The sequence below is a fragment of the Lynx canadensis genome, chromosome B4 (genome assembly GCF_007474595.2).
Source record: "Lynx canadensis isolate LIC74 chromosome B4, mLynCan4.pri.v2, whole genome shotgun sequence".
Classification (NCBI taxonomy): domain Eukaryota; kingdom Metazoa; phylum Chordata; class Mammalia; order Carnivora; family Felidae; genus Lynx; species Lynx canadensis.
The window spans coordinates 106,871,049-107,015,227 of NC_044309.1; the positions used below are offsets into that span (position 1 = coordinate 106,871,049).

The window sequence follows — 144,179 nt, forward strand, 5'->3', positions numbered from 1 at the left end:
AAATGTATAATGAATGTGAAGGTATAAACCAACACCAAAATTGATTTTACAATATAATCTCTATCCATTTACTAAGGATCTAATCTGTGATGTCTTATACTGTACATTTCTCAACATATGTAGAGTCAGAAATACTTAACGAAGCACTTAAGCACTTTCCAGACTTACAATGATTACATACATGGAGATGTTACATACCTGTCTAATTACACTAAAGAAAATATGACTCTTCCCAGAAGCAATGAAGAGACAATGTCATCGACCTGAACATCAGTTAGGAATCCATTACAAAGTTCCTAACTAATGGCATGATGGTATTACAGTAATGCAGTGATGCAGATATTGAAAACAGAACTCAGGCTAAAAGCATTTCTGTAATTAAGAAAGAAGTTTAAAGTCAAATGTACACAAGTCAATAACAAATTTTTGTTTAATACCTGCTAGTCATCATTCTAGGCCCTTTACATGTGTTGATTCTCTTAATCCTCACTACACTTTATGAGGTAAATACTATTATCCTTTCATTTTATGATTGAGAAAACTGCAGTAAAGCAAGCAATCAAATTTAGGCCAGAATCTATACACTAACAAATATCTTTCAAACAGTGGCAGTCTTGGTTCAGAGCCATACCTATTCCTCCATGGTAGATTTGTGTCGTTACTAAACTTTGATCACTCTGCTGTGTTCCATGAAGTAGTATCGTACGTACTTGTGATAACAACTTTATCACAAATGAAAAATGATTAATTCATTGACGAATCCAAAGTGATAAAACTACACAGCAATGTTCCAGAAGTTCATATTTTTTATTCTACTACGTGCAAGTAAGCTCAATAAAGATCAGTAAGGATTTAGGTTCTGCTATGCTACTGCTATATTCATAGCATCTAAAATTAAGGCACTTAGAAGGTGCTTGAAAATATTTCTTAAATAAATTAATAAAGCCTTAATGATCCAAAATATGGAAGAATAGTCTCTTTTAATCAAAGAATTTATATTAGCAAATCTGAGGTTTCCCTTGTAAGAGTTTAATTGCATAGAAAATGTGTTTAGCATTAACAAGTGGTTAGAGAAAAAAATAATACAATTTATTTTTTAAGTGCCTAGGTACTAAAGACATTAATTTATCATTTTAATATATGGGCCTGACTTCCAACTCCTCTTTAAAAAGTAACATTTTGTGATAATTATAATGCTACTATTTTTTGAAGAAAATGTATATAATAAAACAAGGTGTAAATACAAAATTGAAAAGAACTTCCTCTATATCGTTGAGGGGTAATACTGTTAAACATTCAGTGTCTGCACTCCAGCATCCATTCTATGAATGTGATTAAATTTCATTAAAAAATAGATTTATAGTAGTATATTGCTTTATTATCTTCCTTCTTCTCTTAATTGTGTACCATCAGAATTTCCACATGCCATTAAATATTACTTGAAAGCTGGGTTTTGGGATACATAGCATTCCATTCTAAGAACATGTGACAATATATCTGACTTTTGTGATTCCTACTATTTCATTTATTGATTTTTGTAAATAATAATGTATAGACATTCTTACATGTAAATACTTGAGCATATCTCTAATTGTATTTGAGAATGTATATCTGGATTTGGAACCTATTATTATTTTTCAGCTGAATGACTACCAACTCACTAATCACTAAATGTAGATTTCAAAGTCCTAGGGAATTGTCTGTTTACCTTTCCTTTAATCAGTAAAACAATTCCAGTATATTGGCACAACTTAGAGGTTTAGGCATTAATACTTAATAAAAATTAAATAAATGGAAGTTAATGGTTATTAACCATTATTATTATTATGTTATTATTCTGCTAAGAGAAATAAATCTCTGCTAAGAGGCTTAATTCTCTTTATATGTGTCTACATTTATTTTATCACTTACTGTTAAATTATTTTAGTCTGCTTTCAATGCAAAATCAAATTTTGCAACTGTACAAGCTTACAAAATTAAGAGATCTTAAATTGCAAATCTATGACAAGCCTGATAGCTTCCAGGATAAATGGAAGAGATGACAATTTTAAAGAGAACTTATAAGAATAAACCCATTTTTAAATTCTCATCATAAAATTCAGCTGGATATTAATATTGTAAAGTTCTTTAAATTTAAAAGCAGCACTTTAATTCATGCTTTTTACCCTAGAAATGATTATAAAATCACACAAGATTTCGTCTCAAGATATATTGTATTCACTAAAGGTACACAAACTTTTTATATATTAGAAGCACACAGTGGTCATTTTTTGCATGACAAGAAAATTAAACTTTGCACTACTCTACTGATATCTAAAGCATTATTTTCTATTTCATTTTCTTGGTTTCTTATCTCTTCAGTTGTGTGAAGCATTTTGAGAACTTCTTATATGTATAATTTAATATTGACCCATAAGTCATCTACCACTGAACACTTTAACCAGATATGTACATGACTCAGTGTGAATGATTAATCCTCACATATGTCTGGCATTAAATGGCCTTTACAATTTTTTTGTATTGGAACTGTGAGAACTGAGGGCATTTGTAGCAAAGCCAAAAAGGGGAAAAATAAGTGCTTTAAGAAAATATATGTAGGGGCACTTGGGTGGCTCAGTCAGTTAAGCGTCCAACTTCGGCTCAGATCATGATCTCACAGTTCATGAGTTCGAACCCCATATGGGACTCTGTGCTGACAGCTCAGAGCCTGGAGCCTGCTTTGGATTCTGTGTCTCCCTCTCTCTCTGCCCCTCCCTGCTCATGTTCTGTCTGTCTGTCTGTCTCTCTCTCAAAAACAAATAAACATTAACAAAATATTTAAAAAAAATAAAATATATGTAATAAACCTGACCAAGTGCAGCCAAATTAAATTAATCATGTCAATTCAAGTGGAAACACTGAAATCATCACCACCTTATATTTTCTGGTAAACTGTCTTTTCAATATAATGATATTTCTCTGAATTCTACAGAAGTTTCCAAAGGGTTGTCTATAGACTATAGACTCTAAAGCATAAAAGTAGCAATTAATATATTTTTTAAAAAAGGAAGGAAGAATTGTTGAAGTTCTGTAGCCAAGTAATTTGAGGAAAGTTGGCTAAGCAGAATTATGTTTGAGATAAGGAAACCGAAGGACTCTATAAAAATCTGCTTTTTGCTCCTTTTTCTGCTTTTATTCTTACCAGGACCTGCAACCCCCACCCAACTCTACACATGCTTCAGAATACAAATAATAAATATGTCCTCCTTGTAAGGGACACAGATAACATCTAAGGAAGGACTAGGTGGAAATGAATGGACGAAGCTATCATATGTATATTCCAGACCACTGGTGCTAGCCATCTCAATGCCAAGGCTCCCTGGCTCTGATAATACCTGGACCTCATCTTTGTTGCTAGTTCCTGGGCCCCTGAGGGGACACGTACACTAGACCACCGTCCTCAGTAAAAACTCCCATACTCTTGGGGCGCCTGGGTGGCGCAGTCGGTTAAGCGTCCGACTTCAGCCAGGTCACGATCTCGCGTTCCGTGAGTTCGAGCCCCGCGTCAGGCTCTGGGCTGATGGCTTGGAGCCTGGAGCCTGTTTCCGATTCTGTGTCTCCCTCTCTCTCTGCCCCTCCCCCGTTCATGCTTTGTCTCTCTCTGTCCCAAAAATAAATAAACGTTGAAAAAAAAAATTAAAAAAAAAACTCCCATACTCCAAGCAAAGAGGAGACTTCCCCCATTCTTTTCTGAATCTCCTGGACATACTGTCTATTATCTGTTCTCTCTCTATCTTCAATAAACTGCTTTCACCTCCTGTTGGCTTGTGTTTGATTTCCATTCCATGTGTAGCCAGGTACCCTCTTTGCTGGTCCTGCAGGACCCTCTCTGGGCATCATGTCCTTTTAATTGTTGTTTTGAATCTCTAGTTTCTTATGGTTAAAATTATGCTTATGGGTGCTGTGAGGCTATTGGTGTCAGTTATCAATGGATATATAACAAACCATACCAAAACTTTGAATCTATGGATTTGGGGGCAATTCTGCTCATCTGGACCAGGCTTTACTGATTTCTGGGCTCATCATGCTTCTCATCAGCAACCATGTCAACTAGAGATGAGATAGTCTGGTATCCTCAGCTGAGACAACCTAACTCTGTTTCACGTATCTTTCATCCTCCAGCAAGCAAGCCTGAGCCTGTTCTAACAGTTGTATTACAGAAGAAAGAACAAAAGCATGCTAAGCCTTCTGGACCTACACTTAAAAAGGACAAAACCTCACTTTCACTGTGTGCCGTTGGCCAAAGCAAGTCACAAATGCAGCAAAGATTCAAGGAATAGAGAAATAGATTACGCTTCTTGATAAAAATATTTCTTGATAAAAGTTATATTATAAAAGATGTATATACAGAGAAGAATGAAGTATGGGAAACAATTTATAACGAATTTACTGTAGAATTTGACTGAGAAATCTTTTTTTTCACAAATTCACAAGGTTGAACTTGCAGCTCACATCTTAAAAATGCTAACGTATAATAATTTTACACATTCAGCTTATGCAATAAATATTAATTGAGCCCTATTTGAGTCCAGTTAACGTCTTAACTTTTGGCACACAAAGTGAATTAAGAACATGTTCTTTGTCTTCAAGATATGAGTCTTTCCTGATGAAAATATGAAAGCACAACTAGGGACACCTGGGTGACTCAGTTGGTTAAGCGTCTGACTTCGGCTCAGGTTATGATCTCATGGTTCAGAATTCTGACCCCACATTGGGCTTGTGCTGACAGCTCAGAGCCTGGAGCCTGCTTCTGTTTCTGTGTCTCCCTTTCTCTCTGCCCCTCCCTCTCTCTCTCTCTCTGTTTCTGTCTAAAATGAATAAACATTAAAAAAAATTTTTTTTAAAGATAGAAACACAACTCAGTGCAGCTTTCAATGGCTGCTCAGGTAGGTGGAGTGAACTGTTCCATTGGCACTTCCAATAAACCACACCTAGTGTTATTTATGCCCCTGTTTCTCATCCATGGTAACTCAGGTTGGCCATGTGGTTTGCATACCAATGGGGCATTAGTAAGTGTGATGCAAACAGAAGCTTGGTAAGTGCTTGTGCATGGGATTTGTCCTCTTGAAATATTACCTCTTGGCTCTCTGAGACCACTATCTATGAGAAAACTCGAGCTTGCCACATGCAAAGGCCAATGGAGAAGAACCAAGGAATCAAATGGCCATCCAGATCCTAGACTCTGGGTGTATGGTTCCAATCAACCTTTTTAAATCAGCCACAGCCATGCAAGCCATAGCAGTTTAGGCCACAGACATTATAAAGCACATACTGTCTCCACTGTTCCTTGCCTGAAATTCTGACCCACAGAATGAATTTTACGAATTTACTGCTTTGATATACTAAGCTTTTGGGTGGTAGGTTACGTGATAATAGATAACTTTAAGAGAAATTGATACCAGAAGTATGGTGTTATAACAAACACCTAAGCATATTATTGGCCTTGGGACTGGGAAGCAGGTGAAGACTTTCTTATGTGTAGCATTTCCTGTGATAAACAGAGACTCAAAGGGGAGGAAAAAAACCTAGGGAGAACCACTCCATGGAGCAGAACTAGCTTCTAGTCAAGGACCACTTTCTGCCACTGCAGGGCTTGATTTCATGAACCGTGAGATCGTGACGTGAGGCAAAATCAAGAGTCAGACGCCTATCCAACTGAGCCACCCAGGAGCCCCAATACTACTTTTAATTTTAGTTAGGTTCATTCACAAGCTTAAAGTAATTTAATGGAAACTTCAATAAATAAAGAGAGATGGTCTTGTTCCAAAGGAGGAGACATAAAGAGGAGCTATACAAGAAAGAGAGGTTTTCTGGCAAGCTCATACTATTAAAAGTACCGGTTACATATATGGCACTGTTTTATATTTGGATATTCTAAATTGCATCTAACCCTATCTTGATCTGAGAACATTTTAGTGTGAAGTATTATACATCAAGTAAATTGGAAATTGTCAAAAATTCCAAAGAGTACTAGGTAGTTTTCTATTATTTTATTTTTCTGTCTTGAATAAATAATTTCATGCTAAATTGTAATATTTTTCTCTTTATAAATTATTAATAACCTATATATGCTTATTAAATGACAAACCTATAATAGGTGGGAGGAAAAATGGTAGACATGTTTTCACTGAATAAAAATTAGAAATCTTCATAATTTAACTATGAAATAATATTGAATTCATCAGTTATATCATATTTTCATGATCCATATTGATTGGAGGGACATTTCTTGGGTTTGTTTATTTGTTTGTTTGAAAGAGTAGTATTACCTACTGGTAAAGAACAAGAACTCTAGAGCTCAATCCACTGAGGTTCAAATTCTGAGTCCGTCACTTCTTTTTTTTTTTTTATGCTTTTTTTAACGTGTATTTATTTTTGAGAGACAGAGAGAGAACAAGCAGGGGAGGAAACAGAGAGAGGGAGACACAGAATCCAAAGCAGGCTCCAGGCTCTGAGCTGTCAGCACAGAGCCCGATGTGGGGCTCAAACCCATGAACCGTGAGATCATGACCTGAGCCTACATCAGTTGCTTAACCGACTGAGCCACCCAGGCGCCCCTAAGTCTGTCACTTCTTAATCACATGACCTGTGTCTCTGATTCCACAATGTTAAAATGGATATAATATTAACTTCTTAAATTAAATGAGCTAATATATATGTAATGCAATCAGAGCACTACCAGAAACAACCACATATGCACTACCTAAGTGTAAGCTACTGTTATTTTTAGTAGATTGGTTGCTGAATTTTTTTTGTCAGTTTAAATTGTCCATCCAGTGCTTTGTACTTCTCTTGAAATTGTTGGTAATTTCTTTAAAAGGAAAAGAAAGCTAACATTTATTGACTGCCAGGCAATCTTTTAAAATCTTTACTTTTAGAAGTGATGTTTTGATTGATTTAATAATTATGACAACCTCTGTGAGGCAGAAACTATTCCCATCCTCACTTTAGAGATACAAGAATAGAGCTTCAAATGGGTTAAACAATCTGCCCAAGATGTACCCCTGGTGAATAGTGAAAACAGGATTCAAGGTAGGTATTGGAGCTCCAGAACTTGCAGTCTTAATTATTATATTATGTGGCCTCTAAACTGTTCTGGATGATATAACTTCCAATTTTTTTCTGTCAAAATTATACCCTATGAAAATTATTGCCTCTAACAGTCTATTCCTTCAATAACTTTATCTTTGCAGGAAAGAGAGAGAGAAAGCAGTAGAACATGAAAGAATCAAAGGAAATGCTCAGATGGGTGTGAGAGGTAGGAGAAAAAAACAGAGGGATATATATATCGCTGCAGTGGGCACTTATGCTGTTTTAAGAACTGTCAATATAGGAGCAGCAAAGACCAACACGGAGAAGTTCCCTGCCTGTGTGGAGTTTGCATTGATTCCAGAAGAGTCACACAATGAATGATGACAAAATTAAAGAATCAATACATGTTAAATGAGTAATAAGAAGTAGATAAACCAGCTAAAAGGAATCAGAATATGCCACCCCAAAATATGCCACATTGGCATATTGATTATTTTTAGCTGAAGATAATTGAGAAACAGCAGGTGCAGGAAAAGCTATCATCCCCCTATCTTCCTAAAAGCAGGACATATATTTTCCATTAGAAAGGCGCCTTCCCTGTACCAAGAAAAGCAAGCCCTCAATCTCCAAAGACAAAGAGTAGATGCCAAGATGAGTCTGCATAAACAGACCTTGCTAAAATAGCCTGTATCTTCCATTAGTTCCCCCCGCCCCAATGTAATTCCTCCTCCCTTGTCACTTTCCCACAATGTGTTGGCCCTGGAAGCCCAAACTCCTCTCCTTTGGCTAGTCGCTTCTCTACAACTGAGTACTTTCTTTTTAAAAAATTTTTTAATGTTTATTTTTTTTTTTTGAGAGAGAGAGGGAGATACAGAATCTGAAGCAAATTCCAGGAGCTGTCTGCACGATGCCCCACACAGGGCTTGAACTCGTGAACTGTGGATCATGACCTGAGCTGAAGTTGACACTTAACAGACTAAGCCACCCACGTGCCCCTAATACTTTCTGTTAAAATGTTGCATAAGCTGCAAGTCTGACCACTTCTTTGGGCTTTTTACTTCTTTTCTCTGAAGCTCCTGTGAACATGAAATTAAAAATCATGATAAAATTGCATGTTTTTTCTCCTGATATCTTGGTTTTGTCAATTTAATTTGCAGGCTCCAGCGAGTCCATCTAAAAAGGTGGAGGAAACATTTTTCCTCTCCTACAGAGTAATGATTTAGAGAGGTCAGGGACATGTTATTTTGGAGACTGTGTCATGGAAAGCCTCTCTGGGTAAGAACCATTTGGATGAAGACCTGAGTAACTAGAAGGGTGGGTTACATTTAGAAGAGAAGCCATTCATCCAGGGCCTGAAGGGAAAGGGCACAGTAACAAGGAGACAAAAATGGAGAGTGCAAGGGGAAGAGATGAAGGAGATGAGGTTCTAAAAGGATACAGAGACCAGGTCATGGAGGGATTTGTGTACCAGTCGAAAAAACTTGGAGTTTATTCTAATTGAAATAGAAAGCCACTAAACAACTTTAAGCAGGAAGTTCATTCCCCTTGATTTATGTATTTAAGAGAATATTTTGCCATTCATTCATGGAGGTCACCGTGCATAGCTCTCTGAGAACGAAGTGCAAGCCAGTATATATAGAATTATGCTTGTTATACATTTTGTTGGGTGGGAAAAGGAAGCCTCTCATTGAAACAGATCTGTGTGTCCACCCACATAATACAGAACACATCTTGCGTATCACGCAAGACCTTTGATTTCCATTTCAAACTTAACGTCAATAAACCTTGAACTTGTTTTCTTTTTGTAGTATATTTTTTTTCTTTTTGTTTAAAGCTGTATCCTAAACATGACTTAGTCTTAATGATTTTCAAATGTATTAAGCATAGTGTGTAAATTGTACTTGAGATATTTGTATTAGAAAACAGTAAATATTTGTACCATTATAGAGTAGTTTTTTATTAAAAATATGATTCTTTAGGTTAAATTCATAACAGATTGAAGCAATTAGAATACAGATAAAAATTATAAACTCCTAAGAATTTTACTGAATCTCAATAGCCGTCTGGGTATATTTTAGTTTTTGGGTTTTTTGATTTGGTTTCATTTGGTTTGTTGTTTTGTTTTGTTTTTTGCTAATTAGCATGCAAATGGGACACAAAAGGAAGGACTGTTATTTGGAGCACTACAGTCTTTCTGAAGTTGGTACAATAATTGAATACTTCAGAAGAAAACCAGAATTGCTTTCAGTTAATTTTCTTGCAAAGGTTTTTCCCAAGGGGGTAGTTTGAAGTGTGCCACAGTGTTTGATTTTTTTTTTCAACGTTTATTTATTTTTTTGGGACAGAGAGAGACAGAGCATGAACGGGGGAGGGGCAGAGAGAGAGGGAGACACAGAATCGGAAACAGGCTCCAGGCTCTGAGCCATCAGCCCAGAGCCTGACGCGGGGCTCGAACTCACGGACCGCGAGATCGTGACCTGGCTGAAGTCGGACGCTTAACCGACTGCGCCACCCAGGCGCCCCTAATTTTAATGCTAACCAGAAGTGAAATGATTTGCCCAAGGTCATCAATTGTCACTACAAGATCAGAAAAAAATTCCAGTTCTCTACATCATTCACTACATCAATGATTTATATCATTTGGTTGTGAAGCTGTGAAAAGTGTAACAAAATCTGAATTTTTCATTTTTTTAAAAATTGGGGGTTTTTGACATTCAGAATTACGTAAGTTTTAGGTGTACAACGTAATGATTAAATAGTTGTATATAAATTGCAAAATGATCACTGCAATGAGTTTAATTAATATTCATCACCATACATAATTACAGAATTGAATTTGTCACTTTTTACCTGACTTTACCCATGCAGACTTTGGCATGCCACCTGATGAAAGGGCAAAAGGCAAGCTAAGGGCAAAACATGCTAAGGGCATATCCCCCTTAAGGTGGGATATGCATATATAAATACAAATATAAATATAAATATAAATAAATATAAATATAAGTATATGATATGCATATGTATATTCCTCAGGCACTAAAGCAGAGTAAAAACAAGTGGCCAATTGATAAAGATCTCAGTCATGTAGGACATGAAACTCCACCATAGTTTGTAATTGTCTTGGTGATTTATAAGAAAAACACAATCTTAATCATAGTTAGACCTCCAGGAACTTACAAACTCAATTTCCTGGAGTCCTAACATCACCTCCATAGGATAGAAAACCCTATAGGGGGGCCTGGGTGGCTCGGTTGATTAAGCATACAACTTCCACTCAAGTGATGATCTCACGATTTGTGGGTTTGAGCCCCGCTTCAGGCTCTGTACTGACAGCTTGCTCAGAGCCTGGAGACTGCTCAGAATTCTGCGTCTCCTCCTCTCTCTGCTCCTGCCCCACTCGCACTCTATCTCTCAAAAATAAATAAATGTTAAAAAAAAAGTTAAAAAAAAAAAAAAGAAAACCTTATATAGTCAGCCACTCCTCACAATGACAATGCAGCTCTTTCTGCTCACAAGTCCCCTCCCCATGTTATGATAAAAACACCTTTTTACACTGTGAAACATCTGAGATGGTAGCTGAGGATGGAGTAATTTCACATGCTCCTTCCTTCATGCATCCTTTGATTGATGTTGGCCATAATACTGCCTGGGGGCCTTTTCACAAGGCTTAAGTTTCCTCATAGCACAGTAGGTGATATTACCTTTTATACCTAACTTCAGAAGTCACATGGCTTCACTCCCCCTATAGCCAAGGGTCTGCCCAGATTCGGGAGGAGTGAACAGAGACACTTGAGGTTCTCAGTGTTGTGTAAGAAGAGTATGTGGGATGGAACGCCTTGCTACAGTCTTAGAAAATACAATCTGCCACACTAGCTATGTTATCTTGGTCAAGTTTCTGAATCCCTTGGTGCTTCCCTTCTCTCCTCTGTAAAATGGAAATGTTAACTGCCTGATTTATTTCACACTGAGGTCCTGAAAACAGTTATTAGGATATGTAAGAAAAGATGCAATAAATTTTGAAACCTAGTATCAATGAAAGTTGTTATTAGGACATAAATATTTTCTAAATTACGTGACAAGAGAGAAAGAGAAATGGATTGAGAGTTGAGAGTTGCTACTTTCTACCTTGGCAGTGAAGGTATGGGGTATACAATGGAATTAACCCAATATTAAAACAAAAAGAATCAGGTCCTATAAAGTTGATTCTGAAAATTCTTTACATGTGCATATTTGAAAATGAATTGTCATAAGAATGAAAATATGTTATTTATGGTAAGACAATGACTCAGTATGTTATGCAATTGTCAAAACACAGAGAGCTTTAAATTTTAATATTTCATTTTTTAATTAATTAATTTTTAAATTTAAATTCAAATTGATTAACATACAGTGCAATATTGTTTTCAGGAGTAGAATTGAGTAATTGATCTCTTACATACAACACCCTGTGCTCATCACAACAAGTGCTCTCCTTAATGCCATCACCTGTCTAGTCCATCTCCCACCCACCTTCCTCCATTAACCCTCAGTTTGTTCTCTATTGTTGCGTCTCTTGTGATTTGTTTCCCGCTTTGCTCTTTTCCCACTTTCCATGTCTTCATCTGTTTTGTTTCTTAAATTCCACATGTAAGTGAAATCATATGGTATTTGTCTTTCTCTGATTGACTTATTTCATTTGGCATAATGCAGTCTAGCTCTATCCACATCGTTGCAAATGTCAAAATTTCATGCTTTTTGATAGCTAAGTAATATTACATTGAATATCTATACCACCTCTTCTTTTTTTTTTAATTTTTTTAACGTTTATTTATTTTTGAGACAGAGAGAGACAGAGCACGAACGGGGGAGGGTCAGAGAGAGGGAGACACAGAATCCGAAACAGGCTCCAGGCTGTCAGCACAGAGCCTGACGCGGGGCTCGAACTCACGGACCGCAAGATCGTGACCTGAGCCGAAGTCGGCCGCTGAACCGACTGAGCCACCCAGGCGCCCCTATACCACCTCTTTTTTATCCATTCATTGGTCAATGGACATTTGGGCTCCTTCCATAGTCTGGCTATTATTGATGCTGCTGCCATAAACATTGGGGCGCATGTACCCCTTCAAATCTGTATTTTTGTATCCTTTGGATAAATACCTAGTAGTGCAATTGATGGATGGTAGGGTAGTTCTACTTTTAATTTTTGAAGAACCTCCATACTCTTTTCCAGAGTGGCTGCACCAGTTTGCATTCCCACTAACAGTGCAAGAGGGTTCCCCTTTCTCTGCATCGTCACCAACACCTGTTGTTGCTTGTATTGTTAATTTTAGCCATTCTGACAGGTGTGAGGTGATATCTCATAATGGTTTTGATTTGCATTTTCCTGATGATGAGTGCTCTTGAGCATCTTTTCATGTGTCTGTTAAGCATCTGGATGTCTCTTTTGGAAAAGTGTTTGTTCATGTCTTCTGTCCATTTCTTACTGGGTTGCTTGTTTTGGGGTATTGAGTTTCATAAGTTCTTTATAGGCTTTTGATGCTAACCCTTTATCAGATATGTCATTTGTAAATATCTTCTCCCATTCCTTAGACTGACTTTTAATTTTGTTGATTGTTCCTTCTCTGTGCAGAAGCTTTTTATCTTGACGAAGTCCTGATAGTTCATGTTTGCTTTTGTTTCCCTTGCCTTTGGTGATGTGTCTAGTAAGAAGGTGCTGTGGCAAGGTAAAAGAGGTTGTTGCCTATCCTCTAGGATTTTGATAATTTCCTGTCTGACATTTAGGTCTTTCATCCATTTTGAATTTATTTTTGTGTATGGGGTAAGAAAGTGGTTCAGGTTCATTCTTCTGCCTGTTGCCATCCTGTTTTCCCAACACCATTTGTTGAAGAGACTTTTTTCCATCGGATATTCTTTCCTGATTTGTCAAAGATGAATTGACCATAACATTATGGGTCCACTTCTGTGTTTTCTATTCTGTTTCATTCATCTATGTGTCTGTTTTTGTGCCAGTACCATACTGTCTTAATGACTACAACTTCATAATATAGCTTGAAATCCAGACTCTTGATGCCGAGAGTTTTGTTTTTCTTTTTCAGGATCTTTTTGCCTATTTGGAGTCTTTTCTAGTTCCATACAAATTTTAGGATTTGTTTGTTCTAGCTCTGCAAAGAATGCTGGTAATAGTTTGATATTTTGATAGGGATTGCATTAAATGTGTAGATTGCTTTGTGTAGTATAGACATTTTAACAATGTTCTTCCAATCGATGAGCAAGGAATGCTTTTCCATTTCTTTGTGTCCTACTCAATATCTTCCATTAGTTTTCTACAGTTTCATAGCACAGATCTTTTAACTGTTTAGTTGAGTTTATCCCTAGGTATCTTATTGTTTTTAGTGCAATTATAAGTAGCATTGATTCCTTGATTCCTTTTTCTGCTGCTTCATTATTGGTGCATAGAAATGTAACAGATTTTTGCACATTGATTTGATACCCTGCGACTTTGCTGAATTCATGTATTAGTTCTAGCAATTTTTTTGGTGGAGTCTTTCAGGTTTCCTACATAGAGTATCATGTCATCTACAAATAGTGAAAGTTTGACTTCTTCCTTGCTGAGTTGTATGCCCTTTAATTCTTTTTGTTGTGTTATTGCTGAGGCTAAAACTTCCAGTACTATGTTAAATGGTAATGAGAGTGAGCATCCTTGTCTTGTTCCTAACTGTAGGGGAAAGCTCTCATTTTTTCCCCACTGAAGATGATATTAGCTGTGGGTCTTTGTGGTCTTTATGATGTTGAGGTATGTTCCATCTATTTCTACTTTGTTGTGGGTTTTTATCAAGAATGGACGTTGTATTTTGTCAAATGCTTTTTCTGCATCTACTTACAGGATCATAAGGTTCTTATCCTTTTTTTTTTTTTTTTTTAATGTGGTATGTCACATTGATTGATTTATGAATGTTGAACAAGTCCTGCAGCTCAGGAGTAAATCACACTTCATCATGGTGAATATTTCTTTTAATGTACTGTTAGATTCAATTTGCTAGGATCTTGCTGATAATTTTTTCATTCATGTTTTTCAGGAATAGTGGCTTGTAATTCTCCTGTTTAGTGGAGGGTTCGTCTGGTTTTGGAATCAAGGTAATGCTGACTTCATAGAATGAGTTTAGGAGTTTTCCTTCCATTTCTATTTTTTTGGAACAGTTTAAGATTAATAGGTATTAACTCTTCCTTGGATGTCTGGTAGAATTTCCCTGGGAAACCATCTGGTCCAGGACCTCCATTTTTGGGGAGATTTTTGATTACTGATTCAATTTCTTTGCTGATTATGGGTTTGTTCAAATTTTCCATTTATTCTTGTTCCAGTTTTGGTAGTTTGTAATTTTCTAGGAATTTGTCCATTTATTCCAGACTGCCTGGTTTGTTGGCATATAATTTTTCATAGTATTCTCTTATAATTGTCTACAGTTCTGTTGTGTTGGTTGTGACAGCTCCTCTTTAATTCATTATTTTATATAATTTGGGTCCTTTCTCTTTTCTTTTTGGTAAGTCTGGCTAGGCCTTTATAAATTTTGTTTATTCTTTCAAAGAACCAGCTCTTGGTTTCATTGATCTGTTCCAATTTTTTTTGTTGTTGTTGTTCATTTCTATATCATTTAGTTCTGCTCTAAACTTTATGTTTAACTTCTGCTGGATTTAGGTTTTGTTTGCTGTTCCTCTTCTAGCTCCTTTAGGTGTAAGGTTAGATTGTGTATTTGGAACTTTTCTTGATTCTTGAGATAGGCTGGGATTGCAATATACTTTCCTCTTAGGACTGCCTTTGCCGCATTCCAAAGGGTTTAGACTGTCATTTGTTCATTTACATTTGCTTCCATGTATTTTCTTTAGTTCTTCTTTAAATAGCTCATTCACTCATTTATGCTTTAGTAGGATATTCTTTATGTATTTTAGGGCTTTCCAAATTTTTTCCTTGTGATTGAATTCAAGTTTCATAGCGTTGTGATTTGAAAATATGCATGGCATGGTATCAATCTTTTTGTACTTGTTGAGGGCTGATTTGTGATCCATTATATGATCTATTCTGGAGAATGTTCATGTGCACTTGAAAGAATGTGTATTCTTTACACATTCTTTTTTTTTAATGTTTATTCAGTTTTGAGAGACAGAGAGAGACAGAGCATAAGCAGGGGAGGAACAGAGAGAGAGAGGGAGACATAGAATCAGAAGCAGGCTCCAGGCTCTGAGCTGTCAGCACAGAGACCAATGTGGGGCTTGAATTCACTGACTGTGAGATCATGACCTGAGCTGAAGTCGGATGCTGAACTGACTGAGCCACCCAGGTGCTCCTTTACACATTCTTGAGGATGAAATGATCTGAATATATTTGTTAAGCCCATCTGGTCCAGTGTATCATTCAAAGTCATTGTTTCCTTCTTGATTGTCTGTTTAGATGATCTGTCCATTGCTGTAAGTGGGGGTGTCAAAGTCCACTACTATTATTATATTATTATCAATGAGTTTCTTTATGTTTGTTATTAATTGATTTATATATTTGGGTGTTCCAAGTTGGGGGCATAAATATTTAAAATTGTTAGATCTTATTGGATGGACCCCTTAATTATGATTTAATTAGCATGACACCCATTAGGAGGATAGATGGTTCTCCATCCCCTCACTTTCAATCTGCAGGTGTCTTTAGATCTAAAATGAGTCTCTTGGAGGCAGCATATAGATATATCTTGCTTTTTATACATTTTGATAAGCTATGCATTTTGATTGGAGCATTTAGTCTATTTATTCAGAGTGATTATTGTAGAGTTGATTTTTTTGGTGATGTTCCCTGGTCCTCTCTAGCTGTTGTTGCTTTTGGTCTTTTTTTAGTCTTGTTTTTGCTCCATTCAAGAGGCCCCCCTTAAAATTTCTTGCAGGGCTGGTTTAGTGGTTACAAATTCTTTTAGTTTTTGTTTGTTTGGGAAACTCTTTATCTCTCCCCTCTATTCTGAATGACAGCCTTGTTGTCAAGAATAAGGAATTCTTGGCAACATATTTTCCCCTTTCAGTGAATATATCCTGCCACTCCTTTCTGGCTTGCCAAATTTCTGTGGACAGATCTGTTGCAAACCTGATCTGCCATCCCTTGTAGGTTAAGACTTTTTTTTTCCTTTGCTGCTTTCATGATTCTTTCCTTGTCTGTATTTTGTGAATTTGACTATGCTATGCCTTGGTGATGGTTGGCTTTTGTTGAATTTAATGGGAGTTCTCTGTGCTTCTTTGATTTTGATGTCTATGTCTTATCCCAGATAAGGGAAGTTGTCAGCTATAATTTGCTCATATAAATCTTCTGCCTCTTTTTCTCTCTCTTCGTCTTCTGGGACTCCTATGATTCAAATGTTATTCCTCTGTAATAAGTCACTGAGCTCTCTAAGTCTTGTATTGTGACCTTTTGCTTTAATTTCTCTCTCCTTTTCAGTGTCATTATTTTCCATTATTTTATCGGCTATATCATTGATTCACTGCTCTGCTTCATCCATCCTCAGCCATTTGAGATTGCATCTCAGTTATAACATTTTTAATTTGGGGCTGATTCGATTTTAGTTCTTTTATATCTGAAGAAGGGGATTCTCTGGTGTCTTTTATGCTTTTTTTCAACCCCAGCTAGTATTCTTATAATCATGGTTTTAAATTCTAGTTCAAACATCTTACTTATATCTGTGTTGCTTACATCTCTGGCCATGAATTTTATTGCCTGTTCTTTCTTTTGGGGTGAGTTTCCCCATCTTGTGATTTTGTCCAGAAAAGATAAGCACAAAGAAAGAAAAGAAACAAACAAACAATAAAGATAAATTAACAAAAAACAAAAAAAAACTAGATCCTGGGTGTGTTTTGGTCTGCTTGTTAAAAGAATTCAGATCTAAAAATACAATAAAATATAATAATATACAATAAAAATATAATAAGAAACAAAAGAATATGTATATGTAAAAATGTATATATAAAATAAAAATTAAAAAATTAATAACAGTAAAAAGTACAAAAAAGGAATTCAAAATAAATGAAAAAATAATAATAATAAAATAAAGAATAAAATTAAAATGAAAGTTAGATCCTATTTCCCTTACAGCTGAAACTTTGCAGCACTGTGATCAGTAGACTTGGTAAAAGGGAGTTGTTAGTGCTGCTCTTCTGGGGGAGGGGCCTGCTGTCCACCTTCTTCCAGAGACAGGTTTCAGTGCAAATGCAACTCAGAGGTGCAGAGCGGCGGGACTTTGTCTACGTGGCTCTGACCTCCCTTAGGTGGTGCTATTTTGCTTCCTGAAGGCTTTCAGCTCTGAAGGGTGGAACGAATATGGCTGCGACCACTCTATAGCCCCTGAGATGAAAGTTTGTGCCACGACTTTTCAGACAAATCTCACAGAGGAGCAATTAATCACCCCTATTGTGTCCTGGGTTTCTGTCAGAAACCCATGTTCACCTACTTTTTTTTTTTTTATCTCAGACACATGACTGAGTTTCAAAACTCCAAAATTTTAGGGATTCCCATAGTGTGGACCTGACAGAGGGTCTCACCACACTTTTTCCCCATGTGAAAAAAGCATGGCAGGACTACACAGCTGTTCAGAGTTTATGTCAAAACAGAACAAAAAGCCTGCACCCCTGCTTGCAGCCCTCAGCCGGAGTAAATCCCCTCTCTTATGCCTGGAAACACCACGGCATGTAGGCACCGCCGGTCTTTCTTGTAACCCAAATGATCCTGAGACCACACTGTCACTCTTGGGATTCTGCCCACTTCACCGCTTGAGCACCTTTAAGCCAGGCGCTTACCCCACGCTAACGAACTGATAAAAGTTCAGGTCTCCACTGCTTATACTGCTTTGCAGCAGCCTCTTCTGAAAGCAGGTTCCTTTCTTTGCTGGACCAAGAGCAATGTGTTCCTTGGTAAACTCTCCGCACCGCCTACCTTCCAAACAGTCGTCCCTTTTCTATATGTAGTCTTGCAGTTTTTGTTCATTCAGACCTCAGATTGATTTTTTGGTGTTCAGAATGTTTTGATAACTATCTAGCTGTGTTCAAGGGATGAGTGAAGCTTAGGGTCTCCCTACTCCTCCACCAACTTAACTCCTCCACCTAAATATTGATTTTTTATAATGAAATGTTTGGTGTTTTTGCATATAACTTTTCTATGCTTCAGCTGCTTTCATTAGTAAAATTAAAATACTAATATTAATATGTTATAGTTATTAGATTAAATAATCAATTAGATTACATTTAGAATGACATCAACATGAATGGTGAATACAATCTGTCATAGAAATGCAGTTGGGGGGCCCTTGGGTGGCTCTGCTGGTTAAGCATCTGACTTGGGATAGGGCCATAATCCTACAGTTCATGAGTTTGAGCCCCACACCAGGCTCTGTGCTGACAGCTCAGAGCCTGGAGCCTGCTTCAGATTCTGTCTGTCTGTCTGTCTGTCTCTCTCTTTCTCAGCCCCTCCCCTGATAGTACTCTGTCTCTGTCTCTCTCTCTCTCTCTCTCAAAGATAAATAAACACACAAAAAAAAATTAAAAAGAAAGAAAAACAGTTGCAATTTGATTCTAAGTTATGCCTAATCAAGGCACATAGAAAGCATGAAATAATGGCCAAATTTCCCCCCAGGATAAATATCCTACTCATTTGAGCATATTAGGGGTCTTATATTTGCCTCTTTCCTTTGCTTATGAATTCTGATGGTAGCCCTTGTTTATTTTGGCTTTCCCTAAAGATGTTTTCTTGATTCATATTGCAGAAAAATGTGACAGATACTATTTAATTAAGAAACTCAGAGAGTAAGATCATGGATCAGTGTGGGTGGTAATGCATTGCCATTATTTTAGTGAAAAACAATAGAAAGAAAAGAATTAATAATGTTCGAAATAAAAACTCATTTAGGGGCACCTGGGTGGCTCTGTCTGTTAAACATCCAACTTTGGCTCAGGTCATGATCTCACAGTTCCTGAGTTTAAGCCCTGCGTGGGGCTCTGTGCTGACAGTGCTTAGCCTGGAGCTTGCTTCAGATTCTGTTTCTCACTCTCTCTCTCTCTGCCCCTCCCCCACTCATGCTTTGTCTTTTTCTCTCTCAAAAAAATAAACATTTAAAAAATTTAAAAAACTCATTTATAGCCTAAAAATAGTTTTCACTGAGCTAAAAGTGATTTTTTTTCAATTATGTTTAAATAAGTAAACACAAATCATTCTAAAATAAGGAGATTGGTTGACTACATATTCCATTACTTTTGTCAACTGGAATTTATACAAACAACAATTTTAGGAAATATAAGTAGTGGAGTGAAGTGTGATTAAAGGCAGCAACTTTCACAATCATCTCAAAATATCACCTCTTACCAACAATGATTCATTTAAGAAATATTTTCTGGGCAGCATAGTTTCTATGTGCATGGCATTTTTCTTAGGTCCAGAAGACAAAAATAGAAGAGGCCTCAAGGGCCTTATGCTCTAGTGTGGAAAGTAAACGTTCAAACAAAGCAACGTGATACATTTCTATAAAGAAAGAATGTAGAATGTAATTCAATTGTATAGTCATACATTATATGTTTGTCTTACTATGGCAGAGACTTTGTGACTTTCAAACTAGTTTCATATTCTTCTTGGGCACACAGCTACCCATATTTTCCCAGACGCATTTGCAGCTAAATGTGGCCATGTGTCTGAGATTTAGCCAGTGGAATAATAGTGAAAGTGAATTATGCTGCTTTTAGGACTAGACCATGAAACTTCTCGCGGGCATCATTCATGCTCTTTCTTCATGCACATCTTTGATACAGAAAAACAATGGGAGCTTCAGAGATCTGTATAGATGATGTAAAACCCAAAAGATGACCAAAAGCACCTTAACATTTCCCTCATCTTGGCAAAACTTAAAGGAGTTTCCTTCTTGACTATCAGCGCCGACCTCCTTTTTCTTAGAGCATTTACTTTAGAATACTTGTAATTGTAAATTCTTCCTCTGCCTCTTTCAGATATAAATCCTCTACAACCCCAGAATGTGTTTGTCAAGTACCTGAGAGCCATCCTTTGAAAGACAGGGCCTCTATATCCCAGACTTTGTGGGAGAGTAGAAGCCTAACTTGTATAAGCACCAATTAGTCAACATAGATGACTGGTCACATTGATCATATTGACTAATGTCCTTTAATACTTCTTCACCAGCTCACCCTTGCACTTAACAACCCACCTTTTGTTTCAGTGGAGTTCAGTTCAGTCTCTGCTCTACCATAATAGTCTCAATACCTATTATTATAATCTTGAATGAATTTCCTTGCCAGTTAAACTTTCCTGGTGCGTTTTTTTTTTCATTTGTTTTGTTTTGTTTTGGACTTAGGAAACCTGGGTCTCTGTATTACCTCATGAATTCCAGACACAGTCTATACAGTAACACCTGTTTGGGACTTTTCATAAATTAAAAAGCAATTTTCTTATATGACTTATAAAATTTGGGATTTGTTGCTTAGGACAGTGAGCTTCCCCTTAATATAATTTCCACAATAATGCAAGCTCTTGGGAAGAGCAATTATTTTGAGGAGTGAAAAACAGATCATTTAAGATAAGGTAAAGTTTGAAATCCTTATGGGGTACCCAGATGGAGATCCAAATTACAGACAAATTAAATAAGATAAGGGATGCATTCTTCCAAGAGTTGAGGTGTTTGAAAGTATGTTGGTTATGAAGTAGGGGTGCCAGAACACATAGCAGATTATAAAGGGGGTAATCAGTTGCAAATGAATTAGTGACAGAGCAAAAGCAAAAGACCCTGAACTTTAGAATATGAGAAAGGACTGATGGCTGGAAGGGCTTGCCACGATCCATGGAAATTTGTTTTAGATGAGAATAAATCATCTACTCCACAGACTTGGGAGCAATGGTACCCACTTGAAGTTCACACCTTGGCATGGCTAGTAAAGACATGGGTCTTCAGATGCTGTGCTTTTTCACTGCCTGAAATTATCCTCAATGAAGTTTACACTGTGAATTAGCCCAAATTGAAAATAAATGTGATCCTGAGAGCAGGACTTATCAGATTATTTGAATCCTGAAATCAAGAGCTGGATAGTTTTTGAGTGAATAAAACAAAAAATGATAATTTTTATTAACCAGGAATGTAAGGGGAGCTGGCATTGGAGCAACAGCCGTTTAAGCCACAAAACATTCAACAGGGGTCAATACAAAATTTATTTTCCGTACTTGAAGATGTAGTGGCAGTTGGCATATGGAAATTATCAAACAATGAGCTCCCCATAAAATTTTGTCTGCTGTCTTTCACTTTATCCATTATAGTCTTCTAATTAACGATATTTTCCCTTTTTTCTATTGTTAGAAAAGCATTCGACATCTTGAGGTGGAGAACTGTACGTGAACTGTAAAATTCCCAAACGTTACATCATATGATAATAGAACATTTACTGGCTCTCACAGACTTGAGTATAACTTGTCTGCAGCTTCCAGCTGGAAAAATGGTAAGACTGTTTCGAAGCCCCAGTCACCACGGTACCTTGTCAGTAGATAATTTTTTGAGCTATTCATTGGTTTTCAGTCAGGTGAAAACGTAAAAAGCAGAGCAAAATACAAAGCATGTGCACTGGGAAACTATCATTTCTTTTTGACACTATGGTGCAAATGCATTGTAATGTGCTGTTAATAGTTGACTAGGTTACAGTATAATGAGCTCCAACAAATATTACATGTCATTCTACTAAGAAACACTTCACTTATACAGTAGCTAATTTATTTTTAATACAGCTGCACTGAGGTATCAAAAGCTAATAGGCAACAAGATTATGTTTAGAGTTCAGGTTCCAAAGACAAGGAGACTGGCTTAAAGTTTAGCTACTGCCATTTACTAGCATGTGACTACGGTCAGGCTGTTAAAGTCCTGAAGCTTCAATTTTTCTTTAATCTTTAAGATTATTATAATAATAATACCTATCAAATTCTATTTATGTAGGGGTTTTATTAAATAATGTATATAAAGTGCTTGTAGAGTGTGTATTACCTTTCAATAAGTAATTACAGCTTTTATTGGAACATGACTGTAACAGGGTAGAAGTGAGGCATAGGAGCACAATTAAAGTATTGTGGACAACACTTTAAACATCATGCAAATGTTGTTTCCTTTTTCCTAAAAAATATGGCTGAATTTATAACAGTATGCTGTTAACTGACTCATGACTAGAGAATTTTGTTATTGGTTTTGAAGATCTGCTCAAATTGCACCTTTGAGGAACAACTCTTTTCTACGTGTTTTATTTTCTGACACACTTCCCCCTAATTCACAGATAGTAAACATCCCCCTTCACTGTACTTTCTTAAGGTGTAGATAATGAATTCCAAGAAGAAAAATAGATTTAGCCACATAATATTAAGGTGATATTTGCCATCAAAGAATGAGTGTTATTTTGACAGCAATTTTCCCTGGTGTCTGGTCATTTATCATCCCTAGTGACACTAGAAATGCAATGTTATCAGCAGCCCCAAGTTAATTAGAAAGATTAGTAGAGCACTTGTTCAACAAATAGATTGACTTCAGAAAGATACAATTGAGTCCTAATTTGATTTTACACTTTCTCCATAAATTGTAGCTTTATTGGTTCAAGAAGCTATATTGATTAAATAAAGATAAACACGATTTCCCCCACTTCCACATTAGCAGTCAAAGAAAATCCTGCTTGAAACACACAAGGATCATGAGCTTATCCAGATACAAAATATTAATGAAGCTTTACAGGTAATGTGTCAATAATAAATGTGGGGGAATGCAGTAAGAATGGGAGGGTATTGAGTCTTGACCCATCAGCAAGTGCCAGAAATAAAAGGAAAGTCATAAAAAAGCTGTGATCTTCCATTGTCTAGCTTTTTTTCTAACTTATTTACAAAACTAGCTATAAAGTATATAATGTAAAAGCCCAGGATTGAGGTTTGGAGTTGTGTCATAACAAATGAGTCAAAGAACAGAGTAAAAGAGTGCTACAGGCTAAACATGTCCCCCTTCCATTCATATGTTGAAGTGTAACCCCCAGTACCTCAGAATTTAATTATATTTGGAGATACAGTCTTTAAAGAACCAATTAAGTTAACTGAGGTCTTTAAGGAAGATCCTAATCCAATAGGACTGTTGTTTTTATAAGAAGAGGAAATTTGGACACAGATATGCATACCCACAGATGAAAGACCATATGAAGACAGAGGAAGAAGACGGCCATCTCCTGCAAGTTAAGGAGAAAGGCTTCAGAAGAAATCAACCCTGCGAACACAGACATCTTGATCTCAGACTGCTAGCCTCCAGAACTATAGGAAAATAAAGATTTATGTCACCTAGTCTGTTTGTTTTGCTATGACAGCTTTATCAAACTAAAATGGAGAGAAAAAGAAGGGGCTGGAGAGGGGAGAAGCTGATGCCTCCCACTTCCTCCAAGGTCATCCTGTGCCATTGTCACTTCCTTCTTGCCAAGGTGACCCTTATCTGGTCTCCAAGAACCTTAGGTCTTCAAGAGGTTATTTGTGGCATAAACCTGTTTCCTGATCTTTTGAGCATCTTTATTTAAAACTCTGTCTATGTTATTTTGGAACTGATCATAAACAATTCCTCTCTATTGAAAATTTTCCTGTAATTATCCTCATACAAAAGTAGAAGCCTTTGACTAGTTGAATGTTGGCACAAGAAATCATGGAGGTCGACCTACAGACTGACCTTTTTAGATCAACATGTAGGTTGGCCTTCTCAGATGTAATAAAATTACTTATAAACACTAAATTATTCAATTATATATGTTAGTAAAATTTTTCAATTGTAAATTAGTTTTCTGGCATTCAAGAACAATGAATGAAGATAACTTATTGAAATAGTAATGTCTGCTAGTCTTCCTTACCTTTTTTTTTGTTTTTGTTTTTGTTTTTGTTTTTGTTTCTCTGCCACCTTTACTGTCTTCTACCAAAGTAGATAACCAGAGTTTAAAAGTCCAAAGGGGCACCTGGTGGCTCAGTCAGTTGAGTGTCCAACTTCAGCTCAGGGCATGATCTCAGGGTTCATGAGTTCAAGCCCGACATCAGGCTCCATGCTGACAGTGCAGGGCCTGCTTGGGATTCTCTCTCTCTCTCTCTCTCTTTCTCTCTCTCTCCCTCTCCTTCTGTCTCCCACTCTCTCTCCCTCTCTCTCTCTCACCCTCCCCCCCATCTCCTGCCCCTCCCCACTTGTGCTCTCTTTCTCTCAAAAAAATAAATAAACTTTAAAAAAATGCCTAGGGATTTTGGTAGAGTGGAAAACTTCAGAAGTAAAGTGATATCATAGATAACTTTTTGTCTTTTGAAAGAGAAACTTTTAACTGGAGCTTAAACAGGCCAACAGGAGTGTTGACATAGTTAAAAATATGAGGTTCACAACAAGCTTCACCATTCTCTAATATATTCAGTCTGATTCCAAGAGATAAGTCAGGTCAAAATCTCTGGGCCCTAAGCCAATAAGAAAGATTATGTTACATAATATGGGCAGAGTTTGAAGAAAGAGCATCTTTAAGAGTCAAGGGGCAGAGGAAATGGATTATGGAATGAAAGAGAAGATTCTAAGTTCCACAGGTAATGGTGATCTAAGGACTGTTCCATGCTAGACCAGGGGAGCTGACTCAATCTTTATAGAGATGGTTGTATGACATATCTAGGGAAGTGCTATATCTGCTACAGAAAGACAGAAAAACAGATCCAAATCTTGAACAGAAAGACAATCTATTCATTTACATGACTGAAAAGTTTAGGTATGATTTTATCAGTAGTTGAAATAATGTCCCAGGATTCAGTTCCCCATTCTATTTCAATTCTATTCACCATAAAATCAGTGTTGTTTTCCAGCAAGCTCTCCCCTCTTTGTTTTAAAACAGAGTACACAGCTCCAAACTGTACATGCTCTGAGTTTCATATTTTGTTTTTTTTTTAATTTATTTATTATTTTGAGAGAGAAAGATAGAGAGAGAGAGAGAGCATGAACAGGAGGGGCAGAGAGAGGGAAGGAGAGAGAGAATCTCAAGCAGGCTCCACACTGTCAATGCAGAGTTCAATGTGTGTTTCAAACTCACGAACCATGATATCATGACCTGAACCAAATTCAAGAGTTGGATGTTTAGCCGACTGAGACACCCAGGAACCTTTGAACTTCATATTTTAAAGGAAAGAGTGAAATTTTCTCAGGCAGTACGCTTGGCTCCCAATAAGACTTTTCATTCAATTCAGTACCTCTGAATATGTCACATATTCATCTATGAACCAATCACTGTAAACCAGAGGAATGTGCTGTGCTGACTGGCCAGACTGAGCTAATATGTATATTTATAGGTCTCGAGGATAAAGTCAGCTTTATCCAAACCTCATTGAATAAGACTAAGATAAGTGACAGTTTTTGTTTTTTAATATTTATTTATTTTTGAGAGAGAGAGAGCAATCAAGTGGGTAGGGGCAGAGAGAAAGGGAGAAAGAGAGGATCTGAAGCAAGCTCTGTGCTGACAAGAGAGAGCCCTATGAGGGGCTTGAACTCAGGAGCTGTGAGATCATGACCTGAGTAGGAGTCAGATGCTTAACCAACTGAGCCACACAGGCACCCCAGTGACAGTTTTTAGGGACAAAAAATGGTTTCCGAAAAGAATAAATAGATCCTGTGTCCGAAGATTTCTATATCTCACACCCAGCATAAAACAGCACCGCCTGACATCAAAAGAACAGTGCAGATTTAGACAAAAACGGTATTAGTAGTGAATAGTAGGCAGGAGCTTACAAGCCATTATCTCATTTTGGAAGTAGTGTCTAGATCTCCTGACTTCCGAGTGAAAGTTGAAGCGGATACCCTTAAAATGTCGGATATGAAAGTCCCATCCAGCCTGGGAGAAGTACAGCTCTGAGATAAATCTAAATTGATTTAATGGTATATACAAAGTAATATTTCTTTTACACTTCACTTATGGAGTAAGATTAATATCCTTTCATAACTATCTTAGACTTGCATAGTAAATGCTATCCCAGAAAAATTTCTGAACTTGTAAGTTTAAATGTTGCACTGGATTCATGGAAAATCACCACAGAAAGGCTGACATTTGATGACTATGTATGACCCAGGGTATTTTTCATTGTGACATATGCATAAATTAATGAATACACAAAACTACAGCCATCCAATAATACAGCCGTTTACTGAAACCTTGCTTACAAGCTATACTTTTGACTCTACAGAGTCATCACAAAAGTTAGAGAAAAATGAATAGAGTGGTTGGAGGGGGGTGTTTTACTTAAAGACAAAGCCTCTTTAAAGGAAAAAAGATTCAAAGAAGAAAACAAAATCTTGAATCATATATCATATGTTCTCTTGATACCTCTCTGATTTCACTTCTTTTTTTTTGGAAATATTAAAAGTACACATCTGTACTTCAGAGAGAAGAGATCCTTTTGTTACTAGCATTAAGGTTGTGCTTTAATGTAAAAACAATGAAAAACTATAAATATGGTTCTAACCGTAAATATATATGGAACATTTTAAGTACTAGAAACACACTTTTTTGCCTACACATTCCAGCAGAATAAATAATGAAACCAGATGACCCCCAGTGGTGACAGATGGGCTCAGTTTTTGACAATGTGATTTTTACATTTGCTCTAAGCTACAACATCTTTAAACTTGATGAGGAATCAAATGAGAATTTTATTGCACAATATGAAATAAGACTCAGTCATATAAATTGAGCATGGACCTGGAGCATTAATTTACAATAACTTGAGCTACATATAATTATACAAACACTTATTCTAAGTCAGTAAAGCAGAAGCAATTTTACAATATAGTAGTTCAGTTTCCTAGAATTGTGCAGACTTGATGGTTAGTTTGCTCCTTTATATCACAAGAATTTTTGAAAATTAATGTTATTTCTCTTGGTAACTTGATTAATTTAATATCTTTGATATCTTTCTCCAGGAGGTATCTACCATGCCAAAGGTTAATACCTTCAAAAGTCTAAGAAAGTGTCTTCATTCGATTAGCTGTATGTTTATAGTTTAAAAATCAGTTGCTTCCTACAGGAAGTTTATTTTATCAATCATTAGGTTATGTCATTTTCTTTTTTCCTACTTGTACCTAAGGCATTTATTTAATTTTTTTTCTTTTTATTATTTATAATGTTCTGAGTCAATAAATAAAAAGTCTAAAGAAACTAAAAGTTAGATATTTTACATATAGTTTTCATTACCCTTCAATATACTGAGATAGACTAACTGCCAAACATTTATGTATTTACTTCATGGCAAGATACTCAATTTTCCTTGTTTCTCCCAAGTTATTATAGCTAGCCAGAAATCTTTTCATTTTAGTTTTAAATTGAATCAATGGAGGGCAAATGTGCATATATATATATATATATATATATATATATATCAAAGAATATGTCATGGAATGATTTTCCACTATAACTTCCCTATGGGGACAGTCTGCTACCAAAGAAGTGTTTAGCTGCTTTCCACCAGATCATCTGTACTCAGTTATACTATGCATAACTACTTTGAATCCTGGTTGATTTTTTTTTATTAGGTTGAGATGTAGAAATGAATATCTTGGTTGCATTTTTAAAAAGTATGGATAAACCAAGTAGTTTGGTTTTTGTCTCATTTGAGCATATTATATGCAACAAATTTTGTGTTTGATTAATTGAAATTTTTAAGCTAAATCAACAAATTCAGCTTTCTTAATTCTTCTCCATTTCTTAGTCTTTACCTGTGCAGGGGAAGCTATATCCAATGGTGAATGAGAATATAAGTTCTTTAGGCTACCTGAGTCATAATGCTTATTTCCTACTGCATACTGTGTTAATCAGAACTGGCATGATGCAAATGAAAAAACCTAACTTCTTAGAGAGAAAGAGAATTTATTGAATCCTATAACAAAAAAAGACACAATGTATCCAGGCACACAAAGTCACCAGAACTCTGTCTTGCCCCTTCCTCCAGCTTTTCTTCCTTCTATACTATTTTTATTTTCAGTTTCACTCCTCATGCTATCAAAGATGGCCACTGGTTTCTCTAGGCTTACACTATACCTGCAACTCAGGGAAAAATATTTCTTATGAATGACTGATTGGCTTGGAATGTTCTTTTTTGAAGTGAATCAGAATAGTTAGATGAAAAGAATGGTGGGTAGCATAGACCCAAATACTAGATTGACAACTTGTCTAATTAACAGAGCAGTTCCCAAAAGGAAAAGATTGCAGGCAAATAAAAAGGCATAAATAACATTGTATGACAATCTTGAGCAAGTCACTGCACCATGAGAGTGACTCCCTCTTCTGTGTATATATAAAGAGAATAACTCCATAACCTCTATCATAGTAAAGAGAAAAGGAGAGATGGAGATCATCAGTAGAGCTAAGAGATATCTTTTTTTAACTCTGGGAAATAAAAGCAAAAAGAACACTATTAATGATTTAATAAAATGAGTGAAAGCACAAAGAAAATACAGAATGTGCCTTTAGAAAAAACAAGAGTGAATCTGTCCCCCTGAAAGAAACTTGGGCTTGAAATCACTGGAGAATTAGAAGAAGAAATAAACCCAAGAGGGTGAATTAAACGCATGTTTAAAAGGCAAGTCATGTTTCTACTTCTTCCTCTTCCCTAATCCATCTATTCTACCACCTCATATAAAATAAAATATAGGTACAAGGAGCTAAGTATTTACTCTTAGTCAAAGCGAACAAAGTTTTCCCTGAACAAATGGGACAAACCCCTGGGGAAAAGTCAGAACAGGGTATTCCTGTCTCAGGGCAAAGCCTTCCCAATCTGGGTTAGGTCTACGCCATACTAAAGGCCAACCTGCATTGCATAACCTCAAGTGAAGCCTGCAGGTAATCAGCACACAATGTGCACTATTTTCCCAGGCAGCCCCAATCTTCCAGAGGAAAGAACCCCAGAGAAAATAGAATGGCCTATACATACCCGCAAAGGAAACCCATGCCACTCACCAAGAATAATCAGCTCAGGTTCTTCTAAAACATGATGAAAGTATTAAAAATCACCAGACATATGAGGAAAATCAGAACTACAAGAAGACCAAAATAATATAGCAATTCGAGCCATACAGTATAGACAATTTAGGGAACAAAAACAACTTTACAAAAAATCAAGCATCCTTGGGGATGCTCAGGCCAGAATATTGTGTCCTCATAAAACAGCAACAGGATATTACTTTAAAGCAACAATTTGGGAATAATAAATTCTAAAAAGAAAGGCTAGATACAATAGGAAAAACTATCAAAAATAACTGAAGAAAATATCCCAGGCTTAAGAAAATTAAAGTCTGAAGATTTTAAAGGTCCTTACAGTGCCAAGAAGGGTGAATAAAAGATACATCATAATGAAATTTCAGTATATAAAGAAAACACAGAGAATCCTATAGGCTATCAAAAGAAGAAAAAAGTAAATACCTACTATAAAGGAATGAGAATCAAATTGATATTATCCTTCTCAGTAGAATACCATATGGTTGAGGACATTGGAGCAGAGAAAACAAGTTTTGAACCATAATAGTCTATTCAGTAAAACTACCAATTTAGGAGATGAAAATAAATGCTTTTTTTGCTAACAAATAATATACTTAATCTCATTTTCGGATAAGGTAATGCACGAAAACAAGAAATTAAACTCAGTGGTTACCTACTCTATCCAAAAAAGAACAAAAAGTCAATTCAGGGAAAAAAAAACCCTAACATTCCAAGATAACAGCTTTGCTGTACAAATTAGAGCAGATATTTGGTGGGATCAAAGAATAGTGTCTTCACAAAAATACTGGAATAGATGTAAGCAATTGATAGTGTCAAAAGATATTTTTTGAAATGTAAATTTCACTGTCATATAAAATAAAATATGCCCAAGATTTCATTTTCTCATTAACTTATGAAGTAAATAAGATGTTACCAGCAATACAAAGAACATATAAATATATGGACAATCAAAATGCTAAATTGAATTTTTCAAAATGCAAAACCGTTCAATATCCACAGGTCAATAATTGATTTCATTCCACTTGATAAAACTCATTTATATTTTTATAGACATGGATGATATACTTTTTAAATCAATTTTATACAACTTGGAGCAGTAAGTTAGACAAGGTGAGTTAGACAAGATTTTCAGGAATCTTTTTTTTTTTTTTTTTTTTTTTACCATTGCAGTCTCTCACAATTTTTCCTGACAATGGAATGGACAAGAAGCAGGAGCTTATTAATTGTTTGGTGCAAATAGCATGTTACATCTTCCAGATAAAGAAAAAAGTAAAGGAAGGATGGAAGAGGGCAAAAAAGTAGGACAGAGGACAGGAGGGGAGGAGAGGGAAAGAAAAACGGGCAGGCAAATAGAAACTTCACAAAGAAAAAAAAAAAAAATGGTCCAAATATGAAACAACTAAAATGTGGCATGACTGGAATGACAATGTGATGTAAGAAAAAATAATGGATTCAACCTTGACTCTAAGAACATTCTCTTTCAAAGGGCCATCTTGAACTTACCAGACCTTATCTGCAGTGGCTAAAACTTACATAGTCATAATAACAAAAACAGAACTTATTCGTATTCACCTTTTGGGATCTGTTACAACAAAAGTGAAAGATTAATTCATGGCTGCCCCCAAATACACAAATATTAACAAAAATAAAACACATTGCAGAATAAGCCAGGTATTTCTTAGCATTCAGAAAGGAAGATAACAAACAGTATTTCATTGTTAAAGCAGTAAAAATAGTTCACATTTATTTAACATGGGAAAGACACCTTAGTAAGCACTTTAGATTTATCATGTCATTTATTCCTCACAAATCCACTATCAGTAGGGTATATTTTTATTGCCAATTTGTTACTAAGGCAAATGAGACACAGAAAGGTTTTAGTAGCTGGTGATTACACAATGGAGTGTCAGAATCAAGTCTTCACACCAGGCAGTTTGACACCAAGGCTAATACAGAAGAAATTGGATACTAAGATTTCTCAAAAAAACAAAACAAAACAAAACTGCAAATACACTGAAACCTAGACATCTATATTATAACTCTTTTTGTAGTGAATACCAGAAAATAGATTTCAAATTGGATTTAGCAAAATGAAAATTTAGTGGTTAACAGATCTGACAGGCCCAAGAGTATATAAGAAACTTCAAGAATAGCTTGATTCAAGGGCACAGAAAATACTGTATCTCCCTCAATCCCAGTTAGTTTTCCTCTATCATGGCTTTTGTATATAGGTTTCATTTGGTATCTAGATGGTTCTAAGCAGTTAGAAGTCCACATCTACAGGTTTCATTCCAAAGAAGAAAGGAAGGAGGAGAGAGAAGGGAGAGACAAAAGAGTGATATTTCCACAGAAGTCCTAGCCTGTGTTTCTGTCAAATTGTTATAAAACCATCCTGAACCCATCAATGTGACTAGCACAATGTGATGTTCTGCTTGACCTGGTCTGATTTGCATGCCTTCTGGACCTAGAATTTAAGCCAAAGCAGCTAAATCCTCACAAACTGAACTTGGACGTGTTTTATTTCCCAGAGAAAACTTTGGATCTAATACCTAGAGTGCAAACATTAGTCAATAAAAAGGAGATGTCCAATAGACAGATGGATGCGATCTTGCTTTAATCTGTAGGAATGACAACTCTCCACTTGTATGTATACTGGAGTCCTGGAAAATGCAAAGTGTTGACAACAATCAAATGGTAGCCTTATATATAGAAAAATATTGGATTTTTGTTCTCAGAATCTCTAGCAGGATTGTAATTTCTATGTATGAAAACGATGAGAGTAACTCTCAAGCACTAGACTGATTACTTCTAAAAGATTATTGCTTGTACCTAAAAATAAAAGGCAATGGGATAATTTCTCATTTGACTCTAAGCACTAAATAAGAGAAGAGTCTTATTTTTATCAGTTCTTCACCATGATCTAGACACTCCAGCTCCACAGTTGGGAACATTTGGCCTGTACTAGTAATGTACTTACCATGACATAGGACATGTTACAAGAGTTAATCTAACCTCCCTTTTTGGTACACTACTTCCCAAAAGTACTCAGACTCTCAAACACTTCATCACTTTTAAAAAACTCTGTTCCTTCATGCCTTTATGTTTTTATACTTTCTGCTTATTTGGTTAGACAGTTCTTTTCTGTCTCCCTGTCTTCTCAACCAAGTGAATTGATAATCACTCTTCGTCACTAAGTATAGGCCACTTCTTCCTGGAAACTTTCCCAGACCAGACCAGGTAAGTTTAGATTCCTACAGAGGGGCCTCACGAGGCATGATTATATTACTGATTATACCTATGTACCTGGCATATTTCCTTCCCCAAATTTGCACTTTCCAATGGCAGGGATTGTGTTTAATTCATAGCAGGGTGTTGAGAGCATAGTAGGAAATAATAAGTACTATATTTCATAAAATCTAAAGTGTCATCGGCATGAGATGAATCATTACATTATATACCATCGAAAAGGGAAATAATAACTTTAGCAATTAGAATTCTTATTTTATACTTTCTTATGGTATTTATTATATATTCCTGAAACATCTTCAGATCAAGTTTGGCTTTTCAGAATTTTTTCAACTCAGATAGATGTCTATTTTTTTCCATGCAATATCAGCCTCTATGCCACTACCAACACTTATGATGAAACGTTTTTAAAAAGGGTTCTCAACAATTATTCAGAATTTTCTTTCAAGCTACTGACATGCATTCTGCATGTTTTTGTACTGATCTTAATAGATCAAGGATTCTCATGCCACCTTCAAATAGTACTTAAATGTTTACTGATGAAAATAACAAGAGTTTACAATTGTCCTATTGTATTATCAAGAAGAATAACCAAGATAGTGCATTCATTAGGCTGAAGTATGTTCAAAATGAATAAATGACTAAAATAAAATTTATATTCTACATCCATTTCTTTCTTCTGACATAGTAAAAAACTTTTTAACATACAGGAAAGTTGAAAGATTTTTACACTATGTACCCATATACCTAGTACCAGGTGATATAATTAATATTTTATTATACTTGCTTCATCACATATCTGTTCATCAGTTCATCCCTCTATCCACCAACCTATGTTATTTTTGATGCACTAAAAGTGAGTAGCAAACATCAGTAGACTTCCTTTTAAGACTTCAAAATTGATGTAATTATCTAGAATTTAAGCTGTTTCTTTTGAGATAAAACTTATAAGCAACAAAATGAATAAATATTTAGTTCACTTACCTATGCAATTCAACCAATGAAATATTACTACCTATTCATTTCAACCAATAAAATATTACTATCACCCCAGAAAGCTCCCTCATATCTCTTCACAGTAAAGCAATAGGGTGACAACTCCTCAGAGACAAATACTATTTTGCATGTTTTTCCTATTCTAGAATCTCTTACAAATGTGATCATGCAGTATTTGTTCTGTACAATTTCTCTTTTGCTCAATGTTTTTTGAAATTCATCCATGTTGTTACATGTACCAATAGTTCATCCTTTTTATTTCCGAGTAATGTTCACTTTATAAATATATCACAGTTTATTTATTCTCTTATTGATGGATACCTGAAATGTTTTCAGAAAGTTTAGGCTATTATAAATTTAACTGGTTTACATATTATTGTAGGTGTTTTGTTGTTGTTATCAACATGCTTTTAATTCTATTAGATAAATACCTGGGACTGGAATTTCTGGATCATGGGTAAATAATGTGTTTGGTTTTCCAATAAACATTATTTTCCAAAGCAATTGTTTCATTTTAAAGTAATTATAACATTTTAAGGGTTCCACATTCCCCACAATCTTGCCAATAGTCAGAGTGGTCAGTCTTTTTCATTTTAACCATTTGGGTCATATGTAGTGATTTCTCTTTGTGCTTGTAGCCTGATTTTTTATGATTACTAGTGATATTGCACACTTCTTAATGTGTTTATTGCTTATTCTTATATGTTTTATTTGTGAAACATCTATTATTTTTTTGATAATTTATATTGTGTTTATATAATATTTACTTTTTATTTTTGAGTTGTTGAAGATCTTCATATTTTCTGGATACCCATCCTTTGTAAGACACACATTTTGCAAATACTTTAAATATTTCTTTCCATATCTGTGACTTTTATATGCATTTCTTTAGTGACATCTTCTTTAAATTTTTTTTTTTTCAACGTTTATTTATTTTGGGGACAGAGAGAGACAGAGCATGAACGGGGGAGGGGCAGAGAGAGAGGGAGACACAGAATCGGAAACAGGCTCCAGGCTCTGAGCCATCAGCCCAGAGCCCGACGCGGGGCTCGAACTCACAGACCGCGAGATCGTGACCTGGCTGAAGTCGGACGCTTAACCGACTGCGCCACCCAGGCGCCCCAGTGACATCTTCTAATAAACAAAAGTTTTATTTGATGGGGTCTAATTTGTCATCTTATTCAATTATAGTATGTTTTTAATATGCTAATAAAGCTTAGCCTACTTACCCACAGTTGTGAAGAATGTATCCCTTCTCTCTCTCTTTTTTTTTTTTTTTTTTTTTTTGAGATTTATCGTCTGGTAATTATTTTGAGATTGTGTCTTGAACATTGTGAATGAATGATACATGGTAGAAGTTTTGCTTTATATTCCTCCAAAGTTTTGTTTTGTTTTTTAACCAGGGACTTGATTTGACCATTAAAATTGCAAATTCTTGTTTCCCTTTTAGTGGAAGATAGACTAAATCTCAGATCAGTTCGTTTGGCCCTTTCTGGGCTGCTTGGAGTCTTTCCCATACAGACGTACTAAAGGGTCAATTGAGATACTGCACAGTTTGCACACAGAACTTCAGTTCCTCCTTCTGACTTTGCTCTTCCCAGGATTTCACCTCTAGCTTTCCAGCAAGTTTGGCCTGATCCCTGTCCTGTTCTTCAGGATAGCAAGACAAAGGATTTTCCATTAAAGTTCTAACTGACCACAGGTATAGTCTGGGACATGTCTTCAGGTGAAAGCTATAAAAATAAAAAATTTACCCAATTCCATTCTCTTTTTTCCAAGTGTCACTTCTTTTTCAGAATCTACTTACTTTTGTCCACTCTTCAACCACAGGTAGTTGTTTTATACTGGATTTGTGGTTATTATCTGTTTGGTCCAACAGGAGCTACATTATCATAGCTGACATGGAACTCATGAATTCAATTTTTACATACATTTATATGTAATTAGTTTTTTCCACCAATAAAACACATTGTGATACAGTGTGATTTTTTAAAATAAGATTGGTAATAATTTTATTCTGTTTCCATAAACCTAACAGGAAACACTAAATTAACAGAATATGAATGAGTAGTGGAAAGATAAGAGTTATTTAGAAAAAAAAGAGATAATAAATACTTTTTTGTTTTATTTTCTTTGATAAGTTTTGCCAATTGTGTGAAAACTCCCAAAACAAGAATATTCTTTGTTTTTTCTTCTCTTGGAACTGGAGATATTTCATATGCCTAATAGATAACTTTATGTTACTTTAAAAATTTCTCAGTTGTATGAGAGATTGTTTAAAGCCAATGCCTTAAGACAAGATACCAAATTTATCAAAATTTTTGAAATGTCTTCTTGTTTCTCTAATACTTCCTAATTTTTTAAAGTTTATTTGTTTATTTTGAGAGAGAGAGAGAGAGAGAGGCAGAGAGGGGAAGAGAGAGAGGGAGAAAGAGAATCCCAAGCAGGTTCCACACTGTCAGTGCATAGCCCGATGCAGGGCTCGACTTCACCAACCATGAGATCATGACCTGAGCCAAAATCAAGAGCTGGCTACTTAACTGACTGAACTACCCAGGCGCCCCTGTTACTCTAATACTTTTGAATACTGAAGGATATCTTTAAGCCTTTGGATACAAATGAATAACTTTTTGTAAATTTAACAGGGAAATAATAGAGTATTATAACAATAAAATCAATAAGTAATACAAAAGCCAGCTAATCTGCCATTATTAGTTACTTTTTATTGAATTACCGACACACAATATTATATTAGTTTCAGGTGTACAACACAGTGATTTGATATTTATATACATTATGAAATTATTGATCTTTTCTCTTAGCAATTTTGAAGTTTATAATATAGTATTGTGACTATAATCATTCTCCCGTTTATTGGATCTCAGAACTTACTCATCTTCTACTTGCAAGTGAGTGCTCTTTAACATCTGCCAATTACCTCACCGTTATCGATTTCATGGAGCCAGTGCCAAAACATTGGAATAAGTGTGAACCTATCAATCACATCTGTATAAATTTTACCAAAAATTGGCCAAATGTAGCTAAATAGGCATCTGAATGTTTTAACATATTATGTAATAGTTGTCTTGGATTAGTTTTTGCAGTAATCCCATCAAGCAGCCAGTATTTTTTGAGTACTCAGCTGTGCAGGCAAGAATATATACAAAGAAAGGGTTACTAAAAGTTTTTAAAAGCTAAAATATGATAAATTCAAAAAAAAAAAACAGCAAGAGAGGACAACCATAAGAAAGAAAATCACAAATGGCTTTCTTTTTTTTTTTTTTTTAAGATTAAGACTGGCATTTGGAAAGAATTAGAAAACAGGAAAGGAAGTTATCAGCTTAAAAGTTTAAAATGTAAAAATAATGAAATACAAATAAATGAAATCCAAATAAGAACCAGCTTTGCCAGAATGAAATCAAATACCAATTACAAGGGGGAATTTGCTTATAACAAACCAACGGTCCATTGCAGGCCATGTGAATGTGAAGTCCAGTTGATTCAAATACTTAATAAACAGATAACTATAGTGAAAATTGGAAAAAATAATTAAGACTAAATTGGTTAGAATATAGGTTTAAAAGATATCCACCAAATGAAATCAAGAGTAAATGGTCTATCACAAGTTGAAATAAATGGTGCTTGAAATATACCACTTCCAAAAAATACAAGCTGGAAGTTGACAGTGTAAAGATATACTCTCAATAGAGAGAGGAAAGAATACAATTTGACATTCATTTCTTTCCAAACTGCATCCTTATTATAACATATTTATTTTTCTGTCTCGTGTATATAACTTAAATAAAAAACAGACACTTGTTTGTTCTTTTTTTCTATAAGAACTTGTTTTTCACATATATTTGGCATGAAGTTATATCATACTGTAATTTTTCTTAAGCTGATGATGTTAAAGAAGACTTCATTCCCAATCCTAAGAGAATTGAATGAAATTTTCTTTCTTGAACTTGTAAAAATGAATAACCCTAATCAAATAATGAAATCAATAAAACAAAAAGTGTTCCATTTTGAAAGACCTATAGAGAGATTTGGTCTCTCTCTCTCTCTCTCTCTCTCTCTCTCTCTCATACACACACACACACACACACACACACACACAAATCTTGGCATTTATACGCTCCTAAAATTTCCATCTAACTACTGTCTACATTTGATTTATGGACCTGCCTTAGATTTCATTACCTAAAGTAGATAAACTATGTAATAAATGATTTAGTTTCATTCTTCAGTATGATTTTTAGATAAGAACAATATAGCAAAGAAAAACAATGCAGTAAAAATGTTAAAAAACAAAAATGAAAGTAATTGTATTTTCTCTAAATATTTATTTTCTTTCCTTCATAGTAACTGAAACATTATCACTATTATTGAAAATTAGAAAAAGTGTTTGCATTTAAATTAGTAACTAGACTCATTTATATTATTGCATATGCAGTAAATATACCTGTCTATATCTATATTTATAGCTATGGCTATATTTGTATCTGTATACACACATACATATAGCATCTTACGCTGCTAAAGAGGGTGAGTTCTGAGGTCAGACATTTTGAGTTCAAATCCTGTCTCCAAATGCTTCTGCAAATTATTTAACTTTCTTATGTCGCAGCTTTTTACTTATATTGTAAGGATAATAATGTTATCTCATAGGCTTATTGTAAAGTTAGTATGTGTAAAGGGATTACAGCAATGCTTCCTGTATTATTACTATTATAATAATTATTATAATTATTTGTATATAATGCACAAGAAAATTGAATTGAAATTAAAAATTATGAACATCATAAATTATTGAGTATTTACTTATCAAGTTTTTCTGATTTTCCTATCAGCATGTGATCTTTGAAACCAAGAGTGAGAAGGATAAGACATGTGGAGGAATATCAGAATCAATGGAGGGTTTTTTGGTTTTTTTTGAAATACATTTTCCTGGAAGTCATATAAAGCCTACTGTATTAAAATTCAGAGTGGGGATGAAGAAGAGAGGAGAGGTAAGTTGGGTGTGTCTCCTTTTCCTCCCCAAACTTTGAGCGCCATTTTTCAACTCTATAGATTCCAAAATGACTCACTCAGACACTGCCTGACTTTAGTCATTGCAACCTTACTTTCTGTTTCTCCACAGATAATCCAGAAGAACAAGGTGTGGCATATTTTCTGTTATTCTCTCCTCTATAAAGGCAAAGAGAAGAGGAATTTAATTGCTTATTCCTCTCTGTGTCTTTTGCTTCATCAAAGTCTCACCTGAATTATAATATTTCAAAACCCTGTGACTCTTCATCTTTGATAATAACACTAAGCACATTTCCTTTACGTTACATTTCCTAGATCAAATGAATCACAGAAGTAGGCATTTGGGTTGCTAGTTTTAGATTTTAAAAAACAATTTTAAAAGATCAGTCAATCTGTAATGACTATTGGTATGATCTTTTGTGCTTGCTCTGAGACAGGGAAAGCAAAACATTTTAACAGCAAAAAAGTGGAAAACTTGAAAATCTATGACTAAAGATATAATTAAGCGTGGGCACATAGGCTGTCTTCTCAAAAATGTTATAAATAATATTCAAACATGATTTTGAATAATTGTTTTAAAATTATTTTAATTTAAATAAATTTAAATAATTTAAATTAAATTATTAAATTATTAAATTAAATTATTAAATAAATTTAAATTTAAAATTATTTTAATTTAAAACAATCTAAAATTGTTTTAAAAATAATTCACAATAAATTTGGGTTATCCTGCTTGTAAGCAACTTGTGTAACTAACTGTAACTCTATATTGAATTTTATAGCAGGTTGTCTTTTCTATGCATTTAGAAGCCTTGTTAAATGGAATCTTTAACCTTAACCAGGAATTCAGAAATTAAATTTAATATCTACTCCATGTACTGATAGACATGACTAAACAAAATCCCCCATATTTAGATGCAATTTATGATTTTCCTAACCTGTAGCAAATGTATTATTGCCTCGAACTGACCATAAATAAAGTAGTGTTGGGCTCCTCTAATGCATATAAGGATCACTGATATGTTAGTTCCATTTGGTTCTCTGTTTATTTGGTGACTGTTTGGGTTCTGTTTATATGGTTATGTATGGATCCTTCACCCATGTATTCAAGAAAATAATTTGTAAGCCTATTATGTACCTGGCAAAACAAGGAAGAACAAAGTACAGTTTCCTGTACTCTGAATCACTGAGGGGAAAGCCTAAAAATCACTGGGAAGAAAGTCTAAACTTTTAAAAAAGGCTAGAAGGCAATTCTCAAAGTAGACTTACTTGAGGGTATGGTTTAGTTAGGAGCCGGGAATTTCATGTTAAGATCTAATATGAGGAGAAGCTCTCTAAGTCCAACATTGTGAGGGAATTTTCTCCCCTGGTTTCTAGGGGTCTTTAGAAGCAAGAGCATAGGAATCTCAACAGACTGAAGAGGGACAGAAGTAAATGTTTGTTTTGAATAGATTGAGGAGGTACATGGAACAAATTTTAGTATTAATAAAGTACATTTACTGAGGAAAATCCATACATTTCATTTAGCCAGGCATTTAACAAATGGTTTTGAGTGTCTGTAATGTTTGTAGAACATTCCTTCAAAGCTGAGGAAAAGATACCAATCAAGTAAACACACAAATACACACACCGGCACAAGCTACAAAAGGAAAGTATGGTTGGTCATGTGAGAGTACATTAGGGGTTAATTGACTGAGGTTGGGGATTTAGGGAAGATATTCCCGAATAAATGATGACCAAGCTGAAAAGCAAACCTTCATCAAGAATTAACTAGTAAGGAAAGATGGAAACTGAGAGTGGGAGAAGCAGGCTCAGCCCAAGAAAACACTTTTAGCTCCAATGAAGATAAGCTCCAATGACCTGATCTAACACCTGCCAGAGCCTGAGTTCTAATCTACCATGTTAGACCCAAAGTTTACGGTCATTCCCCTTCACCTTGAAAAGTGAAATGCTGGAAGAGACTATAGAAAACTAATATCTGGGGAGAAGCCATTCCTTGCAGAATTCTATATTGGAGTCTTATTTTTTCCCCACTCAAAGCTATTAATGTGAGGTAAAAAGTCCCTTTGGGGTGGTATCAATAATGTAGGTAGCATACACTATGGAAATCTGGAAAAACAAGTGGATGTCCTGGTGTATGTAAGGGTAAGTACTGCCCAACCCCAAGGTACTGCCCGGTGGTTAATGTTTAGCTGCTGAATCTCGTATACCTGCTGGCAAAAATAAAAGGGAAAGCATGAAGCCTGACAGATTTTAGGATACCAGGTGACCAAAAAGTAAAGCATAGCTTATTAAATAGCAGAAGTAGAGTGCAGTGTGAGGCAATTAAAATAAAGCAAAAGCAATGCCATGTTCAAAGAGGCCAAGGGAGCATATAGCAGCAGCAGCAGTAACACAAGAATCTGTGATGGAAAGGGAGGGATTTTATGGATTAATTTAGCAAGCCCTTGGACTATGGCAATTAGATGCTAAAGAAATTGTGTTGAAATTTGAAAACAAGACAATATAAAAGCTCCAGCCTTAACTGTAATAGATTAATGTATTAATTAATCAGTTTACAAATACTGGTTGAGTTCCCACTCTCTTCTAGGTACTATTTAGATATTAGGGATTCAATGGTGAACAAAAATAGTCCTTGCCTTCTTTCTATTAGAGAAGAACAATAGAAACAAATAAATCGTTGGTATGGCAGATAAATGATAAGTGGAATGGGGAAAAACGGGAGGGGTGGGGGCCAGAAAATTCTGGGAGTGGGTAGTTAAGCATGCTCTATTGGCAATGTGGCATTTAAAAATTTTTTTTTTTCAACGTTTATTTATTTTTGGGACAGAGAGAGACAGAGCATGAACGGGGGAGGGGCAGAGAGAGAGGGAGACACAGAATCGGAAACAGGCTCCAGGCTCTGAGCCGTCAGCACAGAGCCCGACGCGGGGCTCGAACTCACAGACCGCGAGATCGTGACCTGGCTGAAGTCGGACGCTTAACCGACTGCGCCACCCAGGCGCCCCGGCAATGTGGCATTTAAACAGGGGGTTGAAAGAGGGGAGGGGAAAGGTGACAAGGATTCTTAGAGAAGCACCTTCTAAGAAGAGGAGAAGAAACAGTCAAGATCTTGACTCCAGAGCTTTTCTAGTGAGTCCAGAGATTACATAGGTGGGCAACACTAGAAAATAATCCTAATTATTTATGTAGTGTTTACTAAATGCTAGGTACTGTTCTTAGTGATTTATAGAAATATACTCTGGTGACTCACTGCTCACTGCAACTTCACGACAATCTCATAAGGTATGTGTGTTATCATCACCTCTATTTTATAGATGAGAAATGGAAGAAAAGAGAAGTTTAGCAGTTTGTCCAAAGTCCCACAGTTACTGTGGGAACATTTCTGGGATGTGAATCCAAACATCCTGGGTCCATACTCGTCTCCAGTCTTTCTCATATAATATCTCAACTGTTCTGTGCCCTAAACACATCTTTTGATTCTGTCTTCTCTGCCTTCTTTTTCCAATTTGAAGGGCCTTTGTGATTATACTGGGCCCACCTAGAAAATCCAGGATAATCTCCCTATTTGAAAGTCAGCTGATTGGAAACTTTAATTCCACCTGCAACTTCATTTCCCCTTTGCCATGTAGCATCACTTCTTCATAAGTTCTTGGTGTTAGGACATCAAAGTTTTGTAGGGGGCATTATTCTGCCTACCACAGGCTCCAAATCTGTATTCTCACCACTAATGACTCAACACTTACAAACATGGACAGAAGATAGATGGTTTCTGTTTGGGTCAGTCAGACTGTCTCATAGCCTGTACATAGTCCAGGATACTAGGATGATTGAAGCCAGACAAATCTGGGTATCTGAAATGCTTTGAGTCTAGTCATAAATTCAATAGGTACTGAGCTGAAATATAGGGGTGGGTTGCTACTCACAATGGGTCTGGAATTTGAACCATAATGCAATTATTTAAAACATAATTTTATTCTTTCTGTATTTCAAAAATATGCAAATATTCTTAATTTTTTAAAAAATCTGGTAGTATGCTCATTTTCCACTTCTTTTAGTCCTATTGGTATTGGTGTAAGTCGTTTCTTGTAGCCTTTTTTCAGTCTTTTTCTCTGCATTCATTCATTTCTTTTCTACATGAGAAGCTCCTAATGTTATTCCTGTCCATGATCTATGTTCTTCAAGAAATTTAACAGTAGAAAAATTAAGAGTCGTTTTCTACAAACATCATTTCCCTCCTAAATTGAGACTATTTACCTTTTCCTAAATACATACTATACTTTGTCTTATGTGTGACCTTTGCTCATAGTTCCCTCATCCTCTCCCCAGTTCTCCTGGTTCTACCCATCTTTCGGGCCTGCTTCTCCTCTGACCAGCTCTTACCAGCCCTTTGTTTTCCTTTATGATGCCACATACTGTATTTTGTCATATTTTATTGTTGCTATGTGTATCCATTTTTTATGTATTCCTTACCATATTTTATATGTAGCAGGATATGGACTTCCAAATAATTTTAATTCAAAATTAATGTACCTTTAAAAAATATTTTTGTTGACTCTGTACTGTGGTTTTTGTTTTTCAGATATGTAAAAATTTCTCTTTATGATTTTCTAATACCCCATTACATCCCTGAAATTAAGTTCATAGAAAAAATAATGATTTACCTGTAAACAATTTAATGCATGAGTTTTGGCATTTGCGAAATAAAAACAAAAGAATTTTATAATAAAAATAAAAATGGATAATAAAGCACTGCTTTCTTTCCCTCTGTCAGTGATTTTTAGGATGGTAGGTCTACCGGAAGTGATATGAAGTGGTCAAAGAGTTGAGCCTTAGGCAGACTCATAACTACAGATGTTGACCTCTACTGTGCCTATTGTCTTAAATATTACCATTGGAGTTATTATTATTTAGTTTATCTCCCACAGTATGAAATACTCTTGGGAAATTCCAAAACGGAATAGTGTATAATTTTCCCTTGATTTTTACAATAGTTCCATTTCCATAAAATTCAGTGTAAATTAAAATTATGCAAAAAAAAATGCTTTGTGTTTCTATGTAACACACAAGGAAGTTCTAGTCTCAAGTAATAATAAGTAAGTTTTTCATCTGAAAATTTGACTACGTACATGTTTAAAAGGCATTACGACACAGTAAAAATCGGTTTTGTGTGACACTCTCCCCACGCCCTTCCTGGATGTCTAGCACTCTGGCGGAAGGTCCAGAAGGCCAGCAGTGCCAAATAGCAGTGACAACAAGAAACCCACTCCACAAAACTTCAACTCCTGTTTGGCTCTCAGGAGTGAATATGACTTTTTGAAGACCTTATGTTAAAATTAACTTTACTTTGGGAGAGGTGCCCCAACAGCACCATCACCATCCAGAATTTGGTAAAAATATTCCTTAGTAATGGGAAGGTCTTTGAAGACTGATCCCTTCCTGTTCTCTAGGAACTACTTAGATGGTTGTTTCATGGACCAGCAAGTCTATTTTGAAAGAGAAAGGGAGTATGCTTGTGGAGGGATAAAAAGAGTGTGAGACAGAACCCCAGCACAGCTTTCCAAGTTGTGTTTCAGTAAAGAAGGAAAAGACATGGAGTCTCACTGCTGGGGAAGTGCTGACTGAATGGAGCATTCATTCATTCATTCACTCATGAATAATTAAGAGGCCAGGTTTACTCTGACCTGCTATCCAAGTGATCCAAGGTAAAAGACATTCGATCTGCCTCACCCAGGCTGACCACGGAAGCTAACTAGTCTCCTAAACCACTCTCTCACTTGTTAGCTGCACAAGTGAGGCAGGCAAGCCAGGAGATTTTACTCTGATCTCTGGCTGGCTACCCTTGAGTACATTATTTCCATAATGTATCAGAATGCATGTCCACCTAAAAAGGGCTCCTGGATATCTAACAGTGCAATTCTACTGGGGGGCAATTACCATATCTGCCTTTTTTTTTAAAGTTTATTTTCATTTATTTTGAGAGAGGGAGCTTGTGTGGGAGGGGCAGAGAGAGAGGGGGAGAGAGAGAATCCAAAGCAGGCTCTGCACTGTTAGCACAGAGACCCATGAGGGGCTTGACCTCAGTTTCGGTCAGATCATGACCTGAACCAAAGCTGCTTAACCGACTGAGCCACCCAGGCAACCCCTCACCCCGTATCTGCCTCTAAGAAGACACTGCAAAATTAAGTACATTGAGACCCTGGAGGTGGGATGTAACCTAAGTTCTCTTTTCATAAGGATTGTAAACTCTTTGAAAACCAGATAATTTATCTTCATAATCCCATACCACCACAACCACCACAAAATCCTAACACACTCTGGCAGAGTAGATTCCAAATATATTTGTTTTTTATTTTATCATTTTAATTTTTTTACATTTATTTTTTAAATTGATTCTTTCCTGTCTCTTTTTGAATCGTTTATTCTCCCTTTGCCAAGAAAGGGTGCTGTAGACTGTGATTTTACATCATTGTCTCTTCATAACATTCTAGGATCTTTCTCCATCCAAACTATTGATAGATTTTAAATTCATGTGCCTGCAATATGTAGCTCATAATTAGTCAAACCAGCCGACACCAATTTGTGTGTGTGTGTGTGTGTGTGTGTGTGCATGTGCTACATTTTGAGCACAAAATAGGTACCTTAATAAATATTTGTTGAACTGGATTTAAATTCATTATAATCATGAATTGATTAAAAAAATTGATAAAAAAAATCCATGGTTTTTTTTATTCTAAGTTTTTTTTCATATTTTTTATACCTAGGATTGTTGAAAATTTGTCCCTAAATGCCTTGTACAACATTGTGTACATTGCAGGATTCAGTAAAAATTCTTGAGTGAATTAATACATGAATGGCTGAATAAATGACTACCAAATTTAGACAAGAAGCTTAGCAAAGAAACTTGCATTTAGCTCTTGTCTTGTCAATTCTGAAATGATCACTTTGATTTTAACTATTACTGTAATTTTAGAACATAATACGATGGGGTTTTGAAGTTGAAATTTAAGCCTCTTTTTTTCTTATACATACTTGTTTTTGTAGTTGAATCAACAGAAACAATAAATGCACATCTATCTTTGGATCTTTTGAACATGGTCTCCTGTGCCACAAATTGTGTAAATAAAACAACACAACTGGATGATCTAGGTTAGGAAACAACACACAGACACCAGTTTTAAATCTGGTTAGCAAATCTGTGCATCAATGTCTCATGTATGCCGTGTTAGTGTGGGCAATTTTTTCAGTTATTGGGCTGCTAAAATGCTTTATAAAGGAAAACATATATCTCGTTGGATCAAAAGTAAACAACTATGAAATAGTGACTTCTTCATATACCACAAGTGTATTTAAATACAAAAACATGTGATTGCTTTAGCCAGCTGTGTGAATTTGCCTTGAGCAAAGCCAGACTCTTTGCAATGCGTATTCCTCACAAGTAGAACTGTGGGCATACATCTTGGGGTCAAGAAATGGGATGGCAGAAGTGGAGGACTGAATACCTGGGTGTTTTTGGACAAGCAAACCAACTGGACACAATCAGACTCTAAACTTTGCTTGGGAAAAAGATGAGAGCATAAATGTTGGGAATGAATGTCTAACGGATTTGTTCACCCCTGCTCACTTGAATAAAAGAGCCCTATATCAGCCATCAACACTGGACAATGTTTTTCTACCCAGAGAAATGTAAAACAGAAATCATTCATTACATTAAAGTAATGCAGACAAGGCAAAATAATATCTTTAAACTCCCCCTACCTATGTTTTTTATAGTCAACAAATATTTATTACCCATCTATTCTGTGCTAGGAGGTGTTATGCTTGTTCAGTGCATAACTCTGAAAAATTGCCACTATCCTTAAAGAATTTGTGTTCTAATAATAAACTTAAAAACAAAGAAAAATTAAATATGTGTATGTGGGGGAGGAGAGGGAGAGAGAAGGGATAAGAAATATAAAATAAAGAAATGTAATAGGTTACTACGGTAAAGAATGATGAAGATAGAAGTTTGAAGGGGAGTGCTTCTTTTACTGGAACAGATAGAGAAGGACGGTTTGAAGTGACAGCTAAATTTATATGCATTCATTCATTTATGAAACATGTAGCGTGGGATAGGTGGTTTTCCAGCAGTTGGACAATATCTGTGATCCCTGCCATCACTATCTTCTGGTGATGGTGGAGAAGAGGGGTGAGAACCAGGAAATGACCAGTAAACATAATCAGTAAGTAATATGATAGAATGTGATAGGTGCTATAGAAACGTCACGTAAGTAAGGGGATTCAGAAGAGCTAGTAGAAAGTTGTCTTTTGAATAGGGTGGTCGGGAAGGCTTCTTGAGACAATATGTGCTAAAGTACTTGAAAGAGGTAAGAGATCTGCTGTGTCCAGGCTGAGGAAATAGCTAGTGCAAAATTTTGGGGTGGTTTTGATTAGGGAAAAAATACTACAGAAGCCAGTAGGACCAGATTTGGAGAAGGGCAGAGAATTGGGAGATGACTTCAGAGGTCTTTGCACTGTCTTCTTAATAATGAGGCTGTGACCATGTGTCAAATTGATTTTGCCTGCAAGTGCCTCTCTGGGAGGAAAGAAGCTCTGAAAGTGGGAGGTGCCCCTGCTCAGAATAAAATTCCCCTTCCCTCTCGTGACCTACCCAAAATTTTCACCCCAAATCCTCATCCACGCACCTCCCCAACACACATCTGTGCCTATGCTCACTCTTGGCAGAGAAACTCATTCATCTAAGTCAGTGGTAGCCACCCTGGCTGAGACTCAGAATCGCTGGTCTTATTAACTGCACATATGGCAATGGCTTAACTGGGTGACCCAGATTCAGATCTAGGTTATGGCCCTGACCTTGCCTGAAGGAAAACCTCCCTAAGGCAACTTCTCCAGGCAGTCAGGTACAGGATCCACAGTTCTGAATCGTAGGTACTCTGAGAGTGGTTTGAGCGATATGAGCATGCTCTGCAAGCGTGTTAGAAATGCAGAATCCGGGGCGCCTGGGTGGCTCAGTCGGTTAAGCGTCCGACTTCGGCTCAGGTCATGATCTCGCGGTCCGTGAGTTCGAGCCTCGCGTCCGGCTCTGTGCTGACAGCTCAGAGCCTGGAGCCTGCTTCCGATTCTGTGTCTCCCTCTCTCTCTGACCCTCCCCCGTATATGCTCTGTCTCTCTATGTCTCAAAAATAAATAAACATTAAAAAAAAATTAAAAAAAAAAAGAAATGCAGAATCTCAGACCTTATCAGATAAACCATGGAAGCTCCATTTTAACAAAATCTTCAGGTGATTTGTATGCACATTCCAGCTCAAGATACACTTCTCTAAGTAATTGCCTCAATTCTTGATTTTTTCACACTTAGTCTGTGTAGGTTTGCCCAAACTGTAAATCCATTTCTTGCAAGTAAAGATAAACCAGTAGAATAAAAAAAAAAAAAAAAAAAACAATCTTCCCATAGAAACTCTTCATAGGACTTCTTATGTAAACCTATTCTGCTTTCTCACAGTATTTTTATAATCTGGAAACAATTTGCTAAATAGTTTAGGTGAAAAAAAAATAGTTTCTGTGGCCAGAAATCTATCATACTAATTTTGTGTAATATGATATCATAATTATATAATTATTTGTTAATTCATGGGTGAAACATTTTTTGTAAGTTTCTCTGAAGCATTCTTGAAATTGAATTTTTCTCTTCTAGCTTGGAAATATGAGTAGGCTCTTTTGCGTGTTGGAAATTAGAAAATGATCAAATTAATATAGGAAAAAATTAAGGAGTGTATTTCTCAGGGTCTGGCAAACAATGTAACTTCTTTGCATTTTGTTCTTTTTCTCTCTTTGTATGTAATCAGTAGACATGAATATTGTAATTATGGGTTCAGAATTTTTCTCCACCTAAGTTTTTAGGAATAAATAGCAGCCTATAATTGAAATAAAATATTTTAAATTAAACAAATACATTGAAGAAAAGTAGGGTTTCTTCATTATATATGTATATATTCTTATGTATTTCATATACATACTGTGTTAAATGAAATGACATATTCAGCAAAAATAAACTTCAAAACATATATAATTATACCCACTAATTTCCACAGCTGTCAGAGTGATATCTAACAAATCCCAAAACCACCACCAAGGGACAAAAAAATATATCAGAGAATATCTTTCATTTTAGCTTCATGGCAAAGAGGACTTATAATTATTATTTAAATACCACATCTGAAAGTAAAAATATTGCAGAAATAGCAACCTGCAATATTGGCCAAGGTTGAAAATAAGTTGGAGCCATTCTTGGTGACTCACATTAGTTTCTTCACTGACAGCCAGTTGAAAAACTGGTGGGTCTACTTCATATCTAATTTTGAAGCTGAAGGTGTTTCTTCAAATAGAGCATAGAGTCTATGCTCTATGACATGGGAGAAATTTCAGTTGAAAAACGGACAAGGCTGATTTGTTAAATGATACCTAGCCCAATTCTGTAGGGTGTACTAAGGACTATCACTTGTTGGTAGGGTAATCTCTAATGATAAAGACAGTTAATTGAGCCACAAATCAGCAAAATAAGTAACTGATTCAGGAGAGCAAAGTACATAAATTATTTTGCAAGAGACATAAAAATTCAGTCAAAAATTTTTAAAACTGGCCTGTACCTAATTGCAAACTTGACTTAAAACTTTGGTAAAATATATTGCATATAAAAAGTATTACTTAAAAACAATTAATAATTTTTTCTGTCTTTTTTAGGGAGATTTTATGTACAATATCTAATTTCAGCCACACTATAACTCTATGAATTTAGGAGGACTAAAGTTTAGGATTTCCTTAGAAAACACGTACTCTTGAACCATTTGTTAACCCGTCCTCCATCTGAATGTACACATTCCTGAAATAACTTCCTTGTCCAGCCCCTTCCACATCTTCCAAAGACTCAGTGCTATAAGGGGCATGGAAAGATAAAAAGAATGAATATTATCTGTAACTTGATCTACTGGCATAGATTCAAAAGGAATCCTTCCATTTTTAAAACTACAGAAATTGTTTACTATAGTTAAATTTAAGTGTCCTTGATTTAACTAAAACCACCAGAAATCTAATGTACAATCATAATACCAGAAATTAGAACAAAATGAGCAGTTTCCAATATGGTATTAAAGTAGTTTTAATAATTCAGGCAAGAAACTTTTTACTGAATTATCTTGGTAAAAGAAAACACGGACTGGGGTGGCTCAGTCGGTTAAGCCCTCACTCCTGATTTCAGCTTAGGTCATGATCTCACGAGCTCTGCATCAGGCTCTCTACTGACAGTGCTGAGCTTGCTTGGGGTTCTCTCTCTCCTTCTCTCTGCCCCTGCCCTGCTCACACGCAGGCACACATACTCTCTCTCTCAAAATGAATAAATACAACTTAAAAAAAAGAGAGAGAAAACTACAGTTTGTTTTCTTCTGTTGCATGGAAATTGAAAAGATAAGAAACTAATTAATGACTACCTATTTTTAGCAATTCTAAACAATATTATCAAATCTTTCTCCAAAATGAAACCTTTGCAAAACCATACATTTGATTGAGTCCCTTACAATCAGGAGGGTGTCATCTGGGGAAAAAGATTCGGGAAGGAAGTTCAGATATGTTGAAGACTATTCTTAAAGGAAAACAACTTCTTAGTAACACCGACATCTTTTGCCCTACCTTAGTAGTTCTCAAACTTGACCACACACAGGAGTTACTCATGTTATTTAATACAAATGCAGAATTCAAAAGTTAATCTCTGGAGATTCTGATTCAGTGGAATTCTAGAAATGAAAAAAATTTTAAAACTTTTGAACAGATTTGGATAGGGTTAGTCTAGATATAAGGATATAGGATCTATGTCAAAAGATACAATTGTATAGGATCATGTTATAGAGAAAACAAACCACCACCACCAACAAAAACAACAAAATAGGTAATACGTAATGGTTGCCTAAAAATCTACCATGTTGTATCTGAGTGCCGTTGATACTTGAAAATTCAGACAGATTATACTGTTTTTTCCCCCTGTAAACTATTTAACTTGCTTTAGACCATTTATTATCTCAGAGATCAACTGTATTGACCACTAAGTGCAAATGGGGGCTCGTGCCAGTGTCCTGTGGTAAAAGGAATGATTTCAGGCAAGAAGAAAACCTCAAGTAAATATCTTTGAAATTATTATTTTCCACACTCCATTATGTCATATTTATTTTTACTAGTTTTTCCTATGAAATTGCTTCATCTATGGTTATTTCAGGATTCTGCTTAGAAAACAAAGAAAGTGTTTGGTGTAGACATTTTAGGACTGTTTACAAAAAGCTTATTAAAATTTTTTCCAGGTTATTTTCTGGTTATTGGGAGTATGGATGATTTACTTTTATGATTTTTTGGTATTTTCCAAATTTCTATAATGTACATGAATTACTTCCATGATTAGAAAAAAAATCAAATATATCAAATGGGAATTGTGAATGGTATGAACACTGTTATAATCATCAAAAATATCAATACCAGTAGATTTACTCAAGTGACATGATAATTTATTGAGTCAATAGTTTGTGCATTTTTATTCTTGCTAGTTCTCTTTTATCAAGTCATAACTGTGGGCTCCTGTGCCTCAGAAGCAATGCAAAAGTTGCTCGTAGTCTGCCTACCCTACTTTTCGCTCATGCAGAAAGTTTAGTTTATTGGAAGTGTAAAGATTTAATGTTTGAGGGTAGAAAGGAAGCGAGGGAGAGAATTAACCAAAGGCTGAACGGTGGATCTGAGGAAGCAAGATTCTTTGGACCCATCAGGGGTTTCTTGCAGTATGCTAGAACTAAGAGCATTAGGTAAAGTGAAGTAATTTGCGTATCTGAGTTAGTGGAACGTGATATATACTCACTACACTGTTTGCTTCACTCAATTACTGAAGTTTATTTTATGTTTACACTCTCTGACAAAATGAAAGTAAATGAAGTCGATGAAGATCATTTGCATCCAGATCCCCAGAGATATTGGTTAAAAATCATGCTGATCTTGGGATGAGCACTGAGTGTTATATGTAAGTGATGAATCACTAAATTCTATTCCTGAAATCATTATTACTCTATATGTTACCTAACTTGGATTTAATTTAAGAAAAAAAATCATGCTGATCACTGAGTTCCTCTCAGACTTCTTCAATCAGAACTTCTGAGGACCAGAAAGCTATAATTTAAAAATAAGCCTCCGAAGTAATTTTACTCACATTAAAGTGTGAAAATTATTATTGTAAAGGCATAAACTAATATTTATTAAAGACTTTTTTTTCATTAATTAACATCATATCATCACACATGTAATTTTTAATACTAGGAGCAAATCTTTCCTACTTCTGTCAGTCTAGGAGGAAATCTTCTCTGGTCCACAGTAAGATGGGAAAATGAGGATAATGCAGTGAGTATGTGTGTAACTGAGTGATCACCTTCTCCTTTCCCTTATTCTCGACCCATTGGGGAATGATTGTTGTGGACAGAAGGATAGTAAATCCTTATACTATCCCATTCACTTACATCAATTTGCTTCCCTCTAATCTAAGTATCTCTTTTCTTTCTAAAGGAGTTTTGTAGAAGAACGTATCCACAGGTGACAGAGGCTTGCAAAGTGCATAGCAATTGTCCATAGTCATTGACTATTGACTATGTGTCATTGAGCCATAGTCCTCTCTAATTGGGAGAAGGGGAATAGGCATGCGTGATAACATGTTAGCATCGGCATGATAGGTGAGGTACCCTATAAAGAATACAGTATATTCAATATGAATCTGGACCATCCTGATCGCAAGTTATTTCTTGTCAGGTGTGGGTTTATGATCATATAAACATTTTACATGAATTATCCACTAACAACTACACATCAGATTGTGCTAATGGAGGGGGAGAACTGATTTTAGAATGAGGTTTGACTCTACAATTATGGATGGAGTTTTCTAAGGGGAAGGAAATGAGACTATGGTAGCTTAAAAGGAAGTGTCTTTCAGGATATGGAGAAAGGAACAGTCTTTGAAATAGCAGAGCATGGCTAGGTTCTGAGAGTCAGTCCACAGTGGACTAGATTATTCTGAAAGGCCCTTGGTTAAATAGTCTATAATAGCATAGAGGTTTTCCTAACATTCATCATACAAAAAAATACATTTTTTCCTATTCTCACAGGTTCAGGCTGGGATTTGACTTTTGATTATTGACAATTGACCTTAATATCTGCATAAACTTTTGCAGATGAAGGTAAATTAACCATAATGCAAGCAACATGTATTGATTCCTTGCTATGTTAATGTCTTTGGAGAAAAAAAAAAAAAAAGGACCACCTGTTCACTAACCCTGTCTCAAATGAGGTGATAGAATTATGGTTGCCTTTTATCATGACCCATTGTTTTTACCCAAGAGAAGTAATAAAAGTGGCCAAAATGCCTCCCTACTTTGTAACCGACTGTCTCCTGGTTGTAAGCAAAAACACTATGGGAAACCTAGAACTGCTTAGAGTTTTAGAAAAGGAGAAGCAAGAGAAGGAGTTGTTTTTATTAAGGCTCAGGGCTGAAACATGGCAATAGAACCTGAATGTGTTTATCAACCGTGTGTGGGATGGTAGAAGGGTAAATAATAAAGAAACACAGTGGATTGGTTTTTGCCTCTGTGTACATTTTGTTCTTTAGAAATTTTCTTTTAGAAATAAAATTACAATTGTATGACTTGTGAGGTTTACTTTAAAATACTCCAGAAAAAAAGTTGTAGAAGAGAATAAACAAGATAAGCCAATCCTTTAAAATTATTCAATTATGGTGAATGAAATCCATGAGCATTTATTGTATCCTACATCTTCCTTGCATATACTTCATATTATATAAAAAAAAATCAATGTGTTTTCTACCATAAAATGGTACCATCCCTGGTTTTAGTCAGCTTTAAAACAATGATCCTATTAAAGTTCTTTTTTCCACATTGAACTATAGAAGAAATCATATTCACTGTGAAGTTTCATATTTTTTCTTTTATGCTTAAATTTCCTAGTTACTCCCAATTTCTCAGTAAAGTCTTATAAACCTATAGCCTTTAATAGGGAACACAAAGATAAAGCACAATAAAGTTTGACCTTTTGCATATCAATATGTCTTATAGGCAATTGTAGCAGCATTCTGGGGAGGCCAACGATCCAGAAATTTTTGACCATAATCAGCAAAAAAGTTGCAATGAGAGGTAGTCACTTTAGAAGTGGGAGAATTGAGAAGGAACACTAAAGAAATCTGCTCTCAACTAATCTATAGCCAAACATATAACTACTTTTGTTCCCAAATAATGGAGGAGAATGATCTTTGAGGAATGTCTGTGGTATGTCTGCCTGTGTCGATGTTGAGTAGTAAGTTACTGCCATTTCTATAGAAGGAATGACTTCGATTTTGACAGTATTTTATTCCACCATTTATATTAAAATGATTTTCTTTATGAAGTGATGATGCTAACATATGGTAACATGGCAAATATTTTTAAGGTTTATTTTATATTAGCCTCCATAATAGTTTCAGATTGCCCCCCCAAAATCAAAACCTAGGAATCATTGTCTTTTTTTTTCAATCTCCATTTAATCTATTTCCATCTCTTCATCTCCTTTCTTTAGTCATCTGTTTTTCCAATGTCTTCACTTCCGTGATCATTTTCTTTCTCTAGTCCATAAAGCTTAATTATGTTGACCTATTTATCATATCACAGATACCTCTCGCTCTTTTTGATGACTAGTGTCTGCAGTGCTTGTCAAAGACTCCTGGGGGCACACAATAAATATGTGCAACAGAAAGATGTATACTACATAGAATAACTTGATCTTCCATTTTGCAACAGTGAAGAATGGTGGACAATAAGCAAACATGTTCAACTCTGTACTTCTAACATTTTCCCAGATGCACTGGTTGATAGTATTATTAATAAAAGTGTGTTTAAGAAAACAGAGACCACACTCATTATTTTATTAGAGGGAATTTAATATAGAGAATTGGTTGAAGAGACTTGAGAGGTTCAAAAGATATTTTCTAAAAAAATATCACAAAGATAGTACATGGAGACAGCAGTTATCATTATTAACTTGGGGGAAGGGGAAGAGGCTGAAAAGATTAGAACCCAGTTAGCTTTGAGAAGAATTTATGCAGATGTCTCAGTCCTCTTAAAAAGGGAGTTGTCCATCTGGCCTGTAGGAGGATCTCAGCAGACCCAGAACCCACACCTTGGAGTAGAAAATGCTGCCTGGCTGATGCTGGTACCTCATGACCTCAGAGCCATTGCTTTGCAAAGGTGAAGCCCAGACTTCTAAGGAAAGAACTCTACTAAGCTGTAACTGGTATTTCTGAGGGGATATAATGAGGCTATTTTGGGAAATGTATATAAAAAAAAAAGCTAGAAACTTGAATGAAGTGCTGTTCCCAAACTGAGAAGCTGGCATCACAGAACACAGAATGCAAGGATCGGTTTGGAGATGAGAGAACACAGATTAATTAACCAGCGTGGTGAATTCCCTCTGCTACTCATCACCTCTGTATACTCTTACAATACACTAGAATATCATATTACAACTTTAACAATGTTATGCTGTCACCTAGAAGTACTCAGTTGTCCTTTATACAATGAAGATGTTCCCATCTACTCCTCAAAAAGTGTGACACAAAATCCAATTGGTCATAGAATCTTCCGCTAGATTTTGTAATTACTTTCTATTTCCAATCATGTTCCTACTTGTATATTCCGTTACCTAAAGACTATATTATAAAGTTAACCACACACAACAATCCTTAATACATTCATAAAGATAGGAATAGAAATGGGACACAAAGTAATTAGCACACACAGACACAGCATACTGAAGAAGACAGGCATAGCTGCTACGATACTTGCCTTATAATAAGTCATAAAATAATAAGTCGTACAGGCTCTACCTTGCAGCATTTGCTGATTTCTGTGGTGTAAATACTTCCAAAGGCTTATTTGAAGCTCACAAGGCTGTGTCACTAAATATGGAGTGAGGAATGACGCACATAGTCAGCTTTTGGGAGTCCATATGCACCTGCTCCACAGCACCACTGCTTTCATAGTCCTGGAAGTTGAAACCTGGCCATTTTGCACTCCTGATGTCATTCAAGCAAGAGGCAAAGAAGGTAGTATACTGGCCAGGTAGGAGACCCTAATGAACAAGGAGAAGTTGTGGTTGCTGCTATACAATGGGGGAAAGAAAACTTTCTGTGGAATCCCTGGGCTTCTCCAGGGTTACTTCTTATTGCTTCCATTCCAATCAGTAAAGGTAATTGAAAATTAGAACAAAATGAAGAAACAATCAACCAAGCAAACAAACAAACCACAAAACAAACTAATGAGGCAGGTCCACTCATGACTCAGACGCTTCAGAAACAAACATGTAAATCACTATCAGGTAGAGAGTTTCAACCAGCTGACATCCTGACATTACATAAAGGGTATGGGGAATGTGTAATAGATAAAGATCATTGCCTATTAAATTTTGTGTCCCCAAAACCTAATGGAGTTTCCGATACACTTAAGTACTTAATAAATATTTGGCAACTAAATAAAATTCACCTACCAAGTCAATTATCTAAATTGTCATTAGACCAAGTTCTCTTTTCAGAACTAAATTATCAGTTACATTAATGACTTGGGGTTTGAAATTCCATTGTTTGTTCCCCATAAATGTGTGCCAAGGTGTAACAGAAAAGTGACTAGATTAGCTTTGCCATTATGATAAAAATCTGAGTAATCCTTATTATATATTCCCCAGTTCCTCACTTTGCTTTTTCATTATAATGCTATAAGGGATTCTGGAGAACTACAGACAAAACATTCACTTTCAACTGACTTTAATAGCAGGTGCAGAGAAATAACAAGCCATTAATTTGAGTATTGAGCGCAAAGAAAGAATAGCATCAATCTACCTGTGATAGATATCATTTGCTGATCCTCAGCACCGTCCTCACCCTTCAAAGATCTCCCAAAGAAAGCCAAGGGCCACATTTCCCAGACCTCTTCATCTACCGGGAGGTGGAGAAAGCGAGAAAAAGAAGGAGTATTTACCACTGCAGACGGGTGTACGGGCATCAGTAGGCAAGTAGCAAACGAAGACTACTTTCAGCAGTCATTGGATTTTTTCCTATTACCAAATTCAGTGTTCTATACCTTTAGGATCATTCATGGAAGCCCCCAGAGGCTTCCTGGAGTCCTCCTGAAAATAACCCACGCTCGTACTGCAGGCAACTGAGGTCACTGGTGATGATTTCCCTGTTCTACCATTATTTTTCCATTTCCTGAAAGTTCCTTTCCTGACGCTCACATCCTCGGGGACTCGGAAAGCCTCTAGTTATCCATTTAAATGTATTTTCTGTATCACATTAATCTAGAATGACCGCTGAATGATACACTGTTCTATCCCACACTTTTTCCTTATAAACCATGTGATCAAGATGGATGAAGCACAAAGAGGCAAAAAAGAAGGCAGCAGAGATCAATATTTGTTGATTAGTCTTTGAAATTCATGCGTATTTCCTGGTACCGGGATCCTTAGAGAAGGATCAGATGAACATTTGTCAGAAAACACTGAAATAAAGTATTGTTTTAGTGGTCACTTGTAAAATCACTTTTAATGCTACCATATTGTAATTCAATGAATCATCAGCTAGCAACATGGGTGCTTAACCATCCTGGAATTATTATTAAATTATAAAAATGTCATAGAATGATGGTGGCAATCATACTGATAGCTTGCATTAGTACTTAAAATTTTTTCAAGGTAAAAAGTCCACATAATCTCTTCATAAAACATTCACCATAGAGGCATTATTCTATAATTTTGTCTGCCCTTCCAATTATTTTCAAATGAGATAAAACTATCAGTTAGCAGGGGCACCTGGGTGACTCAGTCAGTTGAGCCTCCGACTCTTGATTTCAGCTCAGGTCCTAACCTCAGGGTGGTAAAAATTGAGTCCCACATCAGGCTCTGTGCTGGACCTGGGGCCTGCTTGAGACTTTTTCTCTTCCTCTCCCTCTGCCCCACTCCTGCTCACATGCACACAAGCTCTCTGTCTCTTAAAAAAAATTATCAGTAAATAGATATAAAACACACAGGAATATTTCCTATATGCAAGGTCCTACACTATGCATGTAGCTTGGGACATACCAAAGAGCATAATTTACATGCTCCCTATTTCACAGAAAACCTCAGAGTCATTATTAATCCCTTCATTCAATAGATCAGCCTGTAGCTGCAGGTTCTAACTCCAAAATACACCTAAAATCGACTCCTTTTCATCTACCTTACAGTTACACTGGGTAAGCTAGCATCATCTCTCACAGATTTGCCTCCTTACCACAGCTTCTATATTCCTCACTCCAGCATCAACAACCCAGTTCACACTCAGCACACACAGTATGGTTTTAAAATGGAGATCAGATCATGTCAATTGCCTGTTATACAACTTTCAGGGCTTCTTCTTTCTTTTATGATGAAACCCAAATGCCTCTGTCCAGCCTAGTCTTGCACAATAAAGCTTCTGCATAATTCCCAAGCTTCATCTGGTACTCACCACACACCTTTCCTCGCCATGCTCAGCTACCCTGCCCTTCCGTCTTTACCTTCCTTCTCTGCTCTAGCATCTTGCATTTGATGTTCTCTCACCCTGGTAAACTCTTCCCTAGTGCTTTTTTTTTTTTTACTTTTTATTTTGAAGAAATTTCAAATTTATATAAAAGTATCTGGATAGTATTAAGAGCTCCCATATACTTTTTTTTTTTTTTCAGATTAGGACACTTGCTTTCATAAGCACGGTAAAATCATTACAATCAGGAAATTACCATTGATTAAAACTGATTAGATATTCCCATCTAATTCACAAACCGCATTTGAATTTTACTGATTGTCCTAATAATATGCTATAAAGGCCTAAGATCTAATCTAGAATTTTATGATATGCTTAATGGACATGTCTCATTAACCTTTTAAAATCTGGAACAGTTCCTGGGGCTCCCTCATATTTCATGTCTTTGACAGGTCTAATGAATACAGGCCAGTTACTTTGTAGAATGTTTCATATTGATTTGTGTTCTCCTTAATACATTGTATTAGAAAGTACACCAAGCCTAATTGTATTCCTGGTGATGCTGACTTTTACTGTTTAAGATAGTCCCAGATTTCTTCACTATAGAGTTCATTACTTAATATATCTATTAAAAATAACTTCAAAGTATTTTGTTGAAAAATACTTTGAGATTCTGAAAATATTCTGTTCTTCATTAATGTTTGCATCTATTTATGATTTTATATGAATTACTTGCATGATGGTTGCCAAATGCTGATGTTTCAATTCCAGCATTCCTTTTGCACATATTGGTTGGAATTCTACTGAAAGAACTTGCTGTCTCTTCAGTTTAACATATAATTATATACTTCTGTATATATGCATTTTGAATTTCTGTTTTACCCAAAATGTTGACAATTGTTACTGTTGTTATTTAGATGCTCGAATTCTCCCCTAGTTGGTCACTGGAAGCCTCTTCAAAGTTGTTGCTCTATCCTTTTGACCCATTGATATCATTCTCAGAGCACTTCCTTTCTCCTAGCCCAATGAGTTTTCCTGAGCTCATCTTGCTTTTTCCCTGTCCAATCCCTGGAGTCAGCCACTTCTTCAAGAACCTCTGGTTCCTTTTAGTAGAGAATAGTATTTATAAACCAAGGTCTGGGTGCTAGTTGTGCTCATTTCAATTGGGACATCATTACCCATTGGCTGGCCAGTGGGTAGAATTGGGAAATACATATGCACACACACACACACACACACACACCCCTAAAGCTATTTCTACACCTCCTTATCTACCATTTATTGTTAAAAGTCATTTCACACTGTTACCTACAATTCTACCCTCCCCTTTCTATGTTGGTAACTCCATTTTTAACATCTTGGAATTTTATTCCCATTATCCTCAATTTATTTGCTTATTTTCTCCACCCCCCCTGTATTGTATCTACAAATCTTTCAGCACTCTTGGCAAAAGCTCACTACCGATGGAGGGGAAAAAGGGAGGGGGAATGGGAAAGGAAGAAAGGAGGAGGAAACCTCACTATGTCATTTAACCATTTCAGTCTCATTCTTAGGTCTTAGCTCAAATGCAACCACCCTTTACACTGGATTGTGTTCACACAGGGACACACAGGTCATAAGTAAAAATAGAAAAAGATTGCCTATCTAGTTTTTATAATCTCCTATTTTAAAAAAAAGTGTCAAATGTTTACTGCTTTATTCTTGCAAACTGGTTGAAGTCTCGGGCTCCTTGAGACCTGATTCTGCAAATTACTAGCATTGTGATTTGGGCAACAGGTTTTAATCCTTATAAAAAGATGATCATAGTATTAAGATGGCTAACTGAAAGAGAAGTTGTGAAGAATAAATGAGATCAGAACCATAAAATTCTGCCATGAGCTTTACCTGGCATGTAACAAGCACTTAGCTAAAAAATGTTACCTGTTGCCGTTGAAATATATTTTGGGTAGTATTATTGATATCAAGTTCAATTCATGTTAATATTAACATTAACACTCCTCAGATTTATGTTCTTCAAGAATGTGTGTATCCCCCAAATCATACCTTAAACAACTACCATTAAACTGTCTGTACATTTTTAAAGAAACATTACAAATCTACATCAATGGAAAATATTATATACTTGTCAGCATATTATACAAAATAATGTGAATAAATTTATTTTGGTAAACTATCTATTACAAAGAGGTACTATTTATTTTCAAAGATGATTCTGGCATTCTACACACTAATACACACATACACACAATAAATATCTAAACGATGGAAACTTATGTAATATTATTTAACTACTTATATTTTAATTTAAAGTGTTTTTAAAATACTTTATTAATGTCCAGAAATGTTATTGGAATATCAATATATTATGTCAATTTTCTTGATGGTTGCCTTCATTTAAGAAGACAAGATTTTTAATGATTATTTGTATTTTGTTTTTAAGAATCAATTATGTTGGTCTTGTAATTTTATAAAGGTTTATTTCAGCATAGAAATAAAAGCATTTTTCTTTAAATTTATAAGGCAATAGAGATGTAAAACATAAAACTTCAAGCCTTAGAAAACAAGATTTTTTACATAAACATATACTTTCTAAAGCCTTGTCAATTTACTTGGACATAATGGGAATGAAAATATTTGAAAACCTTCTATTGATATGGAAATGTGCTACTGCCCTCTTATGGAACATACTTGAATGACAGTCAGTGATTTTACACCTCTCTTGAAGTAGAGAGGAATAAAAAAATATTTTTAAAATATGATTCAATTCATTATACTCAATTCTGTTCATTTAGTATTTTCTTTTGTTTATTTCCTGACCACAACACAACACTTTTAAAAAACTTATTTGTATATACCTTTTTCCCTTGAGCTAATCAGTATAAAATTTCTACAGATTTCCTTCTCACATGGTATCCTTGAATTTGTATCAAAATTATAATAGTATATTTAATGGAAAACTGAAATATAATATTTGACCATTAAGTTTTGAGGGTGGCTGAAAATACTCATTTTAATGTTTAAATACTGGCTGGTTAACATGTCTAGTTAATCCAGATGGAAAAGCTAGATAAAATAAGAAAATTATGAAAATATTAATCATCATTATATAATGTACTGTTTGATATGCATTGATCTAGGTGCATAGCATTCTACATATATTAACTCACTGTATTCTCACATCAACCTTATGAGTTAGGTGCTGTTATCATCCATAACTTACAGGTGAAGAAAAGGAGGCAAGGAGATGTGAATTATTCAAGGTCTCTTGGATACTAAGTAGCAGATCTGGCATTTAAACCCAGGCAACTTGATTCCCTGTGTTGAATTCCAAAACTCTTCTGGTTCTCTATGATCAAGGTAATTTATATTTTATTTTATTTTATTTTATTTTATTTTATTTTATTTTATATAATTTATTGTCAAATTGGCTTACATGCAACACCCAGTGTTCATCCCAAGTGCCTTCCTCAATGCCCATCACCCACTTTCCTCTCTCCCCCATCCCCCATCAACCCTCAGTTTATTGTCTGTATTTAAGAGTCTCTTATGGTTTGCCTCTCTCCCTCTCTGTTTGTAACTATTTTTTTCCCCTTCCTTCCCCCATGTTCTTCCATTAAGTTTCCCAAATTCCACATATGAGTGAAAACATATGACATCTGTCTTTGACTGACTTATTTCACTTAGCATATTACCCTCCAGTTCCATCCACATTGCTGCAAATGGCATGATTTTATTCTTTCTCATTGGCACGTAGTATTCCATTGTGTATATGGACCACAATTTCTTTATCCATTCATCAGTTGATGGACATTTAGGCTCTTTCCATAATTTGGCTATTGTTAAAAGCGCTGCTATAAACATAAGGGTACAAATGCCCCTATGCATCAGCACTCCTGTATCTCTTGGGTAAATTCCTAGCAGTGCTATTTTTTTTTTTTTAACGTTTATTTACTTTTGAGACAGAGAGAGAGACAGAGTATGAATGGGGGAGGGTCAGAGAGAAAGGGAGACACAGAATCTGAAACAGGCTCCAGGCTCTGAGCTGTCAGCACAGAGCCCGACGCGGGGCTCGAACTCATGGACCACGAGATCATGACTGAGCCTAAGTCGGACACTCAACCGACTGAGCCACCCAGGCGCCCCGGGTAGTTCTATTTTCAATTTTTTGAGGAACCTCCACACTGTTTCCCAGAGTGGCTGCACCAGTTTGCATTCCTACCAACAGTTCAAGAGGGTTCCTATTTCTCTACATCCTCTCCAGTATCTATAGTCCCCTGATTTGTTCACTTTAGCCCCTCTGACCCATGTGAGATGGGTTTTGACTTGTATTTCCATGAGGATGAGTGACATTGAGCATTGCTTCATGTGTCTGTTGGCCACCTGGATGTCTTCTTTGGAAAAAGTGTCTATTCATGTCTTCTGCCCATTTTTTCACTGCATTATTTGTCTTTCAGGTGTGGGGTTTGATGAGTTCTTTATAGATTTTTGGATACTAGCCCTTTGTCTGATATGTCATTTGCAAATATCTTTTCCCATTCTGTAGGTTGCCTTTTAGTTTTGTTGATTGTTTCCATTGCAGTGCAGAAGCTTTTTATCTAGATGAGGTCCCAATAGTTCATTTTTGCTTTTAATTCCCTTGCCTTTTGATACTATCAAGGTAATTTATATAAAGATCTGATATATTTATCAATGATCCTGAAAAGAACCTAGAAATTGTCAGCTCATCTCTATATAGATAATTTTCATAAGTTTAAAAAAATTGAATAGGTAGACTAGTTGATTCTATTTAATAAGAGTGTGGGCATTCAGATATATGTTTATTCTCTTCTGATGCTTCTTCCTCTTTCAATACCTCCTCCTCTCCTATTCCTGTTTCATTAAAAAAAAAAGTTGCATGTCTATTCTGTGCCAAGAATACATAACTTCAGGAAATATAATTCTAAATAATATAAAACATCTAACCTTTGGGAATTTATAAACTAATGTGGGAAACAGAGGACTTGAATATAATGTGATGAGTGTTGTTCCAAAGGTAAGTAGAACATATAAATAGGGCAAACAAATCCACAAAGGAAAATACCTTCTAAACTGAGAACTGAAAGATGTGTTGATTCTAGCCAAAGACAAAAGGAGGAATGGGGAAGAATGGAGAACAGTCTGAATCCGTAAAACAATATGTACAAAGAAATGGGTTAGAAGGAATTTAGAACATTCAAAGAAGCATAAATATAGCAATAATATATGGCTGCGGTGTAAAATGTGCTAGGAAAAATATGAGCCAGAGGTAAGGCAGAAACTTATGAAGAACCAGGTCTACCATCTTAAATAGTTTGTAATTTATCCAAAGGAAATGCAGAGCCTTAGAAGGATTTTTAAGAGAAGGATCAGATCAGGATTACACTTTTACATGCTCTTGTTATCTGCATTTTTTTCCAGAAATATGAAGGAAATAGTGAAGTCTATTCTTTTATTGTTACTCATAGCAGTATCAGATTTATATTTCATCAGGGAAACTGGACATAAATGAACACAGCCTCAACCTTCTCTGCTGTCAGTTGAATTGTGTCTCGCAAAAAGATATGTTGAAGTACTAACCCCTGCTCCTGATGAATGTGACCTTATTTGGAAATAGGGTTGTTGAAGACCAAATCAAAATGAAGTCTTACTGAATCAGGATGGACCCTAATCTAAAAGCACTGGTGTCCTTATAAGAATAGAAGATATACAGACACATGAAGGGAGAACATCATGTGATAAAGAAAGTAGAGATTGCACTGATACATTTTCAAGTTAGGGAGCACCAAGCATTGCTCAAAACCACCACAACTAAGAAAAAGGCATGGAGTAGATTTTCCGCTAGAACTTTCAGAGTTGAAGTTTCCACAACTTCGAGAGAATACGTTTCTGTTTTTTAAGCCACCCAATGTGGTACTTTGTTTTGGCAGCCATAGAAAATGAATGCATTCTCTCTCCTAGTTCTGTCTTTATACTGACTTCACATACAGAATTTGCCAAGGGATAGTCAGTTAGTTGACTTATGTGAAAAGGCCATCATTATATTTTGCAAGGCATTTTTATATAGTATTTTCCCCTCTCTGAATTTTCAATGTGGCTATCTATTTAGGTGAATGCAATTATCTAATCACTCAAAGTTTTTATAAGTTAAGTCTAGTGTCTTCTCATTTGCCTGCCAAGACAATAGCGTATGAACAAATATTCCTTGGCCATGTGATTCCCAAGACTTTATACGGACACAGATGAGATATTGTGCATGGATGTAGTTGTAAGCTGGCAGCCTGTTAGCACAGTCTGGCCTTCAGATATGCGTTATTCCTTTAGCACATGTGAATCTTAGTTCCTTTCCTTTTTAAAAATCATTTTGAATGATTTAGACATGTAATCCAGTCCCTAACATTCCTTCCTGCTCTGTAGATTATCAAATATGTTTAGCTTGAAGTGTCTGAGTTTATCACTATCCAGCATCCACCTTGCTTTCCATCATCCAGCTATATTATGCCAATAGAAGGCAAGGAGGGTTGGCACTGATCTGGTTTTTAAGCCAATACAACAAACCATTGCTATTCCCATAGGAAGGGGATCTTGGTATCTCCATTCACAAAGCTCTGATCCCTCAGACCTTATTCTTTCTTCTGACTCTTAGCTCCCATTTCTTCCTTGGGGCTCTGACTCTTGACTTTTAGGCCACATCTTTAATCTTCAGCCCTGCACTCATTGGTTGGATATTATAACTTATTCTGTATCTCTAATTTGGCTATAATTTACATGTGGCATGGGCTTGGGAAATGTATTTGTAATGTAACAGAATAGAAGTATGTAATGCCTTGGCCATTTCCAAATAAAGAAGCCTAATGTGTCTTGGCATCTCAAGACTAGTATTACACATAGGAAAAATAGGAAAATTTAGTATATGGTTTGATTTTGAGGGATTCTGAAAAGCCTCAAGCTTGCAAAGGATAATCTTCAGCCTTTGATGAATGCCTAAATATAATGATCATTTCATATGGACCAGCAACTGTGCTGAATATTGTATCTCATTATCTTCTTTAATTTTCAATAGCTTCTGTGGTAAACAGTATTATCAATCCCACTTTACAGATAAGGAAACTGAGGTGTAGATTGGCTTGGTAAGTTGTCCAGAGTTACATCATAGTAAGCGGTAGAGCTTGTAATAAGAAAAAAAAAATCCGACTCCAGAACCATAGTGTTATTGTATATGTATGTAGTTTGCATATAGCCTCTTGTAAACTTGGAATTCATTTCTTTAATGAAATGTTGTCCAACTTAAAAAAAAAAAAGAAAAAAAAGTGAAGCTGCTTTAGTTGAATAAAAGAGGGGAGGTAGAGTTGAGTAGAAGCCCTATCCATTGCCTCCCTAGGCACTAGGGGCTCTATGGATTAAAGGTGGAACTGATTTGGGGCACCTGGGTGGCTCAGTTGGTTAAGTGTCCAACTTCGGCTCAGGTCATGATCTCGCAATTTGTGGGTTCCAGCCCTGCGTCGGGCTCTGTGCTGACAGTTCAGAGCCTGGAACCTGCTTCAGACTCTGTGCCTCCCTCTCTCTCTACCCCTCCCCCACTCACGTTCTGTCTCTCTGTCTCTCAAAGATAAATAAAATGTTAAAAAAAAAATAAAATAAAAATAAAGGTGGAACTGATTTAAGACTGTACTTGCTAGCAAACAGTAGGTGCCTATCAGAGTAGAGCTAAAACCTAAAATTTTTCTAGTTATTTATTCCCTGACTGATGGATAAGAGTTAAGGAAAAGAGGAGAGGAAAGAGCAGAGAACACTACCCTGGAAGTGGGCAAAGTAGGAGGAAAAAGCTGAGGGAAATTTGGTTAGCTTTGAGCTTAGGACTACCCAGCTAAACTATACAGATTGTCCCCTACCCAACGATGGTTTGACTTACGAGGGTTCAACTTTATGATGGTGCAAAACCATACGCATTCAGTAGAAACCATACTTCTCCTTTTGAGTTTTTTCCAAGCTGGCAATATGTAGTATGATACTCTCTCTTGAGATGCTGGGCAGTGGCCATGTGCCACAGCTCCCCATCAGCCATGTGATCATGAGGGTAAACTAATCAACACATGACCACTCTGTGCCCCTACAACCATGCTCTTTTTCCTGTTCAGCACAGTATTCAATAAACCACATGAGATATTCCACAGTTTATTATAAAATGGACTTTGTTAGGTGATTTTGCCCAACTGTAGGCTAATGGAAGTGTTCTGAACAGCTTAAGATGGGCTAGACTGAGCTATGATGTTCAGTAGGTTAGATGTATTGAAAGTATTTTCGACATATTTTCAACTTACAATGGGTTTATCAGGATGTAACCCCTTCATAAGTCAATGAATATCTGTAAATACCCATTTGAAGTGGTGTTCATAAAGTCTAGGGATGCGATAGGTAAGTTCTCTATACTTAGCTGCCCAGGTCTCAATATTAGAGCTCTTACATGGAATGTTTACACTTCACTGTTTCAAAAGTTTGGACGGTAATTTTCAGTAGCTGAGTCTCTAGCCTTTCAAATCCCTATTACCTAAAACATATTGTGCTTCTTAAAATGTGAGTAACTTGTGGGAGCTACTTTTCCAGAATTTCCATAGGTTATGCTAAGCAATGACCCTGATCTCAACTAGTTCCTATGTGCTTTTTAAGATGCGGCTGCTGTTAGGGCTACATTCCTAGTATTCCCTTTGTGTGAAACCAGCTGGACAAATCTGAAACCTGGACAGCAGAAGCCTCTGAGTTAGCCCTGAGAGTTAATCAATAAAAGCAGACAAAGCTGCCATGCCTGGCTGATCAGTGAAAGGTATCACGGCATGGTAAAGGAAAGCCAAGTCCCACAGTCTGTTCATCCATCTAGTGCACACCAGGAAGCTCTTCAGCCGGAAACATCTCCCTATTTTCTCTGAACGGACCAGAGCCAATGTCTTTCTTTAATGATATCACATCGGCAATCGTTTTTTTTTTTTTTTTCCCCCTATTAAAAGACAAAGACTCATTCACAGATAAATTGCGTTCCCCTCTGATGACTGGAACAATGATGTAAAGACAGAGATTCAGAATTCATTTCAGACTATTGTCAAATAATAATCAGCATTATTTTTATTCGGAAATGGGACTGTCTAATGCCAAAAATATTTTCTCCCTATTATAAGAGCTTCCTTTATGCCCTTGACATTACCTGAAATTATTTGATTATAGTAAAGAAATACTTGTGTCTTAATCATAAACAGCTATTAAATTCCTATGAGACAAGCTACTTATGAAATTCTGGGTACTTTTTCATTTAATCATCGCAAAATCAAGACAAATTCTCTGGACTAGTGCTTGTCAGCACTGTATGCATTATGAAGTTTACTTTTGTAATAAGAATACCAAAAAAAAAAAAAAAAAAATGATGCCTCTATCTGTCACTCCTATTCTAGAGGTATTTTGCTTACTCTGCCTAAAATAGAGAACCAGTTTTAAAAGCCTTATTTGAAAAACTCTGAAATGCAAAAGCTTAAAACTTTGAAAAATTCAAGTTTAGGATACGGACCTAAAATAAAAAGAAGGTAAAAATGTGTGTGCTGTTTTGCTATTGTAATTCATCTGTAAAATTCAAGAGGAAGGCAGCTTAATCTATTGTTTGGGTTGGGATTTGTTTGAATATAAATATTTTATGAAGAGGTGGGAAAAAACTAAAAATGAAAGAGTTTTGGATGGGAAAATGCTATTTTTAATGGATATGAGTCATAACTACAAGTTAAAAAGTGAAAATAAAATAGATAAGAAATTCCATATCATGATAAAGGGTGCATTATATCAATAATTAGATTTATTCTATTGAATCTAAGTCTCAGAATGAGTTTATCAGTGACCTCACTTGGACAAGGAAATGGGGAGAAGACATACTTATTTAGAACGGCTGGTTGGATAGTTGTCTGGTTGTCTACACTGATACTGCGTTACTTCATACGCATGAAGAAGAAAAGGATTGAGATGATTAAATCTCATATGATTGTTTATAAAAGGCTGAATTGAATGATTCTACCCAAAATTGTATTTAAAAAGTACATAATGAAGAAACTTTTATTTGATTAGCTAAGCAGAGAGATTGGGCCATCCGGTTCCCTCTTGCTCGGAGGGCGTATCTTCCTTGTTTAATTCTGCCAGATATTGACTTAACTGACCCTGAATGTTCTCGGATTGATCCTTTTAATAATTATTCAAATTACAGCAAAGCTTTAAAATGAAGGGGGGAGGGGAAACATAATCTTGATAAGAGAGATACTACGCTAGGGAAAATGAATATAAGCCAGGCACCTGCATCTATGAATTCTGTTGACCTGGTCAACAATGTGGGTGAGTGCCAGTGATGAGCAGATCAAATGAATGCCACCTTGCTACCACGCTTGAAAATTTTAAGCTTTACTCAATCTTTTCAGATTGGTCCTGCTTTTTTGCTTTTTATAAGCATCCCTTTAAATAACAGTAAAATCGGGGCGCCTATGTAGCTCAGTTGGTAAAGCACCTGACTTGGGCTCAGGTCATGTTATCTTGGTTTGGTTCATGAGTTTGAGTCCCACTTTGGGCTCTGCACTGACAGCACACAGATACTGCTTCAGACCTCTGTCTCCCTCTCTCTCTTCCTGTCCCCTACTTGCTCTCTCACTCTCTCTCAAAATAATAAACATTAAAAAAAAAAGATAGAACAGTAAAATGATGTTTTTGCCACTCTTTTAATGGATTTTTCTTAAGAAAATTGTATTTTCAGAAACATTAATGCCACTCTTCTCTAAAAACCTTTATCTTCCTTACTATGCAACTGAATATAGCCTGAAAAGGCAAATAGGGGGAAAGAAAAGCAGCAGGGATACCACCATTAATTCATCTATGCGGCATGGTTCTTTATACGTACATGGTACCTCACGTGGCACTGCCTGGGTACCACAGGGCATGTTTTTGCCCAGTCATATAAATAAGGTGTTTTGATTGTGTTATTTATTATTGGTGGTTGCAGTGGTGGTATGTGTGTGTGTATTCTTTTTAAACGTTTATTTATTTTTGAGACAGAGCATGAACAGGGGAGGGGCAGAGAGAGAGGGAGACACAGAATCCGAAACAGGCTCCAGGCTCTGAGCTGTCAGCACAGAGCCCGACGCGGGGCTCAAACTCACGGACCGTGAGATCATGACCTGAGCCGAAGTCAGACGTTTAAACAACAAAGCCACCCAGGCGCCCCTGTGTGTGTGTATTCTAATGGGAGTGCTAGGAGTGACTGGTGTGTTAAAGGAATAGCAGAGCCCAAAGGGCACTGAATTTAGGACAAGATAATGTCCCAGGCTTTTTTCTCCTTTAAAGAAAACCTCCACATGATAGGCATCCTTTAGGCAATGTTTCAGATGGGGACATATGTCCAGTAACTAGACACAATGAGCCAATTTGGGAGTCAGTCATTTTTGCCTCATTTGAGGCAAAACAACATATGAAACCTTTTACTTCAGTGGTAGTTATAAAGGTAAAGTATGCCATACTCAGTAATGACTAGCTTATGGAAAGTTTTATCTTTAATATTTCCAATAGTTTTCTAGAGTTTTACATTTTTTTTCTTTTTATCAAAACTTTATGGCCCCAAATTTATAAGTAAAATTTAGGGGGAAAATCCATATAATTGATATAATCAGTATTGATTTTATTCATATTCAATCGACATAGATATGGATCATTTCTGGGGAGTATTCAGGCAACAGTGACTGGAATAAACTCAAAAGGAGAAAGATATTTTACTTTTCAAATTATTTTTCAAATTATGAATTCCAACTTCTATCCACCTAAATTATTTTTCTCCCCAGTTATCACAGCTATAGCATCTTCATTTTTATTCTGTTTGAGTGAAGACAATTAGAATTCACATTTACTTGTCCTTCTTCTCATCTTCTTCATATCCACGGTTCCTAACCAAGAATGCACACTGGAATAAGTTTAAAAACAAAAACCAAAAAAACAGTCGTTGTCCTGCATCCAATCCCGAAAGAATTCACATTCAATAGGTTGGAAACAGTGTCTTTAGTAACTGTAAGGCATAATTACAGTTAAGAAGCACTACATCTTACTCTTAAACTTTCTGGGATCACTTGCCCATTTGAAGATTCTATAATGTATCTTCCTCCTTTAAAAAATGCACATAGACATAACCACATGGAAATGCAAACATACTTTCAGAAAATTACATCCCAAGACTTTGTCGCATCAAACTATTAGACTCCCTCCTTATGATTCCAACACCTAACAGTGAGTACATCTTCTCCCCTTCTTTTTGCCCCACATTGAACGTTCTATTAGCCTTACTGTTCCACTCCCCAGCCTCCTTTCCATTTAAAAATAGACAACCTTGACTATGTTACATCCGAGTACAATTCAGGCCAGAGCTTACAGACATAGTGAAAGTGATACGAAAACAAGTAAACCTCAAATTTTAGAGCACAGAGAAGGATAACTCATACACACTACCGCTTATTGATTAAATATTGTGCTGTCCGGGAAAGCGCGGGAAAGGGGTCTCCCAGACAAACGGGAGAAAATAGGATCAAGATAAACAGTTCACGTTAATTACAGTAGTGCCTTGGCTTAGTACTAAGAACAAATTAGATGCTTGAAGAGATGCTCAAGAAAAAGTGGGCAAATGAGTAAATGAACGAACAGCTGAAGAACTGACGGAATAAAAGCAGCAGAAATGAGAGATGACCTTGCTCTCTTCACTGTCTAGTCGCCTCATTTGCTAAGTGGGGGCATTAGAAACAGTTCAGATTCTCTTCCGTTCTACAGGATTCCTGCATTCTTCACATTACTGGGTGAATAGAAGAGATCTATTCGCCAGCGGAAGGCAGGAATCCAAACTGTAGATAAATGGCCTATGGCAAGAGGGGGAGGAGCAAAGGGGGATGGTGCGATTTGACAACCTATAGTCACGACAAAGTAAAGGCCAGCAGGTAAAGTAAGTATTTGGTACAAATTCTTTAATATTGGGGAAGCTTATAAAAACTATTGCTTCAACATAAAAATAAACAAAATTTATTACTTCAGCTTCTGAAATAATCAGGCAGATCTATGTGCTTTCACATGAAACACTGTCCAGAATAAATTATTCACTGAAATAAGATCCAGAAAACAGGACACAGAATGCTGTTATTTATGCTCTACATAGAGCATCTCCAAAAGGATACATAAGAAACTGGCAATGGTGGTGCCTTGAAGAATGGAATCGGGTGACTAGGAGAACTGTTGGAAGGGAAATTTACACTGAACTGGTATCAATTTTGAGTTCTTTATAATGTGCATACATTGCCTATCTATACAATATTCCTAAATTTTAAAGTGATACAAAATATAATATTTACGAAAATGTAAAAACAAAACCAAAAGTTTTGGTCACCGGAGGAATTATATTTTAAATGCTACGACGTAGTCTGATAACATAGTCTATAGCAGACCAAAAATATTTGGCCATAAATAATAGATATGGTATGTGCCCTACCTCTCCTATTTTGCTGTTGTATTCATCGTTATTTTATAAATGCGACTAATCTAGTGGTAGGACAGCTATAAATAAAAGCCTTTTAGTGAGATGGTACTCAGTGGAGGTCTGCTTCATCGAAATTCATATATGCAACAGTCTCATTAAAAAAAGTCACAATTAGGGGCGCCTGGGTGGCTCAGTCTGTTGAGTGTCTGACTTCGGATCAGGTCATGATCTCACGGTCCGTGAGTTCGAGCCCCGCGTCGGGCTCCGTGCTGACAGCTCAGAGCCTGGAGCCTGTTTCAGATTCTGTGTCTCCCTCTCTCTGCCCCTTCCCCACTCATGCTCTGTCTCTGTCTCTCAAAGATGAATAAACGTTAAAAAAAATTTTTTTTTTAAAGTCACAATTTCTTACACTTCAGAGACAATACTGACCCTGCAAGCGGTCAAGTGTACACATGGTTTCCTAGGAGACTACTTTTTCAAGAATTGTGAGACTGCATCAGAACACCATTTAACCATAGCATTCTATTTCTCCCTAGTCTCTAAAGTGGTGGTAGCTGTATTAATCAATTTATTAATCCCTCTTGGAATGTGATGATTACTTATTATGAAATGCCTAAATCCTGACTGAAATGCAAGATAGTCCAGTATAGGTGATACAAGAAAAATCAATGTGGAAAACAAACATCATTTTTAATTTCATTTATTTGTAGCTTAAAATGTAATGCCATACAATCTTAACAATCACTTAAAAAAGGATTTATATTTGCATAAAACAGAAGCAAAACAGAAAGATATGAAATAAAATGCCATCTTGCTTCAAGTTTTCAAATCAGTACTTAGAGTACTAATATACATATATACATTGCAAGTATATATAAATATACTATGAGTAATCTTGAAACCACAATAAATATCAAGTAGGTTTTTAGGCACACGGCATAGGAAAATGCAGAATCTGCATAATTCTTGAGAGCGCTGAGTGACTCATTCTTAGATCACTTTCACACATATATTTTACACAAAATATACAGCCATCGAGCACATGATCCCCAGTCACCTCTGAATCTAAACTGTCATCCAGCATTAGTGCCTTCTTATTCTTTGATACTATTGCTCTATACAGCTATTACATAAGAAAATATTTGCAGTCTTCTTCAGTTAATTGTCTAAGAAGGTATCAATGCTACCAAAATAAGTACAGCCTATCTACACAATATGTTCATGGAAATGTGCTTAGAGGCACCAACTTACAGAAATGTTTTTGTAATACTGGGATTTACCCTGAAGGCAAACTTATACATTTTAAATTATACCATTTTTGAATTGCCAATACTATTAAACCAGAAATCATTACAAACTGAGGTAACACCTGTTTTTTTTTTTTTTTGAGATAGAAATGCTTGAAAAAACACCAAAAGTATTTTTAAAAATTCTGACACACATGGACCTCAGTCACTATAAGCTTTATCTGTAACTCTTTCTGCGCAAATGTAAACCAAAGAATCTGAAGGAATGCTCTAGTTGAATTTACATGTACTTAGGATTAAAGATCACAGCCAAGGAACACCTGAGATCGCCCTCTGATAAGTGAAGCCCAATGCTTCTCTTAGTAGAGCCCATGTTCATTCATACAAATGAACCAAATAGAACCCGCTGACATTTTCCCCTGGCTACAAATCGGATTCTGGCATATCCGGCATATCTGCCATTAAGTACCCTATTCCATATCGTCCATTGGGAGCAGTATCCAGAGTTGGTGATCCACTCTGTTTTCGATAAATATTTTTACCAAAATTTGGAGATGACATCTCGCTGGGTATCTTTCCATGAATGAGGCTTGCATCATCTCCCTCTAAGTTTACAGGCTCTTTCAGGACCCTTCCTCTCTTATAGGTCACAGATGCTAAATTGCCAGAGCTATTGTCTATCAGGTTGCAGCGACGAATGACGAAGACAGCTGGGACAGGGAGTATTGCCAGGACCATCAGCAAGATACAGACAACCATTCCCCAGGTTGGATAGCTCAGAAATTCTTCAGATGCCTGTGAAAGTCAAAAAACCCATTGTTGGTTATCTTGCTCTAAAAGTATGTGGAAAAAAAAAAAAAAAAAAAACCTGTATTTATCTTGGGTTTGTAAGCAAAGAGTCTTCGGATGTGCTTTGACCAACAAAAGTGACATCAATCAACTTTCAAGGCTAGGCATTACAAGCCTTGCAGTTTCTGCCTCTGTTTCTTAGAATGCTGTCCTCAGTCAATAATGCTAGGAAGAAGGCAAGAATGAAAGTTTACATGGACAGAGACCAACCCTCCAAGTTTAATCAACTGTATGAGCTAGCTCAGGAAAAACCTAAAGAAGAATTACCCGGCTCAACTGCAGAACCCTGAGAAATAATAAATCAGCATTGCTCTTGGTCATTAAGTTTGGGGATAGTTACATGTTACATGTGCCACCTGTCTTTCTAAAAACTAAAAATCTAAATTTTGTGGGTTTTTTTTTCTTTTTAAAAGTTTATTTCTTTATTTTGAGAGAGGGAAAGCACGAGCAGAGGAGGGGCAGAGAGAGAAGGAGAGAGAGAAGCCCAATCAGGCTCCACGCTCACCGTGGAACCCAACACGGGGCTGGATCTCACAACCGTGAGACATAAGCCAAAATCAAGAGTCAGACACTTAACCGACCAAGCCACCCAGGCACCCCTAAAAATCTAAATTTTGGCCCCAAGATTTTTGTAAGAGTTAACAGACTTGTTTATGCCCCAGTCATGAATTTAATTGTTGTTATATAATTACAGACAATAGAAGAGTTAAAGGTCAGAAATATCTCTGAAAAATAAGGATTTTGGTTTTATAACAGCTAATATGTACCTTTATTATTATGTCGCTAATTTGCACCTTGAAAACAGAAATTGAAATAGTCTTTGCTAATATAAAGCAATTATAACAAAACTTTCCTTCAGTATTTACTTAAATTATGTGTACACGGCCACTGCATATTCTCTTATTATATAGTATCTGGGATATGATTTAATAAATTTATATAGGAAAAAATATTCCTGGTGGTTTAGGCAGTATGTTTTCTAGAGTCAAAGGCCCCATAATTATTGGTTCATCTGTGGTGTCATAAACACAGTTACTTTAATGAGGACCAAATCAGTGTTTCTCATGTATTAAAAAAACAAACAAACAAACAAACTACAATGTACAGCAAAATCATACATGTTTGGGGTCAAACAAAATATAAATCTCAAGATCCCTGCATAAAAACAACACCATTTATTAAACAGCAAAATATACTGTGAAGAAAGCAAAAGACAAAAACCCCTAAAATAATATTTTATGTATATTTTTCATAGCTTCCTTATTTTGTATTTTACCTTATCTTCAATCCATGCATTATAGCCAGGAGGACTTAATCCCATATTCACAACACTAGCTATTAGCAGTGATAATAGCATTAGAGGAGAAATATATTTCCACATATAGTAGTAATATCTGTTGGGAGCAAAGCCCAGCATATCTTTCAGGTCTTCCATAAACCTAAATAAAAAGAAAGTATTTAATTATGCCTCAGGTAATTATTTCCATGCCTTAAAAATGTGCATTATCAATAGTTTGACAGAGGTTTCATCGATGATACCCTATGACATTTTATACTGAATCAAAAAATCATATTGGAAGATTACTTACAAATTAAGAACATTTATAAAGTAAAATGGAACCAGTTAAGTACTGTGATTTTCATTTAGCAAAAGCCTTCTTTTTTTTTTTTTTTTAAATTTTTTTTTAACCTTTTATTTTTATTTTTGAGACAGAGAGAGACAGAGCATGAATGGGGGAGGGGCAGAGACAGAGGGAGACACAGAATCGGAAGCAGGCTCCAGGCTCTGAGCCATCAGCCCAGAGCCTGACGCGGGGCTCGAACTCACGGACCGCGAGATCGTGACCTGAGCTGAAGTCGGACGCTTAACCGACTGAGCCACCCAGGCGCCCCAGCAAAAGCCTTCTTAAACCAATTACTGAAAAGTCTCCTACTGGTGACTTTCTACTCTATAAACACAATATTTGCAATACATTAAAAATTCCTAGTCTCTTTTTTTACTTAGCAATAATAAATTAATATCATTCAATATTCAGTCAGTCTTTATATAATCTAAACTTTCACTTCTTTTCATAGTCTGTTTGTTTGAATTGAAAGAAGGTCCACACACTGTGACTGACTGATGTATTTCTCAAGTCCATTTTTCATCTCTAGGTTCCTCCTACTTCTCTTTTTTGTTTCTTCCAATCTATTTGTTAAATCAACTAGGCACTTTATCTCATAGTACTCCTACAGTCTGGATTTTTCTGATCACATCCCCAAGTGTTGCTTCACAACTACACTTGATCCTCCTGTTTCCTGTAAATTAGCACTTAGACCTAGTAATGATCAGGCTTATGTTGTTTTAAGTAAGGTTGTTGTGGTATCACTTACATGAAATAAAGTTCACCCTTTTAGGTAAATGATGTTACCATTGTCAAAGCATATAATCATTACATACTAGTCCATATCCCCTAGTATTTATCTAGAGATATTTACTGCCCACCCACCAGTCCTTGTAGCAATGTTTCTGCAGACTTTTTGATTTTGTAAAGATAGTTCTCTATTATATTCTTCAAAGAGAGATCATAGTAGCTATATTCCCCAATTTCTTGTAAGTTCACAACTGTCTGTGGTCACTACACTTGAATGTGAGTTTTGCAGGATTTAAAATCTTTGGCTTATGTTTTCTTTCCTTGAGAACTGTAAATATTTCTTAACTATATAATATTGTTACAAAAAAGTTTGTTGATTTTTCTCTTATACATAATTTTGATTATTTTATTTATTTGTTTGTTTTAAAGGAGAAAGTGTGAACACAGTCCCGTATTACTACAAATTGTGCAGTTGAGTTCCCCACGTTTGGGGAAATCACAGCAGTCAGCGCATCCGGAGTGCACTAAGCCTCTCCCTGGAAAAACGACCTTCATGATCATGGTATCTCCCCAGCCAGGTTAAGTATGATCGTTTTGTTTCTTTATTGTTTTTGCCTGGATAGCCCTTTATTTTTTCCCTTCTTTCTATCTTTGTGGGGTTTTTTTGTTTTGTTTTTTTTTTTTTCTTTTGTCTTGAAGTAATAGCCTAGACTACGTCCTAGTGTTGGCTATTATGGGCATTTTTCCAGGTATATCATGTGCCTTTTCAACATTCAAGTTGTCGCTTATTTCAGGCAAGTTTCTTGAATTACAGAGTTTGATACGTTCCAGCCACTGCATTTAGAGGACTTCATTGTACACATGTTGTCATCTTTGTATAACTCCTGTCTCTATTCCTTCACTTTAATCCTTTGTTATTTCTTTTTGCTTAAAAAAATAAACATTTACTCCTTTCTGGCTTCTAATTCTTGTGGAACTAGTCACCGTGCTTATTGTTTTTGTGTTCATTTTAATTTGATCATCACTTTGGAAGTGTTTTTTTATTGTTATTATTCACAATTATTTCCTGAATTCTATCACCTTGTTTTCAAATCTCTCTTTTCTCTAATTGTCATATTCTTTATTTTTAAAATATTTTGTAGCTTCTATCACTTAAAACAATTTATTTCAACTCATTTTGAAATATGGTTAGTTTTCCATCTATTTTGCTTGTGTGTTTTTGTTGTCTGCAGGGATTTATTCTCCTCCTTTCCTCTTTAAAAAAAAAAAAAGTATTTTTTCCTAAGATTTTACACCACAATCAAGTGAAGTGAATTTTCCTGCGTTTTCATACACGAAGATATACACTAAAAGATGGCAGAGCATTTTTTTTCGGCATTTTAAAAAAACAGAATTTCTATCGTGAAGTTATTGTTAGTCTCATAGGCAATGCGTGCAGAGCACACTGCCTCACATACAGTAGGAATTTCGTAGATACAAGTTTAATAACTACTATTAGTAGGAGTATCATTTCTCCTTCTGTTGTTAACCATTATTATTTAGGGACACTACTAAAACGAGATATTTTGTACTATGCCTATTGTAAATGACATACTGTGTAAATGGAAATCTACATTATGATCTTAATTGATCCACAGATCAGTCCAATAATAATATCAAATGCCAACACAATGCAAGTTAGGAGTTGAGGGTAGCTTGGTAGAGATACCTAGTTTTGAAATTAAGGTCTAAATTAAAGTCCTGGCTCTATAACCAACATAATGTGTTCTCCTGTATAAATAAGGCCAATTTTCCATTTGTAATATGGATATTAGTTACTACAGGGTATTTTTATGAGGATTCAGATTTTAATGCATGTTAGACAGCTATTACTACTATCGCTATATAGTACATGACTACTAAAAGTCCCTCCCCATGCTTGCCTGGAGCTTTTGACAATAATAAAAATATTTTCCAACCTTTGTCACAAAACTCCTTCAATACTGATAATATTCTCAACGTTGTTTGAGAGGACTCTGGTCTTCATGCAACACACTCATTCTTACTTTACATATACTTCCAATAACCTAATGATCTTAGTGCCTTAGTCCATATATGTTAACTAGAAGCAACAACTTTAAAAAATATTGTACAAAGCCTCTAGTAACCCTTTTCTTCTGCAATTACTCTAATGCCTCATTTCACGCCAAGTATATATACTTTTGGCATTAAGCAGGTATATAATTTAGAGGTAATTAGGAAGTAATTAGGAAGATAGGATTTAAAGTTAAGCAGAAATAGCTATGAATCCCAGATGTGCTTCTGTCCAGGTGTGTGATGAGTTAGTCACTTGGCGTCTCATAAGCCTGAGAAATGTGAAATGTGGACAACAATAATAACTTCAAACAACTTAAAGTTGTTGGTTCTTGGACCATAGCCATTACTCATTAATCTTGGAGGTTACTATTTGATAACTAGAATTAAATCAAAGCTCCAGAATCCTAGATTATATTACTATCTACACAATTCTATCTAATCACCTAATAGGGGAATATACTGTATTCAAGGGATTGAATGAAAAAAGAGCCTGCAAAAGATCTGATGTTGTTGCAAAGCATTTTCCCCTCTAATCATTCCCCTCCTCTTCTAAATGAAATGGGTATTGACAATTGGTCTTTCCAAAATAGAGATGAAAAATGAATGCACAGATACTTACTTATCTATGCCATAAACAAAGGATACAGCAATATTCTCCAAAATGACTACAATTAGCAGAGGCAGTGTAGCAGAATAATCATCAAACATTGTAACGAAGTAATTTCCAGAACGTTGCACAAATATCAGGCCAATACAAAATGCCAGAAGACAACAGATAACTGTACAAAAGAAATAGATGAAAAAATTTAAGTTTTTATTCACGGGCATCTTTTAAATTTAATTATGAATTACCATGTTCAAACAGTTTTGTTTTCACTTTTATAACTTGTCAATCATATAAACAGGCAACACCTTTCTTGATACTATGGAATATAATACATTGGGAGTTAGTTAGCTGGAGCTACGCCCAGATTTAATAGGAATCCATGGTAAGACTCAATTCATTGCCCTGACTCTGCAGAAACTTACTTACAAGCACAAATAAAAAAGACAGAAAAACTGAGAAGATTTTAAAATCATAAATCTCTGTAATATACTTCTCTTTATTAATAACAAAGTGACCTTTTCAGGGCGCCTGGGTAGCTCAGTCGGTTAAGCGCCCTGCTTCAGTTCAGGTCATGATCTCAGGGTTCATGAGTTTGAGGCCGGTGTCAGGCTCTGTGCTGACAGCTCAGAGCTTGGAGCCTGCTTCAGATACAGTGTCTCCTTCTCTCTCTGCTCCTCCCCCACTCATGCTCTGTCTCTCTCTGTCTCTCAAAAATAAATGTTAAAAAAAAATTATATATAAAAAAATAACATAGTGACCTTTTCAGGCAGCAAATGTTCATAGGTCTTTTCTGCTTTTAATAATGTTTTATAGTTTTGGAAGCTCTGTGGAAATCTTAAATTAATAATGAGACTAATATAGCTCATAATAAGATTGTGATAACATATATTTTTATATTTGACTGAAATACAGTTATTTTTAAAGCATAACTGAAGAAATCCGATCAGATCTTGCCTGAGCTCCAACCCAAATCTCTATCTTGATATTGCATGAATAGATAAGTTGAGAATACAATTATGACAGGGTTGGGCAATCTCATTATCCAAGTAACAGAGAAGAACCTTCGAAAAGGAGTTTCTGGAGTAGTATCTAAGAAAGAGGCAAAAACTTCTGAGCACCTACAGTTAATATAAAAACTTAGAGAGGGGTGCCTGGGTGGCTCAGTCGGTTAAGCATCTGACTCTGGATTTCGGCTCAGGTCATGATCTCACGGTTTGCAAGTTTGAGCCCCGAACTTGACTCCATGCTGGCAGTGTGGAGCCTGCTTGGGATTCTCTCTCCCTTTCTCTGTCTCTCCCCAGTTTGCTCTCTCTCTCTCTCTCTCTCTCTCTCTCTGTCTTAAGTAAACAATAAAAAAAAACTTTATAAAATTTTTTTTAAAAAACTTAGATTTCTGGAATCTATATAATATTCCCATATTTTCATTAGACTATTCTCTCACACACTCAGCAAAGGACCTGTCAAAAATAAAAGATGACTATGTTCTACTTCTCAACCACCTTTTAGCAGAGGTGAGTGCAAATAATTGAGCAGGTAATGGCAGTTTGGGAGGGGAGAAAACAGACATCCTTGGGTTCAATCAGATGAGGGTTCTCTAACAATCCCAGTAAGTATGAATTTCCAATTTAACTTCCAATTTAACTTCCATCACTCTTACTGATAGTCCCATCATATATTTAGATGACTTTTGTTGCTTCCTTATTCTTACAGCATGTTAAATCACTGTTAAGCTATCTATCAGTATATTACCTGGTGTAAGTCTTATCTACCCAAACTTGGTTTTAGTTATCAGTACTATTATTTTTGGAGACAAGGCTCTCCTATATCTCTGTATCTCTTTTTTAATTTCTCTTATATCCTTTACATTCTTCAAATGCAAGGATGACGCAGTACATAACTGGTATTTTAATAACTGCCTGCAGACTGGACTTAAGAATAACTATAAATATTGATAAACTGTTTTATTATCTTTCTTACTTAGAAGTATTAACTACTAGTAGGCCATAAGGGCTATTTTATATGAGAACTGAATTTAGATTTATCAATTTCAACTATGCATTTTTTGGAACAGGAATATCAGATCTGAACCTTTAAAAATATTTGTCTTGTTGGGGCACCTGGGTGGCTCAGTCAGTTAAGCGTCCGACTTCGGTTCAGGTCATGATCTCACAGTTCGTGAGTTCAAGTCCCACATGGAGCTTTTTGCTGACAGCTCAGCGCCTGGAGCCTGGTTCAGATTCTGTGTCTCCCCCTCTCTCTGCCCCTCCTCTGCTTGCACTCTCTCTCTCTCTCTCTCTCTCTCAAAAATAATAAACATTAAAAAAAGAATATTTGTCTTATTTACAAAGTTATGCATAAACATTCTATGACTTTATTCTAATGCCAGTAATTCATGGTAGTGACATTACTATTAATAAAGAGTGATATAATAAGTAATCATTAACAATCAATTCAACCTATGTTAAATCTATAATTTGCATAGTATATAAATACATAAATAACAAATAATAATATACATATTAATAGATAGGAATGCATAAAAAACTTTCCTAAAATGGCCTGTATCAGTTCAATGAAAAGTCAAATGCATAAAAACTCACCAGTAAGAATTTCTTTCCTCACTTTGAAAGTGTCCACAACAGGTGTGATGATCCCTTCAATGGTTCCAAACATGCTGCCAAGCCCTAGATTGACGAGCATGAGGAAGAACATCACTGACCAGAAGGGAGATGCAGGGAAATGTGTCATTGCTTCCGTAAAGGCAATAAAAGCTAAACCAGTCCCCTGAACAGCCTGTAAAATATATATAAAATAGTGACATTAGTACCAAATAATATTAAGAGATAGCCATATATATATATATATATATATATATATATATATATCAGTTACAAAGAGGAGGGAAACACTGAATAATGTTTGGAAATACTGGAAATAAATAGGCTGATATTGTGTTGTTGTCCCCTAAGAAACTGTCTCCAACCAAACTTAGTCAATTGTGTTATCTCATAAAAACAATATACCAGAATTAAAAAAAAAAAAAAGAACATTTAAAAGTAAGTTGGTAATTAAATCTTTCTTTACAGAACTTAAGATTTTTATATAAACGATGGCTCCATCCATAATTTCCTCCACATGATTCTTTATGCTTAGTCTCATGTATGGTTAACTGTCTTATGGTAAAGGATTAGTAGCCAAGCTCTCTGTTATATTTTCCTTTTTAGCAATACAGGGAAAAGGCAACAACCAATACAATGATATTTATTAATGTTCACCTATTTCGTGTTTATTAAAATAAACGACAGTGGCTGAAGAAAAGGACTTAATCAGGACTTGTTAAACATAAATACTAAAATGGCCAAGTATTCATGTGTCAAAGCAATTATGCAATATATAAACGATAGTCACAATTCAAATTTTGTATTAAAATATTATACCAGGAAAAGTATCAGACTAATTTCATTTTCTATGATGAAAGTTTATATTTTATTTTAAATTATTATGGCTTAACCAATGGGATTGCTTTTTAAAGTAAAGCAATCCTTCATGATTTAAGAAAGTATGTTCTTTTGATTTCTCTCTTGTTTTTTCCCACTTTGTCTTCTTTCTTAAATTCCACATGTTAACTGGTAGTAAAATAAAAAACTTAAACAAAAAAAGAAGAAAATATCTTCTCTGAAATTAAAAATGTCAGTTTTGAAACAGCATAATCTTCCACAGGCATTTTAAAGGTCATTTTCCTAAAAGACGTTTTGTGGATAATGCATTAATTAAATGATTGATGACTATCGTATTGCTTAAATATAACCTACTAACTTTATTTAGCTCATCCTCAATTTGACAGGAATTGAGATGAAGAGCAGGAAACTCTTCTTCTTTCACTTTTTGAATGATGTCATAAACTAAATGATAATCTTCTGCAGTAACAGCTGACAGGTTGATATGATGAGGAATAATATCCTGACTAATGTTGCCCATTCTCAAAAATTTTACGATCATTTTCGAATTTCTGGAAAACAGAAAAAACGTATTAATGAACATTTATGGGCTTGGGAGGTTATGCTTTTCATATGCTTATGCCATCAAAAGCTAAAGGAAATGAATATCCATACTCTGCGATGCATTTCTCATTTATGACATTTGCTTTGAAGCCCAGAACTGCAAACACCACCAATGTTGCCAGGACAGATGTAAAAAAATTAATGAAGGACACCAGGACAGCATCGAAGTGGCAATTGTTGTCTCTTTTGTTGTAGCTTGAAAAGGCGATGACGCCACCAAACCCCAGCCCTAAGGCAAAGAACACCTGGGTGGCAGCTTCTCTCCAGACCTTGGGCTCCAGCATCATTTCAAGCTGTTTAAAATTAAACATAACAGAAGTCAGCTGCAAAATAGTATTTAAGAATGCTCTACATGGAATCAGTTCTACTATTTAAATATATCATAATGATACTTATGATATATTTAAGGTTATTTAAACTGGGGTGATCATCTGTTCGTAAGTAGAAATAATAAATTTTTCACGTAGTAAAGAAACAAGAAATATGAAGAAAGACTACACACAAACGTGTAGATGGAAATTTTACTTACGTGGAGATTTTCTACCTATAAGGGAATTTTTAAATATATTTCAGACAAATAAATCAAAAGGACTATTTCAAATTAACTATCTTCAATCATTTCTTACTTATGCCTTTGTTTTCTTTCCAAAGCAAAATAACTTATCAATAAAATCTAATTACTTAACTAATACCCTACGTTTTGTGTTTTCTGGTGGAAGTCTAATAGTCAAAGCAGATAATAAGCAGATTATGAGCTTGGTTAGAGCTATTTGTACTTTGCATGTTCATATATGTATTGTTGATTCATTTCAACAGTTGCCTGAAAATGGAAGAAGTGTAACTATATCATCTCTAAGACACTTTCATATCCAAAGTTTTAAAGTTCTAAACCTGTGCTGGATATATACTTCAAGTAACTCAGCTTCACTTCTTAGGCAATTATAACTGTATATAACAATCAAACCTTTCAAATGGAACAATTAATATTACCCATATCTGACAGAGATGTTAATAAAATTAAGTTTGATTTCAGTAACAATAGTGTTTAAATTGGTATTGTATCTCTTTTTACCATTGTTCTCATTGGGAGCAATGTCAAACGTGGCTAAGAACATGAGTTCCAGTTTCAGATCCTGATTCTGCCATTTCATTATCTAAAAACAGTGCAATCTACCGTAAGTGGCTGCTCTCTCTGAGTTTCAGCTTCCTCAACCGCAGACGGGGTAGCAAGGCATATACCACTCTGTCACATTCCTGACCTACCACACTCTAAGTGCTCAATCATTTTGGACAACTATGGACTGTACTGGTAGGCACACTGATAAGCACTTTATATGGATTATCTCATTTAATCTTCAGAACAATTCATGAAATTTGTTGCTACTATTATCTGAATGATAGAAAGATTAAGGAATCTGCCTGAGGTTACACAGCAGTTCTGGAGCAGAGCTGAAATGCGAACTCAAGTAGATTCCAAAATGCCTATTTTCTCAAATATTAGGATTTATTGTTCAATTAATTTTAGTGATTACTATTGAAATATAATGTAAATATAATATTCTAATGAAACATAATCATGATCATATGTATAATTTATGAAGACTTAACTAAAATATTCATATTGCTTATTGATTGTTGCTACATTACTATTCTATCATGAATACTGATCTAAAACACACTTAACAATCTATCTCTACTCTTCCCACTAGATGGCAGGCAATACCTATTTAGTAAAGATATTATTCAGATTACTTGTGTCCTTTACTTTCTCCCTTGGACAAACAATGTAAACTAAATAGTAATTGACAACTTATCATTATCAGAGTAACTATCACACCCACATCTATCCACAGTCAATGGAAAATGAACTGAAGAAAGAATTAACTATATTGTAATAGTGATTCCCCAGTCCTGGTTTAAAATGTTAATAATGCTACAGTTTTAAATATGGAGGCATGTAAAAGTGTCCTATCAAAGTATTTGCACTCTAAGATATTTATTTAAATCAAATATTCAGAATTATGTCACAAGCAATAGCCAACTTATAAAAAGTGATATTCCAGAAGTTTACACCAAAGTTTGTTGTTTTAAACTCAAAAAGCTTTCTTTTTTTTAACATTACACTATAAATGTTTTTAGATATTAAGTATGGACCATTTGAAGTCGATTTAAATTATAATACAGCTGAAATCTATAAATCTTCAGTAGTTACTCACTGAGGAGTTCCAAAAACTCTAAATGCTAACCAGGACTTTTGAATTAGTCAAGAAAATCAGATATCAATGGCAGCATTTTTGCTACTAGAGAATGAATTCCAGGTTCCAGCTTGGGAACCTGATACCCAAAGAACACAGCCTCTTTTACATAGTATCAAGGCAGCTGCCAGGACTGACAAAGAATTCCAGGGAAGCTAATTTCTGCCCAAATCCCACAGCATGATGCTGGCTGCACATTCACCCTTCAGATAACTTCCAATTTCTGAACTAATTTTGAAACGGTATTTTTGTAACTCAGTGTCTGCCAATAAAAGTGTTAGCAAACTAATAGTGAGGTATAACTTCATTACTAAAATTATGTACATCTCAAAACTTGTTTTTGTTTCCTGCCAAATCAATATATTTAATCCACAAGGATTAATTAAACAGATTCAAACGGCCCAGCATTGGGTTCAGCTCTAACATGAATAAAAGAACATAAGTTCTGAGCCATTTATGGAGCCTAATGAGAATTCTTCTGAAATGTATATTCAGAAAACTTCCCAAACTTGCCACTATAAGTATTATTCTAGGAAGTACAAAACCTCAAAACAAGAACACTGATTTTCTCGAGACAGGATTTACAGCACAGAAACGTCCTCAGCCCCCATTCATGGATTTTAGGTAATCTGTCAATCTTCTAGATATTAAGCAAATCATTATGTTCCTTATGTTTTTCTGGTAAGAAGATCTTATTATCGGTTTTTTCAAAGCAGTCAATTACAAAAGGTTAAAAACCACAGATTTAGAGAAGGAAGAAGAGTAAAGATGGAAAAGTCCTAAAATGTCTCAGTGTAAAAAACTGGAAGTTAATTTACTATAAAAGAGGAATTTTTGAAGTTCACATAGCGAGTCTTACTCTAGAACTAAAATGGGACATATAAAATTGGAAATAGATGGATATAATTATAGATATATAAAAGCCCTGTTTTTTTCTAGGCTGGTTAACATAACAGCTATAATTTAAAAGGCTAATGTACATATGTTAGAACAATTGTCCCTTAAGTCTAACTGTGGGAACATTTTAACAATGGACATAATGCTTTTATGATCATAAGCCTTGAATAGAAATGCAGTACATACCTTAGGGGTAAACATGTGGCGGATGCCATCAATTGAACCATTTAAAAGGAGTGCTCTGATTAGGAAGCATATAAGTACCACATATGGGAAAAGAGAACTAAAATACATGATCTACAAAGAAAAAAAAATATAGGTGAGACACATTAACATCTACATTCCTTTCTACAGTTAAGATAATATGTCCTCTTCTACACTTTGGCAGTCTGTTTTTACAGCATGATTAATAATACTATTAATACCTTGTATAGCCATCATATTAGAATGGTTTATTAGTCTTAATGCAATGTGACTTAAGATCCTATTTGAGATATAATGAGAAATAAGGACTCTCTCTTACTTACACTTCTTTAAAATAGTCCATAGTTAACTTGATTTCTTATAGTTGATTTCTTACAGTTCACAAAACAAGCAAGATTTAAGAGAAATTAATGGCCACTGACACCCTAATAAATCCTTACTTATATTGTTTTAGGTAAAAGAAACAGCAAAAAAGTCTTTATTTTTTCATTAATCAAAATCCCATTATAAGTCTGTAAAGCTTTTGGAGTAAAGAGCGGCCCCTGTTAAGTCTCCCAAGACTGAATAATTAGCAATGCCAAGGTTGTACTTTCCACTTCACAAGTTTTCACGTTTAAAGTTAAGCAAATGTTTAACCATAGAAAAGCAATTGTCCTAACCAGACATTTACAGCTTCCTTGACATCCCCACGGAGAAGCCTAACAGGTCTCTAAAACTTTTCAGGTCCAGAAAAGAACTTCTGAATTTCCCCCACAGATGTCCCCACCCATCTCCACCTCTACAAATAGCCCAACCATCCATCCAGGTGCAAAAGTCAAATACTCAGAAGTAGTCCTGAACCACTGGTAATATTCTCCTAGTTTTCAGGCTACCACTCAGGGTATCTTATTCCTGCTTAACACATTCCCAGGATTTCTAATACAGCTGCAATACAATGTGAGTTCCTCCCTCTGACCTGCAAAGCCTCACATTACAGCACCTCCCTTCCCTGCCCCATCATTCTTCCTCCAGCTGAGCCCCACACGGAGGCCCTTGCTAGCTGCCTCAGACCCCTCTCTGCAGCTTCAGGACAAAGCAGGGCTGCACCCACAGTCTGCGGCACTCATCTCCTGAGCCTCATGACTCGCTCTCCTGTTATCTATGTCTCACCTCCATCTTTGGTGAACTAAAACATGAGGGTCAAGTGAATGAATAGCAAAAGTAAAGATTGTTTAGTATTGACACAAATTTCAGGAAAGATCTTTGATGAAATAAGGAGAGATTACATAACTTCGGATTTCACTATCAAACACATTTTTATGGTCTTTCTTTAAACACATTTTTAAAAGCACCACTTTTTGCCAATCTGTATTTCCTAGAATGACATGGTACTTGTAGTTTGCCCAGACATTTATAGCAGAGCTTGAGGGGTGCGTGGAGGGCATGCAGGAGTGGTGATTAGCATAATCAGGAGGGGCTCTAATATACTAACTTTTCCAGAAGATTGAATGCCTTTGATCATAGCCAAGCAAACTACAACCCAGGCGGCCAGCAAGCAGACGGTCATCTTCCAGTTTAAGCCCCCACTTTCAGAAATGGAACTGGAAATATTCAGGGCTTCTCTATACCAGTAATAGGTGGTGGCAGAACTTTTTTCACATTCCGGCTCCACGACTGTAGAAAGAAAGGTAATACAGTCATTTCAGACTAGAAAGAGGAATGAGGCATTTTTTCCTCCAGTAAGCCTATAAATCAGTTCTTAACATTTCATAGAAAAGTACTACTATTCTCGAGAAGCATTTACATTCACAATGAAAACACAATGGTGCAAAATTCACAGACATGTATCCTTGTTGAGGTTTCTTTAATTTTTTTTAACGTTTATTTATCATTGAGAGACAGAGAGACACAGAGCATGAGTGGGGGAGGGGGAGAGAGAGGGGGAGACACAGAATCCGAAGCAGGCTCTAGGCTCTGAGCAAGCTGTCAGCACGGAGCCTGATGTGGGGCTCAAACTCACAAACTGCGAGACCATGACCTGAGCCGAAGCTGGACGCTCAACTAACTGAGCCTCCCAGGTGTCCCTTCCACATTATTTTAAAAGGAAAAAAATCTCAAAGTCTCACACTTTTAGCAACTTTATGATCTTTATATACAAAACAGTACATGGTACATGTCTTACAAGTGTGTGAAGCATTTTTCACCAAAGGACATTGATCCCAAGGTAGAGGTTGCTGAAAAGACTGAGAAAAATAAAACAAACTCCAGCCAATGATGACATTGTAGTAGAGAGCCACAAAAAAGCACACCTGCAAAACAAAACAGTGTAATTACATTACATCTCTCATGCCCCTTCCTTTGAACAAGATGAAATGCATAAAACCCCATTCAACATTTTAAAAATCCTCATTTCATTTTTACTTGAAACACATCATCTTTTCTAAAAAGATGACTCCTATAGGTCTTAACAGACATTATCAAGGTTGAACTGTATTAATATTTACAGCTTGGTTTGCATATTAGTGCAAACTCCAAAGATGTTTTTTAAAAACACGATTAAAGAGTTGAATAGAAATACACAAATATTTCATATAAATGAAAACTGTACCATTATAAACCCTGTAAAAATTATATGGCATACACAATACCAGGAAACTTACTACACAACTTGCAAATCCAATGCCACCCAGTTTAGGGCTTATGTAATTCCATACACCAATGCTTCCTCGCCGAATTCTCTGACCCACAGAAAGTTCCAGGAAAAAAAGGGGAATACCTATTACCAGAAGCAGTATTAAATACGGCAAAAGATATGCACCTACAGAAACAAGGACAAATAAAATAGATTACATTTTTAATAGTCACAGTAGACAATGCACTAATTTTGAAAATCTCATAAAAGACAATATATGAACTTCTATATAGTATAATTCTAAAGGACTTTGAAGAAAATGAAATTTCATCATTTTAAACTTTCTAATATTTGAAACCCAAACTTGACTGCTACAAAGGGCGTCTGATAAAAAATAATTGTGATTAAAATAAGAATACAGTTTTTAGTTTCATCTTATTGAAAGGGCATGACTTCATTTTCCATAAAAATAATTGATTTCTTAAAATTATTTTCTCAAGTAGGTTTCACAAACTCCAAGAAATCTTATTCACACATTGTTCATCAAGTGATTTATTAAATCTTATTCAAACTCATCTAAATCATGCATTCCAAATCACATAAATTAGAGTGAACGAGATTTTCTAGTATTACAGCTGACTTTTCTCCCTAAATAACAACAGGGGAGAAGCGGCTGCCAAGATTGAAAAAGAAAAAACAAAATAGAAAAATAATAAGAACTTCTACCTCAGACAAATGTTATTTTTCCCATATATACTTCATTTACAAGGTACATTTCAGGAATTTTTTTGTTTTTCAAAATTCTGTGAAGGGATGGTGACATTGACTGAAAAACTAAGATATTTAATATATATTGTAAAATACATGTGCAAATATATATATTATCCTTGTAGTAAGGTTTTCATACTTAAAAATTATTTTATAGCAACATCTCAAATTAAGACATATGACTAGTTATTTTAAAATGTGAATAAGTTTGACAATGTTAATATTAGTTCCTATTAATTGATAAAGTTAAATGTGAAACATATTCATTCCTACATAAGAATACATATGCAAATCATTCATTAAATAACCCCTAGGATGGACTTCCTACATTCAAATTTCTTATCTGAAGTTTTGTCCAACCAGATACTGTCAAGTAAATCATTCAATTGGTGGTGTCAATGCATCAAATGCATTAATAATAAAATAAGAATCCATTTGTTGTATTTTCCCATTAAAAAAAAACCTATTTAGTGGAATTGAATAGATTTTAGAAGTTGTTCAAATTGTTCTGGTGGTTATTCTGCTGAAGAAGTAAACATTACTTTTTTTCAAATTATTTATCTGAGTATATATCTCTGAAATAATGACCACATACAAGAATTTCCCTAATATAGTGGTCCATAGAAAATCTCTACTTTCTTATGATGGATTTTCAGTCTTTCTGACTTAAGTTGATTCTACAAATGGGTATGTAATGTAAAGCATGGATTCATGAGTTTATAAAACAGAATTATCAAAAATCTAATTCTTTAAAAATTTATTTAAGTTCAAGTTAATTACCATACAGTGGAGTACTGGTTTCAGGAGTAGAAGCCAGTGATTCATCACTTACATATAACACCCAGTGCTCATCCCGACAAGTGCCCTTAAAAAATGAACAATAAAAAAAAAAATCTAATTTTTAAAATGATTAGTTACATTGAGGGGCTAATGACCTGAAAATGTTTCCCAAAGGACTGAAAGAGCATTTTAATACATGCGCCTAGTCCTAGAATGTGAACGCATTCACATATGTGTGCATGACTAGAGAGGGAGAGAATGAATTAAAACTGGATTTGGTGATAGTGCCTCAATTATGTGTGCACGACATGCTATTAGATACTTAGCTTTATCTTCTAACCGAAATTACTCTAACACTAACCTCCAAGTTAAAAATAGTCATAGCTAAGATATAAATGAGCATTTACTATTTGCCAGGCACATTTCTAAGCATGCTACATGTAGTTACTCATTTTTTCCTTACAAGAATCCAATGTGGTAAGTACCCTTATTACCCTCATTTTACAAGTGTGGGAACTAAACCAGAAGCAAGTTAACTTGGAAAAGGTCATATGGCTACTGTGGGAAAGAGCCAGGCTTCAAGGCCAAATTGACTTCAAAATGTGAGCTGGTAGCTTCTATATTACACTATTTACTAAGCTTACCCATTGTACTTTAAATTTAGTATCTTCAAATCAACTTACGCTGGTTTACCACTTTTTAGTTCTATTATTCATAAAGTGCCTCAAGTGACAGATGAATGAGATTCAACTAGTCTCAGGTTATCTGACCAAACAGCCAGAAAATACAACTCAAATACCTGTAAGGCTCAATACTATACTGCATGTTGGGTACAGCCTTTTGTATTGACAGCCCTTTTGAAATGAAAAAGTCCATTGGCATTTTATATCGCTGTCCAGTATTTTTTTATTTGAAGAGAGGAAACAATGGTAGGAAGAACGTTTTGACTCCTATTACATATGACAATAAGGAGGAGGAGCCATTCTGTCTAATAACTAATCTCTAAATATGAAATCCTTTGAGTTCTCCACCAAAACACAATTTGTGTTAAATGGATGGCAACCTGACTTCAGGCAATACAGCCTTCTTCCTCAACAGTATGGCCAGTAAGGCTCATAAAGTGAAAGGCTTAAAGATCAGAATTCATCTTCTTCTAGTCTTGGCAAATGGGATGACTCAGGAGAAACAAAAAGCAGGGTAGTATACAGCTGCTTATAGCTGATTTGATAAATAATTCCTATGTGATGTTCATGACTGGCTAAGGAGCATACAGTTTCAGTGGAGTGATGTGTAGTGCATCACATCACTGACATCAAGAGGTATCGATTCTTACCTCTCAGGCAGATTTGTCTAACAGGCTACTATTTCCAAACCTGTTGTTTTGTGCCTGGTTGAATTAACTAAGTAAGATCTTACATATATTTTGTCATCAGAACACCTTAGCTTTTTATCTTTTAATCCAAAAAGAAATTTCACAAATGAATGGTTATATCATCTCATTTGATTTGTACAGAAAGTATAAAACCATATTTTTGTCCAGTCAACTAAACTATCACAAATTGGAATCAAATACCAAAATAATCTTTCTACATTTTGTACGATGAAATTTAGTTAATATTTAGTTTTTAACCACATTTATTTTCACAGCTTCCATGTACGTATATAGATAATAAAGTTTCAACTCAAATGTTAGTTAACTTAATATTACTTGACTTTGGTACCCTATAGAGCTTGTGTCCTACATGAACAAGCCATTCCCTTGAATATGTTTTTTACTGATTTTTAAGACAATTTTTGCTAAGTAACCCTTATTATTATATGCACAAATACAAAAAGCTAGACCGTTACGTTGATGGATTTATTTTTGTTTAAAGTTATGGATGCTGATTTCTTTTTTAATTTAAATTCAAGTTAGTTAACATACAGTGTAGTCTTGGCTTCAGGAGTAGAACCCAGCAAGGATGCTAATTTCTTTAAAGTTTTTTTTGAAACTAAACATTGTCCCCAAATACTATAGAATTAGGAATCAAATATATATGGTATCTAAGGATGAAGAATGCCTAGCAATACATTAATTATCTGGTTAAATCCCTTCCACTGGGATCTACAAAGTTTTGGTCAGCATTTGAACACTATAATTACTCTAAATTAAATACAATTTTTGTGTGGTAAAATGAAATTATTTCAAATTCAGAGTTCATAAATTCTGTAGAAAAAATTCTTTGTGAGTTGTTTTACCAGTATCGTCTTATATCAGAAACTTTAGGTTTTTCTCCAAAGAGATTAACTGACAGGCATAAGGAATGCCTGTAACATTTGTTAGAAAGTTCAGTAATTTAGAGATGTTTAATAACATCCACAGAAAGAATTTGAGAATGTATTACCCTTAAGAAATCTTTCTTTGAGTATTCATAACAAGCCATCTGCCTCTATGGAAACCTAATCTGAAAACAGAGGTGAGCTCACTTCCAACAAAGGAGTCTCCCTGGCTTTACAATGGAATTCATACTTTCTGAAATAATGAGACTGCAGCAACAACAGGAGCTATTTCAAACAGTCAATTACAATTTACTTAGCAACGTATCACTGAACAACAAAACAAAACCCCCCAAAACTTACCACCTCCATTCTTCTGACATAGGTATGGGAATCGCCACACATTTCCTAAACCCACAGAAAATCCAACTTGGGCCAGGATGTATTGTAGTTTACTGTTCCAAGCTGGTCTTTCATCTTCAACTTCTGATTCCTCTTCAACATCTATATCTTTTTCCTCCTGAACATCAACAATTAGTTCACTCTTCTTAAAAGCATCATCAGCTGAGTCTTCATTGGAAAGAAGGTCTTTGACAGACTCAATAACTTCATCATCTAATTCTCTTTTTACCACCTTGCTATTCTTCGGCATTTGAAAACGTGGGTAGTATTATTTTTTAAAAATTCCCTTATGGTGAATTTGTCAATTTTTTTGAAAAATGTTAATTGATATGAATAAAAGATGGAGGAGGGTATCAATTAAATCCTTGATTCAAGGTGATAGAGTCTTAATGGATCCTGGATCTGAATGTCCAATATTCTACAGGTACCTGTAAAATTTTAAGTTGAAAAACAATAATATTTAATGAGAAAAAATATTTAAAGTACTGAAAACTCTTATTAGTTTCTATGATGAAAACTCTCTCTACCAAGTATAAGACATACGATTGTCCTTGGCCCTTCATAGTTTAATGTTGCCAGAAGTATAAAAATTGTAAAGTACACATGTGCTTCAGGCACATTTTCTTTTAATGTTTATTTTATTTATTTTTTGAGACAGAAAGAGAGAGAAAGAGAGAGAGAGAGAGAGAAAAAGAGCGAGCACAAGCAGGGGAGGCACAGAGAGAAAGGGAGACACAGAACCTGAAGCAGGTTCCAGGCTCTGAGCTGTCAGTACAGAGCCTGATGTGGAGCTCAAACTCGCAAACCATGAGATCATGCCCTGAGCTGAAGTCGGATGCCTAAGCAACTGAGCTACCCAGGTATCTCTGGACACATTTTCTTTTAACTCACTTCTTCCTTCTTACATAAATCTACTTTGATTTCAGATATACTCCAATGCATAATGTATATGGGATTCATTAGTACTTAAAATTTTTTGACTTTTTTTTTTAATTCTTCCTTTTCTCCTGACTAAAGTACATCCTTTACTTTATTCCTCATAGAATTACATACACAATTACATGTCATCCCTATAAATTTGTCTTATATAGAATCTCTTCTGTTCATGTATTCATCTGTTCACCCACTTGATATTAATTATAATAGGGCTACAATTAAGGGATACAAACATTCACAAATTATACAATATCTGCTTTAAAGGAGCTTATATTTGATAGAGCGAAAGGTACATTCCAAATAATTACACTACATTGCATAATTTATATGACCCAACATCATTACTATAGGAGAGATCAGAAACGTTGCATAAAAGCAGCATTATAGTTGGGCAGAAATGGAGTTGAGGACACACCAAACATAAGGAATAAGATAAAAAGATGCAGGAAGCGGTAAAAATTATTATTTGTGTAAACATTCTCTCCACTGACCCCAAAAACATACTACCACTACTTTGGCATTTTCCCTTTATTTCATTTTAGGTTATATCTCATTTCCTTTTCTCTGTTCAAATATAGACCAAGTAAGTCTATAGGGTATGTCTGCAGACCAATCAGATTGTCTATTTCAAAAAGTGCTTAAACATATGAATGCTTCTTTTCAAAATTAGGTCAGAAGACTTAGAAATAATATCCCAAGAAGTCTGCCATTTGTTGCTACAAAAAACCAATTCTTTGATGGAACTGTATTAGATTTACATTCAAAGTCAGAGAAATAGCCCATCATGCTTTAATTTATAATCTTCATGAACAAGACAGGGGGCTAGGTAACTCAATGAAAAAGAAAAAAAAAAAAAGGAATTCATTAACTTGACCATGTAACTTTTACTGGTTGCCTTTAGGTAAACAACTTTTATTGGAGGTGTTCAGTTGTTTCCCAATTAAAATATATACCCTAAGAGCAAACACTCATTTAGGATTTGGTGAAGATTAAGAGTTAGACTGTGAAGAAAGCTCTGAAAAACAGCATTCCCAAAATACTTTAAATAATAGATACATCTCTAGAATAAGTGAAAAACTTCCCATGGTAACTATCGTAAAGAGACCAACAAATTTTTGATGTGGAAATAGTTTTAAGAGGTTAGAGATTATGTTTGTTTAATTTGCTTTATTTTTCCTGAGAGTTCAGTAAATATTAATTGAGTAAATGAATAAATACAGCCAGTGAAAAATTGAAATAAGCTAATTATCCAAATAATTTTGCTGAAGAAACAATCTGACGTATAGGAAATTGTGAGACAAGAATTATGTAAAGATCTACATTTGTTGAACTACCTAAAGATAAATTGTTGGCCCAGTGATTTAACTGACACATAGATAAGAGTATTGGCTTTAATCTGACAAACTAGGAGTTGTGTCCTAGTTCTTTTATTTCTTAGTTGTATAACTTCTCGTAGTTATCCCACTCAGCCCTAGTTTCCTCAATAAACTAAGGTTATCAGCTATTCTTTTCGCTTTTTCCACACAAATAAAAAGGTAAGGAATGTATCAAAGTTTAGAAATACTACTACAGTAAAAACAGCCACGATATCAGAAAGAAAAATTTAAGACAGTGTTACTCATGAACCTCTCCCAAATTAATTATCTTGGAAATTGTAGTATTTATTCTATGTATTTCCAAGTCTTTGTGGAAAAAAAATACACAAACAAAATGAAATGAAAAATAACAATGTTGGACACTGCTGAATTTTTAAAAAATACTAAATGAATAATCATATCAACGTACAAACAATATCCTTTGGCAAAGTTTACATTTAAAAGTTTCTATCAGAGGAGCGCCTGGGTGGCTCAATTGGTTGAGCGTCCAGCTTAGGCTCAGATCATGATCTCACAGCTTGTGAGCTCGAGCCCAGATTCAGGCTCTGTGCTGACAACTCAGAGCCTGGAGCCTGCTTCGGATTCTGTGTCTCCCTCTCTTCCTGCCCCTTCCTCACTCGTGCTCTGTCTCTCTCTCAAAAATAAATAAACATTAAAAAAAAATGTTTTTAACGTTTCTATCAGAGTACCCAGAGTTCATATTTTCCACGAAAAAAAATCGTCAAATATAAACGAAATTTAAATACAATGGTATATTATAAATGCCTAAAATATATCTAATATATGAAACCTATCTAACTATATATACAGATTATATAGTACATTAGTCCTAGGCAACCTTTATAATATTAAACATACTAAAAAGGATGTTAAATAGGTTGTTTCACTTATTTAGAGCTCTCTTCACTAGGCCATAAGCTCTGCCTGGAGAATGGCTTTATCTTACTCATCTCACATTCTTAAGGTTTAAACTTGTCTGTGAAGTGAATGAACTCTAAGAAGTAGGACAGAATAATATTGTTATGATAACTACAAGTATTCTGCACTATTACACATTTGGTTGTTTTGGGGGGGGTTGATTTTTTACTCCAAGGACCTATACTCATTGAGTCAGAGACATTCCTTTCAGAGGCTGCATAAAACCAAATGTAAAGATATAAATTGAATTTCTGAATGGATTTGTAAAAACTCAGTATGTAAGACAACAATTTGGAAAGTAAATTAACTTCATATTTTCAAGACCTAACTTTTCTAAATTATATCATTTTTTATGATGCTCAAAGCTTACCTGAAGATCCTAGTTAATAAAAGTAGGCCATATATATAGATTAAAAAGAGAATAAAAAGCCAGGTTGACTACTGCCAAAAGTATATTGGTCATTGCTACATCTGGGAAAAGAAGAAATGAAGCCAGAATGTCCAGGAAGGAAGTGAGGTAGAAAGTAATAAAGTATCACTACTCTACAGGTCACACAGGAAGTAGGATAATCAGTTTCAAGGAACTGCACAGCTTCTGCCAAGCTAGCACCAACCATTCCTGTGACAGAATCAAGCTATTATTTACTGCACTTCACTGCACCTATGAGTTGCATTATCAGCGTACATCACTACTGGCAAAAGGCCTCCTCTCTACTCCTGAGCAACAGATATTCAAGATCCAACATCAATAAAATATTGCCCATGGGTCAAATACAACACACTGTCTGATTTTATAAATAAAATTCTAATGGAACATAGATAGCCATGTCCACACATTTACATCTTTTCCATAGGTAATTTTGTGCTGCAACAGCAGAGTCACTTTGTATGTACTGCAAAGCCTAAAATATTTCTCACTATCTTGAAAAAAATTGACAACCAGAATAAATCTGAATTGAAGATGTGGAGTTTCCTAGACCACTCAATCCAGGCTCCATTTGAATGACATAAATTTCTTTATAAAATAGTGTGACAAGATAGAACTCTACACATTCAAAGATAAGCAATTACTAAGAATGAAAGGGTTTTATATGGAACCAGGGAGATGGAGTGGTAGTATTTGAGAGGGGAAGAAATATAAGCAAAGACAAAGGTGGAAAATATATGTCAGGAAACAGAATGCTCAAGAGTTTCAAGTAGATTACTTATTAAAAAAAAAAAACTCAGAGATTCAATAAATTAAAGATCAAAAAGTTCCCCTTTAAAAAAATCAAAGAAAAGATATTAAATATGAATAGAAATAAAAAGTTAGGTGGATGAATACTAAATATAGAAATTGGAATATTCATTATAGGAATAAAAGGCATATTCGGAACAAATAAAGGCTGCTACAAGTACATCCACAGACATCAGAATAGACTTAAGGAAACTTCTCAAAAAGAATGAAAAGAGTCAAATATTTTAAAGTAATTCAGAGAAAAAGCTAATGGAAATGGAAGTCAGATAAAGGTGATACAACAAACATAAAATTGGTGTACCCAGGAAAGAAAATAGAATTAATATAACATAAAATACTAACAGAAGTTTTGCTTATACTCATATTTTCAAATAATAATAATACAGAAGGGTCAACACTGAAAAATACTGGCATAAAGATTCCTAGGGACTTCAAGCAGAGTAGAAAGGGGAAATAAAAAGACTTCCCAGTATACTTAATAACCTCTAAAACAAAACAAAACTAAACAAAACTAAGAGGAAAAAATACTTACTTTCTAATTTTTGTAATCAATTATTTTGTATTCTAATTATAAAGGCCACAGGCAAATATTCTTATCTAAAAGAGATCTGATGATCCCTATTGGGGAGGGAGAGAAACAGGTTACATGATCGTGAACTTTGGCCAACCAAGAGAGAAAACAAAGTAAGTATCTCAGTAATAGAGAAGGCATGTTAAAGGATAGCAGTGAAAGTTAATTTAAACAAGAAATAAACTTTAAAATCTATATGAATTATGTTTACGGGAAAATATAAATTAAAATTTAAAAAATAACTGACAAAAATTGGGAATTAAATGGGAGAAGACAGAAAGAAATAAAAGTATGAGGATGTTCTCATCTTTCATATCAGGAAGCAACTCAGGGTACCTTCTAAATATGAAACCCATAGTTGAAAAAAATGATAATGCCCAACCTCTTCACATTTTCATATAATCCTCCTGATTTACTTTTAATGGGATCTTGCAGAAATTAATATTTCTTGCTGTGAAGAGACATGTATTGATGCCAAACACTTATATCTAGATTCTAGAATCAGATTGAGTTCAAATCCTATTTCTATCACTTATGGTTCTATGAGCTTGGCTAAGTTACCCTGTTACCTAATAATAAAGTGCTTGGGTACATGCCAGCACGTTGAGAGAACTCAATATACGTCTTCTTTCATTACTATGATTATCATTCCTCTTACAGTTGTATTATGTTACAACTGGCTTGTTGCAAATTATTCTATTAAGAATAATGGTAAGTCTAGAGCCAATGCTATGTTTAAATTGTTGTAACATCACTTTATTGTCTAGTAACAGTTTTCTATTGCTGCATAACAAATTACCTCAAAACTTAATAAACAAATGTTTTAGTTGCTTATGATTCTGTGTGTTTGCAATTTGAACTAGGCTTAGATGAACAGTTCTTTCATTTGTCTTGACTCAAGTCATTTCTCCACTACAGTCATCTATCAACTGAAGTGGGGAAGGATGGTCTAAGATGGCCTCACTCACATTCTGACAGGAGGCAGTCTATAAGTCAGAGCACTTTGGTTCTCCTATATGTAGTCTCTACAAAATGCTAGCTCCAACTTGTTCACATTATAAGCTCAGACTTCCAACTCTAGCCAAAAGAAGTAAGCCCAACCTGTGGGTGCTAGTAAAGCCTCTGTTTGTTTAGCATTTGCTAATGTTTCACTGGCCAAAGCAAGTCACACATCTAAGTCCAGATTGATTACAGAATGGATAAACACCACTTTTTGATGGCATGAGCAACAAAGTCAGATTGCAAAAGTACAAGTAGAGAGAAGGGAAAAATATTGCCACCATCTTTGAAAATAATCTACACTTGTCCAGTTAGAATTCCTCTCTTTGGATTTTGATTCTTGAGGAGACGAACAAAGAGATCAAAAGATTGGCATCTCACTCAATTCCAAAGGCATTATGCCCAGGCTGTAACTACTACTGTAGTCATGGATTCTGGTTCCTATTTTTAAGAACTGTTTTCATTCTTGCCCTTTTCCATCTCATTGCCAAGCACCCCATTGTTCCTTTGAGCCCCTGAGCTCCTGAGCCTTGCCAGTATTTCTTCCTTATTTTACTTTATTTTTGCCTCTTAGCCAGCATCAGTTTCTGCAACTTTCAAACAAAGAACTCTGAATAATACAACACTATAAATGTAAAACAACTGGTGTCTTTCTATTCATCACAATAAATGTTGGGGATGTTACATTACTTAAATTTGGACTTATATTTACATTTTTCTCATTCTCCTATCTTTGTATTGCTTTAATTATCTTCGTATGTAATTTTTCAGAAAAAAAAAGACTAAAGCACTTAAAACAAGATTGAAAACATTTTTATATCAACATAATAAATTTCTAACTCAGTGCTTCTCAACCCTAAGCATTTTTAATGTCTTTTTTCTTTTTTGAGATTATTTCCTTGCCTTTCCACATAAATTTTGAAGTCAGCTGGTTAATTCTACACCCCTCCACCAAAAAAAAAACAAAAAAAAAAAACAAAAAAAAACCCCCAAACAAACAACCAAAAAAACCAGCTTGCTATAATTCTGACCAGGATTTCATTGATTCTATAAACCCATTTGGGGAGCACTGACATCTTAAAACATAGAATTTTCCAATCTACGAACTTGGTATATCTCTTCATTTATTTATATCTTCTTTAATTTCTCTCTGGAAAAAGTTCATTTTAAATACACGTTTCCTATCCTGCAACAATGCTGAAATTGAGCTGATGTTGTTTTAAGATCCCTTAGAATTTTTATATACACAATATGTTAAAGGTAAATAAAGACAGTTTGGGTCTCTCATTGTTTACCTTTAATTTCTTTTTCTTGACTTACCATACTGGCTGTGACATCCACTAAAATTTTGAACAGAAGTATTAAGAACAGACATCTTCATCTATGCCCTGATGCTAATTGGAAAGTACTCAATATTTTACTAAGTACAATGTTAGTTATGGATTTTTTTTTTTCATAGATGCCTTTTGTCAGTTTAGGACAGTTTCTTTTTATTCCTAGTTCAGTAAGGGTCATTATTATTTTTTTTAATCCTGAGTCACTATTTAATTTTGGTGCATAATTTTTTACCTGTATTAGGATAATCATATAACTTCTTAATCTATCAATATAATAACATCAATTGTTTTTGTATTTTAGACCAATTTTTCATTATGAAACAAACCCACTGGTCAAGATGTATTACCTTTTTAATATGTTACTGGAATCAGTTTGCAAATATTTTGGTAAGGATTTTTTCAACTTTATGGGAACATGGATCAATAATTTTTTCTCTTGGATTTTGCTTTTATGATTTTGGTAGACTTATAAATGGAGTTTTAAAATGGCCTCTCATTTATTTTCTGAGAGAATATACGTAGAATTAGTTTTATTTCTTCCTTACATGTTTGGCAGCACTCACCCATAAAGCCATCTGGGCCTGGAGTTTTCTTTCAGAGAATATTTTTAATTAAAAATTCGATTTATTTCATTGATATACAGCTACCGAGACTTTCTTTTTCATGTGTTATTTTTGGTGACTTGTATTTTTCAAAGAATTTGTCCATCTCATTTAAATTGTCAAATTTGTTTGCAGAAAGTGATTCATAATATTCTGCAGTTTTTTAATAGCTGTAGGCTTTGTAGTCATACCACATTTTTAATTCCTGATATTGTTAATAGAATAGACAATATTCTCAGCATTTGTCTTAATTAGTCTTACTAATATTTTCACTTCACTATATAATTAACTCAAAGTATTGTGCAATTCTTACCCTATCTTTCAAGACTTTTTAGCTCCTAAACTATTGTTACAACCTCTTTTGTAACTTAATTAAACTCTAATTAACATTTCCAGTGAAAATATGCAGACTTAAAATAACAGGCAGGCACTTGCATCTTAGAGACAAGAGAGGACTCAAACAGACATGTGTGCACTGGCTAATTACTGGTACTTGCCACAAGCTTAATATTCTATTAATAAAGAACTAGAACAACAGCGAATTATCTCCCCGACTTGGGCAATTACAAATTTTACTGAATAAAATTTTCTTTAAATACGAACCAATTATGAACACCGAGTCTGACATGTACTGTGGATCCAAATGAAATTTACTTTTCTAATTCTTAATATATAGGATAAAAAGTAAAGACTATTCGAATAAAAACAAAATGTGAAACAAATTGCAACACCCAAGAAAAAAATGACACATCTTGAGACGTTTATAGTTATGGAATAATTGTGAGAGAAAAAAAATAAGAGATTCTACAACACACAGAATTAATGATCTTCATAAGTAATACAGAAAATTTCAACAATACAGAAATCAACCTAAGCATTTCTTTTCCAAATTATATCCCCTTTACATAAAATGTTTGCACTAAGCAAAAAGATGACAAAAATCACAGAGCCAATCAAAAGAAGAGAAACAATTTTTTGCAAATGACAATACAAAATCGAACTTAAACTTTATATATTTTGCCCCCAAAAAGGTGGACTATAACACACCAATCAGGATGGCTAAAATTGAAAACAAATTTTAAAAAGTAAAGAAACCAAAAGTTGGTAGGCATGAAAAGAGGCTAGATCAATCATATGTAGCTGATAGAAACATAAAATAGGACAGCCACTCTAAAAAATAGCTGGCAGTTTCTTTTAGCACTAATAATAGAGTTATCACACTGACCAGCAATTTGCACTCTTAGACATATATCCCAGAGAAATAAAAACTTATTTTCAAGCAATAACTTGCACATAAATGTTCTTATCAACTTTATTTATAATAGCTCCAAACTGAAAACTACCTAAATGTCCATCAATGAGTGAGTGGTTAAACAAGTTGTAGTACATCGTGTCATCCAATATCAGCAATAAAAAGGAAAGAATTGTTGATACATGCGATAACTTGGATGAACCTCAAGGAAATGATGCTGCATGGGGGAAAAGCCAATATTAAAAGGATACATATTGCATAATTATTCACTTATATAACATTTGTAAGATAACATAATTACGTAGATGAACCACAGAACAGTGGTTGCTAGCAGTCAGGGGAGAGAAGGGCCGGTGGGTGTGCTATAAAGGACAAAGGAATCTTGTGAGATGGTACAGTTTAGTGTCTTCATTGTGGTTAAGGATCACAGGAAGCTACACATTTGATAAAACTGCAAAAAACCATACACATATATACACACACAGGCAGGGACCCTGACAAACTCTCCGGCTATCCTAATATCAATCCACTGGTTTTGATATTGTACTGTACATTTATACAAGATTGTAAAATGAGAGAGCCCAGGTGAAGGGTACACAAGGACCTCCTTTTGTAACTTCCTGTGACCTGGCGATTATTGCAAAATTATAAGGTAATTTCGAGAAATTGAAATATATTTTTTGTTGATTTCTATGAATCAAGGACAGAGTTTAAATCTCACTTAAGTATTTTAATAAATCTCTTAAACATTTTAAAAATAGACAAAAGTTCTCCTAAACACTTAAATTACATATTGAAAACACCTCAGATTTAGACACTATACGCATTTCCTAAGAATGCTGTAACAAATTACTTCAAATTTAGTGGCTTCAAATAGCATAAATGAATTCTTCAAAGATCTGGAAATCAGAGATACAAAGTAATTTCAATAAACCAAAATCAAGGCATGGGAAGGTCCCTCCCTCAAGAGATCTAGGGAATAGTCTGTTCCTTGCCTTTTCTAGCTTCTGGAGACTGCCAGCATGCCTTAACTTATAGCCACATCCCTCCTATTACTACCTCCATCCTCACACTGTCTCCTCCTCTTCTGTGTGTATGTAATCCCCTTTGACTCTTTCATGTAAGAGGACATTGTGGTGACATGTAGCACCCATCTGTACATATCAGGATAATCTCTTCATTAGAGGATTATGTCTGCCAAGACTCTTTTTCCATATATGGTGACATTCACAAGTACCAAGAATTAGTAGGTAGACATATTTTTTAGCTGACTACAGGCATAGAATATTATATCACACTTATTTATATAGTTGTATTGTCCTATCATGAAAAATGAATTTGGAGGCAAATGTTTTATTCATCACCATGTTTTATTCATGACCATCATAAAATATCAAGTATGATCTTTCTTACTTATTTCCCGTAGTAGATTGTTTGCAAAAAGAGTGTTTTTAGTTCCTCTCAATGCTGCGCATGTCTCCCTGCTACTCCTCCCATTAGGAAACGGAGCCTATTTCCTCTTCTCTTAATTCTGGGCTGTACCTGAACTTGAGTTTGAATTCTGGAAGTAACTGAACCTGCTTGGACCAGTAGAAGGCAGAAGTGACACTGCAAGTTCCAAGGCTAGGCCTGAAGAAGCTTGAAAGTTTCTGCTTTCACTCTTCTGGAATTCAGACACTGTATATAAAAGTCCATATGCCCTGCTAGAAATCTCACATGGAAAGAGAGAGAGAAAGTCTCAGTCAGCCACCAATTGTTCGGCCATTTAAGCTGAAGCCCTAGGCACAAGAACAAAGGCACTGACATTCTAGCCCCAGTCCAGCTGCCAGCACATACCAAATGGAACAGATGAAGTACTCAGCTGAGCCCAGACAACACACAAAATAATAAGAAATAGTAATTCATTATTGTTTTAAGTTATTATAATACCAGAAAGGTAACAGACGCTAAGGAGGCTAAATAAATCATTGTTTCAAATCTATTGAAAAAAAAAAAAAATGGTGTGTGTGTGGGGGGATGCAGTTTGCAATGTAGCAACAGATAATTTAAACATTTGCCTATGGGGGAGATAAACTGAATATTCACTGAATTTAACTGGAAGTATAAATATTTAACTCTACTGAAATTTAAAATGTTGTCCAAGGAACTGTTCACAAAGGGGCTAGACCCATGCAAAAGGGATGTAACTTAGAGTTTAAACCCATGCAGTGATTTTCTTTTAACCGTAAGATAAATATTAATCTTAAAAGACACATTTAGTTATTCTCATGTAAAGTTCCATGTGGTCAGCCTTATGTTTAAGGCAGTTATATATCAGAAATGAAACAGGAATTATAATAACAAAACCTGCAGACATCAAACTGATCATAAGGGAAGAGTAGCAAAAACACTCTATACACATAAGTTAACAACTTAGATAAAGTGGACAAATTCCTTGAAAAACATGAACCACCACAACTTACCCAATATCAAACAGATCATGTAATAGCTCTATATCTATTAAGGAACTTAAATGCATTATTTTTAAACTCTCACAAAAGCAATCTCTAGACCTACCTGGATTCAATGGGGAACCCTATCAGACATTTAAAGAAGAATTAACACCAACTCTGCACAATCTCTTCTAGACAATAGAAGTAATGGAACACTTCAGAATTCATTTTATGAAGCTAGTGAAGCTAGTATTACTCTGATACTAAAACTATAAGCAGATAATGCCAGAAAAAAAATGTTTAAATGTAAAATATAAAACTATAAAGATGTCTTAAATAAATCATTGGAGAAAATCTTTGCAATCTAGAGCTAAGCAAAGAGCTCTTAGATATGTCATCAACAGCAAAATCCATCAGAGCAAAATTTGGTAAACTGGACTTCAAACGTAAAACTTTTACTCTGTGAAAGAACCCATTAAGAGTACGAAAAAATAAGCTAAAGACTGGAAGAAAAATATTTGCAGACCACATATCTGGGAAAGGGTCTGTATTTAGGACCTATAAGAAATTCATAAAACTCAACAATTAAAAATATGGGTAAAAGACATACAGGGGCATTTCACTGAATACAGTGCGTGGATGGCAAATGAGCACATGAAATGAGGTTCAACATTATTAGCCATTAGGGAAATGCTAATTAAAACTACAATGAGATGTCATTGCATACCTATCAAAACAACTAAAATATAGGGATGACAAAATTCTGGCAAGGATACAGAGAAATTGGATCATTCATACTTTGCTGGTGAGAATAAACTAAACAAGCAATGATCATATAACCCAGAAATTGCACTCCTGGGCATTTATGCTGGAGAAATGAGAATTTATCTTCCATAAAACTTGTAAATGAGTATCCATAGCAGCTTTATTCATAATAACCCTAACCTGGAAACAACCCAGATGTCATTTAATGGGTGAATGGTTAAACAAACTTCGGTAAATCCATACCATGGAGTACTACTCAAAAATAAAAATAAACAAACTAGTGACATACACAACTTGGATGAATCTATAGACAATAATGCTGAGTGGAAAAAGCCAACTTCAAAATGTTGCATATTATATGATTCCATTTTGATAACATTCTTGAAATGCAAAATAATATGAAGAACAGAGTGATGTGGTTGTAGTTATAAAGGGTAACACAGGGATCCTTACAGTGATGGAACTGTTCCATAACTTGACTTTATCAATGTCAATATTCTGATTACAATGTTGTAAAACAGTTTTTCAAGATGTTACATTTTCAGGAAATTGGGTGAAGAGCACATAGAGCTCTCTGTATTATCTTTGAGCAACTACATGTGAATCTATAACCATCTAAAATAAAAACTGTTTTAAAACCCTACTCAACTCACTAAAAACAATTTTCTTTGTATTTTTATGCTAATAAAACTGGCTAAATTTAATGATTCCACTAAATCTCATCTGCTGCTCTAATATAATTTTACTATTAATAATGTTGAAAGTAGAGACTTTCTTGTAAATTCAGATACTAAAAAAATCATGGAGCCAAAATACTCATTGGCTTTTATACCTTACTCATTTGGCAGCATCTGATGCCTGGATAGGCTCCACACCCAGCGCCATGGGGCTTGAACTCACGACATGTTCTACCAACTGAGACAGCCAGGCACCCCAACTATTGTTTTCACCTTAGAATATATTTTAATCTATACTTGGAATAAGTAATACAGTTATATAGTATCAAATGGCATAAAGTGAAAAGTATTCCCATTCTTTCTCTCAGCATATCAGTTTCACCCCCATCTCCCTGTAAGTCACCAAAGTCCTCCACAGGTATTGGTATATATTCAAGCTAATAGGTGTGTTCTTCCACCCACCCAACCTGTTTTTTTTTTACACAACTGTCACTATATGTATAACTCTGCCTTTTCGTTTTTCACTTAAAAATTCTTCAAAAACTTTTGCTCTCATTACAATTGCTCGTTTTTGCCTTTTGTTTGTTTTGTTTTGTCTTAATAATTATATGATAGACCATGGCATGATCTATTAGGTTATTTCTGGCAATCTGAATCAATGTTCAAGCAACTGACTTTGTATATCTGGCATTTGCATATCTACAGAATACGTTGTTAGAAGAGGAACTACTTGATAAGAGGTTATGTGCTTCTATAATTTAGGTAAATACTGACAAGTGGCTCTTTATAAAAGTTGTCTCAACTTGTACTACAACTAGCATGTATGAGACTGCCTGTTTCCCTCTGCCCTCTTGAACAGTGAGTCATTTTTTTTTTTATCTTTGTCAATCTGACCAGTGAAACAACTCCCAGTGTAAGCATTTCATTCAAAGATAACAATCAATGAATCTTATGTGAAAGGATACCTTAGTGCATTAATCACAAGGAAATAATGTGACCTTCAAGACTGAAAACAGTTCTCCAACAAGTGATACTGTGCATTCAAAACCACCCCAGTCTCTGGGGCTTGTTATTCACAGAGAAATATAAGTAAATCACTATTGGTCAAAGTTAATATTTAAGTCGATAAATTCATTAAAAGTTTACCATATGCATCCAGAAGAGTAGTTAGGGTTTATTTTAAGTTATAAGGGAAATTGGAAATAAATATAAAGAGTCCTGCCGTGTAACTTTAAATGTTTTCATGTATCAGACTACGCCCATGGAATTCTGTTAATGGCATCTGCTCAGAAACCATTTTAATATTACTCTGCATAGAATATATGAATATATCCAATCATGCATATATGTATATAGTAATAAAGAGTTAACACATTACCCAAAAGAAGTGGAGAAGTAAATTGAGAGGCAAAAGTTTTCAGAGCTTTTGATAATCAGCAAGGTCTCTTTCAGGTCTATCATTCTAAGTCAATGTCTTTTTAATTACCTGGGAAATAAACCCAGAGTTCAACACAATACAAATTTCTTACCTATTTATACACAAGTTTTATTTTATGACAGGACAACTGTATTTTCTAACATGCACACAGCAAAATTTGAACACTGATCACTGGGTAAATTAATGATTATAAACATAGAGTTTAGGTTTTAGTAATTATTCTAACTTAAGTTGTCAATTGACCAGTAAGGCATTTCATTTGATTATTAGTATCTCAAATAGCTATTAGCCAATTTAAAAATTCTTCTACTATTTGCTATGATTTGAATGTTTGTGTCCTCCATTCCAAATTCATATGTTGAAATTCTAACACCAGGATGATTGTATTAGGAGATGAGGCTTTTTGGGGTAATAAAAGTAACTTCAGAGAGCTAACTAGCTCCTTCCAACATGTGAGGACACAGTGAAAATTGCCATCTATGAACCAGAGAGCAGGCTCTCACCAGACACCAAATCTGCTGGTACCTTGAATTCTAAGCCTCCAAAACCATGAGAAATAAATTTCTATTGTTTATAAAGCTCCCAGGGTATGGTATTTTGCTATTGGCAGCCTCAACAGACCAAGACGGTATTTCTTACTTATGTTATTATTTGGATGACATAGCACTTATTTTCTAGAAACACATATAAATAGCTTTCTTAATGCCATTAAAATACTATCTCTTGAGTTAACATATATTGGAGGTACACAGTAATTCTGGAATCAAGAAACAATATACAATCAGAGAAAAGAAAACTTGTCAACATAAGAGACTGTCTTCCTTTCAGAATAGTGTTAATTGCTGCGTTCCTGGAAAAAAAGAACACATTACATGTTTCATTTGGATGAAAATGTCCAATGAATTCAATAATATATTTTACTCCAATAAATCAACACGGATCATTGATCATGTGGATACAAAGGGTACGCACACAAAAATAAAGTATGATTCTGATGATCGAATATGCCGAATATAATGAGACACTCTTCAAGGAAAATTCATTGCATCAAGTACTTATTAAGTACTTACTACATAAGTCAAAACTAGTAGGAGGCGTCAAAGACAAAAGTAGGTCTGCATGTCAACACTGTTGTTGCGGAAAAGAAATGCGGCGGGGGAAGGGGGGGTAAGAACCTCTACAAGGTTGCTTCGTCAGAGAACGATACTTCCTAAAGCAAACAGTTTGTTTCCTGTATCCCCGGAAAGCAACCAGGCATAAACAGTTTTTAAAACTGGGTGATGAGGCTCTTAAACGCAGTACACAAAGCGAACCCTCCAGTCCTCTTGGTGCTTTCGGGCAGTGAACCATACAAACGATGCAGGCTAAGAAAGGCTGGGTCTACCTTTAAGACCTGGAAGGGAACGACCCGACTGGGAGCAAAGAATGCAGCCTCATTTGCATAAGCACCCAAACACTGCTGACGTCACCGCGCCGGAGTGCGGACCCCGCCCCGTCTTACTCCAACCTTTCCCTGGGAAGGAAGAGGATGGAAGGAGGGAAGGGAGCGAGACGCCACGGAGCGCGAGCCTGGGGGCTTCCCTCTCCCACGCGCGGCAAACGCCGCTCCTCGGCTTAACGGAAAAGAATTCCCGTTCTTGCGGCCTCTGCGACAGGGTGGGTCCACGCCTGTCCCCGGGATGTCTCGGCTCGGCGTTGCGATTCGTTCGCCTTTACGAGGCTGGTATGCCTGCATGTTTTGATCCGGAAGCCCCTCCCTGTACTCCAAACCGTCCTCTGCCCAGGCCACGCACACACGAGCCGAGCGAATGGTGTAGAAATGGTCTGGGTTTCCCGTTCCGCCCATCCTCTCCTTCACATCCCCGCACCACCATCTCACCGCCACACGCTCAAATTCCTGGATGCGCAGAAAAACACACAGGCTGTGCTTTCTTCTGGAGCCACGTGCCCTGTGCGGCGAAAGGCCCGCTTTAGGACCCTTAATCCAGGATGCCTCAGGCTAGGGGGAACGGGGGTCACGTGAAAACACACAGCCTCGGGGGATCGCGTTCGGCAGTGGCCAAAAGCAACGAGAAGCGAATGAGAAATGAGCCTGGCTCCTCTCCCCGCCCCGCCGCCCACCCGCACGGAGATCGGCTGCTAACTCCCCTAGAACCTCGGAAGCGCCTCGCTCCGTCCAGACCCTACCAACTTTCCTCTCGGGCTTGCCCCAGTCGGACCCCCCGCCCCCACGTCCAGCCCTCACTGGACTTGGAAGCCACTAGTTTCTCGGGGATGCCGTAGGCGATTTCCACCGCGAGAAGGAAGGATGGCGGAACGTTTCAACCCATGTGCTTCCCCTACTCGCGGCTCTCGCCTCCTCCCCCCATTGTGCACAGGTGCAAGACACAGCCTGGAGGGTCGCGCGCCGAGCCCAACTTCACCCTCAAAAGCTTTAGAGCCGCCCGCCCCCCCCCCCCTCCACCCCAGGACCCAGCTCGAGTCCTTCCCGGGATCCATCCATCAAGTCCGCTCGCGCCCCTGTCCCCGGGCTCCGGGGTGGCTAACGGGGAGCCCCGCCCTGCCTAAAACCGTGCTCTTAGCTGTAGGAGCGTGTCATTACCGTTCCCGTGTCTCCACCGGGCGCCTCTCGCTTCTCCCACGTCCCGACGGCAGCGGCAGTGGCAAAGGGTCGGGTCCAAGTGGCTGCGACAGAGGCCGCGAAGGAGCTGTCCAGAGAGAAGCAGCCGCTGGCCTCGGGCGGGCCCTGGGGCTGGGCTGGAGCCGGGGGGGTGGTGGTGTCGCTGCCCTGCGGGCTGGCTGCGAGGGACTCGCGAGCGCCGGTGTGTCGGCCAGGGAAGGAGCACGAGATGCAGGCGCGCGGGTGCGTGCGCGCGGGTGTGTGTGAGGGTGTGAGTGAGGGTGTGACGGAGGCGCCCACGTGCCCGGCCCGCCCGCGCTGCGGCCGCCGACCCGCTGCGGGGGAGAGGGGGAGGCTGCGGGCGCCGCGGGGGAAGGGAGCCAGGTCGTCCGGCTGGGCGCCGCACCTCCCCGCCCCGCCGCTCCTTGACGCAGAGGCCGCTGCGGCTGCCCAGCCGCGTCCACCCTGCGCCCCGGGATGGGCCGGCCGGGGCGACACCGACCGAGCAAGTCCGCTCCGAAGCAAAACCGAACGGATCCCCCCCCCCCACTCCTCCGCCCCCCTGCCATCCCAGCCTCCCTTAACCCATCCAACGCAAAGGACAGGCACCAGTTGCCCGCCCCGCGCCTTTGTCTCAAAGAGGATAACAATAGAAATGGTCCTGCCTCACACCCTCCAATGTTCTCTTAGAGTCACTGACGGGACTAGAAGAAGTGGGTGACCCAAAGAACCCTTTTCCCTAGCTGTGTCCCCAAGCCGGTCATTTACATCTCTTGCAAAAGAAAAGCAACCTGGGCATTTGCTTCTCCACCAAACGTTGGCCTGATAGCACTCAGGGATTCTGGCCAGGTTAGGAAAGCTGTTTTAGGGAGCTGGTCCTCACCCTGTGTTGGTCCCTTAGCATCCGACTCTTCCTCTAGGGGGTCTCATTACAACACGAAGGCTGACTCACTTCTGGTAGCAAACGAGACGTACTCATAATTAAGCCACGTGGAGAATCTCTAAAATATACATCAATGAGCACAAAGCTTAGCTTTCTTTTGAAAATGGCTGAACCTTCCCCTAAACAGGGCATATGCTCTAGAGATTAAATTTTATGTCCTTGAAACTTTCAAAATTGAAAGAAATGCAAAATAAGCCTACAACCAATTATGGTGGAAAGGTTCAGTGACTTGATGAAGGACATTTTTTCACTTCCAAACGATTAATGTTACCATTAAAAAAATACCTTTGTGCACTTTGGGGGCTTTCAACAATCCCTCAGATTTTGACGGTTTGTATCCAATTAAGATTGAATTAAATAACAAGGCCATTTCAGACAGGTTTTTCATGCAGTGAGAAATCTCCTGGAAAGAAATCACAAGACCTAAATTTCAGGTCAGAACACTGCTACTAATCCTTAGCTTTTATTGCAGCCAAGAGAGCTTTTTCTCAGTCTCTTCCAATCCCACCTTTAAAATATTTTTAAATATTAAATTAGATCTGATTCCCTGGATGCCCCTCTGCCATGGGTAAATAAATACTCTGACAGATGTCCCATTGGAAAAAAATAAAACCAATTCCAATAAACCTCTTATGGAACATCTTGTATAATTTGCTTTTTACTTCACATACTGGTGACAAGCAAATATTTCTGTTGATATATATAATATTTTTATATTCTGAAATTGATGCACAGTAGAAATAATACCAATAACAACTGAGAAGAATTTAAGAAAATAAGTAGGGCTATGTCCCCCATAATCAGGATTAGGCTTATCTGTGGGAAAGTTTTTGTATGCTTGCAAGAATGGTTTATATAAGTACAAAGAAGGCCCACTTGCCTACAAATATTCCCTCCTCACATTTTTTTTTTCACTGACAATTGACATCTACCTCAGATACATGTGCAAAGCTACAAGTCACAAAATATTTGTGGAGTGATACCCTCAAAAATGACTAATACTAATTCATGTCTTGAAGCCAATGAGAATAAGAGAAAGCAGGTATTAAGTTTCCCACTAAGTACCTGGAGTTTAAACTAGCTCATTTAATCTTCTCAATTAATTAATGAGGTGATTTTAGAGATTAGACACAGGTGATACTCAAGAGAAAAAAAATTGCAAAAAGCCACACAGCTATTTCAATGACAGAATGGAGATTTTAACCAAGATCTGGTTGGCTTCAGAGTTCATGTTTTTTAATGCTACCTTGTAAACCTTTAGTGAATGTATAAATTTTAACAGGAGGAAAATCTAGAATTAACACAAGAGCTAGGCACCTTTGAAAATAAGAAGTGGAGGGGTGCCTGGGTGGCTCAGTCGGTTAAGCATCTGACTCTTGTATTTTAGCTCAGGTCGTGATTTCACAATTTGTGAGTTCTCACCCCTAGTCGGGCTCTGAGCTGACAGTGCGAAGCCTGCTTGGGATTCTCTCTCCTTCTCTCTCTGTCCCTCCTCTGCTCATGCTCTCCCTCTCTCTCTCTCAAAAAGAAATTAATTGATTAAAAAAATAAAATAAGAAGTGGAGTGAGAAGTGGAAAGATTCCAAAGGAGAACCTAGGAACTCTAGTCAAAGAGGTAAAAAGTATCTATTTCTAAATTTTAACAATAAAGACACTTCAGTGATCTAATACCCACTTGCTAATATCTTTTAGCTAACAATTATTGAATGCTTTCTTTGTCACACAGGAAGACAAATGACCACATGGTGTTTTGTGAGAGAAGAGGCAGAAGGGAAAGATTAGAAGATTTGAACCTACAAGTAAAGGGAGATTAGTCTTTTTGGCCACACTGTATTTAATATTAGCAAGTATTGATCTGAGGTTAAGTATGTACATTTGCAATGTACAGAATAATTTAAATGCCATATTTTTCTTAATTCTTATACCAACCCTAAGCAGTAGATCTAGTTATTAGCCACACATTGCAAAAGAAAAAAAGACGAGACTTCGGTTGTCCATGTTTATAGTTAGAAGGCATCTGTTAGATACTGTAAATAAATACCCAGCCCTATCTAGATCACTTTCTGAATTTGATATCTACTTATAAGCACCAAATCCTTCAAAATGACAATATTATATAAAACCCCCCAAAGATATGGGCACCTGGGTGGCTCAGTTGAGTAAGTATCCAACTCTTGATTTCAGCTCAGGTCATGATCTCACAGTTCACAAGATAGAGCCCCACATCTGGCTCTGAGCTGACAGCATGGAGCCTGCTTGGAATTCTCTCCCTCTTTCTCTCCCTCTCCCCTGTTCAAGGGCACGCACCCTCTCTCTCTCTCTCAGCCCCTCCCCTCTCCAAAAATAAACATAAAAAAAAAACAAACTCTTGAAGATATAGCACCAGTGCTCAGAAATGCAATGCAAATATTTACCAAAAAAAAAAAAAGATTTAAAAATTACAGTACTAAAAGAAAATATTTAAATCAATTTACACTATAAGTTTATGTTAATTCATTTTCTTATTTGTTATATATGTAGTATATTGTGGAAATTATTTTTTTATTCTGATAAAAATTTATTATATTATTTCCCATACTAAAAGTTATTTGATACATAGTTTCAAATATTTATGACACCAAAGTCTGCACAATCCCAAAATATCTGGTGAATATTCTAGTCCTCCTACATTTTCTTGGCTGATGAAGAGCTAAGAGGCACAAGCAAGGTTACTAGATTAACTGATCTCTCTATAGGTAGAGGATGGGGTAACTAAGTTGACAAATGTCAAAGCAATCAAATAAATGTCAAAGCAATCAAATCAGTTGGTGTGGTTTACAAACTCACAACAATATTGTTTCAACAATTTCAACAATCATTTGAGGAAAACAGGACAAATAAAAAGTTTTTTTCTTTTGACTTTTATGAAAATAAATGCTTGCAATTTTTTTTCCTACATCTTTCATAACTCTATCCATCTTCTTTATAGTCTCTTTCTAAATGTTAATGGCTTTGGGGCTCTGTCCTTGGTCCTTATGTCTTTTTTTTTTTTTTTTTCTTTTCTCTCCGTACTCTCCTTAGGTGATTTCATTCAATTACCTTTTTTTTTCCATGTTTTATTTTAAAAAATGGTGATATTAAAAGTATTTAATTTTCTGTAACTAATAACTGTAATTGTCACTAACCAAAGGAAATTAAGCCTAGAGAGGACCAGTATCCCAGCAAGGGAGCCAGGGTGACTGAAGTAGCAGAAAGGAAGCACTTGGGGGACTTAGGCACAGCTATATTTCCAGCAGTATGAAAATATTTCAATATTTCTTCCACTGGTACAGCTGAGTAATGTGTGATAACCGAGAAATATTCTTCATATTGAAGTGTGTTTTGGCATATACTATTTCTGGTAATAACATACTGAGTTTTCAAATCATGAACTATTTCATCCAACGAATATTTATTGGGTACTTATTATATAGCAGGCATAGTCCTAGGTGCTTGAAGTATATCAATAAACAAAAGAGACAAATATCTCTACCTTCATAAAATTTATAATCTAGTGGGGTGGGGCAAGGAAAGGCAAACAATTTACAGTAAACATAATAAATAAATTATATGTTTAAAAGAGCTAAGTGCTATAAAATTTTAAAAAAAGGTAACATAGGCTAAGGGGGTTAGGAGATTCAGGGGGAGGAGGGTGAGCGTCAATTTTAAACTGAGTGATCAGGGTTAAGTCTCACTGAGATCTTATCAGAGCAGTGGTTTGAAGCACTCGCATAAGTTGGCCTTGCTTATGTTCAGGCAGAAGAGTCAGTCAGTGAAAAGGCCCTAAGAGGAGTTTACCTAGCATGTTTGAGGAACAGAGAGGAGACCCAGAGATAGCAAATTCTTGCCTTACTACTATTTTTTTATTTAAATCGATAAATCCAACTTTTTCATATTTAGAGTTTTTCATCTATATAAAAAATGAAGTTATTTGTGATTTGTTTATGTTCACCTTACATTTTTTTAAAATCAAGGTTATTCTAGCATTGTAAAACAAGATACAGAGTTTACACTCTTAGTCTCTCAAATACTCTTACATAAGATAGAAATTGTTTATTACTCATCTGGGAAATTGAGGAGAGTAGGAAGAAGATGGTAAATAGAGACACTTTATTGTTAACTGAATTTTTCTGTTGGTTCATTTCAGTTAACTCTTCCATAATTGAGTAAATTTTGGTAATTCCTTTCTTTTAAATTGTTCATTTCACCTAGTTTTTTAGTGTGTTTCAATAAATTTGTTAGTACTATTTTATTTTATTTTTAATTTTTTTTTCAGCGTTTATTTATTTTTGGGACAGAGAGAGACAGAGCATGAACGGGGGAGGGGCAGAGAGAGAGGGAGACACAGAATCGGAAACAGGCTCCAGGCTCTGAGCAGTCAGCACAGAGCCCGACGCGGGGCTCGAACTCACGGACCGCGAGATCGTGACCTGGCTGAAGTCAGACGCTTAACCGACTGCGCCACCCAGGCGCCCCAGTACTATTTTATTTTAAATCCTACATTATACATGCATTGTAAATACATGCACTTTTCCATAGCACTATTTTTACTTTATCTCTTTCTTTTCTATCAATCTTGCTAAACTTTTATCTCTTAGTTTTTTCAAATAATCAACTTTTGATATTGTTAGGAATGTACTTTTTGCTTTCTTGTGAATTCTTTTCTCATTGTATTTATATATTTCTTCTAGTTGTCTTCTCTAGTTTTTGGATTTGAACAACTACTATTACATTGCTTCAACATTATAATTTACTCCATATGTACAACATTAGTTACAAACTACAAATTAATTAAGTGATCTTTTTAAGTGATTTCAATTCTTACCCGCATAATTTATAAGCACATCTTTAAAATTAATTTTACTACTAATCATTTATGTGGAGACTGTAGTGAGATACCTTGATCTTTGTATTGTCAATTCTTTTGGAATTTTTGAGATGTCTTTTGTAGTCTAGTATTTGTTCATTTTTTAAAAAATACTTTATATTGAACTCAAAAGAGTATATATTTTATTTATTAGATTAAGCTTATTAATTATGGATTTTAAGTGTTCAAATATGTAGCATATGTCCATATGATTGTATAACTCTACTCCAAATAGATTTTTAAGAAACTGTGTGTTTTGTTTATTTTTGTTTAGTTATTCTGGATCATGTTCTTATATCTGAACCAACTGACATAGCTCTAGGAATGAGATTCATAGTTCCATAATGACCATATTGAGCAGACAAGACTTCTTCCAGCGAAAGAAGACACTATTAACAGAAAAGGGGTATGAATGAATAAAAACATTCTAAGTAGCCAAAAATATGGGCTAATAGAAGAAGCCCTATAAAGCATAGAATGAAAATAACTTCTCTAGGCAACATGGTTATTGGATTCTAGAAAGTAGGTGTTAAAAGAGGTCATTGAGAGTATGTGACTGCTGGTTGACCCATGAACTGAGTCTCCTTACCTACAACCCTGTCCTTGGAATGTGTTCCCATAGCTGGAGACATTTCAAGAATTCAACCTTGAGAGAGTAGTGTGTTGTTGAGACCATCTGGAGCATATATGTGACTGAACCCCAGTAAAGCCTCTATAGAAACTTTTAAAATTCTGGTGGGCAGGGGCGCCTGAGTGGCTCAGTCAGTTAAGCTTCTGATTTGGCTCGGGTTGTGATCTCGCGGCTCCTGAATTTGAGCCACGCATTGGGCTCTGCAGTGGTGGTGCGGAGCCTGCTTGGGATTCTCTCTCTCTCCTTTCTCTGCCCCTTCCCCACTTGTGCTCACTCTCTCGCTCTCTCTCTCAAAATAAGTAAATAAACTTAAAAAAAATGAAAATTCTTTTAAAAAAATTCTGGTGGGCAACTTAGAGATTTACTTATCTTGTAGCAGTCTTAGGCAAGCCTCATATGTAAGCTTCCTTGTTTATTAAACTTGCCCCCCTACCAATCTGGAATAGTCTGCCTGTTTCTTGGGTCTCTCCTTGTACTCTGTGTATGGCAGCCTAGTTTCAGATTTCACGTGGGGAGCTCCTGAAGTTTCAAACCAACAATTGGTGACCTAGCCAGGGTCTGACATATGGGCCACCCCTCCTCACAGAGAGGCCAATGGCTAACCCAGCATTTTCCCCACAATACCTGTTTCCCAAGCTGCAGGAAGGGTAAGTAAAGTTGCATTATAACAATCTTCTATAGAGAATTTTCCAGGACTTCCAATGGTAACTTTGTAAAATAAAGACATGATTATGACAGTCTCTGTTGTGTGAAGAACCCCAAGACAAACACAGGAAAAGTTACTCACTATATGGTAATGAGAGATAAAAGGAGAAGCTTGTATTTAGAAAGGAGCCACATCATTCATGGGCAACTAAGTACGGAGCAAAAACAGTTGAAATCTAAATCAAATACCGAATATTTGAGGTTCAAATATTGTAAATTTGTAACCCCTATAGCTTGAGTCCATACTACTCAGACTTCTCAGACTCAGTTTTGTTGCTGTTTTTTAGTCTCTTTCCTAATATTAGAGAGTATCAGAATCCCTTCTGGCCATTGCAGGGGGTTTTGCAAAGCCCTTAAACAGAAGCAAATTCTAGAATCAATTCCAGACTACCCTCCATACGATTCCGTTCCCTTAGAACGACTCTGGTATGAACATTTTTATTAGTCTTATTTTGGTCAGCAGAGCAGAGCCGTTATAAACGTGCAAGGCATTGGGGCAGGGGAGTAAAGGTCTAGATCACTAGAGCCAGAGAATTAGAGAAACACTCACTAACAATTCAGCCTGAAGCAATGTAGCTGCTGGAGGTTTCCAAACTCACAAGGAATTCCAAGAAGCCGCAGCATCCGGCTGGGCGACCTGAGAGTGGGGATTGCCACTTCACTTCTGTTTTCCAAATTACACATGTGTTTCTCCTACTTGAAAACCCTCAGAGTCTTGAAAGAAGGAAATTCTTAGAAATGTAGTGCCCACCTTAGGGAAGTGATGATGGGGTCAAATTGAAAACAGCCAATCTACCATATAACATTTCTAACCATAAATGAGGTGTGTGTGTGCATGTGTGTGTGTGATATTTTTGGTGTTTTTTTCTGTGCCGACTTTACAAAATGAATTGGGTAGATTTTACATTTTACTCATGTGTATATACCTTCTTGGAAGTATCTCTTCTTTAAAAGACTGAAATGAATTAGCTTGTGAAACCATCTGGGCCTCGTAATCTTTCAGAGGTAATTCATGGTTTTTTCCAAGGGCTTCTAAAAAATCTGCCTATTTAGGTTGTCTTCTTCCTTTTTCGTCATTTTGGAAAAGAAATTTTTCAGAGCCTATTCTTTATTTCAACCAAATTTCAAATCGAGAGTTGGGCATAACATTATTTTATACTTTAAAAATATGTTTCCTAGCTATGCTGGTATTAGTAACCTTGTCGTATAACTAACCACCCAAGAATTGCAGTTGCTTACAATAAGTTATTTCTTTTTTACTCATATTACTTTTGGACAACTGCAGTTAGCTCAGATTTTACTTCCCTAAAGCTTCATATAAATGAAATCATACAGTAGTAATATTTTATTATGTCTTCATTCAGAAATATACTTTTAAAATGCACCCATGTTGTGGGAGTAGTTCATTCGTTTTTATTACTCAGTAGCATTCTTTCGTATGAATATAAATATACAGTGTTTATCCATACGTCTATTGATGGATACCTGGCCTACTTCCAGTCTTGGCTATTAGGAATACGTTTGCTATAAATATTCTTTCACACTTGTTTTCATTGATATATATTTTCATTTCTCTTAGGTAAATTCCTAGGAGTGAAATTCCTATGCCTTACAGCAGATATATGTTTAGTCTCTTAATTATTATGAAATAGAGTGAAAATGAGACGTGCAAGAAAAATGGGATTTTTCCAGATAGGAAATTTAGGGAAACCTATTTCAGATTAAGAGAATGATATTAACAAAAGCACATAGTTGTGAGAATGAAGTTTATTCCTGAGAGGAAAATGAAATATGTGTCTGATATGGTTAAGAGATGAGATTGCAAAGGTAATTAAGTCATGTCCTGGTGATCTATTTGATCATAGTACTAAAGATGTATGGCCTAAGGACATAAAAAAAGGGGGAGCGAATCATAACAGATTTTTGGAGAAAGAATAATTCATTCGTTCATTCACTCTCTCCAGTAAACATTTGCTAAGTGCTAAGTCTGTGCAAGCATCACAATGGTCTTTGCAGTGTTTTAAGAAGTGCTAAAGGTCTTCTAGAACAATGCCAGGAAAGGGAAAAACATCGCTGAGAAACACTGAAAAGAACAATTCCAAGGCATTTTGTGGTTAATAGACTTAGTTTCCCAAAGGAGAGTAAGGGCTTACTATTAGCCACAACTTGAATAATTGGAAAGTTGATATTGTGCTTCACCACAATAAAGAATTTAAAAGACAATCACGTTAGGTCTAAGAAGCTGAAAGTGGAATATGTTTTTGAAGACATGCCTTCCAGAGAACACAGTAATTCTGTTACAATACCGAGTACTTTATCATAAAATGTTCTAAATGTAACAGAGTTTACCTAGCCCAGGTTTTTACATGAAAAAAAAAAAAAAACTTGTGTAAACTACTCTGCAATAAACAGAGGGCAATTTTAATTCTAAGCTAGTATACCACAGTCCAATTACATTTACAAGTTCTGTCAAATGATTTCTTAGAATAGTTTTGTTTGTTGTAGGAAATAAAGCCAAGAAGATCATATTTCCTTTGAAAATAACAATATTTGAGGATTAAAAATTGATTTCAGGGCTTTTAAATTAAATAATGCATAAGTATTGGTACTGCTTTGGACTTAAGCCAAACTAATTTGCAGAACTTAAAAGTAGAGGGAGGTATAATAGCATATCTTTCAAGGAACAGCAGTGTGCAATCATATTTAATAATATGTTAGTTTAATGTTATGCCTATAAGGATCAGGGAAAATGTATAAAACATGAGTGAGTCAGATGAGACTCTATAGTCTAATAAAAATTCTTAACAGCAATTTTTCTCTTCTATTATTTTCACACACCCTTACTCCAAGTCTAATTGTCATATTTTAATCTCTTAGTTATTTTCACATACTTCTCTTATGAGGAAAGTAGATTCTTACATTAAATTAAATTCTGCTTTTTTCTCAACTTCGGATTCTCTCTGTATTTGATAATGCTGGGGACCGCCATTTGATGATCTCTCCCTACCTGTTTGTACAGCTCTGTCAACTTCTGATTATGAAAAGAAGACTAATGGTCATAATTCAAAATAATAGCATGACAGGAGTAAATGAGAGAGGCTGGACCAATTCACTTGAAAGATAGTGCTAATTCAGGGGCGCCTGGGTGGCGCAGTCGGTTAAGCGTCCGACTTCAGCCAGGTCAGGATCTCGCGGTCCGGGAGTTCGAGCCCCGCGTCAGGCTCTGGGCTGATGGCTCAGAGCCTGGAGCCTGTTTCCGATTCTGTGTCTCCCTCCTCTCTGCCCCTCCCCCGTTCATGCTCTGTCTCTCTCTGTCCCAAAAATAAATAAACGTAGGAAAAAAAAAAAAAAAGATAGGGCTAATTCAAGAATAAGTGAGAAGCACTGAGGAAGACAGTTATTGCCACATTAATATTGCAAAAAGCAAATCGCTCCCAAACTCGGTGGCTTAAAACTACAATCACTATCCTCATCACATATCTTTGGGGAGGTTACGTTATCTAGACTGATTTGGCAGCATTGGTTCTCAGCTTTATTCAAGGCTGCTCCACATGTCTCACACCTACCTTAGACCATTAACTTCCAAGGCATGGTCTTCTCATGGTAAAAACGCAGAAGTGCAAAAAATTCCAATAGAAACTGGATTCCTCTTACAGCCAGAATTAGAAATGGAACACTCTCAAAACTTCCCACATTCTATCAGCCAAAGCAAATCACTTGGCCAAACCCATATAATGGGACAGAGAGGTGTATTTCTCCCATAAGGTTAAGGAAAGGAGTGAAGATTATGAGCAATTAATCTAATAAAACCCAAGCACTTAAGTAATCTAAAGTATTTTCTGTAGTTAAACTTCTCTCTGGTTTTGCACCCATATATTGCCCTATCTAGCTGTCCCCCAGGTAGTTCCACTTCTCCGTCCTTGGCAATTCCAATCTTGCCCAATGGTATGCCTTAAAGACCTTCCATCTGTAGGTGGAGCCTCCCCCAGCCCAGTCCTTGAGTCATTATAATGAAGAAGGAAGTTTATTAGTCATTCCATTTCTATTAAGTCTTGCTATAGAAAGTATATATCATTTTGCCTGAGTTGGGACCTATAGGCTTTCTGAGCATTGACCTCTCTTTCTCTAAAAAAATGCTTGCAGGTGTGCACTAAAACTGCGTAGGTGACTGATGTCAGTCTTCTGTGACCATCTCAACTGACCTCAGGGAGATATTGAAAACAGGAAGAACTGGAAAATCAGTTAAGTGGAGGCATGCAAGCAATGTTTTGGACAATCAGATACGATAGAAACATAACGTATTAAGATGACCTAAGGGTCTTTCACGTGTCTATGTAGAAATCAGTAAACCTTAATTGTTAAAACTGAACAAATTATACCTTGTGACATCCAAATATTTGGAGAACTGCTTGTGAGCACGTACACTTACTTCTTTTCCTTACAGCTACTGAGCTTCAGAGAAGTTCTGCAGAGCGATCTGAAAGACTGTATCTGTGCTATACTCCCTAGTAAGATAACAAATGAAGCATTTACTAGCTTACTTTGAGGTTGACTTTCTTTTTGTCAACACAGGGAAGTGAGTGGCTTTTAAACTCTGACTCTGCATCAGTTTTCTTAACTTCCAAGAAGGAGGTAACAGTAATTCATCTTAAAGAATGCATTGTATGGTGTCAACATTTTAACACTATTAATTCCAATTCCAATCCATGATCATGGAATATCTTTTCATTTATGTATGCTTCTTTAATTTCTTTCATCAATGTTTCACAGTTTTCATTGAACAGATTGTTCTCTTCCTTGGTTAAATTGATTCCTAAATATTTTAATGCTATTGTAAATGGGATTGTTTTCTTAATTACTTTTTTGTATAGTTTGTTACTAGTTTATATAAATGCAACTGATTTTTGTATATTGATTTTGTATCCCATAACTTTACTGAATATATTTATTAATTCTAATAGTTCTTTGGTGGAATCTTTAGGTTTTCTTTATATAAGATCATTTAAAAATAGTGACAACTTGGGGCACCTGGGTAGCTCAGTCAGTTGAGCATCCAATTCTTGATTTCAGCTCAGGTCATGGGACAGAGACCAGTGTCAGGCTCTGTGTTCAGCCTGGAGCCTACTTAAGATTCTCTCTCTCTCTCTCTCTCTCTCTGTCTCTGTCTCTCCCTCTCTCCCTCTCCCTCTCCCTCTCCCTCTCTCTGTCTCTCTCTCCCTGTGCCCCTCTCCCCAGCTCACTCATGTATTCTCTCTCAAATAAAAATAAATAAATAAATAGATAGATAAAAAATAATTAAAAAAAAAAAGAGACAGACACCTTAACTTCTTCCTTTCCTATTTGGATGCCTTTTATTTCTTTTTCTTGTCTAATTGCTTTGACCTGAACTTCCAGTACTATGTTGAGTGGAAGTAGTATGAGAGAGTATTCTTGTCTTGTTCCTCATCTTAGAGGAAAACTCATATTTTTACCATTGAATATGATGTTAACTGTTGATTTGTCATACATGCTCTTTATTATGTTGAGGTACGTTCTTTCTATACCTAATTTGTTGAGAGTTTTTTGTCATGAATGAATGTTGAATTTTGTCAAGGGCTTTTTCTGCGTCTATTGAGAAGATGATGTGATATGATTTTTATCCTTTGTTCTATAGTGTATCACCTTCATTGATTTGCATTTGTTGGAACATTCTTGCATCCCAAGGATAAATCACTGTTTGTTTAAATTTTTTTAAATGTTTATTTTTGAGAGAGAGAGAGAGAGACAGAGACAGAGACAGAGAGAGACAGAGACAGAGTGCAAGTCGGGGACGGGCAGAGAGAGAGGGAGACACAGAATCCGAAGCAGGCTCCAGGCTCTGAGCTGTCAGCACAGAGCCCACCCTGGGGATTGAACCCATGAACGGTGAGATCATGACCTGAGCTGAAGTCATACACTTAACCCACTGAGCCACCCAGGCGCTACAAATCACCGTGGATTATGGTACATGATCCTTTTAATGTGCTGCTGGATTCAATTTGCTAGTATTTTGTTGAGGGTTTTTGCACCTATGTTCATCAGGCAAATCGGTCTGCATAAAGCTTACAAAAACAAAAATATGCATTTCTATACACCAAAATAGCACATACAAAACTGAAAGTCATTGAAAACTAAAGACTGCATTGTTATTACAATGACAAGGAAAGAAACCATTTTTACTAATTTAATTGTTAAATATATATTAAGAATCTAGCTTCTTATAGGCACTCTTCTAAATTCTAGGTTTCAGAGCTGGAGAAAAAAGCATTTGGACAAGAAGTGGATTTGGGGGCACCTGGGTGGCTCAGTTGGTTAAGCGTCTACTTGATTTCAACTCAGATCATAATCTCATGGTTGTGATACTGAGCCCCATGTTGGGTTTCCCACTGAACATGGAGTCTGCTTAACATTCTTTGTCTCCCTCTCTCTCTGCCCCTCCCCTGTTGATGCTCTCTCTCTCAAAAATAAAATTAATTAATTAATTAATTAATTAACTAAATGATAAAGAAAAAGAAATGGATCTTGAATCTGGGAAAAAAAAGAAAAGCAAATGGTAGTGTCATTCCAAAAATAATTATTTGTTTTGGTTTTCAACTCAAACACACTTTGCTCTGCAGCAAGCTTTATATTATTCCACATCCAAATCTACAAAGTCAAAATGCAGATTTAAAAAAATAATGCCTACCAAAAATATCAGTCAAACCCATGCTCTTTTTTAAAACCTCATCTTTGAATATTAGGAATGTATTTAATTATTCAAATTGGTAAGAATAAAATGTTCCTCTATACTTTAATTTAGAATATTGGTGTTTCATAACACGCTCAGTGCATATTTGAGATGTCTATGATATTGAATCAAAGATAAATCTTTACCTTTGAATTTTGAAAGTCAAAAGCTATCCCTAGTCACCTTAGAAATAAGTGGATAAAAGGTACAACCCATCGTGTTTTGCAGAAAGATATATATACTGTTTAGGTAAAATATAAATGTAACAATAAACTTTATTCCCTGTTCTGTGGTAAAGGTTGAGTACATTTTCCCATCCTCTCTGAGGACACTACTGTACTCCAGGGTATTAAATCAGGAAAGTAGGTCCATGTACACAAAAATACAGTCAGAGAACAAAGAGCCTATATGTAGTATTACACTTCATTCTCAAAAGAATGGTCATTTCATGGCATAATAATAAAGTAACTTGCACTTGGTAAATAACCGGGTACATTTAATAGTTGCTTAGTTTGTGATTTGAAAAATATTGGCTCATAAAATTAAAAAGAATAATTTGCTGCAGCATCAAAAGTAGCATTTTTATTTTGTACTTTGCCTTTCTAAAAAATGATTGATGTGAATATACTGCCTTTAAAGTGGGTACTGCAAGAATATGCCAAACTCACTACATTTAATTAGTAAAAATGTATTATTTTATAATACTATTAGTTAAAAGGAAAAGTAAAGTGTACCTTTAGCCTATCACACCTTTAAAAACAATAGTTCTAAGGGCACCTGGGTGGCTCAGTCGGTTGAGCTACTGACTTCGGCTCAGGTCATGATCTCACGGTTTGTGAGTTTGAGCCCCACGTAGGGCTCTATGCTGACAGCTCAGGGCCTGGAGCCTGCTTCGGATTCTGTGTCTCCCTCTCTCTCTGCCCCTCCCGCTTGTGCTCTGTCTCTCTCTCTCTCTCTCTCAGAAATAAATAAACATTTAAAAAAATTAAAAAAAAACAATAGTTCTGGCAGAAATTTTTTTTCTGTTTCATGGCAACATTTATTCAAATTAGAGACTGAATGAAAAGCAAGCTAAATAAATAGATTTTATGAAGCATTTTGCCATTAAAAAATTTACTCAAAAATTAAAAAAAATCATTTTGTAGTTAAAAATTGATTAGAAAGATCACTGATTTACATAAAGACTGGCTCATTATCATACCAGCTGCTGAAAAATTTGTGAAACAAGTTTCATGTTGCCAAGCAGAGCTGCAGGCTGTCTTAGATGTAAAAATATCTGCAGGCATGAAAGATGTTCTATGCAATTAGAGTGGAAGGTACAGATCCAGATTTTGGAGCATTTCTCTTGTGGGTGATTTCCATTCCCAGCGAAGATGGGAAGTTATAAGGAAAGCTTACCTGACAAATGTGTACGTCTGGCAACTAAATTGACCTATTCTCAGATGAAAGTATTGTAGATAAGGGATCACAGAAACTTAATATAAGAATCATATGAGCTTAATGAATTGGCTTGCCACCAGATGTAAATGTGCATTAAACACTTTTCATAATAAGCTGGAATCAAGGGGCGTTTCGGATTTTATTTCAAAGTCTGTATATCCTTTATTCCTGAGAGAGTTAAGGGTTTGGAAACATCGCCATGTGGCTCCACTTGAATTATTTTCCACTAGATGGTAAAATAGTCAAAGATTAACATATCTTTATCTATAAAACTTCTCAGATTATTTTGCTTTCAAATTGTAACACACATACATACATTCACACACATACACATACCAACCACACGAGAATGTTGCTAAAATAGCTTTATGATTTGCATAATGTTATTATCCATTCTGTGAAGGCTACTAAGGTGACTTTTCAGAAGAAAAAAGTGATGGAATTATCCAATGAACTCAGATTTTGAAAGAGCAGATGCTTCACAAGTATTTTTAAACAGAATTACTTTTGTTACATGAAGTTCTACAAAAACTTGTTATTAATCATTTTGTCCCGTGCCCTAAATATCTCCAATCTATAATGTATAGTTACAAATGTTGTCATTTTTTTAACACGAAAAATTCTGGTTTCAATCACATTGAAATTTAAATAGGAATGTAAAGGAATACGTAAGCTGAGCTTCTATAGGTAAAGTGTTGTTATCCCAATAATCCAAGCAAGAGTTTTGCTTCTCTATTGGTTAGGCATTATGTCAAATGTACTTTCTGCATAATTGTCTACATCCTTCAAATTCTTGGATTAGTCACCTTCACTAATATGATGGGCTTTAGATCAAAATGACGAAAGTGAAAAAATAGATTAACTTAATTTTCACCTTATAAATTCAAATTATACTTTGTGTTGAATATTTTTTTACTTTAAAACAATGTGTATTTTCCCAGATCCAGGTTAAAATGCATATTGCCCTACATAGAGGGTAAAAACAGGGTATGCATTTTCAATTTGTTGTCAGAATTGAAAGCAATATTATATCATTCATCTTGTTATGTGGCTTAAATTATAAGTTTTTGGACATTTCTGTCTGTTTTGTACTAAAGAATAATGTAACCTTATTTATTTAATTTTTAAAACATGTTTATTTATTTTGAATTTGAGAGAGTACCAACGGGACAGGGCAGAGAGAGAGGGAGAGAGAGAGAATACCAAGCAGGCTCCACACTGTCAGTGTAGAGCCTGATGCGGGGCTTGATCTCATGAACTATGAGGTCTCGACCTGAGTGGAAATCAAGACTCAGACACTTAACTGACTGAGCCACCCAGGTGCCCCAAGAATAAAAAACTTTAAGATCAGTAGAGACCAATAAATTATATTTATCGCACTAATTTTCATATCTTTATGAAAATAACTGTATCCAAGCATGCTGTGTTAACTGCTACCAGGAACTTCTCATGAACATAAATATACATCTCTTTCATGGGGCAAATTTGGACTTAAACTAATATTTTACTCTTTTTTTTCATGTTTCTTTTTCACTGGTAGGTCTCCTTATTGATTGCATATTTACATCAAGAATACAAAGAATATCAAATTCTGTCACCATAAGAATATTACAGTTGATGAAAAGATTAAGTGAATTAACCTTGGTAATCACAATACTTTATAAAATAATGAGTACCGATTGCCATAAAACATATCCTTAGATCTCACATAGTTTTTTTTAAATTTTTTTTAATGCTTTTATTTACTTTTGAGACAGAGAGAGACAGAGCATGAGCAGGGAGGGGCAGAGAGAGAGGGGAGACACAGAATCTGAAGCAGGCTCCAGGCTCTGAGCTGTCAGCACAGAGCCCGACGCCGGGCTTGAACTCACAGACTGTGAGATCATGACCTGAGCTGAAGTTGGATGGTTAACCGACAGAGCCACCCAGGCGCCCCAATAGTTTTGTTTTTGTTTTTGTTTTTAATGACAGAAGACTTGATAAGCCAGGGAACTACACAAAAGTGGACATTTTTATTAAGCTTTCTCAAATCTTCATTTAAGAAAACTAATCCAAGAATATTTACTGAGTACTTAGTACAATTAAGGCAGAGTGATACTTAAAATTTGTGTCATATCCTCAAGCAACTCACCAACCACATGTGAGATAATACAAATATACTTGAAAGGAACAGTAAGTGCAAAATTTTGAGGGAGTATTTTAGCATTACATGAGCCTTTTAAGACTTTCACGTCTAGCTGAGTTTGTATAAGAACAAATTAAACAAATTAAACAAAATTAAATCAAATTAAAATATGGATAAGCCTTCAAAATATTTCCAGAAACTGGCTACTTCTGTCTTCGATCCTTCCATCTCCCTGGTGTGAACCACCTTCTATCTCTCGTCTATGCTACTCAAATAGCCTCCTACCTGGTTGACTTAATCTTGCTCTATCCCTCTACACTTCATTTCTAATAGTAGCTGAAATAGTACTTTGAAATATAAGTCATAACCTGTCCCTCTCATTCTTAAAAATCTGCAATTTCATTCAGAGTACAGTCAAATTCCACAAAATGTCCTACAAGGTTCTCCATGATCTGCTCTCCATCCCTGAACACACTGCACAAGCTTATGTGCAATTCTTGTTCATCCCCTTTGCTCACTCAGCTCCTACCATGTTGGCTTCCTTCCTGCTCTCAAACACACTAAACATGTTCCACCCTTAGGAGGGACTTAGCAATGGCTGTTCCCTCTGCTTGGAACACTTCACACCAAATATCTGCAAGTCAATGTCCTCATCTCCAACTCTGTTCAAGTATCCTTGATCATTCTGTTTTAAATTGCATCCTGCCCTTCAGCACTCTCAATTCTCCCTAATTATTCTTTTTCCATAGCATTTATAGTGTTCTAGTTAACTATAATTATTTGTTATATTTATTGTTTTTTTTTCTTTACGATCATAAGGTTAAGATTCTTTGTATTTCCAGCTGATGTATCTCAAGCACATAGAGCAATGCAGGATTCATAGTGGGAACTTTATAAAAATGTGTAGGGTAAATAATCAAATGACTATGTAAACAAGTAGGAAATACAAGAGTTTTTTTTTTTCCCTTGAAAAGGTCAATTTTTACTAAAATGGAAGTTACCTATATTGGTTTGGATTTTGTTTATTTTTTAAAAATATTCTTTCATTTCCAATTATAAACTTTTGCTAGAAAGGCTAAAACACTTGCACCAATGCATGTAGAAAGGGCAAGAAATCATAGAAAAAGTATCAATGAACTTCTCTCACTATTATTGATCAAATTCAGAAGTTCAAAGTTAAAGTCTAATATTTTGCTATTTACTACTCAAAAAGAAATATCTCTTGTGATGCTACATTAGATAAATTATTAGTTTGATTTTCTAACAGGTAAATCAAAGCTTGGGCTTTGGGCCACTTTCAGAGAGGAGACACCTTATGTAAGTTTATGGAATGAGGAAACTGAATAGCTTCTTCTTTTTGATGAAAACAGACTTCTGATACCTGTTCTGTTCCTATTCCCCTTTCACTGGTGCTGGCACTTCATTTTTTTCCCATCAGGACGTACATCATGGGTATATGCTTAAGGATATAAACCGAATTATATGAAACACATCCTTATGTTAACTAAAACTCTACTCCTTTCTCTTCTACCAACCCCCCCCCCCTCCAAACCCATATTGGAATACTAGTATAGTAAATAACTTTGTAGCTAATCTCGTTTATTTTCATAAAAATATTTATAAATTCACAAACATTGGTCCTTTGCCTACCTGTGCATACAAGGGAGGGATATAGAATAGATGCCAAAGCAGCAGTAAAGAATCACTACTTGGTCAAATTCGGAGCATGTCTTCCAGAAGAACAAAAGTAGGTGTTGTGTTCAACTGCTGCATACTGGCAGCTGACTAGAACTTTGATTAATTGTTTGATTGATTGATGCATTTATTCAGTAGTTACTGATTTTCATGACTCAATATATTGTTTCACAGAGTGCAAATATAAGACAAGACATGGTCCTTGTTTTATTTAATTTTTTTTTTTTTTTTGTAGAGAACACGAGCCGAGGGGTAGGGGGACAGGAGGGACAGAGAGAGAGGGGAACAGAAGATCCAAAGAAGGCTCTGAGCTGACAGCAGGGAGTCTGATGCGGGGCTCGAACCCACAAACCTTCAGATCATGACCCGAGCCAAAGTAGGACACTCAAACGACTGAGCCACTCAGGTGCCTCAACATGGTCCTTGTTTTAAAAGAGAAAAAAAAAATCATTAACTATTAAGAGAGGGGGGGACATAAAAAGCAAAATTAGAGTATAACATACTAATTTCCAACATGTAAGCAAAAATTCCATAGAAGAAATAGAATGAAAATTTCTCCCCGCTGGAAACAAGGAGCCAATGTTCACTAAAGTTTAGCTCCATGGGTACCATATTCTGAGCATTTTATTATTTTGATTTTGTGATAACTTCTCTGCCTTAAATTTACATAAGAATATGCACTTGTAAACCAAACCTTCCATGCCGATATCAATATGGCATTTCTGGAATGCACACCTAAGTATATCTGTGTGCTTAGAACCCTCCAATTCCTCCTCCTCCTACCAGTGACTACAGGCCTATCCTAACTCAAACCTCAGCCTTTATGTCTCTTATTCCTCTATCACACTTTGCTTTTCTAAGATCAACCAGCTCACTTTTCCAAGGACTGTGCTCCTTTTCGGTTCAACAGTATGGAAAACCTTATAGCTTCCTCCAAAACAAACCATGCTTTTTCGAATCTTTGCTTATGCTGTTTTTCTTGCCTAGCATAAAATCACAACTTTTTTCCCTAGTAAACTCTGTTTATCTTTTAAAACTTACTTATGTCCGTATTTTACGAAGCCTTCTCTGAGGCCACAGTCACGCATTTCTACTTGCACCCCTGGAATTGCATTTAAGTTTTTCTTTTACATTCATCATAATGTACTTTAAATGCTTTTTTTTTTGAGAGAGAGAGAGAGAGAGAGAGAGAGAGTTCAGGCATGAACACACTAGTGGGGAGGTGAGAGGGAGACAGAGGATGGGAAGGGGGCTCTTTGCTGGATTCAGAGCCGGCACTCAACAGTGAAATCATGACCTGAGCCAAAATCAAGATTTGGGCCCTTAAACGACTGAACCACCCAGGCACCCCCTTATCACAACACATTTTAAATGTTTGATGATTTCCCTGTGTCTACCTGGCTGGAGCACCTTGAGAACAAAAGGCATAACATTCATTTATATTTCCATTATCTCTCACAATACTGACATACACTAGCTGATCAATAAATACTAAGTAATTAAAATAAGTATAACTTGACCATTTCATAAGTTGTTGTTGGTGCCAATAGAAATGTTTTTAAAGCATCTACATTTATCATTTACCTCTCAATAAGAGCTAGTTTACCAGAATCTCCTGACCTAAACAAATTCATGATTTCATATTAGATTCATAGAAAAAAAAAACACATTAGTACATTAAGGTTACTCTTTAATTTTTTTTAAATTTATTTTTATTTTTAAAATTTTTTTAATGTTTATTTATTTTTGAGAGGGAGTCAGAGCACAAGTGGGGGAGGGGCAGAGAGAGAGGGAGACGCAGAATCCAAAGCTGAGCCCAAAGTAGGGCTTGAACCCAGGAATTGTGAGATCATGGCCTAAGCTGAAGTTGTATGCCCAATCAACTGAGCCACCTGGGAGCCCCAAGTTTATGTTTTATTTCTGAGAAAAAGAGAGAGAGAGAGAGACAGAAAGACAGGGAAAAAGTGGGATAGAGGCAGAGAGAGAGGAGACAGAGAGCCCCAAGCAGGCTTTGGCTCAAAGAACTGTGAGATCATGACTTGAGCTGGAATCAAGAGTTGCCTGCTTAACTGACTGAGCCACCCAGGCACCCCTAAGGTTACTCTTTAAAACAGGAATTATATTGGGGCGCCTGGGTGGCTCAGTCGGTTAAGCATCCGACTTCGGCTCAGGTCATGATCTCGCGGTCCGTGAGTTCAAGCCCCGCATCAGGCTCTGTGCTGACAGCTCAGAGCCTGGAGCCTGTTTCAAATTCTGTGTCTCCCTCTCTCTCTGAGCCTCCCCCATTCATGCTGTCTCTCCCTGTCTCAAATAAATAAACGTTAAAAAAAAATAAAAAAAATAAAACAGGAATTATACCTTAGAGAATGTGATCTCCGTGTAACTAACTACTTTTCAAGCTTACAACTTTGAAATATGTTATACACAGCTAACTCTCTTCTATTATATCTTCATCTGGAATCACTTTTCAAAACTATCAACATTTATCTAACTTTCATTCACAACTCCCAAGTCAGGAAAGTATGTATCTTTGTTTCCAAGTGAAGTAATTGCTAGGTACCCCATGAAATACAGTTTCCAGGTGATGGAGTACCCAAGCTGGCAAAGAAAATTTGTTACTCGAAAAGGTATATATTAGGGGCGCCTGGGTGGCTCAGTCAGTTAAGCACCCAACTTTGGCTCAAGTCAGGATCTCAGGATTCCGGAGTTTGAGCCCTGCCTTGGGCTCTGTGCTAAGAGCTCAGAGCCTGGAACCTGTTTCAGATTCTGTGTCTCTCTCTCTCTCTGCCCCTTCCCAACTCACGCTCTCTCTCTCTCTCTCTCTCTCTCTCTCTCTCTCTCAAAAATAAATGAACATTAAAAAATTTAAAAAATAAAATAAAAGGTATTAACTTTCTATTTGTAAGAAAGATTGACACCTGAATTGCCTAGATTGTTATTATTTCAGGTGGGAAGGGAAATATAAAAAAACCCAGTGATATTACAACAAAAGTTGATTCTACTGCTCTTTGTGTATAGACTTATTTCAGTGCATCATATTTCTCTAATCTCACTGACTTAACACATTGGCCCATTGGTCCGGGTTTACAGATCTTTACCTCTTGAGAAATGATCCCATATTTGTTGCCTGACAATATGTGAACCATTACTATTAAAGTAATTCATCTGCTACTGAGAATTAGTTTTATAGTCATCAGATCATACCAGCGAAATAGTATGATTAAATTAGAATGTTGATTTCTAGGTCAGAGGTTTCTTTAGTTATTGTAGTGATTTGTCTGGGGGTAGGGAGATAAGCTGAAAGGAAGAATTCCTTACTGCCCTCATATTTTAAAAAATCGGGGGCAAAATCTTAATATTCCTAAATTACAGATTAATTTTAATACAAATAATAAAGTTAGTTTATAATACAAAGAAAGTGACATACAAAATCTATAGCTGGATGACAATATCCACTAGACGAGTCTGACAGGGGTGTAGGTCTAGTATAAACTTTAAGAGACAATTTATCTTACACTGGTTCAGTTTGGAAACTACAAAGTAGGTAGCAACTATGACTTCAACCTACTTTTGAAGACATGTATGAATCTACAATCAAGGTATAGTAAACATCAGCACATCTTTTTACCCTTAAACATGGTCACATTGGTGTTTGGAATTGAAAGCAATGTTTTGTGATTTTGGACGTGTGGCTGGGAAAAGAAAACAGAAGACTGTGTTAAAAAGCCAGTTTCACTGATCAACATATTAGTACTAAACAACATCTGGATTCTGTGATTTTGTTTCCTTTCCTGTGTTAATATCACGATCTCCAAAATCTGTATTTGTGTCTGTAATTGTCATCATCCACCACCCAATTTCAAAAGCAATCTCTGCATATTCTGTGTTCCTCACTTTGTATTCTAAACCCAGATGCTATACTAATTTTACAATCCCATTTCCCAACAATATTATTGCCTAAAACTGGACACTGAATATGATTTTATATACAGATATTTATAGATAGAATTTAAAAAAAAGAGGCTAGTGACATAGAGATGTTATTTACCTGGGCAATACAATAGTAAAAGATGGGCATTATAAATCCAGCTTTGTTACCAGCCCTTAAGTCAGTATTGAAAAATGTGCGGGTCTTCCGATATACCCAACATAATTCTCCATAAACATTTCTGCACATACATAGATGTCACTCTGGTAGGGGTATGTGTTGTCTATTAGAAATTAAAGCCTGCAAATGATGTTTGATGGAAGTAAATTAGGTAATTGATAATTAACCAGGAGCAGAGGGAGGGATAAAAATTGCTACAAATTTGTTGCCAAGTTCAATACCTCTGAAAAGGATGGATTTGTTAACACTACTACCTAGTGCTTTTTGCCACAATTATTTGTAGCCAAGCTTTCCAAGCATAGTTAAATAGCCCACTGTTGGCTCTTTAATCCAGTGTTGTATTTTCTCAGCAGCCAAATGTGTTGGGTCTATACACAGATGCTGGCAGTAACCAGAGGCATTGGAAACAGTGAATGCATAATATCCTTCCTGATATAACCTCATAAGATCGTCAAATATGGTTATAATTTTCACTCTAGAAATTAGGCCATTCTTTAATAACTTAAGTTGAAAGTCCATTGCTAAGGAGATTAGTGCTAATAGAATACTTTGTATAATCAAAAAACACAAATGATCAAATGATCATGTATAAAACCACATGAAATAATTTTATCTCTACAGTGATTTTCATGTTTATACCATTTATATTATATATTACATTAAAAGTGATTGACCACATGAAGAAATAAAAAATAGTATTGCAGTAAAGTTAATATAGGTTTAAAATGGAGCAATTAATGTGTTTGTCATATTGTGCTGGTACTTTTTAAAAATTGTATAAATGTATTTTCTTTTTATTTTAGTTAAGTTATAACCCAAGCCATCAAATATGGTACACATTTCTTTTAAAATACAAATCATGCTTCCAGGAAAATTTGTACAAGCTCAAAAATTTCAGTTAAATGTTAGAAAAGATAAAGAAAACCATAGTTGGGTAAAATGAACTTAACTATATTCCTATTACACGGCACTTATGTGAAACAAAGTTAAGATTTTTAAATGAATGGAATAGTCAAATATTCTTATGGTGTGGTGTACTTTCTTCTAAGACATGCCTCCTTTTTTCAGCTTAGTGTATACTTAATATTGCACAGCAATCACTTATGTAATAGAAATACCTTTCTTTATTTACCTATTAAGCTCATATTTATTCATTCCCTTCTATATGCCCTACATTGAATTTTTTTTAAGGAATGAAGTACACAGTGTGTGTCTTATGTTTTGTTTGTAGTTAGCATCAATTCCTTTGAGAAAAATGCTCATTTCTTATACCACGAAATTCTGATAAAGTGGCCCATTGAGGAGCCCTACCTCTCCCATTACAGTGGTGAGCATGTGATCCAGGCCAATAAGAAAAAAAAAAATGATTTCATTTCTCTAGCTAATTGGTGTTCTTTTTAGGGTTTGATATAAGTGCTGAGAGAGAGGGAGAGAGATGCTCTCTCTCGCTCTCTCTCTAGGAATGTAAGCTTCATAGATGTAAGCCCAGAGGTGCTAATAGCTGAGAGAGGTTGCCTGGGAATGAAGTCTACACAGAGGTAAGCTTAGACAAGATGTGCAAAAAGCAACTGCAGGCACTTGAGAATGATCAGAAGAATCAAAGAATTAGTCAAATTGGAACATGATCTTGAGCAATAAATAGGATACTAATACGTATAGATGAGTGGGAATATTTCAGGCCTGAAGGAAAGCACGGACACGTGTGGAGAAGTAATTAAGTTCCTTCCTTGTTTCCTTCTCTCTTTGCTGTCTGCCTTCCTGTCTTCCTTCTTTCCTTCTCTGTCTTTTTTCTTCCTTCCCTTTCTCCACTGCCCTATACATTCCCCCCCTTTCTTCCTCCCTTAAGTATTTTGGGGATAACCATAAACCATAATGGATATTGAGAACAAAATTGGAGAATAAAATTGAGAATAAACTTGGAGTCCCTAACCTCTAGGATTGTAGGGTCCAAATGCAATACCTCTGTATTTCTTTGATGGAAGTGAAAATGATTTACACAAATCCCCCCCTTTTTTTTTCTGTCCCATCTAAAATTCAGGTAATAGAACAATTCTAGAAATAGAAATATATATGTTTTTAAAAGAACACATTTTGTGGAAAGTGGTTTTAAGTCCTTGAGCTATGTCAAGAAACCACAATTTATAAATTAACTTATCTATTTAGAATAAGATAATTTAGATAAGCAGAAGATAAATGAATTGTTTTTACATAAAATGTCTAGATTTCTTTGAAAGTATAATATAATTAATAAATGCTAAGTTCTTCTGACTCTACTGCTATGCCACATGACATGCATCTTGAAAATAACATTTTCAGAAACTTATTTAAAAACTGTGATGCTGATGATTTTTAATATGACTTAACTAATTACCAGATGAAACTTGTGAGTAGAAAGTCAAATAGAAAGGTATTTGTTTCCAAAAAGTGGATAATTTGATGAAAAAAAGACAGAGAGGAATAATAAATAAAAACATTTTAAATTACACACACAGACACACACACACAGACATACACACACAGTGGAAATGTTTCCACACTGTTAAAATATCAATCTCACCTTAATGTGACAAAAATTTAACTTCAATTAATTTTAACAATTCTGAGAAATTAAATTAATAGCCAAACTAGAGAGAGAGCCCAAATGTCCATTGGCTGATTAATGAATAAAGAAGATGTGGTATGTATATATATATATATATATATATATATATATATGATGGATTATTACTTAACCATCAAAAAGAATGAAACATTGCCATTAGCAATGATGTGGATGGAACTAGAATGTATTATGCTAAGCAAAATAAGTCAGTCAGAGAAAGGAAAATACCATATGATTTCACTCACACATGAAATTTAAGAAACAAAAATGGTAAACATATGAAAAGGGGGGGGAAGAGGAGAGAGGGAAGCAAGCCACAAGAGACTCTTAACAATAGAGAAAAAAATGAGGGTTGATGGAAGGAGGTGGGTGGGAGATGGGCTAGATGGGTACTAAGAAGGGTACTTGTGATGAGCACTGGGTGTTGCATGTAAGTGAGGAGTCACTGACTTCTCCTGAAGCTAATGCCTGCACTAAAATTTAAATAAATAAAAAATAAACAATAAAAACAGATAAATAGATCGATGATAGATAGATCTTCAAAATAGTGGAATCTTCTTTTTTTTATATTCCCATCTATGAAATCGCTTGCATTTTATGGCCAGAAAATACTGACAGATAATCAAAAATGTTAATTTCATAACTCTTTATGATAAAACAGAGAATGGAATTAAGATTTAGATATTCAAAGTTATTTCTATTCAATATGCTTTGGTTTATTGTTTTCCCGATTTGACCTTGGTCTATAGCTAAAAGTATTTTTTCTATTATAAACTGTATTCTTAAAATATGCATTTCACAAATTTGCCTCTTAAAATAGAAAATAAATTTCCACTTAAATTACTCTACTTACTTATATTACCTAAAAATAAGGACAGTAAAGTGAAAACTTTGCAATTAACTATTTCATTTAATATGAAATTTACACAATATTATTTTAACAGATGTTTGCTTCACCATTTACACTGTTTAAGCACACAACCATTTTTTTCAGATTTGAACTGAAGTGTTTTTAATAAACATTTAAGATAAAAATGATGTTTGACTATAGTAGAAATAGGCATTATTCTATTATTTAATGAAGTACCCATAATTATACATATATAGGTAGTTCATAAATTATAAACATAATTTTTCCAAAACTTTACTTATGCAAAGAAAAACAATGGTGACTTTCCTAAACAACTCCACAAATATTTCATCCACAAATTCATGTGTAGAACACATGAATACTGTATTACTCTCTGTGTGTAAGGCTACTCAGAGAACATAAGATTAAAAATTGAAACTGTAATGGGGCACCTGGGTGGCTCCATTGGTTAAGCCTCTGACTCTTGATTTTGGTTCAGGTCATGATCTCACAGTTCCTGAGACTGAGCCCCGCGTTGGGCTCTGTGCTGACAGCATGGAACCTGCTGGGGATTCTCTCTCCCTCTCTCTCTCTCTCTACCCCTCCCGTGCTTGCACACACACTCTCTCTGTCTCTCAAAATAAATAAACATTTTATAAATGAAAATTTAAGAACAATGTAGTTGAACAAAATGCAGTAGGAATTACTGATGAGAAAGAAATTGAAAGGAGCATTTTATTTGGTTTTTCAAACATTTCTCTGGGTAAATACATACTATTAAAGCAAGGATATGTTTTTACAACAATATTACAGTATTGGACATTGTGGTAACCTCTAATTATCCATAACTTTCTTTCCAAAATGTTAGCCCAGTGGTTTGTAATACTGATCTCAGCTCCAGTTCTGTGATCTGATTAGTCTAAGCACTTGTCCTCAATGCTGCCAGCACATTAGAATGAACAGGAAGGGTTCTTAAAACTACTGATGCTAGAGGCTCACTTCTATGGCCTCCGATTAGTAGCTTTTGCTTCTCAGGTCTCTATTGTGTAGCCGTAAATGAGAATCACTGGTCTAAGTTAATCACAATACTATTAATCTACCCAGTGAGTGTTTTGGGAATCAGGATTGGTTCAGATCTGGATATGATTTGTAGGTTCTTGTTAGACCATGGCCCTTTGTCTCTCTGGGCAAGTCAGAGACCAGATGGCCATTACAGATGAAAGCTGTAATGCACTGTCTGTGGGTGAGGCTTAGTGACTACAGATAAACTGCATAAGACATAGAAAGATGGGTGAAGGTACATTTTTAGAAAATACATCTGATATTCACATTTTAGATCCCAATGTCATGGTTTATTAGAGCCAAATTTGGTAGTTTTGTAAGTTAAGGAAATGAGAACATCAGAGTGAGCTGGAGAGGGATATAACTTGGTAGGCCCACCCTCAGGACTTCCCACAAGCTGGAAGGACTGTAGTATTGCCAACAACATGACCAGACACGACCAGGAAAACTAGAAGACATCACTAATTACATATCCCAGCTGATATCTCTCCTCAGTACGGGCGTTCTTCCTTGGTGAGCTGACTTACCTGACAGAGATGTGATGTGAAAGGTATGCTTACGCAGGACACGACCTTTTCCATCCTAGGAAGAGTTAGAAGAGTAAGGTGGAGTTTAAGACAATACCTTAGTTACATGGAAGACTAAGTAGAGGAGGCCTAATTTATGGTGATCCCTAATCTTAAAATATACATTTTAAGATTTCTTCCCAGGTGCCTGGATGGCTCAGTGGGTTAAACGTTTCAGTGCAGGTCATGAAACTGAACTCTCAGTTTCAGTGCAGGTCATGTTTTCAGTTCGTGAGTTTGAACCCTGCATCGGGCTCTGTGCTGATGGTATGGAGCCTGTTTGGGATTCTCTCTCTCTCTACCCCTCCCACGTCATTCTCTCTCTCTCTCTCTCTCTCTCTCTCTCTCTCACCTCCCCCTCTCTCTCTCAGGGGGAAAAAAAAAGAAGAGAAAGAAGAGATTTCTTCCCCATGTCCTATGATTAGAGTTTTTCCAGGTCAACTTGTGACTGTTCTCAGGGATTTTTGAGGTGCCCCAAACCTGGTCTCCCAACTTCCAATGTTTGTCAAGCTGTTGTTTTTAACAGCTATCATAGTTGGGAAGCTGTTGGTTTTTCAAGGCTACCGTGGAGTTGGGAAAGGGAAAGATAAAATGCTGCAAAGCTCGCTGTTTTTCAAGATTCTGTAATTTCTCTTGAGTAAATACTCCTCAGATTACTGCAAGCCTTTAGTTAATCATTGAAAACGTGATTTTTAATAATTATCTATAGTTTTCTCATTGCTCTTATGGAGAGATAGATTTCCATTGTCTTTACTGCACCATTCCAGAAATACAATGTTCCACCCATTTTGAAGGACTTTTATCTACTTTATCTCCAGTGGGAATTTGATATAAACATAGATGCTATCTCTTTACTCTAGATAGTTAGAGCCTTTCCTGAGGTTGTAATTAGATTAAGACGGAAAACCTTTGTGTAGCTTCTGGGGTCAATTATAAAGAATATTTCAGTGATTATGGCATTAAATGTGATAGACTAGATATAATTTTACATTGCACTGACAGATGATGAATTTCTTTTTTTTTAATATTTTCAGAGAAGAAGGAATTGAGATAAGTGGGGAATACTATCTGTCAGAACACATATATAAATCAAGAATTCTAAATGAGAGAAGGCTGAAGTCTAGAGCTAACAAATTAAATAGAACCCCATATGATGCATCAGAGCATTTCTTCCTGGAACTTATTAAGATGAGTATGAAAATTTGTGGGAGGAGAGAGCTACTCGGCACTAATCATCTAGAACGAATAGAACGAATAATCAGAACCTACTGATTAACAAAAATGACGTAAAGAAATCATATGGCAGTAGTAATGTAAAGGCAAGGAAGGAAGTTATAATCAGAAAGGAATAAAAGCTTTCCCCAGGAAAATCCTGAGACGTGGACTAAAATAAATGATAATATACTATGTATTAACTAAAGTAATTAATACCAGTTTCTGCAACAGATCACCCCCAAAGTTTAGATACTTACCACAAGGTTTGTTTCTCATTCACATCATATCCAGTGTGGCTCAGGTGGCTCTTCTACAAGAACTTTGCTCTAACTAAAGTCTGAACAATCCAGACTGTTTCCGTTCTGCAACTCCACCTTCTCAAATTGTTTTCAGTGACACAGAGTAGAAAAAAGATGAAGTGAAGACACCCATGCACTCTTGGCTGCCTTAACATAAAGTGACCCATATCTTTTTTTTTTTTTCCCTCACAGTAAATTGGTGGCAAGTTATCCCATTTACCCTTTCCATGTGAGTTTTCTGAAATATAGGGGGACACTTGGATACTTCATGAACACTGACAATCTCTACCAGACTTTTACAACCTAAAAACTGAACACTCAACAGTGCAACTAACTCTTCTATTGTCTTGCTGGTCTAATTTGATGTTTCCACCTTTCACCTTCTCATTTCTATTAGTTAGGGTCAGTTTCTGCTGACTTTCTCTTCTTAGTTGTTAATTGCTGAAACTTAAAAAAAGTATCCACTTAATGCAGCTTGATTTTTTCTATATAAATGATTGAAATGATTGTAATTATATATCTGCTCCTACTCTATTAGAAAAGTTATAGGAAATTAGATATCATTTTCAAGTAGGGAAGAAAGTAAAATAACATTTTGAGCATTTGATCATGTCTCTTATAATCTTTTTTATGTTACTGTCAATTGTTATTTGACTAAATCTACATTTTACACATGCAGTACAATCTTCTTTACCCTCCTAAATCTAAAGGATGATTTATACATTATACATTTGCTGAGACTCATTTGTTCAGAGAATGTTTTTCTGTATATAATACTCTAGTAACAAGTTATTTCAGTAGACATTAACTCTTTAAGCGGAACAGATTCTAGACACTAATGACTCGCAGTTTCTAATTGCAGTAGGAAAGGTTATTTGATTTGAGCTTAATTTGTCATTGATACAAATCTGGATTGTAAGACTTAAAGGGGCAGGGACAGTGCCTCTTTTTACATTAAAAAATTCTTTTTAGATTATAGTAAAAACACGTAACATGATATCTACTCTCTTAGAAAATGTGAGTACACAACAGAGTATTGTTAACTCTGCACAACAATGTTGTACAGCAGATCTCTGGAACTTATATCTTACATAACTAAAAGTTTATACCCTTTGAACAACAATGCCCTACTCCAGCCCTTGGCCACTATTATATTCTTTTTTTTTTTTTTTTTAATGAGTTTGACTATTCTAGAAACCTCACACAAATGGAATCACGCAAGATTTGTCCTTCTGTGACTGGATTATTTCACGTAACATGATATTCTACAGGTTCCTTCATGTTGTCGCATATGTAATAATTTTCTTCTTTATCAGGGATCGGGCCTCTTTCCATTACTGTTATGTCTAACATAGTGCCTGGCATGTAAAATTCATTCTGTAAATACTTGTTGAACAAGTTAATTAATTCTAGGTTAAATATGAATACCATAATCAGATCTATTAATTTTATGAGTCATTGTTCACTTTTTTATTTCGTTAATTAGCTAAAGGTACATATTTTCCTTTTTCTAGCTCCAAATTTCCCTTGTCTTTTCTCCGAATCTGACTGACACTTTCTATCTGTGTCTATAATGTCATGGTGGTGAACCACAAATATTTGGTATGATAGAGCAGGAGCAGTAGTTCACATACACACCCCATTTACTCTCTGTAGGCACTGAACTTGATATACATGAACTCACTCCTCCAGATGAAGATTGGTGTTCTTAATATGCCCATTTCACAGGTAATATATCTAAGGTATGGAGACACTAGTAATGTGCTCAAGGTCACATAGCTAGTAAACAGCATGACTAGGATGTTAATCTCGCCTATCAGACTCCAGAAAGTGTATTCTAACACAGAGGTCTAGCCACTGTAATGTTATGCTGCCTCACTCCTACGCTGTGACTAAAACCATGATTTACTTTCAGTCAACATAATTCTCACGGGTGTCATAAGGGACTTTTCTTGGAGAGATGCCTATAAAGAACTGATGTTTACATTTCAATTTGTTTTCTTTAAAAGTTAATGCCTCTATTTTAAAAGTTATGTTTTCTCTCTACGAAATTTGGAATCAGGCTCAGATTTAAAGCTTTAGATTTGCCTCATTTCAGCTATGCCCTTTTCAGTAGTTATTTATTTTTACCCCTTTTAGCACATTTTTTTTTAACCTGTGACATAGCTAACTTGTAGGCTTTCGATGAGGTTAAATAAGACAAACAAACAAAAATGTCTTAAGTTTTAGCAGTGTGTGAAATGTAGCCGCCTTTCAATAAATATAAGTCATAATAACAGTTCTTTAGGATTTCATCAACAAGTTTGGTTTTACAGTACTAGGTAGGAAAGTGGTTTTCAGCAGAACATAATATCCATTCCCATAAGGATTATAACATAATTATTATTTTTGCAATGTTTGTGCCAAATATTGTCCCATATTTAGTTAAGGTTTGTGGTTCAATATCCTGAGTAGCCTTCTATAAAATCTCATGGTTAAATAAATGGGTAGCATAAAAAGGTTATATAATGCTTTATTATTAAGTTGCAATGATACGCTTTTATTTCAAGGCAGGTGAATAAAAAGGCCTCTAAGTAAGCTTGTCTTTAAATATACGATATTTACATGAACACATAGTATTAAGTGTCACATGAACACATATACTGAGATCATTACATTGATTCTTTAAAAGTACATTTGCATCAACAGTGCACTTCTAATTTTATTTCCATTGGTAACCTTGTTTAATGTCAGATTTCTTCACATCTTAAAGAAAAAGGACATTAAAACCCCTTAATTCCATTTTATACTAAAAAAAAATGTCAACCAAAAAGCTGTCTCCTACAGGAAATAATAGCATGTTTAACTTGTAAATGCCACAGGATTTATTTTAAAATTGTAGACTAATGTTCAGTTATGAATGTACACTTTGAGGATTAGCCTGTGGGTACAGGAAACAACATGTTCAAGAGATCTCCTGTTCAGAACAGTAAAATACCTAGAGCATTATGAGGCTTAATTGAATAAAATTTCACCATAGACACACATTTATGAGCTTACAACTCTTGACAAGTTAAAACTTCATCAAGAATTCAACATCAAATAGAAATTAATTTCTACCAGCAACGTTGAGTGAAACCCTAAGCTAGACAGGACGATTTTACTGACACCTACGTTCTTTGTCCAAGTTGCAGTTGCCCTAAAGCTAACTTAAAAATGAGTCTCTGTTTTCTTCATTCTTTTTTAAAGGAGGTATCATAAATAACTGATACCACATTCTCAGGAGATTGTTTTCCAAAGGGCAAGATTTTTAAATTCTATCTTCCTAGAACAGAATCAGGATAGTAAAACATCCACATAGGTAGTTCCAAAATACTCTTAGTTCTTCATAAATTAATAGTAAGGAATGTAAGAATAAATATATTAGCTATATTAAAAATATTTTTTATTTAGACAAATTTAGTCCTTATTCAAAATCTCCTTGAACAAAACATGGCTTATAGGTTAAACAATCATTAAATGTCAGTTGTGTATTGATTGGTCTAGTATGTAAAATGCATATTACTTTCTTATTAATTAAAAATCCCAAATGTCCATCATCTGATGAATGGATAAAGAATATGTGGTTTACATATACAATGGAATACTACTTGGCAATGAGAAAGAATGAAATCTTGCCATTTGCAACAAAATGGATGGAACTGGAGGGTATTATGCTAAGTGAAATAAGTCAGAGAAAGATAGCATATGTTTTCAATCATATGTGGAATTTGAGAAACTTAACAGAAGATCATGGGGGAAGGGAAGGGGAAAAAATAGTTTCAGAGATGGAGGCAAAGCGTAAATGACTCTTAAATACAGAGAACAAACTGAAAGTTGATGGGTGGGAGGAGAGGGGAAAATAGGTGATGGGCTTTGAGGAGGGCACCTGTTGGGATGAGCACTGGGTGTTGTATATAAGCAGTGAATCATGGGAACCTACTCCCAAAGCCAAATACACTATATACACTGTATGTTAGCTAACTTGACAATAAATTATATTTCAAATAAATAAATAAACAAACAAACATTAAAAAAATATTATTCAGCCCTAAGAAACAAGGAAATCCTGCCATTCGTAACAACATGGATGAAACTTGAAGGCATTATGTTAAGTGAAATAAGTCAGGCAGAGATAGCAAACTACTGTATGATCTCAGTTGGAGAAAGAGGGGTCAAGACACAAACTCCCAGTTAAAGGACAAACAAATACTAGGAATATAATGTACAATATGGTGACTATA

The 144,179-nt window shown here is 35.7% G+C and overlaps 1 protein-coding gene and 1 non-coding gene across 3 annotated transcripts; both read right to left on the minus strand.

Moving 5' to 3' along the window:
• Window positions 1–72,321: 72,321 nt before the first annotated feature.
• On the minus strand, window positions 72,322–110,311 carry SLC6A15 (solute carrier family 6 member 15). Of its 2 annotated transcripts, none has more exons than XM_030323325.2 (12): window positions 110,029–110,311; window positions 92,848–93,314; window positions 88,709–88,866; window positions 88,231–88,357; window positions 87,541–87,722; window positions 86,052–86,162; window positions 82,765–83,006; window positions 82,469–82,661; window positions 81,253–81,445; window positions 78,665–78,824; window positions 74,892–75,054; window positions 72,322–73,561 (listed from the first exon to the last, which is right to left on the minus strand). In XM_030323325.2, the coding sequence occupies exons 2-12, from the start codon at window positions 93,134–93,136 to the stop codon at window positions 73,190–73,192; spliced, it is 2,190 nt and encodes a 729-aa protein (XP_030179185.1). In that variant the 5' UTR covers window positions 93,137–93,314; window positions 110,029–110,311; the 3' UTR covers window positions 72,322–73,189. The 2 variants fall into 2 exon arrangements, with proteins under 2 accessions (XP_030179185.1, XP_030179186.1); XM_030323326.1 differs by lacking the exon at window positions 110,029–110,311 and adding an exon at window positions 109,306–109,397.
• On the minus strand, window positions 76,396–76,556 carry LOC115519620. The gene has a single exon (XR_003970615.1). It is a non-coding gene; the product is annotated as a U1 spliceosomal RNA (small nuclear RNA).
• Window positions 110,312–144,179: the final 33,868 nt, after the last annotated feature.

What these genes read in the sequence shown, in the direction of transcription:
- SLC6A15 (XM_030323325.2), bottom strand. Translation starts at nt 93,136, where the DNA reads ATGCCGAAGAATAGCAAGGTGGTAAAAAGAGAATTAGATGATGAAGTT. An exon ending in ATGTCAGAAGAATGGAGGTG is followed by an intron (nt 88,867 to 92,847) that starts GTAAGTTTTGGG and finishes TTGTTTCTGTAG; the next exon opens with GTGCATATCTTTTGCCGTAT. An exon ending in ATGCATGGATTGAAGATAAG is followed by an intron (nt 73,562 to 74,891) that starts GTAAAATACAAA and finishes TGACTTTCACAG; the next exon opens with GCATCTGAAGAATTTCTGAG.